The sequence below is a fragment of the Bos indicus x Bos taurus genome, chromosome 28, assembly GCF_003369695.1.
Source record: "Bos indicus x Bos taurus breed Angus x Brahman F1 hybrid chromosome 28, Bos_hybrid_MaternalHap_v2.0, whole genome shotgun sequence".
NCBI lineage: Eukaryota > Metazoa > Chordata > Mammalia > Artiodactyla > Bovidae > Bos > Bos indicus x Bos taurus.
In genome coordinates this window covers 26256601-26385680 of record NC_040103.1, presented here as the reverse complement: position 1 = coordinate 26385680, position 129080 = coordinate 26256601, and the positions used below count along the sequence as shown (strand labels likewise).

Below are 129080 nucleotides of genomic sequence, written 5' to 3'. Positions count from 1 at the left end.
GCTCAGTCTGTTCCACTGATCTATGAGTCTTACCTGTCAGAACCATGCTCCCTTGGTTACTCTAGCTATATGCTAAGTCTTACTACCAAATAGAGAACTTCCTTCCACTTTGTTCTTTAGTCCAGGGTGTGTGCCTTTTCAAATAAATTATAAAATACACTGGACTATGTCTATTGTCTATGCCTAGGGAAGAAACCTTACTGGGCTTTTGATAGGCACTGCATGAAACCCGCAGATCAGTGTTAGCCGCGTGTTTAGACTCCTAATGTGTTTATGTCAGTGATTTCTAGTTTGCTTCCATTATGCTCAGAAAACAGTTCATATGATTTCAATTCTCTTTAATTTGCTGAGGTGGTTTTATGGCCCAGGATGTGGTCTGTCTTGGGGAATGTTCCATAGTTGCTTTAAAAAAAATTTTTTTTAATTTGGTGTTGAGTGGAATATTCTATTTAACTAAATCCTGTTGATTGGTAGTATTTTTCAGATCTTCTGTATCCTTGCTGGTTTTCTTCTAGTTTTATCAATTGTTGAAAGGGAGGTACTGAAGTCTTCAATTACAACTATGGATTTGTCTGTTTTACCTTTCAGCTCGATCAGCTTTTTCATGTATTTTGAGGCTCTGCTGTTTGGTGTGTACACATTTAGGGTCTTTGTCTTGCTGGTGGGTTAATCCTTCTGTTATTGTGTAATGTTCCTCTTTGTCTGTAGTAATTTTCTTTGCTCCATAATCTACTTTATCAGACACTGACATAGTCACTCCTTGTTTTTGGCTGTTTGCATGTTATATCTTTTTCTATTCTTTTACTTTCAACCTATATATGTTCAATTTGAAGTGAGTTTCTTATAAGTAACATATAGTTGAGTTGCATTTTTATCCAATCTTTGTCTTTTAATTGATATAGTTAGACCATTTAGATTTAAGCTAATTACTGCTATGTTACTGCTTTATCCTGTTTGGGATTTGGTCTGGAAGTTTGTGTCTTTTATCAAATTTGGGGATTTTCCAACTGTATTTCTTCAAACACTCTTTCAGCCCAAGCCACACTTGCCTCTCTGAGACTCTGATAATATGAACATTGGATCTTTTGTTACTGTCCCACAGGTGTGTAGGCTCTTGTTTTTCTCCCAGTCTATTTTTCTTTCTCTTTCAGGTCGGTCCTATTATTCCATCCTCAAGTTCACTGAATCTATCTTTTGTCTTCTCCGATCTTAATAGTGAACCTAGCCAGCAAGTTTTTCTTTTGTTATAGTATTTTTCAGTTCTGTGATGCCCATTTGGTTCTTTTTTATAACTTCTATTTCATTGCAGGGAGTTTTTATTTTTTAACTTATTTCAAGAGAATTTCTAATTGGCAATCTAGTCACAGCTTTAAGATGACTGCTTTAAAATCTTTGTCAAGATTCATCTCAGTATTGGCATCCATTGACTCTTTTCTCACTCAACTTGTGATTTTCCTGGTTGTTGGTATGATGTGTGACTGTTAATAATATCCTAGGCATTTTGTCTATTATGTTAGGAGATGCTAGGACCCATTTAAATCTTTTTATTTTTAGTAAGCATCACCCTATTTAGAGTTAGCACATGGGTCTTGGCCTACTTTTGTGGACTGTGGTTTCAATGGCAGTTTAATTTTCAGCAGCTTTGCAGTGTTATTTTGGTCAGCTTGGTTTATCTGCGGCCAGTAGGGTTTCTGTTGGTTCCTGCTGGTGCTGCCTGAGAGGGCTAAGTATCTACTGGTGAAGGAGGAGAGTCAGGCTCCAGGGATAAAGAAGCTTCCTGAACTGGTATACCCATTATGACTGGATTTCTCCCTCTGGCTCAGTCCACCCACATACCTTGGTAACTCTTGGTGGAAAGGGGGAGTCTCAGGCCTTGTGGGGAAGGAGAGTGCCTCCCTGGCTGTTTCTTTCCACCTGGGTTGCCAGTGACCCCCTTGCCAGGTGGTGGCATGCCCACCAGGGGGACCCCCGTTCTCTACGGGTGCAGGCGGGGGTGTGAGCCTGTCTGGGCCGCCTTCTGTTGCGAGGCTGGGGTTTGAGAAGGGCTCTCCCCCTGTTGCGTGGTGGGACTGTATGTGCCCTGTCAATGCTGTTCTCCGGTCCTGGGCTCCCAAACCAGCAAGCCTTCTTAGCAGCTTTCAGAGTTCTTTGGTTGTGTCTCGCTACCTCCAGGGCTGTTAGCTGTGCTTAGCAGAAGAAGCAGGGAAAAACAGGTCTATGTCTTATTGTCTGGCCCAGAATCAGAAACATCAGCATTCAGACTTAAGTAGCATTTCTCTTATTCTTTTATACGTTGTTTCTAAATGCTGCCTCAGTCATGTGGTTTCTGAAGTGATTTGTTAAGATAAAAATTGTTTTCTAATGAAAGACGATGCAAAGTAGGGGACTTCACAAGTACTGGTCCAATAAATAGGAAATCACCCACCCCAATTTTATGGGAAGGAAGGGATACAAGGGACAGAACACTAGTTGGAAGGAATGTCAGCAACAGTTCTGTTACGAGCGCCTCTGTAGAAAGCTTTCACTCCTCTGGTCAAGTAAGGAAATGCAAAATACTCTTGTACCTGCTTACTGGGGCTGCAATAACCGAGTACCACAAACTGGATGGGCTAAACGACAGAAATGTTTTGTCTTACTGTCCTGGAAGCTGGAAGTCTGAGGTCATGTATCTGCAGGCCTGTGCTCCCTAGGGAGGAGTTATTCCAGGCCTCTCCCTGCTTTTGGTAGTTCCTGGCTTGTGGCAGCATAACCCTAATCTTGACAAGGCATTCTCCCTCTGCTTATTTCCAAATTTCCCCTTCTATAAGAACATCAGGGGACTTCTCTGGCGGGCCAGTGGTTAGGACTTGGCGCTTTTGATGTCGTGGGCCCAGGTTCAATCCCTGCTTGAGGAACTAAGATCCTGGAAGCTGCATGGCACACCAAAAAAAAAAAGTCATTTTGGGTTAGGTGCCCACTCGACTCCAGTATGACCACATCTGAACTAATTACACCTATCATGATCCTATTTCCAAAATAGGTCACCTTCTGAGGACTGGGTGTTAAGAATTCAAAATATGAATTTTTGTGGGACAGAATAACCCATAACAACTTCAGGCATCTGTAAAGTTCTTCATCACTGGTGCTGGATAAGGGTTATCTACATACTAAAGCCTCAAAGAAAGCCTAACCCTTGGGACAACAGTCATTCTACAAACATTTCTTGAGATTTGGTTTTGTGCCAGGCACTGTCTCAGGTCCTGTGGGGAAAGTGGTAATAAGCAGACTGGTGAGGTTAGGCACATCATCTGGATAGGCCCCGTGTTTGGCACTAACCAAATCTCAGTGGCTTAAGAAAACAACAGTTCATTCCTCACTCCTCACAAAGTCGTCTCTGCCTCTGGGCAGCTGTCCTCCCTGTGACAGCTCAGCCTTGGCCCCCCGTTAACGTCTGCTTTCTCCTGACGGTCACCATCACACAGAGGGAGAAAGGGCTGGAGCCTCACACTGCTGAGTAAATTCTCTGAAGTGACACACACCATAGACGTTCTTGGTCATTGGCTCATGCAGGCCTCACGGCCATGCCTAACCATGAAATAAAGTGTTACTATTGACATACAGTGGGAATGCAAATCCTCTGAAACCTTATCTTATACACAGAGGAGTAATATTTTTTTTCTTTTTGAGAAAAAAAGAGACTCAGAGAACCTAAGTAACTCACCCAAGGTCCCTCAAATGGTAAGTGATGACTTAATCCAGTTACCTGACTTTGAGATCAGGGGTTTTCCCACTATTTCACACCGTTCCTTAGTTTTCACTGTCATTATTATGTATACCTATGACTGATTCATGCTGAGGTTTGACAGAAAACAATAAAATTCTATAAAGCAATTATCCTTCAATTAAAAAATAAAATTTTTTAAAAAGAAAAATGTACTTACTAATCCATAAGCTGATTATTTCCTTAATCATTTCTCCTTTGTTAAACTTTTTAGCTCTTTGTTATTGGTATCTTTAGGCATAACTTTTTTCCTTTGGGATTATTTTCCAAGGATAAATTTCCAGGGGTAGATTGTAAATGGAATACAGACATTTTTGTTCCTCTTATTTTGTTTTCTGCAAGGCTTCTGCCAGTTTTCAATGCAGCATATAGTTGCATTTTTATCCTCCATGGGCCTGGAAGTCAAAAGGAGCGACTATGTTGCTGTGGCTAAATGATTTGGCTTATTTGAGCATTAGTATTCCTATCTCTAAAATGGTGATATCACCATCATCACAGGGTAGCAGGAAATAGGTGAAGGACTTAGCCCAGTGCCAGGGTCATAGTGCGTGCTGAGTGAAGACTGGTTGTTCATAACTACTCTAGAGGGTGTGGAGAAAAGGGTATCCTCCTACACTACTGGTGGGAGTGTTTTTAAACTGGTACAAGCACTATGGAAAACAGTATGGAGGTTTCTATAAAAACTAAAAATAGAACTACCATATGACCCACCAATCCCATTCTTGGGCATAAATCTGGAGAAAACCATAATTCAAAAAGATAACATGCACTCCAATGTTCCCTGCAGCACTATTTACAATAGTCAAGACATGGAAGCAACCTGGACATCCTCTGACAGAGGAATGGGAAAAGACGATGTAATACTTCTTTCTCCACATACAGATATACAATGGAATATTCAGTTCAGTTCAGTCGCTCAGTCGTGTAAGACTCTGCAACCCCATGGACTGCAGCATGCCAGGCTTCCCTGTCCATCAGCAACTCCCAGAGCTTGCTCAAACTCATGTCCATAGTCAGTAATGCCATCCAACCATCTCATCCTCTGCCATCCCTTTCTCCTCCTGCCTTCAATCGTTTTCAGCATCAGGGTCTTTTCCAATGAGTCAGCTCTTCGCATCAGGTGGCCAAAGTATTGGAGCTTCAGCTTCAGCATCAGTCCTTCCACTGAATATTCAGGACTGATCTCCTTCAGAATGGACTGGTTGAATCTCCTTGCAGTCCAAGGGACTCAAGAGTCTTCTCCAACACCACAGTTCAAAAGCATCAATTCTTTGGCGCTCAGCTTTCTTTATAGTCCAGCTCTCACATCCACACATGACTACTGGAAAAACCATAGCTTTGATGGACCTTTGTTGGCAAAGTAATGTCTCTGCTTTTTAATATGCTGTCTAGGTAGGTCAATAGCTTTTCTTCCAAGGAGGAAGTCTTTTAATTTCATGGCTGCAGCCACCATCTGCAGTGATTTTGGAGCCCCCCAAAATAAAGTCTCTCACTGTTTCCATTGTTTCCCCATCTATTTGCCATGAAGTGATGGGACTGGATGCCATGATCTTAGTTTTCTGAATGTTTTTTTTTTTTTTTGAATGTTGGGTTTTAAGCCAACTTTTTCACTCTCTTCTTTCACTTTCATCAGGAGGCTCTTAACCATAAAAAAAGAAGGAAATAATGCCAGCTGTAGCAACACAGATGGACCTAGAGATTATCATACTTAGTGAAGTAAATCAGACAAAGACAAATATCATAAGTGGAATCTTAAAAAAATGATACAAATGAACTCATTTTAAACAGAAACAGACTCTCAGACTTAGAAAACAAGCTTGTGGTTACCAAAGGGGAAAGGTGAAGAAGAGGGATAAATTAGGAGATTGGGATTATCATACACCCACTGGTGTGTGCTTAGTCACTCAGTCGTGTCTGACTCTTTGTGCCCCTTTGGACTGTAACCTGCTAGGCTCCTCAGTCCATGGGATTCTCCAGGCAAGAATACTGGAGTGGACTGCCACGCCTCCTGCAGGGGATCTTCCCAACCCAGGGATCAAACCCACGTCTCGTGTCTCCTGTACTGCTGGTGGATTCTTTACCCACCTAGCCATCGGGGAGTCCATATACCCACTACTGTGTATAAAAGTGATAAAACATTATTTATATATATAAAACAGATAATAAGAACCTGATGTACAGTACAGGGAACTCTCAATATTCTATAATAACCTATAGGGGAAAATAATGTGAAAAAGAATGGATACATGTATAACTGAGTCACTTTGCTGTACATCTGAAACACACAACATTGTAAATCAACTGTACTCCAATATAAAATTAAAAAAAATTTTAATATTGTACCCTCAGCAACACTGCATGATCAATGCATTTTTTTTTTTTCAGGTAAGGTAATCTGAAGCATTGGCCCAGTTATATAAAGGGCCCAAATGAGACCTCTGATTGGAAATTCAAAATTCATTTTCACCATCCCTGAGCCCAGGCCTGCATATGCTGCACCTGTAATGGCAATTAAGTCCTGTCTAATCAGTATATTTGCTATGCACAGGCTTCTAGTGTGCTTTTGCACAGAATGTTCTTTACCTTGAGAACAGCTGTCCTCACTTTTGGGCCACAGGGAATTTGCCTTTACACTGATAAGGTGAAGGTGAAGTTGCTCAGTCATGTCCGACTCTGAGACCCCATGGACTGTAGTCCACCAGGCTCCCCAGTCCATGAAGTTCTCCAGGCAAGAGTACCGGATTGGGTTGCCATTTCCTTCTCCACACACTGATAAGAAAGCTGTGCAAATTACTTCATGATGGCAAGCATTTACTGAAGAGTTATTAAGTCGAGTCAACTGCCACAGAGTTTATTGGTCCTTCTGTCTCTGGGATCTTTCCTTTAGTTATTACAAAACCGTTAACAGAAAATATTCACCAGGAATAAGATTAAGCAATAAAAATCACAAGGGTATGTGGCAATCTGAATTTTTTTTTAAAAAGCCTGAGAACAATTTGGCTTGTTCTATCAAAATTTTAAATTTATCTTGACCCTTTGAGTCACCAGTTCTGCTATAAGAATTCATGCTAGTTGACTAAGAATAGCCAACCAGGCATACAGCCTATGGCAGCTTTGTTTATTATAACGAAACCTGGAAAAAATATCCAGCAGTCCAGTTGAGGAATGGCTAAATATTCATGCCATGTAGCAGTCAATGACATCACTGCATGTGCTGATATGGAAAAGATGTTAAAAAAAAAATCCAAGTGAAAGGAGAAAGTTGTAGTACTCAACAGCTGCCAGCTACGCCCTGGGGGCCAGATCCAGCCTGCTGGAGGTTTGGTAAAAACATTTTACTGGAACACAGGCACACCGTTCATTTATGAATTGCTGTGACTGACTTCTAGCTACAATGGAGAGAGAATTTAATTATTGGGATAGAGACCATATGACCTGCAAAGTCAAAAATATTTACTGCTTGACCCTTTACCAAAAACTTTTGTCAATTTTGCTCTATCCTACGATCCTCTTTGTGTTTTTTTCACAAAGAAAGTATTGATAGGGTGGTGAAAGAGATACGTTAATGGATCTGCTTGTATGCGTATAGACGATTTCTGGGGACAAACAGACAAAAGTTAACCACAGCCAACAACCGTTATCTCAGGGAGTAGGAATGAGTTCTGTATGGAAGGAGTCAGGCCCAAGGAGTTTCCTTCCACTTTGTAAGCTTCTAGGCTCTTTGGAATGCAAAGAGGCAAAATGGTTGTTTTATAAACAGCTATATAAGGAGGAGACCTTATAAACAGCTATGAAAAAAAGAGAAGCAAAAGGCAAAGGAGAAAAGGAAAGATATACCCATTTGAATGCAGAGTTCCAAAGAATAGCAAGAAGAGATAAGAAAGCCTTCCTCAGTGATCAGTGCAAAAAAATAGAGGAAAACAACAGAATGGGAAAGACTAGAGATCTCTTCAAAAAAATCAGAGATACCAAGGGAACTTTTCATGCAAAGATGGGCACAATAAAGGACAGAAATGGTATGGACCTAACAGAAACAAAAGTTATTAAGAAGAGGTGGCAAGAATACACAGAAGAACCATACAAAAAAGATCTTCACAACCCAGATAATCACAAAGGTGTGATCACTCACCTAGAGCCAGACATCCTGGAATGTGAAGTAAAGTGGGCCTTAGGAAGCATCACTACAAACAAAGCTAGTAGAGGTGATAGAATTCCAGTTGAGCTATTTCAAATCCTAAAAGATGATGCTGTGAAAGTGCTGCACTCAATATGCCAGCAAATTTGGAAAACTCAGGAGTGGCCACAGGACTGGAAAAGGTCAGTTTTCATTCCAATCCCAAAGAAAGGCAATGCCAAAGAATGCTCAAACTACTGCACAAATAACTGCACTCATCTTACATGCTATCAAAGTAATGCTCAAAATTCTGCAAGCCAGGCTTCAACAGTCCATGAACTGTGAAATTCCAGATGTTCAAGCTGGATTTAGAAAAGGCAGAGGAACCAGAGATCAAATTGCCAACATCTGCTGGATTATCAAAAAAGCAAGAGAGTTCCAGGAAAACATCTATTTCTGCTTTATCGACTACACCAAAGCATTGACTGTGTGGATCACAACAAACTGTGGAAAATTCTGAAAGAGATGGGACTACCAGACCACCTGACCTGCCTCCTGAGAAATCTGTGTGCAGGTCAAGAAGCAATAGTTAGATGTGGACATGGAACAACAGACTGGTTCCAAATCGGGAAAGGAGTATGTTAAAGCTGTATACTGTCACCCTGCTTATTTAACTTATATGCAGAGTACATCATGAGAAATGCTGGACTGGATAAAGCACAAGCTGGAATCAAGATTGCTGGGAGAAATATTAATAAACTCAGATATGCAGATGACACCACCCTTATGGCAGAAAGCAAAGAAGAAATAAAAAGCCTCTTGACGAAAATGAAATAGGAGAGTGAAAAAGTTGGCTTAAATCTCAACATTCAGAAAACTAAGATCATGGCATCAGGTCCCATCACTTCATGGCAAACAGATGGGGAAACAATGGAAACAGTGAGAGACTTTATTTTCTTGGGCTCCAAAATCACTGCAGATAGTGACTGGAGCCATGAAATTAAAAGATGCTTGCTCCTTGGAAGAAAAGTTATGACCAGTCTGGACAGAATATTAACAAGCAGAGACATTACTTTGCCAACAAATGTCTGTCTAGTCAAAGCTTTGGTTTTTCCAGTAGTCATGTATGGAGAGGTGGACCATAAAAGAAAGCTGAGCACCGAAGAATTGATGCTTTTGAACTGTGGTGTTGGAGAAAACTCTTGAGAGTCCCTTGGACTGCAAGGAGATCCAACCAGTCCATCCTAAAGGAAATCAGTCCTGAATATTCATTGGAAGGACTAATGCTGAAGCTGAAGCTCCAATACTTTGGCCACCTGATGCGAAGAGCTGACTCATTGGAAAAGACCCTGATGCTGGGAAAGACTGAAGGCAGGAGGAGAAGGGGACAACAGAGGATGAGATGTTTGGATGATATCACTAACACAACGGACATGTGTTTAAGTAAACTCTAGGAGTTGGTGATGGATTGGGAGGCCTGGCGTGCTGCAGTCCATGGGGTCTCAAAGAGACTGACATGACTGAGCAACTGAACTGAACTGATGCTCTTTGGTTTGTTTTTCTAAAAGCATGTATAAGATTTAATTTAAAGTTTTTTTTAAGAAAATCAAATAAAGTAGGAAAAGGACACCAATGGACAGTGCTCAGCACAGCTAGTGGCAGGGGGCTTCTCTCTCCCTCTCTCTCTCTCTCTCTCTCTCTCTCTATATATATATATATATATATATATAAATAATATACATATATATATTAACTATATATATATGTATGTATCTTTCAGTTCAGTTCAGTCGCTCAGTCGTGTCCGACTCTTTGCGACCCCATGAATCGCAGCATGCCAGGCCTCCCTGTCCATCACCATCTCCCAGAGTTCACTCAAACTCACGTTCATTGAGTCGGTGATGCCATCTAGCCATCTCATCCTGTCGTCCCCTTTTCCTCCTGTCCCTAATCCCTCCCAGCATCAGAGTCTTTTCCAATGAATCAACTCTTCGCATGAGGTGCCCAAAGTACTGGAGTTTCAGCTTTAGCATCATTCCTTCCAAAGAAATCCCAGGGCTGATCTCCTTCAGAATGGACTGGTTGGATCTCCTTGCAGTCCAGGGGACTCTCAAGAATCTTCTCCAACACCACAGTTCAAAAGCATCTGAATAAGGACTGGAAGGGACTAGGCCCCAAAATCTGATTTTTAACCAGTTCCCCCGGTGATTCAAACATATCCCTATGTTTGAAACTCATGCTCTAGTCATAAGTCTCAGAGATCAGGAAAAATTTCTCATGGGGTTTTAGATTAGCATGAGATAACCCAGCAAACATCTACCACAGCAACAGCAGCAATGATAATAGCTCCCATTTGGGCCTGAGGGTATAGGCTCTATGTATTCATCTAGTGGGTATCCTTGTCCTGTTCCTGATCTTAGATGAAATGCCAAATCAGAAGTTGGAATCACGACTGCTGAGAGAAATATCAGCAACCTCAGATATGCAGATAATATCACTGTAAAGGCAGAATAGGAACTAAAGATACTCTTGATGAGGGTGAAAGAGGAGAGTGGAAAAGCTGGCTTAAAACTCAGCATTCAAAACCTAAGATCGTGGCATCCAGTCCTATCACTTCACAGCAAATAGAAGGGGAAAAAAGTGGAAACAGTTGCAGGTTTCATTTTCTTGGGCTCTAATATCACTGTGAACAGTGACTACAGCCATAAAATTAAAAGATGCTCGCTCTTTGGAAGGAAAGCTATGACAAACCTAGACAGTGTATTAAAAAGCAGAGACATCACTTTGCCAAAGAAGTTCCATATAGTCAAAGCTATGGTTTTTCCAGTAGTCATATACAGATGTGAGAGTTGGACTATAAAGAAGGCTGAGTGCCGAAGAATTGTAACAATAACCCTGTGTACGAGACAGGAAAAGAGACAGTGATGTATAGAACAGTCTTATGGACTCTGAGGGAGAGGGAAAGGGTGGGAAGATTTGGGAGAATAGCATTGAAACATGTAAAATATCATGTATGAAACGAGATGCCAGTCCAGGTTCGATGCACAATACTGGATGCTTGGGCTGGTGCACTGGGACGACCCAGAGGGATGGTATGGGGAGGGAGGAGGGAGGAGGGTTCAGGATGGGGAACACATGTATACCTGTGGTGGATTCATTTTGATATTTGGCAAAACTAATACAATTATGTAAAGTTTAAAAATAAAATTAAGATTAAAAGAATTGATGCTTTCGAATTGTGGTGCTAGAGAAGACTTTTGACAGTCCCTTGGACTGCAAGGAGATCCAACCAGTCCATTCTGAAGGAGATCAGCCCTGGGATTTCTTTGGAAGGAATGATGCTAAAGCTGAAACTCCAGTACTTTGGCCACCTCATGCGAAGAGTTGACTTATTAGAAAAGACTCTGATGCTGGGGGGGATTGGGGGCAGGAGGAGAAGGGCACGACAGAGGATGAGATGGCTGGATGCTATCACTGACTCGATGGACGTGAGTCTCAGTGAACTCCAGGAGTTGGTGGTGAACAGGGAGGCCTGGCGTGCTGTGATTCATGGGGTCACGAAGAGTTGGACACGACTGAGTGACTGATCTGATCTGATCTCTGGACAGTGAGGAGATCAAATCAGTCAATCCTAAAGGAATTCAGTCCTGAATATTCATTGGAAGGACCAATGCTGAAGCTTCACTTCTTTGGCCACCTGATGCAAAGGGCCAACTCATTGGAAGGGGCCCTGATGCTGGGAAAGACTGAAGGCAAAAGGAAAAGGGGGTGACAGAGGATGAGATGGTTAGATAGCAACACTGACTCAATGGACATGAATCTGAGCAAACTCCAGCAGATAATGAACAGGGAAGCCTGGCGTGCTGCAGTCTATAGGGGGCGGGGGGCAAAGAGTCAGACATGACTAAAGAACAATAGCAACTTAGCTTTTCATCATTGAATTTGATGTTGGCTGTAGGTTTATCACATATGGACTTTACTATGTTCAGGTTTGTTCAGTCTATACCCACTTTGTTGAGAATTTTTATAAGTGGATGTTGAATTCTGTCAAAAGCTTTGTCTGCATCTATTAAGATGATATGATTTTCATTCTGCAATTTGTTAATGTGGTGTATCACACTGACCGATTTGTGGATATTGAACCATCCTTACATCCCAGGGATAAATCCCATTTGATCATGGTGTACAGTCCTTTTAATATATTGTTGAGTTAATGTATTTTTAAATGTATTTTATTTTTTAAATTACACAAATTTTTTTCTGTTCATTTTACTTTACAATATTGTATTGGTTTTGCCATACACTGACTTGAATCCACCATGAGTGTACATGTGTTCCCCATCCTGAACCCTCCCTCCCCACCCCATCCCTCTGGGTCATCCCAGAGCACCGGCCCCGAGCACCCTGTATCATGCATCGAACCTGGACCAGTGATTCGTTTCACATATGATATACATGTTTCAATGCCATTCTCCCATATTGTCCCGCCCTTGCCCTCTCCCAGAGTCCAGAAGACTGTTCTATACATTGTGTCTCTTTTGCTGTCTCACATACAGGGTTATTTACACAAATTTTTATATGTTAAAATTTCAAAAAATTACAGATAAATTCCTCCATGCTTGCTGTCAATCTCACTGCCTTCTTAACGATTAACCATTATTATCAGTTTAGTATGAATCCTTCTTGATTTTTCTTTATGTTTTTACACACACATATCTGAATATAAATATACAATTTAGTATTTTTAAGTATGTATGGGATCATAGTTATTATATACATTTTGAAATTTCATGTTATTTATGGATGCTGCTGCTGCTGCTAAGTCACTTCAGTCGTGTCTGACTCTGTGCGACCCCATAGACGGCAGCCCACCAGGCTCCCCCGTCCCTGGGATTCTCCGGGCAAGAACACTGGAGTGGGTTGCCATTTCCTTCTCCATATGGATGCTACCTAATTCTTTTTTTATAGTTTATTTACTTATTTTATTTCTGGTTACAGTGGGTCTTTGTCGCTTAGAGCAGGCTTTCTCTAGTTTCAGAGTGCTGGGACTAATCTCTAGTTGCAGTGTGAGGCTCTTGATTGCAATGTCTTCTCTTGTTGCAGAGCACAGGTTCTAGGTGGGCTTCAGTAGTCCATATGAACATGGACTTCAGTAGTTGTGGCTCAGGGGCTTTAGAGTACAGGCTCAGTAATTGTGGTGCACAGGTTTAGTTCCTTCACGCATGTGGAATCTTCCTGGGCCAGGGATCTAACCTAAGTCCCCTGCATTGGTAGGCAGATTCTCATCTAATGTACCGCGAGGAAAGTCCCAGATGCTACCTCATTCTTTTAAACTGGTGTAAAGGTAATACAAATGTATTGTTGAACACATTCTTAAGCACACATGACATGTTTCTGAAATCTAATGTGTTGTAGGTAGCTGGAATGCTGGTTACAAGTTGGAGAATAGAAGAGGGGCAGGCAAGAGAGGTAGGCAAGGATTGGGTAATGAAAGGACTTGCTAGAGACCCTGGACTTTAGGAGAACCTTGAGAGGCACCAACAGTTTTTACAGCTGGAAACAACTATTGTCTTATTTCTGTAATGGGTACAGAATTCTAGGAATCCTGGTGATCTGCAGTGCTGTTTGATAATATTTCCCCCTCCCTACCATACTCTTCTCATTAGGAAATGTCCAACCATATTTACTGAATGCATAACTCCTCTATAAATACTGACGTGATCTTGGTATGGTATGTCATTTGGACATGTTCCACAAGCATTTGCTGGGTGTGCCATGGGAGGCAGTGGAGGCGAGTACCAAGTTGTGCACTGGTTTCCGAAGCAGGGTCCAAGGCTCTCTGGAGGTGCTAGAGGGTCCTCCAGGGGGGCCATTCAAAATCTAGGAGGTGATTCCCAAGTGCCACTAGACTCTAAGCCTCATGAGGCTTCATGAGGTTAGGGGCTCTGTCTCTTTTGCTTCCCTCTGTATTTCTAGCACCTAGCACATGTCTTGACATATATCACGTACTTCATAAGTATTGAATGAGTTAATCCAAAATACAAATTCTTTCATTGCTTCCTAAAGGGAAATACTTATGTACCAAGACAAGACCATAATTGGGCATTCACAAACTAAAATGTGTATTTCTGGAGTTAGCTGAGAACACTAACTTAATATTTTACTAAATTCTATCTAACTATCATAGGATAGTTAATTTTGTTAAAAAAAGGAAAAAAAGGGGAGGGAGGAGGGAGGAGGGTTCAGGATGGGGAACAAATGTATACCTGTGGCGGATTCATTTCGATATTTGGCAAAACTAATACAATATTGTAAAGTTTAAAAATAAAATAAAATTAAAAAAAAATAAAGTAATTTGGGGAAAAAAAAAAAAAGGAAAAAAAGCTTCCGTATTCAGGCTTTTTTCTTTTTCTTTTCTGCAGGTATGGAGGTGGTTGGAATTTCCGCAATGTAAGGAAGGAATCTTTATTTTGTTGTATCCTTAATGCTTCTTGGGGACCTCAACTAATGCTTTTTAATTAAAAACTACTATTAATTATTCTACTAATATTAAGATAGTATGCTGTAAGTGTTAACTCTGTAATATGAACAGGAGCAAGATTATCTGCTAAACCTGACCCTCCAAAGACAGAAACCAAGCCTGAAAAGACTCCTGCAAAGAAGGGAGAAAAGGGACCCAAAAACAAAGGAGGAAAAGCTGACAGTGGTGAGAAAGGGAATAACCCTGAAAAAAATGGAAATGCCAAGTCAGACCACGCACAGAAAGACGAAGGTGCTAGGGATACCAAGTGAACGAAAAAAATGTTTTTAAAAATTGTGGTAAAATACACGTAACATGCATTTACCATCTTAACCATTTTTAAGTGTTCTGTACAGTTTAGTAGTGTTGAGCACATTCCCGGTGTTGTACAACAGATCTCCAGCATTCTTTTCACCTTGCAAAACTGAAACTATGTGTGTGCTAAGTCTCATCGGTTGTATCTGATTCTTTGTGAACCTATGGACTGTAGTCCGCCAGGCTCCTCTGTCCACGGGATTCTTCAGGCAAGAATACTGGAGTGAATTTCCATTCCCTCCTCCAGGGGATCTTCCCGACCCAGGGATTGAACCTGTCTCATGCATCGGCAGGACTGCCACCATAACCCTTAAATAATTCCCCATTCTTGCCCCCTCCCAGGCCATGGGAACCACCCTTCTACCTTCTGTCTGCAAATCTGAGAATTCTAGTTCTCAGAACCTATACTAGTACCTAGTATAAATGGAATCATATAGTATTTGTCTTTTTGTGGCTTATTTCACTTAGCATGTCCCCAAAGTTCACTCATGTTGTAGCATTTGTCCAAATTTCCTTCCTTTTTAAGGCTGAATAATATGACATTTTGTTTATCCATTTATCCATCGATGGACACTTGGGTTGCTTCCACCTTTTGGCTGTTGCGAACACTATTGCTGGGAACATCAGTGTACAAACATTTCTTTGAGACTCTGTTTTCAATTCTGTAAGTTATATACTCAGAAGTGGAATCCTGGATTGTATGGTAATTGCATTTCCTATACTTGAGCAAATCCCCTGTTGATTTCTATAGGGGCTGCACAATTTTACATTCCCTCCAACAGTATACACATTGGGAACATACAATTAGCTTAAGAATTAAGATTTTTTCCAAATTACACTCTAGATTATGTTAAAGGGAAAACATTTAGAAATCTTAAGACTTTTACCTCCTCAAATTTTAGATTGATTGCTTTTCAGAACAATTTTTCTAGCATTATATGAACTCCTCTGGCTAACAAAAGGCTAAACATTTACATTCTTCTCAGGAGTTGAATGACTTATGTATTAACACAGATGGTTTTCCAGTTTTTACCATGCTCAGTGCAGGAAGGAATCACTAATTTTCATCATCCATGCCCTTTCGCTCCCTGGTCTCTCCTCTCCTTCATAGCCACATTTCAAATGGCGCTGTCTCGTGTCACTGCCCCCTTTCTTCCCCTCCTGGCCTCTCCTTAGGTCACTCCAGTCCAGCATCCATCCCTGTTACTCCCCTGAAACTGCATGTATCAAGGTCATCCATGGCCTCCATGCTGACAATTTCAGTAAGTGGTTAATTTTTATTGTCAACTTGACTGGACTAAAAAACACCCAGATAACTGGTGAAACATTATTTCTCGCTGTGTCTGTGTTTCTGGAAGAAATTAGCATTTGGTTCAGTACACAAAGTAAAGAGATGTGCCCTCACCACCGTCAATGGGCATCATCCATCTGCAGAAAGCGCAAGCGGAACAAAGACACAAAGGAAGGGTAAAATCTCTCTCACTTCTTGAGCTGGAACATCTACCTTCCTGCCTTTGGGCATCAGAGTTCCTTGTTCCACAGCCTTCAGACTCCAAGACTTACACCAACAGCCCTCTGATTCTCAGGCCTTCACACTCAGACTGAATTATTTCACCAACTTTTCTGACTCTTCAGCCTGCAGATGGTGGGACTTCCTGGCTTCCATCACCAAGTGAACCTGCTCCTTAATAAATCTCCGCTTATACAGATCTATGTACTCTATTGGTTCTTTTTCTCTGGAGAACTCGGACTAACACAGGTGCATTTCAGTCTCCATTTCAGTTTCTGAGTTCCTGTCTACCTAATGTTGAGCACGCGTAGGGGAATAAGACTAGAATGGGGAGGAGAATTACATAAAACTCAACAAAACCCCTCCATCTCCAGATCACTCACAATAAAAGCGAAATCCTCACAGTGGCCTACAAGGCTCTAAAGGTTTGCCCCTATTGAGAGACAACTCTCCACGAATCGCTCATATTTCTGCACTTTTTGTAGCAGAGGTACTAGAGGCCTTTATTTCAACTATCTTTTTTTTTTCCAGGGATGTTTAGATAAAGAACAGCCTTGGAAGAGAGTCTCCATCTGGGCAGGAGATAGGTCTCTATGCTGGCCAGTGTAATACTGTCTCTATCTGGGTCAAAAGTCAGCCAAGTTTGCCTGAAGTCCATTATGAAAGACGGGGGTTCCCTAAGCTCTGGGTTCTTCAGCTGTGATCCAAACCCATTCTGGGCTGCTCTGCATCACCCCTGAAGAACTTGGTGGAGGGCAAGTGCAAAACACATCAACATGAAGCTCATGTTACTTGCTTTGGTTGAGGTAATAAGATCCTTTTTCTCTGCCCCAGGAGTCTCGTGTTTGCCAGTATCCATGGAAGTGTGCCTGGATAACTCCTTAGGTAGTCTCAGAACCTTCTCAATTCTTAAACCGCCTGCCCCACACTTTTATCACCTCATCTCCTGCTACAATTTCCCTTGATGCCCTGCCTGGCTATGCTGGCCTCCCAGCTGCTCCTGGAACCTGCCATGCACACTCCTCTTTGGGACCTCTGCACATGCTCTGCTGTTAGCCTGGAACATTTCACCCCCAGATGTCTTTCAGGTCTTTTCCAAATGGCATTTGGTGGGGCCTTCCTTGACAATAGCTTCACCACCAGTAAACAGGCTGACATTTGCCAACCTGAGTGAAGATGTTATCTCAGTCAGTCAGTTCAGTTGCTCAGTTGTGTCCGACTCTTTGCAACCCCATGGACTGCAGCACGCCAGGTTTCCCTGTACATCACCAACTCCCAGAGCTTGTTCAAACTCATGTCCATCGAGTTGGTGATGCCATCCAACCATCTCATCCTTTGTCATCCCCTTCTCCTCCTGCCTTCAATCTTTCCCAGCATCAGGGTCTTTTCCAATGTGTCAGCTCTTTGCATCAGGTGGCCAAAGTATTGGAGCTTCAGCTTTAGCATCAGTCCTTCCAATGAATATTCAAGACTGATTTCCTTTAGGATGGACTGGTTGGATCTCCTTGCAGTCCAAGGGACTCTCAAGAGTTTTCTCCACCACCACAGTTCAAAATCATCAGTTCTTCAGCACTCAGCTTTCTTTACGGTCCAACTCTCACATCCATACACAACTACTGGAAAAACCATAGCTTTGACCAGACAGACCTTTGTTGGCAAAGTAATGTCTCTCCTTTTTAAAACACTGTCTGGGTTGGTCATAGCTTTTTTCCCAAGGAGCAATCATCTTTTATTTCATGGCTGCAGCCAACATCTGCAGTGATTTTTGAGCCCAGAAAAATAAAGTCTCTCACTATTTCCATTGTTTCCCCATCTATTTGCCATGAAGTGGTGGGACTGGGTGCCATGATCTTAGTCTTTTGAATGTTGAGTTTTAAGCCAACTTTTTCACTCTCCTCTTTCACTTTCATCAAGTGGCTCTGTAGTTCCTCTTCACTTTCTGCCATAAGGGTGGTGTCATCTGCATATCTGAAGTTATTGATATTTCTCCCGGCAATCTTGATTCCAGCTTGTGCTTCATCCAGCCCAGCATTTCGTATGATGTACTTTGCATATAAGTTAAATAAATAGCATCTCACCGAGTTTTAAATTTATTAACTTTTATTACTTTCTGTAACCTGTATTTTTATTGTGAGTTTATTATGATTAAGAGCCACTTACATTTCCTTCCCTGGTAATCATCTGATTCTCTCCTTACCTATTTTTTTAGAAAATCTTTTTCATATAAAATTTTCACTTGCCTATGATGTAATTACAGCTTTCCTTGTGGCTCAGTGGTAAAGAATCCACCTGCCAATTCAGGAGAAGCAGGTTTGATCCCTGGGTGAGGAAGATCCCCTGGAGAAGGAAATGGCAACCCACCCCAATATTCTTGCTGGGTAATACCATGGACAGAGGAGCCTGGAAGGCTATAGTCCCTGGGGTCATAAAAAGGTCAGACATGATTAGGTGACTAACAGCAACAATGATGAGATTACACCTATTTTTTTCTCAACTTATTATCAATCTTTTGAGTTTATGGTGTCATCATTATTGCTATTTTGCCATACAAGGTATTTTAATTTTTCTGTGGTTGAATTTATCAATCTTTTATGGCTTCTGGATTTTCAGTCACAAACAGAAAGACCTTCTCTATTCCAGGAGAGTTGAGACTATAAAGAGCTGAGGCTATAAAGAAAGCTGAGCACAGAAGAATTGATGCCTTTGAACTGTGGTATTGGAGAAGACTCTTGAGAGTCCCTTGGACTGCAAGGAGATCCAACCAGTCCATCCTAAAGGAAGTCAGTCCTGAATATTCATTGGAAGGACTATGCTAAAGCTGAAGCTGAAGCTCCAATATTTTGGCCACCTGATGTGAAGAAGTGACTCATTAGAAAAGACCCTGATGCTGGGAAAGACTGAAGGAGGGAGGAGAAGGGGATGACAGAATCTGAGACGGTTGGATGGCATCACAGACGTGATGGACGTGAGTTTGAGTGGCTCCAGGAGTTGATGATGGACAGGGAAGCCTGGCGTGCTGCAGTCCATGGGGTCGCAAAGAGTCGGACAAGACTGAGCGACTGAACTGAACTGACAATGTTTTAATATCTGAGTGCTAGATCCCCCTCCACGTTCTTTTTCACAGACTGTTTTCTACTATTCTTGTTTATTTTTCCATTTGAGTTTTAGGAACAAACAGGGAGTTTAATTAATCCTATTTGTACTTTTATAAGAATTATGTTAAATTTGTAATTTTACTTACAGAAAATTGAGACCGTTATATTGCATCTTCTCATCCAAAAGCATCATTCATCTTTCCATATGACTCAATTTTCTTACCTGTAAGATGAGAGCAATAATACCAGTCTCATACGGCTGTCCTCATAATTAAATGGGGAAATGCAGGTGAATGACAGTATAACAGGAACCAATGTTTTGGTTTGGAAGTGCTTTGCCACTTCCTGGAGAAGGAAATGGCAACCCACTCCAGTATTCTTGCCTGGAGAATCCCATGGACGGAGAGGCCTGATAGGCTACAGTCCATGGGGTCGCAAAGAGTCGGACACGACTGAGCGACTTCACTTCACTAGGGTATGAACTTGGGTTTGGTTACCAGAGTATTACGAACTTTGATTCTCTCATTTGTAAACTGAGGATAACAATAGTATAGGCTTCACAGGGCTGTGACGAGGGTCAAATGAGATGAGGCGTGCAAAGTACTCAATGAACAGGAACTTAAGTACTCAATGAATATTAGCTGTTCTTCTAGAAAACAGGTTATCCCAGGGGCACTGTGACATAACGCTGAAGCTTACGGAAATCCATCTTAGGTCGAGGGCTCTCAGGTCAACTCTTGCTTCCGAGAACCTACCTACCCGCTGGTCGCCACTTCTGACTTTCCCCGAGCGTCTAGAAAAACATGCACTCGTATCTGAAGCCGCGAGATCGAGCGCCTAGTTTCGCTGCTAGACTCCAGAACCCTACTCCACCCATTGGGCTGCAGCGCTGCCACGTCTCGCGCATCCCGAGCTCCCTACGAGAGGTAGAGCCCGCCCCAGAGCGATTCGTCACGCCGAGGCCCGCCCCTCCGCGGCCCCAGTCACTGGTAGGGCGGCACCGGATGGCCACGCGCCGTGACGCTACGAAGGGGTGGGGACGAGCACGCGCCCGGAAGTTCCGGGGAGGGGGGTGTTACGTATATCCGGCGAGTAGCTGGCGGTCCCGGGTGCTGCTGGGCTCTGTACTCTGAGGGAGGGTCCAAGCCGCTTGCTGCCGCCGGAGGAACCCCTTGGGCCGTGAGTCAGGGGGCCTCGGCGAAGGAGGAAGCTGGGGCCGGAGGCGCGAAGGTGGCGGGCAGGGAGGGTCTGGGTGGAGGCCGGCGCAGGCGAGGTTGGGGGAGGAAGTGACACGCAGGCGGTTCTGTGGGGCCGCGGGGCTTGTTCTGGGCGGGGACGGGCCGGCTTGGCCGGGTCTGCTTGGTTCCCTGCTGGCCTCACGGGTATCGGGTCCATCCGCATTTCACTCGGGGGTCTTGGCAGCTGTTGGGCAGGATACCAGTTTTCCTGTCTTTACTGTGCGTCCGGGTTTACGAATCGGCTTCACATCCCCTGTGTCGGATGATTCTCAGCCCTCGGTGGGGTGGATTGAAGTCTTGATAATTATCCTTTTTTTTTTTTTTTTTTTTACAGAGATTAAGGCCTGTAGAGGCATAGTGAATTGCTCAAAACCCCGCAGATAGCAAGTGTGACCGTTCGAACTAGATATCCTGGCTCCTAGTCGAGGGCCCTCCCCACCCCCACTTCAGCCACACTTGTATTATCATCTGCTGTCCTGGGTTGAACCCCGTGTTTTCTTCTTCCGCCACCCTCCTTTTCCCTCTCTTCAGTGCATGGGAAAAAAATCTCGGTTAGTGTTCCCTCTTGTTCTTGTCTTTTCTCTTTTATTTCGGTACATCTGTTTAGGTTGTAACGGGGCTTTACAGAGTTTCGCAGTGGGGCTGCCCTTTGACATTTACCCTGCAGCTAAGCAGAGTTTCCTAGCCAAACGCCAGCTGCTTGCTATCCCAAATCTGTCTGAAATAGTGTCTTAAAGTTGCTCGGAGCATATATAAGTAACGAGTATGTGCAATATAAGTGATGCATAGCTTTTTTTATTGACTGATCATCAGTCTCCTGCTCTTTATTTATTTGAATCATCCGTCTCCTTAAATTTGCAAATTTTAGGTACGTTGGCAATGCTTTTGTTGGTAGTTAGAGCCCTTAAGCTAATTTGCCATAAGATGCCATAAGGATTGTAAAGTGGGTCAAGGCTAGAAAAGAAATAAAGTGCTAGTTATTTAACTTATGGTTTAAAAGTTGTGATGAGTTCTAAGGATGAAAACATTGGATTATCATAGCTGTAACTGGTGGTTTAAGAAAGTTTTTTTTGAAGCAGTTTTGTGATTTGCATTGGAATTTTATGTGATATTAAAAGGAAGGGCTTTGACTTTGGCATTAAAATAGAAGGGTTTGAGTCTTCACATTGTTACCTTTTCAGCTGAGCTCTCTTGGTTAAGCTAAGTAATCTGGGACCATCAGCGCCCTCATCTTGTTAAATGAAGCCGGGGATCCCTACCTCCTAGGGTTAGTGTGAGGCTGAAATGAGATGTTTGTACAGGCATCTTAGAAACTGAGAAACGACTCACTCGAGGGTGCAAAGCCTAAGATCTCAAGGATGGAGGCACCATCAGAGCCATTTCCTCTTTGGGTAGCACTACTGTGAGGTTCTTTGGGTCCAATAAGGGGTTTTTTTATTTTTTAACATCACCTTCATTTTGGAGGGAAGAATTATAGGATTTTTCAAACAGGGATATCAAGGGAACATAAACTGGAGAGTTAAAGTAGTTCTGTTAATTATGAAACATTCCTTAAAATGGGATTTTCTGCCATTCTGTCACCTCCAGAGAATTTATCTAGTTGGGTACACTTCTGTAATGATGTGGTGAAACTTTACAAAATGTCTATAAAGTACTGACTGCAAACCATTGTAGTACAAATGAATATATGCGTTGGGTTTTAAAGTTGAAATCAGTGGGAGTGACCTTAATGAGACATGCTTTCTAAAGGTGAGACTTCAAGTGGTAGAGAAAGAAAATAGGGAAGGATGACTGGTTTGGTAGGATTGCTGAGGAGAGGCACATTGTTCTTTTACTTACCAACAGTGGAAACTTAAGCACAGGAACTTTGTAAGTGTATTTAAGTCATTGGCCTTCTTAGAGACTAAGTTTCCAGACACAACTATTATTTAACATACTAAATTTGGTTTTTCTACCAAAATATATTTTGATGTTGTTGAAGAAGGCAAAAAAATCTTATTTAGTATCTTTGTATAAAAGCTTTTCCCTCAGTCTCTACCCCCACCCAAACTCCCAAGCTTCTTTTGACCCACCTATGGTAAGCCATAGAAGATAAGCACTAAGCAGTCCTGAAAGTTTACAGGTCAGGCCACAGGCCTGATAAAACCAAACCAAAACAAAAACAGTAATTGGATGAAAAAGAAAACTAACATATACTGTCTCATTCTTTAAATGAATATAGGTAGGTTTTTGTAGTTAACCCTTTTACAGTAAACCTTTACTTTTCTAAAAAAATAAAACTTCAGGGAATTTGTTTGATAACAATTGGCCACATCTAGTGTAAAGCCTTGCGTTCAGGTGTTCTTGCTGTTGGAGAGGAGTGAAAGTGGGTATCATTCTTTTTTCTGCACCAAAACTGGTGCTGAGGCAAACATTCAGTGTGATCAGGAAGTGCTGACTCAGAAAACTAAACACCCACCATTGGCTCTGGATTCTATTACGGTTACATTTAGAGGTCCTCTTGCTTATTCCCAGTATATGTATACCTTTTAGTAGCTTTGGGTCGTCTTCTGTTTTGTCTAGGCTTATGGGAAACAGTAGAAAAAGTGCTGTTAATATCAGTATTGAGGTATGTAGTTGGGTAGGAACCTGCCTCTATGTACTGAATGCATTTTCTTATTTTAAGAAAGTCCATATTTGTAAAATGGGTTAGGTGAGTCTTAATTATTCACATTATGACTGGACTCTCTTATCTCTTCATGGCTCTCCAACATAGTGCTGTCATCTTTTTCTAACTTGAGACACATCTATAGAAGAGATTAAACAATACTGTTAAAGAAGAGATAGAATTGGTAAATGGAGCAGTGCAAATTGTGCCAGCTAGTAGGATTTTAGCGAGCTTGTTTTTTAGAGTTGTTTACAAGAATGGGTTAATATGCCTTTTATTCTTGTTTTCTAGTTAGCACATCAGTGTGACATTTTGATCCAGATTATTGATGAGGGTGATTTCCTAGAAGTTTTGTTAACTGGTAGACAGCTGTGGTGTATCTAGGGAACGTGAATGAGCAGGTGCCTGGAGAAGTGAGTCATACAGTGAAAGAGGAAAGTGTATCTTTAACGCCTAGTGCTCTGAGTATCATAGATTGGAAACTGATAGGAAATCAGGAATTTATGCAGATCTGAGTACCCCAGAGACTTCCACTTCCCTCCAGGGTGCAAAATCCTTTGATTTTTTAGGTCCAAAATATGGGGCCCTAACCATGCATGAAGGCCAGCAAATGCGAGTTAACGTCTCCAGAAGTATATCAGCATTCACAAGGCTAATGTTTGCTGCTTTCCTATTTTATACAGGGAGTAAGCATTAATAATGTCTTTCATCTTTGAGTGGATCTACAATGGCTTCAGCAGTGTGCTCCAGTTCCTAGGTAAAGCCATTTCCCTGAAATACACATTTCAAATGCTGTGCATTTCCCAAAACAATTTAAATATAGGTAGATTTTGCTGTGTAGGAGCTAATTATGCTATTATTATTTTCTTTTTTAGGACTCTACAAGAAATCTGGAAAACTTGTATTCTTGGGTTTGGACAATGCAGGCAAAACCACTCTTCTACACATGCTCAAAGATGACAGACTGGGGCAGCATGTTCCAACGTTACATCCAAGTAGGTTTGAAAATACCTGGTGACCTTTTGTTATTTGAGGGTCAGTGTCAGAGTTGGAGGATGGATCTCCAATTTATGCAGTTCTTTTATTTACTGAAGCCCCAGAAGACTTGACAAACAATTCTCTATAGGACACGCTCAAGTCACATACCCATGAATCTAAAGACCTCTGGAACTTTGTCACTATCTGTTCTCACTAGTCCTGCCATGGGACACATCTCCCATATCTACTTCTAAGGAGTAGCAAGCACTTTGGAGAAAAAGAGACTTGGCTTTTTAAAATAATTGAAGGGTATTTTCACCCTTGTATCCTTTTCTTTACAAAGTGAAAGCTTCATTAGGTTTTACGTTTGTATTGGATTATAATTTTGGTAGCTTGGCCTTGTTGGCTGGAGAAGTTTATTTATTTCCTTTATTTTTCAGCATCAGAAGAGCTGACAATTGCTGGAATGACTTTTACAACTTTTGATCTTGGTGGGCATGAGCAAGGTAAGAGATGATTCAGTAGAAGGGTGATGTTGGCTTCTGGATCATTTTGTTCCCCTTTTTCAAAGCAGAGTCTCATATATACCTTTTAAATTGCTTTCTAATAACATGAATATTCCCTTACATAATCATAATAATTGTCAAACCCAGAAAGTTTCATTTACCTACTCTATAGTGTATACTGCCTTTTTTGGTCATTTGTTCTGGTAAGCTCCTTTAAACATTTTCCCTCTCTTAAACAAGATCCAGTACAGTATCACATGTTGAATTTAATCATGTCTCTTTTTTATCATTTATTCAGTGGAGTGTATGTAGGAAATTATTTGTAATTTTAAGTCATTTTAAATTTGTCAAGAGTTGCAAAGATAGTAGAGTGACTATTTGTGATCACTTTGATCTGAACTGATATTTTGTGTATTCTCCCCATTTGGGGCCGTTGATGGAACATTTTCTTCTGCCTTGTTCTCCTCAGTGCTTTGTGCCTTACTCAGCCTATGTCTGCTTGGTTCCCAGATTCCTATCTGGTGTTTATGCAGAATTTGGGGCATCTTTATCTAATGGATGCCCACTTTACATTTGGCATGACTTTATAGTCAGTGATTTTATTAACATTACATTTACTTTATTCATGTAATATTTATATTCTACAAAATCATATATGTAAAATGATCATCAGCACATAAAATACTTATACAAAAACGTGACTGAAAGAACATGTACAGAAACATCAGCAGTGGCTATGTATTGATGGAGGGCTACAGATGATCTTGTTTCCTTTTTTCCTATAATAAGCTTGTATCATTTTCATTCAGGTAGAGAACGGTGCATGGTATCTTTTCTGCTTCTTTCAGAAGTATCTGTAGCCACTTAACAGATTTAAATTCGGAGATAAAATAGTTGTAAGCTGAACTGAGACCATCTGGAGAATGCAGAAGGAGGAGGTGTTTTTAGATACCTGAATTGGGAATTGTATATTATTTGGTGTGATAAATTTAGCTTTCAGGTTTTGATAAGAGTAGAAAAGGAAATGCATTTATGTACAGATGGTCTCCAACTTAACAATGATTTAACTTAAGATTTTTGACTTTACGATAAAACAGCCTTTCGTCATGCTGGGCAGCTCCCCGTCAGCCATGAGATCCCGAGAGTAAACAACTGATATACTTGAAATCATTCTGTGCCCATGCACCGTGCTTTTCTTCATACAGCATTTCATACAAACATATAGTATTCAATGAATTACATGAGAAAGTCAACACATTATAAAATAGGCTTTGTGTTAGATGACTTTGCCCAACTATAAGCTGATATAAGTGTTCTGAGCACTTTTAAGGTAGGCTAGGTTAAGCTATATTTGGAAGGTTTATCAAATACATTTTGACTTAGGAGATTTTCAATTTACAATAGATTTATTGGGATATAACCCCATTATAAAGAAAAATTTGTCCATAGTTTTGTTTGAGGAAAATTTACTTAACGGAAACATTTTTTTCCATAATAACCTTGCTACATTTTACACAAATTACTGAGATGCTGTTGGGAGGGTTTTTCGGTTTTTTTGGTTTTGTTTTTTGGTATAACTTAAAAATTTAACTTATAAAAGTAGTCCAGGATTAACGTAGCAAATTCAGTATATGTTGAGTATACAAATCTGAAAGGTAAAAGTGAAATTCCCCCAACTTCTCCTTCACAGTCCCACTCTTCAGAAGTGACCACTGTTAAATGTTTGATGTAGAAATGCTTCCTTAATCATCCCATAGAAATGAATGGCTTAGAAATTATAATACAGTTAAAGCACTGCTTCCCAGATCATTGTCGCATCATGTTATAAACCAAAAATTGAAATTTATAAGGCACACTGGGTTAAATTAGGAGACAGGTAACTGGCTGGAAACGTCAAGCACCTGGCAAGCCCTGTCTCCCTGTGGGCTGAGTGGATGAAAGTGTCAGTACGCTTACAAATTGGTTAGTTAGGAACTAACTTGGGACTACAGTTATATGGATAAATAATTTGCATCCTGATATTCTAACTCAGAAGTTGCAAACTAAAATGGTTCTGGGGTGAGGTAGGTCATTTAAGTGAGTGAAATCGGGAGTGAGACAGTAGGAAGTGGTGGAAACTTTGACAGACAAGAACTGAAGCCGCATGTAAAGGGGCAGCCACTGCTCAGTCCGCTGATTATTATCCACCCAGTATATGTGGACTGATAGGCGTGGGATTGCCAGATGTTGTACTTTTTCAGAAAATCAGGCAGAAAACCCTGATTTTAGTATTTAAATAAATCAGATTCAGTTCATGGACCATCAGTTTATTCGTCCTCTGTTCTGACTTAATACTGGCTAGGACTTGGAGAATCTGTACAGAGTTTAATGCTATTGAAACCTGGCCAGAATTTGCTTACTTCATAGACCATTAAGTTATTCATATTCAGCATATATGTTTTTAAATTGATGCAACCGCAAACTTTCTCTTTTAGCACGTCGGGTTTGGAAAAATTACCTCCCAGCAATTAATGGGATTGTCTTTCTGGTGGACTGTGCAGATCATCCTCGACTTATGGAATCCAAAGTTGAGCTTAACGTATGTTTATATTTTCTTTTTCTTTTCTTGGTCTCTGTTTCTTTTAAGAAATACAACTTAGTAGTGCCAGTACTTAATCATTCCAGTTAACATTTGGTAAAAGTCCTAGCTACAGGAAGAAAGTATTTTAAAATCAAAAACATTATTTTTCAATGTTCTGAGGAATCTTGTCTTAAATGCAAGTAAATTAACTTTGCTTAAATTTATCACAGGGTGATTCTATGTGCAGTTTGCTCAGGACATTCTGCAGTTAATCCCTGTTTTCCCAGCATAATTAATGTCTTTCCCTTTCACGCATCACGTATGTTCACTCTTTATGATGTGTTGGCATAGTGAAACCTTAAAGGAGATATTAGAGTTCTTTGTGCTTTTGAATCTGTGTTCTCAGGTTGTACCTGCCCAGCCTTTGGCACTGAGTGACCTCCTAGACCTTAACAGGCTGTTCTGTCTTCAGTTTTGGTCACATGCATTGTTTGATATTAACTAGGATTCATGTCGGATTTTTTCCTTTTTCAACATTGCATTTTTCTTGTCTTGATCGTTTCTGTAACGTTGCCTTTATAATCCATACTGTGTCACTCTGCCTCTTCTTTCTCTTTGATTTATAACTCTCTGCATTCTTGTGTCTGGCAATTTGAACCTCTCTCTGGTGGAAGTATGTTTGTTGAATCTGAAGCTGTAGTCTTATGATCCTTCCCTTACTTGACCCCTTGGCACTCGTCATTCTCTCTGTCTGTAAACTCCCCTTTACATTCTTGGTTTTGGTGTTTTCTCTGGCTGATACTTCTCTGACTCCTGGCACAAGCGCCCATTCCCCCTGCTTAGCCCTTAAATCTAGGTGCTCCCCAGGGTCTGTACTTTTTCCCAGGCTGGTCCAGGCTTGTCCCATTCTTTCATCTGCAACCCATCATGCCAGTGACCCCCAAATGGGTTTCTATTATTTGAATCTCTCTTGAGCTCCAACCTCATACATAGTGTTACTTATTAGAAACTCTGCCTACCAATTCTGTCCTCCCAGAGTGGAACTATTCGTCTTACCCATCCTGTACCTGTACATGCAGTGAATGACTATAGATTTCACCACCACCCTGCCATATACTACTTGTCTTTGCCCTCCTTAATATCCTTGAGTAGATCTCTTAACAGTCTGGGGATAAAATCTACAGCTCTTTTGCATAGCACATAAGTTCTTTTATAATCTTTGTTCTGTTTATTTCTCCAGCTTTTCCATTGCCTACCTTGAACTACATTCCAAACATAGATAACAACTTGCCCTCCCTTGAATATTCAGAAGTAACTGTCTATTCAGAAGTAACTGTCTCTTCCTGGTTTTCTCACCTGACCCTTACCCGCTTTTGCTTGCAAATTTCTAAATGTCCTTTAAGAGATCCCACAATTTAGGTATGACTGTTTCTGAGAAGCCTTCTCTGACCTCTCAGACTATTAGACTCTCCATCTTACCAGCATCTGTTGTTTTTACTGATTTTATTAGGTCTCTCCCACTGGAACTTAGATGTAGGGATCTTGTCTTATTTCTTTGTGAAACCCCCATATCTAGGTAGAGAGAAGACAATGGCAACCCACTCCAGTACTCTAGCCTGGAAAATCCCATGGACGGAGGAGCCTCGTAGGCTGCAGTCCATGGGGTTGCAAAGAGTCAGACACAACTGAGGGACTTCACTTTCCCTTTTCACTTTCATGCATTGGAGAAGGAAATGGTGACCCACTCCAGCGTTCTTGCCTGGAGAATCCCAGGGACGGGGGAGCCTGGTGGGCTGCCGTCTGTGGGGTTGCACAGAGTCAGACACGACTGAAGTGACTTAGCAGCATATCTAGTAAAGCCTTGGGCATATAATATGCACTTTGTTACTATTTAATGAATGAATAACTTCCTTACTCTGATTTTGTCTAACATTTCTTGGTACTTGAGATGTTCATAGTAGGTTTCCCTTTATCCTTTTAATCCTGCCATCCTTTCCTAGCTCTTCCTGTCAGTGAAATAGATTCCTAGGCTTGAAATGTTTGCCAGCTTCGGCTCCTGTGTTGTCTTATCATTTAGACATCAGTCTTTTCACTTCTTTCTCCAGAATGCTTGCTGCACTATTCCGTACGTGCTGCTATCTTAGGTTAGATCATCATCCCTTACCTGAGCACCACAGATAGATACTATTTGAGAATTCATTGTACTGAAAGTGTAGATTCTATTTAATAATTCCTGGATTTAGGGTCTATTGCAGCTAACTTCTCAGACTGGCACCATAATATTTGTCATACCATCCCAACTCATTTACTCTGTCAAGACACGTCAACATAAATGCTTTAATCCAGCCAGGTGATACTCCATATGGTTTTATGAACTCTTTCTACTGTAAAGCCATTGGTTATCTTCTTCATTCTTTGGGTTCTGCCTATCCAAACCCTGCCCCTCCTTCAGAGTCCAGTTTAGTTTCCACATCTTTGTTAAGACTTTGCTTAAGTCCATGTCACTGTTTTATTTTCCTGAGTGCCTTTTAGTATTTGTATTCTCTTCCTATTCACTGTGACAGGTAATCATCCACTTGCCGTGCTTTATTGAGAGACGAACATAGAGTGAGGATTTCTTGAGCCAGGGATGTGTCTTCCCTTTCTTTTGTCTTCCTGTCATTGTTGGGGACGGTATGTTGCACACAGGGGGCATCTAGTGAATACTTGGGGTTTCCTGTAGTCTCTTTGAGGCTGTGTAGCCAGAGCTTTGTTCTTCCTGGCCAATGCTCAGTGGAGAGCTGAGGATGGTCTGTGGTTGAGTGATTTAGCTCAGAGTTAAGGTTCTGCTGCTTTACAAATAGACACAACTTTACATTATAATTGTTTTGAAGCTTTTGGGGAATTTTAAACTAATGTCAAGGTAATTTTTAGGGGCTTTTTGCCTAAAGATAAGGGTGTTATATAATGTCAAGATTAACTTTTAGTTAATCACTCAAGTATAAGTATGATCAGATTTTCACTCTGCATTTGGTACCTTGTAGACAAGTTAAAGGCAAAATTATCTTCATTGTCTGGTGGGCTTTTATAGATGCTTCACCCAGCTCTTTTTTTAAATCTTGGCTTTAGGCTTTAATGACAGATGAGACAATATCCAACGTGCCAATCCTTATCTTGGGGAACAAAATTGACAGAACAGATGCAATCAGTGAAGAAAAACTCCGTGAGATATTTGGGCTTTATGGACAGACCACAGGAAAGGTAAGAGAAAAAGTCTTCAGCAGATGCATTATAAAGGCAACTCACAGCTTTTGAAACATTCACGTTTTGCAGTCTAGATTTACTTGTCTTTTAAAAGTAACTGGGCTTAACATTGTTTTTCTAGAGGTGATTTGTAGACTGGGAAGGCTGGAGCATGTTCGTTCTTCCCGTGTTTTCTAAGGAGAGTTTTCTTCAGGTATTTGAAAGAGTCTTTAGCTAGAAATTTTTTTGGACTGGAAATTTCAGGTTATGAAGAGTGCTCATTTATATCATTTTCTAAGCATTGAAATTAGAGTACTGGGTTATTCTCTGTGCTCCTGCTGAGAGAGGTAGGACTGTTACTTCGGTTTGGAGATGAGGAAATTAAGAGGGATTGGTTCAGATCTACACAGCAAGTCAGTGATAAAACCAGGAATAGAACACGGATCTTCCAGATCAGTAGAATCTTGTTGCAGAAAAGTATGCTTGTGAGAGAAAAATCCAGATCAGCTCTAGTTTATAGGCATCCTGGTCTTTTCAGCATAAGGTTTGGTATATTTAATTTTTAAAAATTTGCTTTTCTGGAATCTATAGCTTCCTGACTTTTTTGCATGGTTCCTTAGTCTTGCCTCTTCTTGGTTATATAGTTCTTTCTAGAAATACTTCTTTTCATTAGCTTAGTTTTCCATTTTACACACACTTGAATTTTTAATTTTCTTGACATAACCTGTCATTCGTATATATTTCTGAATACTTGTATTAGTAAGAATGTTCTTATTTCTAAGAAATGCTGGACTTCTTTTGTTCATAAGAGAACATGCTTTTCTTGGTTTGCTGCCATAGCTTTCCAGATGAACCAGTTCGTGTGTTCAAAGCAAGGGTGCTTCACAGTGAGAGAATCTGGGAGTAGGACTCTACTGAAAGCATGAACCCCAGTGGCCTTGACCACATTTCTGTAATTAATCCCTGCTCAGATTTGCTTCTGACGATGGAGAAAGTGATTTTTGTCATCACCCTCGCAAGCTTCTCCACATGGAAATGCTAACATGTTGGTTTTGCCTCCCCTAGGGGAATGTGACCCTGAAGGAGCTGAATGCCCGCCCCATGGAAGTGTTCATGTGCAGCGTGCTCAAGAGGCAAGGATACGGCGAGGGCTTCCGCTGGCTCTCCCAGTATATTGACTGATGTTTGGACAGTGGAAATAAAAGAGTTTTACTTCTCTGGACTGATCCTATTCACAGCTTCCTCACGAACTTTTCTAATAGAACAAGGAAAGCTCTCCGACCGTGTCCGGCGTTGAGAAGCCAAGAGTCTCTGTCTGCTCTCTCATTGCCCAGTGGTGACATGTGCTCTTCTCCACACTGTTGGGAGCTAATGCTGCCCCACGTGCTGGTGCAGGTCAGCACCCCGGGACTTGGAGGTGGCAGGATTTGTCGAGTAGAGCTGTGTGCCATCATGGGCCACCTGGAAAGAAAAACACGTCTCACCACTGTGGTTGATTTCAAAAGAAAGTGATTCTATTTTTTAAAGAAAGTGTTGTTAATGTAATCGGTGACCCTCCTCATAATTTTTTTTTTTAAGTTCACAATATACTTGGTCCAGAGTTTTCTTTTCTTTTTTTTTAATCTAGTGAATGGCATTTAAATATTTCATAAAATTATGCACAGATACACGTTGGAGTCCAGAGCTCAGTTAAGTGAACAGCAGGCTGGTGAGAGAGGCTCCCCCGTGTCCCTGACTGCCTTTAGTAGGTGGCACCACCCTGTGCACAGAGCACTAGGGAAGAGCAGAACTCCAGCCTCGCCGCTGAGGCTGGTTTCCACCGTGCCGGGCTCCGGTCATGTCTCCTCCCAACATGGATAGCAGATGGGTCACTGTGGAGGAGTTAGTTCTAGCCTGGGTTATTGTTACTGTCTTTACTCAATAAGTTACCAATTTCAGCCCGTCTTTGCTTTTATGCAGTTTTAAACTTTGATTTCTTTCTGTAGCACCTTCTTCATTTTCAGTTGTAAAAAGTGACTTTCGCCTCATGAAAGATTTGAGTACATCTCCCATGTTGTCACACACTACAGGTGTGTCCCAGTCATTTTTGCAAATTCTAGGGGAAATTTTTTTCTCAATAGGAGAGTCACACAGGACAAAGTTAACAGCTTAAGAACTCTTAATTCTGTGAGTTGAGAACTTCGACATCTGATATTATAGCATTTGTTTGAATCTAGGAAAGATTTATTTCACTTGCAGAATTTGGTTTCTTTATTGGACTTCATGAACTCTCTTTTTTTGTATTGGTTATCAATTTTTTTTTTGGTGTTAAAGGTTATCATCTGTAACTTTTCCAGATTTTGGGGGTGGGTGGGAGGTGTTATGAAATTGTCTTTCTCCAGGCCAGAAATAACCTGGGGAAATTCTAATCCAAGAACTGTGTGTTGAGCTGTTCCTTTTGAGCCAGCATCACCTGTCAGTTAGCACCTGGTATAAAAGCCTCAGTGTCCCCAGCAGTGTGATGAGGGTTATTTTTATAGCATTCCACTTTCCTAATGTCAGGTGTGAAATCAGATTTTCATGATCTTAACCAATGTTTTACCCTTGTAGTCAAGGATGAAGGGATAAGAGATGGTCTTCATGTGGAAGGATATCTTCTTTAATTAAAAATTAGAGGTATTTTTCTCAGAACTGAAAATTGTGATGTTGAGGCTTATTTGCAGAGGACTGAACTAAATTCAGTGGATTCTTGCTTTTAATGTGAGAGCATGGAAAGTGTGGATTACACATTCCTGGGGTGAGAGTATTTTTCTTTAGTTGGATTTTGCATTGTTAGTTTTCAGTACTGACCTGTTGGGAAAGCATACTTTTTCACAGCTAGGTACCAAATGCAGAGGCTCAACGAAGCATAAAGCTGGGAAGAGCAAGTTTTTCATTTATTAGCAAGCATAGCTGGTTTGGAAAGGGATTAAAGCCTTAAGTGAACAAATCTAGCTAATGGTGAATGAACTAGGTAGTTAACTTGCATACTTTTGATTTCCTTTGGCTAAAGGTAACCCATACTTCTCTGTCCAGAGATAGGAGAGGTGTGATTGCTTCAGTGTTAGTTTTCTTTTTTTTTCTTCCTATTTGTCCCTAGTCAATTTTTAGCAAGCTAGAAAACTATGGATTCTACACAGGGCAGCTCTTTGTGAAAGTGGTTTATTTTGGCCACCGGAGAAAGAGTTGGGATTGAAAAATCAAGTGGCGCCTGTCTGTTTTTTGCCCCACAGAAAACACAGTTCCTATAATAAAATAGAGGAAAGAAGCCGCTGTGAGGAGCTCGGCTCCTAACAGGATCAGAGCTTTGTACAGGAACTCCCATGAATTGCGACTTTTCATTCTGTTTTATCAGAGTGCGTATATGTCCTATTTCAGGAAAAATAAAACAGTCATTTACAGAAGAGAGTCAATCTGTATCTTAAGTGTTTTAATAAAAAGTTAAAACAAATTTTCTATCTTGCTCCTTTTTGGCATTGGCTTGTTCTGAGTATGAACATACAACAGGTAAGAGAGACAAATTTTGCTTATGAGGGGATGCAGGGTGTGAGTGTGTGGAAAGACCAGGCCAATTTACACATTCCACTACAAGTAATAAATTGAGTACTGTTTGTGAGCCTTGCAACAAATGGTGGTCCCAGGATTGGTGGTTATTTCTGCAACTGGATGGACATGGCAGACTTTTTGTACAAAATCTCATATATTAACACACTAGTAGGGGCTGGGTTCAATTTAGCCGTGTTTTATCATTTGATATAAAATTGGAGAGATTCAGTTAAATGTTACATTTTGCAAAATAGGAAAAGTAATGAAACGTATGCTTGAGCATTTAGTATGCTTGTAGGAAGCTTTGCTTTTAAAAAACCCAAATAAGGTTCTAAAATTTAAGTACTGGGATAAAATAGAATGGGAAGCAAAATGCAGCAGGTCGTTTTAAATTACCGGAGTATTAAATTACCGGAGACATCTTGAGCTTGAAACATACTGTGAAATGATGGCATGGGTTTTACGTTTATATAAATTTATTTGTGCTACTTGAGTCAGATCAGAGCATAAAAATTAAAGGCTAAGTCAATGAGCCCAGCACTCAGGGGGTCAGGACTGTGCTGTGATGTGTCGTAAATAGAGAAAAACCTGATGCAAACAGTTCATGCTGGAGGCTTGAGCATCACTCTGGAAAGAAACACTTTCTTAATTGCTGGGAAGTTGGATAGTCAGATTTTACTGTGATAAGCCATCTTCTGTGTCAGAAAAAGAAGACAGTACCTGCTATGGGAAAACTGCTGATTTCAGTACTGCTTCATACTATAATGGATCATTTCCCTTTCTCAGACAGGTTTGTGTGAGACTGGAAATATTGAACATTACCCTGTATTGTGTTGCAGATAAAACCAAGCAGCATTAATTTATTTAAAAATTGACTAGAAAGGTTATGTAGTGTAGCAATTGAATGTTTTTCATTAATGCTGACATAAATATCTCCTAAAATAATTCCATTAAAATTAATGTGTACTTTAGTTGATAGTATGATAAACAGACCTTCATAAAATGTCTAGCTTGTGGTGTCTGCTTCAGGGATATCCAAAACACACTTGTTTGTATTCCTCTGCCTTCAGGGTGACTTCATTGGAAAAGATCAGGGGTGGCAAACTATAGCTTGTGGTCCCGATCTGGCCTGCTGCCTGTTGTATGACCTGTGAGGGGAAAAAAGTGCAATTTTGTGACATGCTACAATGATAAAAAATTTGAATTCTTTGTAATTTGAATTAAATTTTATTGGAACACAGCCATCCCACTCCTTTGGCTTTTGCACGCTACAGCAGCAGAGCTTAGTATTTGAGACAGAGACTACATGGCTCACAAACCATGATCTATTTACACTCTGGCCCTTTACAGAAAAAGGAACCCCTAACCTAGATAAATACTATATAAACCATATAAATGTCTTTATATGAAATGTGTATACTGCCAACTATAGGTTGTGTAATTTAAAACTTTGACTTCAGTTACTGTTTATCCTGGGTTTCCCTGGTGGCTCAGTGGTAAAGAATCTGCCTGCCAATGCAGGAGATGCAAGAGACCTGAGTGGGGAAGATCCCTTGGAGGAGGAAATGGCAACCCATTCCAGTATTCTTACCTGGGAAATCCCATGGAGAGAGGAGCCAGGCGGGCTACAGTCCATGGGTTCACAAAAAGTCGGACACTACTTAGCAACTAAACAACAACTGCTTATCAGTTTTGAAGGCCAATTTTATTTTGAGCAAATCCAGTTTCCATGAGATTGGTAGCGTGGTCTTTGGCATCAAAAGACCCGAGTTGTATCTTATGAGCTCTATTATCTCCTAGTGGATTGCTGTACGGTTTACTTACAAAATTTCAAAGTACTGAACGGCTTCTTTGCCCGTCTTATCCCAGGGATCAGAGGTCAGATGTCTCCTACACCTGGGCAGATACTGACAGGGACCCGTTAGGGACTGGGCAAATCTACGCACGGCACCACACATTTGTATTCCCTTTCCTGCAGCTCAGCGAACAGAGACGAGACTAGGCTCCGAAGGACCAGCACGCCCTTATCTCCCGGTAAAAGCCACATTCCTGTCACTCTCCCGGGGCTCGTCCTCCGGTCCTACAGCTCCCGCTTACATTGCGCTGGTGACCTGAACGGTCTAGGGCGGGGAAAGGCGGGGTTAGCCTCAGCAGCCAATCAGGACTCGGCCCCTTGCCCAGCCAATGGGGTTTAGCCAATCCGGCCTGACAAGGAAGCCCTGGGACAGTGCTTGCGCCTCTTGCTTCCAGCTTTGGGTGGCGCTACGTGGGGTCAGCTGGTTCCGGTCGTGGTCTTTGCTCACTCGCTCGCTCTCCGGGAAGCCCTCGGTGTGCCGTCCCGGAGGCCATGGGGCGTCAGTGGGGGCCCGCCATGAGGGCAGCTGAGCAGGCGGGCTGCGTGGTGAGCGCCTCCCGGGCAGGGCAGCCCGAGGCAGGCTCGTGGAGCTGCAGCGGGGTGATCCTGAACCGTCGCCCGGGCCTGGTGCTGTGCCATGGGGGCATCTTCACCCCCTTCCTGCGGGCCGGCAGCGGGGCGCTGACCGCTGCGAGCACCGCCTTCCTGCCGGGCGACAGTTGCGGCGACGACCTGCGCCTGCACGTGCAGTGCGGCCCAACCGCCGCAAGTCCGGCAGGCCGCGCGGAGCGGGGTCGCCCGGGGTTGTGCACGCCCCAGTGCGCCGGCCTGGAACCCGGTCCGCCCGCCCGGCCCCGCGGGCGGCCACTGCAGCCCCCGCGCCCCGCCGAGCTTCTGCTGCTGTTGAGCTGCCCGGCCTTCCGGGGCCACTTCGTGCGCCTCTTCGGCGGCGAGGAGGCCGAGCAGTGGCGCTTCGCAAACGCCGCACCGGATGATGAGGTGTCGGAGGAAGAGGAGGAGGACCAGCTGAGAGCGCTGGGGTGGTTCGCACTGCTTCGCGTGCGGCCGGAGATGGAGAAGGAGGCGGAGGAGCGAGGGCCGGTATTGGCCGTGGCGCCTCTCGGGGACGTGCCCAAGGGCGCACCGCTCCTGGCTTGCGGCTCCCCGTTCGGGGCCTTCTGCCCGGACATCTTTCTCAATACGCTCAGCCGCGGTGTGCTCAGCAACTCAGCCGGCCCGCTGCTGCTCACCGATGCCCGCTGCCTGCCAGGCACGGAGGGCGGAGGCGTGTTCGCGTCGCGGCCCGCGGGGGCGTTGGTGGCGCTGGTGGCTGCACCCCTCTGCTGGAAGGCCCGCGAGTGGGTGGGCCTCACGCTGCTCTGCGCCGCCGCCCCACTGCTCAGCGTAGCCCGAGCCGCCCTCTGCCGCCTTCACCCCGACACTGCCGCCCTGGCTGCCCTCCTACCGCCTGAGATGGGTGCCCCATGGGGCCTGCCCCTCCGATACCGAGACCCCGGGCCCCCTTGGGCAGCTGCGGCCGTGCTGGTGGAGTGTGGTTCTGTCTGGGGCTCCGGAGTGGCCGTGGCGCCCCATCTCGTGGTGACCTGCCGGCATGTGGCCCCTCGGGAGACGGCGAGGGTCCTGGTGCACTCCACTACCCCCAAGTAAGGCCCTGAAGGTTGCCCGCACTCCACTCCCTCACCAGCTGTCAGGACTAGAGTCCAGGCCTCAGGTCATAATCCTGAGGACTATGGAGGCCTTCTGGTCTCAGGCTCATGCCTTGGAGGTGCACTGTGTGTAGGGGCCTGGGACCCTCCTCTCATCCTTGGTACTCAGAACCCCAGAGTAGGGAGTTCTGTGCCTCCTGGCAGAGGGTGAATGGGACTTGGGCAAGATGCCAAGCAACTCTGGAGATCTGTGGCGCCGTTCAGCATCCCTGACTAAGCATCACTGAGCTCCCACTCCCAGTCTGAATTCCTTCTGGGCAACTCCTCTGTCTCAGCCTTGCACCCACACACACCCAGAGGCCCTTGAATGGAGTCTTCCTAACCCTGTTCTCTTTCCCCTGAATGCCTAGTGAAATGCCAGGGGCCCAGGGTGCCACCCTTCTGGAGTAGGAGAGGAGCCTGTTACTCTTACTTGATTTATCTCTTAGATCTTAACCAGAACATCCCTTCTGGATCAGAATGACAGATATGGGATTCCACCTAATAAGAATATTAGAGTGGGGCCCAGGCAAATAGGTATATTTTGAACAGTTGTGGGGTGGTCTTGGCCGCCAGTTTAGAACTTCAGACAGTCATTTGTCCCCTCTCTGCAAGGAAAGCACTCCTGCTGTCATGTACTTTCACTTGCTTTGACAGTGGAGTCGGCAGCCTCAGCTTCTTGGCTTGATTTTCCAATACGTGTTCTTTCTGTTTCTTCTGTAATCCCAGGTACTTTACCTAGGCCAAAGCAAAGCACTATAGCACCTTGGTGTAACTGTTGTTCTCCTGTACGTGGTCCAACCCAACTTCTCAGCCCAGATCTTCCCAAATGCCTCTACTGAACTTCCAAGGTTAACCCAGCCTGGCTTTGCCATAGAAATCCCCTCTTGACAATCAACAGGATGGCCATGACTTTATAGGGAAGACTGATACTGAGAATTTTCCTCTGTGTGTGGTCCCCAATTCCTCCCCCCTCCCACTGTCCCCCACCCCAACATACTCTTGGTCCTAGGGAACCCACCAGGTCTCCTGGAAGCTACTCCTGCAGTGTGTGTAACAGGCAACCATGCATAATCTTGGGCAATGTGCTTAATCTGTCTAAGCTGCTTTCCCAGGAATTGACATGTAAAGTCTTGCTACTGCCACATAGTAAGAGCTATAGAAGTGCTAGCATCTATATAAACACGGACCCAGAGGATGAAATTGTATCATGTGTGTCCCACTAAATGACAAGACTGTGGGTATCAAATGAGGGAGAAAAGGAAGACCCTGGGAAAATCAGCCCTGGCTCCTCCCGCTAACTGCTGCTGCTGCTGCTACTGCTGCTAAGTCGCTTCAGTCGTGTCCTACTCTGTGCAGCCCCACAGACGGCAGCCCACCAGGCTCCTCTATTCGTGGGATTTTCCAGGCAAGAGTACTGGAGTGGGGTGCCATTGCCTTCTCCCACTAACTGTGTGACTGTGAGATATATTTACTCAGCCTCTCTGGGCCTCAAAAGCACCATCTGAAATGGAGATAATACCAGTGTCTAGTTCATGGGGCTGCTCTGAGGACTAAATGAAATGATGTCCATAGAACATTAACACCAGGCCTGGCCCACAGCGCTCCCTGGGTGCTGGGTGTCTGTGATCATGATAACGTGCAGGAACCCATATATAGAGGTACTCTGCGCTTGGTAAAGCATACTTGGAAATTCCACAGAACAGCTAAGTGATGTGCCCAGAGTTGCTTGCGGGTATGTTCCAGGGCTAACACCAAATCTTTTGAGTCCCGAGTTCATGATTTTTACTGTTACTCATTATTTTGCTTCCTCCCAGTGCTAAAGGTTGGGAGAGCTAGCCTGTCATTTTGTTTCTCTTGTATCCAGGAGTGCCATAATCTGGGGACGTGTGGTGTTTGCCACCCAGGAGACGTCTCCCTATGACATAGCAGTTGTGAGACTGGAGGAGGACCTAGATGGTGTCCCTGTACCTGTGCCTGCTGAGCATTTCCATGAAGGTAATGAACAAAGGGTCCCTTTGGTCAGGAAAGGACCTTGGAAAATCAGTGTTGGGCACATCAAGCCTACAGATCAGGGGCCAGCCCCTCAGATCAGCTTCCTTCCCCACCCTTGCTGGAGTAACGAGTCAAGCTGGCACCTCGTTGCATCCTGGTTACAGTGCTTTGGCTGGAGTTGCTCTTAGAGGCCTCCCTGCTGTGCTCAGCATGCCCACGGTGCTGGGGGGCAGGTGGAATTCCCAGCGGAAGATAAAGCATGTCTTTTTCCTGAGGCCCTGCAGCAGTGTAGTGTGGAGGTGCTGAACCTTGAGGACTCCTTATAACACTGCAGGCTGGTCTGCGAGGCTCCAGTGGCATGATTGGAGTGAAAGGCCTTGTGATGCTGCCACAGAAGTACCAGATGTTTTGGTTTGTGGATGTGATTTGTTATTACGTAACAAGGATTATGAGCTCACTGCATTGGCGTCTCTTCTGCCACTTACTAGCCCTGAATCCTTGGACAGGCAACTTCATATTCTTTGTCTCAGTTTCCACATTTGTAAAATGGGGATAATGCTACTTACCCCTAGGTCTTGTGAGGACTGGGTGAAATATTGCCTGTAAAGCACTTGGTGAAGGAAGGTGATGCCCATTTTGTAGTTATTGTCAGGGTTTTATTTTCACCAATAGACTTTTTAGTCCTAGGAGTTGGGTGTTAATTCCACAAACATGTATTGAGCACCTGGCTAGATGCTAGGAATCCTAAAAAGTGACTACCCAGTCCAGAAGGGGAATGAGGGCTGAAGAGAAATGATGGAGCAGATACAGTGGAGGTCCTGACCTCTTTCTGTAGGGGCCTGGGGAAAGTTCTCATGGAGGCAACAGGCATCTGAGCAGAAACTAGAAAGGCAGACAGGGTTTGGAAATTCGGAGAGGATTGGTGGGGGTGGGGGGGGGCTTGGCGAGGGTGTGAGTCCTGCCAGACGGAGGAGGCTCCCCAGCTTAACCCTCCTTCCTTCCCTGGCAGGTGAGGCTGTCAGTGTAGTGGGCTTCGGCGTCTTCGGCCAGGCTTGCGGGCCCTCGGTGACCTCAGGCATCCTGTCGGCTGTGGTGCGGGTGGATGACACGCCGGTGATGCTGCAGACCACGTGTGCCGTGCATGGTGGCTCCAGCGGGGGCCCGCTCTTCTCTGCCTGCTCCGGGGACCTCCTGGGTAACCAGCCCCTTGGCCCTCTCCCGGCCTTCCCCTGGCCAGAGCCTCAGTCCCACCCACGAGTGCCCAGTGACCAGCCCTAGCAGCCACCCTGTCTGGAAGGATGATGGGCCTTATGCCCAGGGCTAATTAGCCAAGGTTTTTTGGACTGTGGTGCTTCTGAGGTCGGAGAGGATGGATGCTGGGCTTGGAGGGAAGAGATCTGAGTTCTAGTCCTTTCTCTGCCACTAAGGCACTCCACGACCTCAGGTAAGTCACTTAATATCATTTGATCTGTGAAACTCGGTAGTTGGATGAGTCCAAGGGTCACAAACTCAAAAGCCCAACCTACCAGTTGGGCAAGTAAAGTGAATGAGTGAATGAATGAGTGAGTGAGTGAGTGAGTGCATATCTTCAGTGAGTGGAGGACAAAGGAGAAACGGGGTGAACACCACTCAACTCCAGCACATTCTTGCCTCATTACAAAGATATGTGGGCCTAACACTGGCTGACTTTACAGTTTTTCACAAAGTGTGAACTCTTTTTTTTTTTTTTAATAAATATGTGTTTGTTAAATCTTTCAATTTAAAATTTTTGTTAAGTTTTTAAAAAAAAAAATCTGTTTAAAAAAAAGCCAACCATGAGTCCATATGGATACCTCCACCTACAGTCCAGCACACAGGGTTCATGCAAGCCTTCCCCTTCCCTTACTTCTGACTGCTTTCTCCCATAGTGAGAAACGTTGCCTTTTTGTTGCTAGCTGCAGTAGATTTACTTATTTCTTCAACTGTAGTGTACAAAAAAAGTACTTTCAGAATTCCTAACCACATCCCTGTGAGAAACATTTACCAACTAGAAGACAATATTTGAGCGAGTACCATTCTTTAGCCTTAAAGTGTCCAGTCAAAAAGCTGTTTTCCAAAGTTTCTTAGATTAGCTCCTTCCCCTTCAGAATGGTTATGTGATTCATTTGAAATACAGTTAGGTACATTCATCCTAGTCCGAATTCCATCTTTCTCCCATATACTGGTTGACCTTCTAAAAGATGTGTACAGATAAATGGATACAGAGATAAATATAAATGTGTGTATGCATGAGTTTGTGTGTGTGTGTATATACATATGTCTCTTATCTTCGTCTGCTGAGAGGGGCTAGAAGCCAGTGACACTCCAGTTGCAATGAGCATGCCGAGAGTCCAGATCTTGGTTTCTAAGAGTCATTCTCTAATAAAAAGAACCAGGAACTGACTGATTCCAGGGCTGCTTTGTGGTGCTGGAAAGGAAGCAAACCCTAAGAAAAACCAAATGATGAGTGTGTCAAATGTTGAAAAACCCAAGAGCTGATGTGAAGGAGCTCCTGTTGGAACAATTTGAGCAACAAAACAAATAGCAGTAGTATTGGATTGTAACCCAAGCAAAGAATGAATACTCGTGAGTCTATACTGATATAAGTTAATATTGAATGAATTAAAAAATGGAGACAAAGGATAGCTTTCCCTTATGGAAGAATTTCTATTAATAAATGTAGGAGAAATGAAGCTCAGTAGTTGTAGCACATGGGCCTAGTTACCCCATAGCATAAGAGATCTTCCCAGACCAGGGATTGAACTGGTGTCCCTTGTATTGTAAGCCAGATTTTTAACCACTGGACTACCAGACCAGACACACCTCAGTCTTAATCGTGAGAAAACATCAGGTCAACCCAAATTGAGGGACATTCTACAGAATAATTGACCTGTACTCTTCAAAGTGTCAAGGCTGTGGAAGATAGACACTGGAAGTGACTCAGATAGGAGGAGACCCAGGAGACATGATGACTAAATGCCATGTGGGATCCTGGATCAGAAGAAGAGCATTAGTGCAAACCCTGGTCCATCCAAGTGAGTTCTGTCCTTTAGTTAATAGCATGTCACGAAGCTTAATTTCTTGGTTTTGATCAATGTGGTGTGGTGACATAAGGAAAAGCTGGGTCCAGGATGTACAGGAACTCTGTACTATTTGGGCAAGACTCCTAAAATTTTCTTCAAAAAATTCATATACATGCACTGAGCTGGCCACCCAAAACTTCTGTGTGAGTCTGATTCATTCATTCATTCACTCAACAAGTGCGTGTTGAGGTCCCGCTATCCCAGGCCCTCTTTCAGGTCCTGGCGAGATTATGAATAAAACACAGCAGCCCAGCCCTCATGGAGCTGAAAGATAACAGAAGTTGGAGAGAAAAATACCAAAATAAGTGAGACATAGTGTTAGATACTGATAGCGTTAGGGAGAAAGTAAAGCCAGGAAGGAGGACTGGGGCATGAGGGGCCTATGTCAATACATGAAGCCTGGTGTCTGTCACTGTGAGGGGTATTCAGCATCCCCGCCCTCGACAGGCCCAGGGCCTCCAGGATAGAGGTGGGTCTCCCTCCCTTCCCTGAGCCTTCGCTCATGCCCTCTTTTCCTCTCTGTCTTCTGAACAGGCATTGTCGCCAGCAACACCCGGGACAATAATACGGGGGCCACATACCCCCACCTGAACTTCAGCATCCCCATCACGGTGCTCCAGCCGGCCCTGCAGCAGTACAGCCAGACAGGCGACCTGGGCGGCTTCCGCCAGCTAGACCGCGCCTCCGAGCCAGTGAGGGTGGTGTGGCGGCTGCAGCGGCCCCCAGCAGAGGCCCTGCGGAGCAAGCTCTGAAGCTGTGTCACCCCTCTGCGGGGGAGAGCAGCCCTTTGATGCCGTGGGGAAGGCTGATGCTGGCGGCCTCAGGATCCAGACGGGACCCACCAGAGCCCAGTTGCCTCCCCTTCACTACCCACCTTGCTCAGCTCTGGAGTCTGGACCAAACTTCTCTTTAGCTGCTGGGGACCTCTTACCGGGCAGGCCATTTGGGGGCGCTTTCTCTCTCTGCCCCCTGACAGTAGACTCAGCTCTGTCCCTTCCCTTCTGGCGAGCTCAGGACAGCCGTACAACAGCCCTGGTCCTGACAGAGATGCTGGCTGCAAGACAGGCCCAGTCCTGGTTTCGAGTCTGTCCCCTGTCACCTGATGATCGCTGGCCACCTGGAGCAGCATCTTCCCTGGGGCCTTGGCTCCTCTCTGCCCTCGGTCAGAATGGGGCTGACAGAGCACTGGGGCTTCCTCGGAAAAACCTCAGCAGAGGGGCTCTGCTCCGAAGACCAGAGCTGCAAGAAAAAGCATCATCCTGTTCCGTGGACCGGCAGTGGCATCCCTGGAAGCCAGGACTCCCGGCTGTTCGTATGTCAGGTGCCCTGACCTCTGGGGCACTCACACACAGTGCTTTCGTTTTCCAGCCTGGGAAATGGGCCTCAGGGATCTGGGGTGGGGTGGAGGAGTGGGATGTGTCTTGCTGGGCTGTCTGGTTGGGGTTCAGGAATAAACAGGACCTCCAAGGGATGAGTCCTTATATGTCAGATTCTTTTTTTGTTTCATGAGTTGAATGGGGAATAGGAAAGCTCCAGGCACAGAAGTACACACTTTCTGTCCTGCTGTCTCAGTGGGGTTGATCTCACAGGACACTCTTGTGTCAGACTAGTCCTAGTAGCTGGTTGTAGGGCCAGTCAGCCCTGGATGGGCTTGCAGGCCTGGGTCAGTAGTGGTCTTGGCCTGGTAGCAGATGTTTACAGGGTGCCTAGCTGAGCCAGGCCCAGGGATGGACAGGAGTTGGGGAGTTCAAAGGTGAACAAGGCCATGGTGGCCCCTAGGAGTTAAGACTAACCCCTGGAGTCAGGAACATGTATTGCATGCCCAGGGCCTTGTGTGTGCCAGCCTTCAAGAAATAATTGTTAAATCATTGACAGATTGAATGCAATTTGGGAGCAACTGGGGCAGGGGTGAAATGGGGTGGGGCTCTAATCTAAGCAGAGAGAATTGCTCTGAGTACTTTGTTTCAATATCTGTTTGTTGAGTGCCAGCTCTGGGCAACCACAGAACACTCCGGAGACAGGGATTCTTCTCTGTGTGGATTAGGAAAGGGGCCAGAGGGCAAATGTTTTAATAGCTCGAATGAAAGCCTGTAGTGAATTAACGGGTGGCGAAGGAGGGCTGGGATCTGACTTGGCTGTGAGTGGGAGGGGAGAGGATTTATTCCAGCATGTGTGGATGCCAAGGAGCTCAGGCTATGCTGGGGAGACGGGTGTGTGCCCCCACCCCCACCACCCCGATTAATGGAGCAAGCAGGGCCTCTCTGCCCTGTTCAGATGGAAGACCGTGTCCAAGGGCCCCAAGGATGGAGGATCAAGCAAGGATTCATCCAGGTGACTCACGAGTTGAACCCTGAGGGGAGACTAAGTGTTTACCAGATGGGCTGGAAACAGGGAGGGTGTCCAGATTGAGGGCAGCAGGGGCTGGGACAAGGAATTGTGGAACTACACATATGTCTTGCCAGGCTTAGCGGAGAAAAGATTGGAACGGAGGCTAGAGAACCAGTGACAGTGGCCCTGGCGAGGGGAAGATTGCCGAGGCAGGCCTGGCAGGTGTGGAGAAGCTCCAGCATGACACAGGAAGTGGGCTTGACTGGATGTGGGGCGATGCAGAGAGAGAGAGGGGTCGAGCGGTGCTGGGTCTCTGGCCAGGATAGTGATGAGCGGCTGGCAAGTTTAGGGACAAGATGTTTCCCTGGGGTGTCTGTGGGACCTCAAGTGGAGAGCAGAGCAGGCTGTTGAGTAAGTCCCATGAGTTAGGATAATGCAGGAAAAGGTCCCCTCTCCCCCAGCTCAGTGGCTAAAGACAATAGAAGTTTGTTCATTGCTCACAGAAAGTCCAAAGTCGTGCACCTGACCAGGAAAGTTGGGGGGTGGTGGCTGTCATGCATTTGGGGTTAAGGGACCTGAACTCCTTCCCTCCTACAGCTCTTATCACTGGGCCTGGGACCTCAGACCCTAGCAGGTCCTCTGTATCCTGCTAGTGGATGGGGCAAGAGAGAGTGGAGAAGATATTCCAGCTTCTTTAAAATTTTTTTTTTTTTTAATTTTGAAACAGTTTCAGACTTACAGAAAAGTAGCAAGAATCCCGACACACCCTTCCCCCAGACACCCCTTACCGCCTGTGCCAAACCCCAGTGATGTTCTCTGTGACAGAAAGACCTCCTCTGGGATCATGAATTGTACCTGCTTGCCATGGCTCTCTCCCCACCTTGACGTGGAGCAGCTCCTAAGTCTTTCCTTGAGTTGGATGCCCTTGACCTTCCTGAAGTCATTTTGTAGAATGTGTCTTCCTGTGGGTTTGTCCACACTTCCACATGATTAGATTCAGGACGTACATTGCTGGGATATCACATTAGTGATGTCTTGTCATTTTCTCCTACTGGGTGTCACATGATCTTTATTTGTCAGATTACAGATGATAATATCGATCCTTTGACTAAGATGATGCCTGCTAGGTTTCTCCACTATAAATTTTCTTTTTTGTTTGTAATTAATAGGTATTTGTGTGGAAATATTTGAAGACTGTGTAAAAACACTGTTCCCCACCCAGTTTTATCTACTATGCTTATCACGCATTGATGTCCCTTGACTAAATAACTTTAATGTTTGCCAAATGGTAATCTTTTGTTTTCATTTTTCCTCCTACATTTATTCATTGGCATTCTATTGACGTGAAAGCTTTCCCTTCTCTCTGTTTAACTATGTTTTTGTGGAATCATGGATTTGGATTTTAATCAGTGGATTATAATCTATTCTTGTCATTATTTTGATGCTCAAATTGTCCCTATTGGCTGGTGGGAACTCCTTCAAACTAACTTCTGTGTTCTTTTGGCCTCTCCTCATTATTATTTTTTTTTTTTAAATTAATTTAGTTGGCTGTGCCGGGTCTTACTTGTGGCATATGAACACTTAGTTGTGGCATGTGGGATCTAGTTCCCTGACCAGGGATTAATCCTCGGCCCCCTGCTGTGGGAGCAAGGAGTCTTAACCATTGGACCACCAAGAAAGTCCCCTCCCCATCATTCTTTGAGAACTTCCTTCAAAGCATACTGTTCTAGACTTACCTTGTACTTTCCCTGGAATCAGTCACTTCTCTAGGGTCCTTTTTCATTAGAGAATGGTATTTAGAAACAAATATCTAGGTACTAGATGTGCTTCTCACCCAGGTGTTGCTGCTCCCAGGCCCTCTCGGTAGACAGAACTTAGATCTGTATTTACTTCTGTCTCTATATATTGTAAGCCACGAGTTAACACCGACAGTTGCAGTTTGAAACTACAAGCTCAATACCACAAGGTTCATTCTAGCTGTCCCCTTTTCATATTGGTACCTCCCTCCTTTCAGTGAGAAACACAGCTCCATCATCCTCAATATATTAACTTGTTTGTTCCACCCCCTGCATGTAGCCAATCTTCTGACCCCATCAGGCTGTCCCTGCCACCCTGCTCTGCTGCTGCTCTTAAACAGGTCACCATTACTGCTTTGCACAAGCCTGCCTCGTGCTTTTTTTGCTTCATTAGTAAAAAGGGAAGAAAGTCGCCCTTGCTTCTTAACTGCTTCAGAAGTGACATTATAATCACTCCTGCTCACATTCCTTCCATGAGAATCTGGCCCCAGCCAGCAGCAAAGTGGTGTGGGGGAGATTGGCAACATAGTCCCTGGCTGGCAGATGTTCCTCGGCAGGACCCCTGTGCCATAGAAGGGGAGAATGACCTTTGTGGAGAGCTGGCTGGCTCTGCCAAGCTGGGTCTTGTTTTAATGCTGCTTTAGGAACAAAGACTCACTCGTATTACCAAAATAAAAGTCAGTTTAGCGTTAGATGCTCCTGCACAGGTGCTGGAAAGCTGCTTGCCCTGGGGAAGTTCTAGGGCCCACTCGGCATGAGTGATGACTCAGCATCCCTCTCTGCTTTGCTTCCTCTCTTCTGGCCTGGCCTGGGCACTGAGTCTCTCCTCCTGTGTTAGTACAGTTTGGTCTTTCAAGCCCTTCTCTCCATGACCTTTTACCTCTAGATTTCCTTGTCACATGCCCCGTTATCAGATTTCCTCAATAAATGTCCAAGAGAGCAAATATCTGCTTGAGCCCATCATTTTCTCATGCCTTGCTACCTCTGGGAGCAGGTGCAGTGGAGAGCCTGGGGCTGCCAGTGTTTAAGAGCAGGAACCTGCAGGAGCCTGAGAAAGGACAAGCAGGAGCACAGGAAGTAAACCAGGGAGGCTAAGCCCTCGGTCAGCAGGGCAGACACCAGGATCTGTTTTCCTCTCTTCTTTCTGCCCATACTCTGGATGGCAACTCCTGGCCATCCCCACAGTCAGGTGTGTCCATGAGTTCCAAAGCACAGAAGGGAGGTACACCACTTCCAGGCCTGGCCTGTTCTGTGCCCTTACCCACATCCGCCGGGAGTGGAGACATCCCTTAAAAGACACCTTGGCAGCCACTTGGTGAAGACAGTCCCTTTAGCTGGTCCCTGGATGATGGTGTGGAGTGGGCAGCCTCATTAACCAGTCCACTGGCCTGGTACTGAAGCCCAGGCAAGTAATCCACTTCTGTTGTATTTGAGCCATTAGACTGGGGGGTCTGTTTGTCACAGCAGTAGAACCTAGCTTCATGAATATAGCCTTCCCCTAGCTGTGAGCACTCTGCCAAAGCACATTTCAAGGGAGAGAAGAAACTGGAGGATTCCCCCCGTTGTTTGAGGGTTGTGAATTTCGCTAAAACTGACAAGGTTCTTCAGATAAAGTTAAGAGTTGTCCCTTCCTTAAGTGGGGATACCGCTTCTGTTTCTCTGGGCCCTTGAGTTGATCCCAGTACCATGGCGCTCCCCCCAGCCCTGGGAGCCAGCAGTAGAAACACCTGTTGCTGTCAGGGAATGTATGCCTTCAGGCCTTGCTGAGAGCCAGCAGTGCGTCCTCCTCTTAGGTTCTGGGATATTAGACAACCTGCTTGATGTTCCTACTAATTTTTTTTTTTTAATTCAAGGTTCCCATCTTTCATTTTTTTCTAATTACTTTGGCAGTGCTATGCAACATGCGGGATCTCAGTTCCCCGATCAGGGATTGAATCCGTGTCCCTAGCATTGGGAGCTCACACTAATCATTAAGGTTCCATAGAACTACCAACATTAAGGCATCTGAATTGTATCTCCCTGGTCCCTCCAGCACCTGGAAATTCAAAGACAAAAGTCCCTTGTTAGGCAAGGAGCCACGATTTTCAGCGCCAAAGATATGTACACCGTTGAGTGGGAAGAGAGAAGTGATGTGGGGACAAGAAGGTTCCACTGGGACCCCCTCCCCTCTCTTGAATCAAGATGTTCCCTGGTTGCCAAGAAGGTGTTGAATGACCATGACACTTTCCCTAGTTTTCCTGGTGTGGGTCAGGTCCTTGGAGACGGGCCATACCAGCTCTGCAAGCCACACCCCAAACCCAGCATGGGCCACTGCATGCCTCTCTCTCCTCCCTCCCAGCTTCAGGTTTGTGCTGCAATTTTAATAAGTCCTTTCCTTGTACGCTGCCGATTGGAATCCACTTTGCCTGTATCGGTCTAGTCCTTCCACAAAACTCTCCTTGACCTTCCCAAGCCCCAGGGCTGTGTCCCTGCCCTGGGCAGGCTGTGGTGGTTTTCTCCACCTCTGTTTCCCACAGTGCTGGGGCATGAGCCCAGTGAATTTCTGATGCCTGTGTGACTCACCACTGAGTCTCTCCTATGCCTGCTCAGTGACCTCTGGCTCCCTTAGCGATGATGCCCTGATTTTAGGGTCAAGACCCAGTTCCTCTCTTTTACTAACTGTGTGATTTTGCTGATTTATTAGCTTGAGTTTTAGTTTCCTCATCTATGAAGTGGAGATGAATAAGACTTACCTTGGAGGACCCACGTGTAAAGTAAATTTGAGAAGCTATCCAAAGCACTTAGTCTGTGTTCAACAAATATTAGTTACTATGTTTCTAGGAGTACTGGTAGGGTTGTTTCATCAGATATGAATCATTCTGGTTGTCAGAGGCCGGATGGAGGCAGGAGTGGAGAGGGACTGCTCATTGAGTATGGGGTTTCTTTGGAGTGATGCAAATATCTTGAGCTACCCTGGTGGCTCAGACAGTAAAGAATCCACCTGCAGTGCAGGAGACGTGGGTTCGATCCCTGGGTCAGGAATATCCCCTGGAGAAGGGCATGGCAACCCACTCCAGTATTCTTGCCTGGAGAATCCCCTGGACAGCTATGGGTCCTTGGGGTCACAAAGAGTCAGACACGAGTGAGCAACTAACATTTTGGGCTTCCCTTATAGCTCAGTAGGTAAAGAACCTGCCTGTAATGCAGGAGACCTGAGTTTGATTCCTGGGTTTGGAAGAGCCCCTGGAGAAGGAAATGCAACCCACTCGAGTATTCCTGCCTGGAGAATTCCATGGACAGAGGAACCTGGCAGGCCACAGTCCATGGGGTTGCCAGGAGTCAGACATGACTTAGCAACTAAACGATGGGATATCCTGGAGTTAGATAATGGTGAGGGTTGCATAGCCTTCACCCCATTATTTTATGTTTTAAAAGTGAATTTTATGGTATGTGAATTAAATCTTAATTTAAAAAAATCATTTAAGCAGGGACTTCCCTGGTGGTCTAGAGGTTAAGAATTTGCCTTGCAAGGCAGGGGACTTGGGTTCGATTCCTGGTTGGGGAACTAAGATCCCACATATACCTCAGAGGAACTAAGCCTGTGCACCAGAACTACTGAGCTCGAGTTCCATAACTAGAGAGTGTGTGCACCACAGCAAAAGATCCCGCAGGCCACAACTAAGCCCCAGTGCAGCCAAATAAAGAAATATATATTTTTTAAAATCATTTAAGCAAACATTAGTGAACTTTAAGGGAACCAAGTGCTGGGGTCAGTGCCAGATGCTGGGGACTCAAAGTCCAGCAAAGCCAGGTCTCTGCCCCAAAGATCTAGTCAATGGTGGTTGTTATCTTCAGTGTCAGAGTTTAACCACCCCACCCCCCACTTTCCTCTAGATCTTCCCAGGTGGCGCTAGTGGTAAAGAACCTGACCGCCAATGTAGGAGACACAAGAGACATGGGTTTGATCCCCGGGTCAGGAAGATGCCCTGGAGTAGGAAATGGCAATCCACTCCAGTATTCTTGCCTGGAGAATCCCCATGGACAGAGGAGCCTGGCAGGCTACAGTCCATTGGGTCGAAAAGAGTTGGGCATGACTGTGTGCATGCCCCGCCGCCCCCCCCCCGCCCCACACACACCCCACTTTCCTCTAGGGATTTCAGGAGGACTAAGAGGAGATACAAGCTATTTGGAAGTTTGCAAAGCCCAGGACAAATGAAAGCTCACTGCGCCCAGAACATCAAAGCCAACTCGGGGCTCTCTGATGCATCCCTGAGAGGCAGGGGTGGGATAGGCAGGGCTTATGGGCTCTCTGTACTCCACACTCTGGCACAGCTGCTCTTCTGTGACCTCAAGGCCTGAGAGAAGGAGGTGCAGACTCCTATGCCTCTGACTGTATTCTTTTCTTCAGCTCATGTTCTCACTGGGCAGGGTGCCAGCTGGATGGGAGGAGATGGGAGGATTCCAAAGGACCAGCAGATGCAGCCTGAGGTGTGTGGGCTAATAATGAGCATGGGATGTTCATGGGAGGATGCCAGCTTCTTCTCCACCTTGAGATGATTCTGGGTACCAGCATCCTTTAGATGGAATTGCTCACAACACTCCCTATGCCAGGAGTATTGAAAACAAGACCTCTGACCACAGCTTTTGGAAAAGGTACAGAAATGCTTACTTCTAGCATAAACAGTCACGAAAACCAAGGCAATAAAGGGTACTATTCAAAGGAGCACCGGGCTGGGAGAGAGGAAGCTGCCAGTGTTCTGTGTCATAGCCTTGGGCAACCTAATTTCCTTATATCAAAGAGCTGTAATAAATGGCTGCTCTGTACTCTGCTGCTGTGTGCCAGGCAACATACTAACACACGTCACACAAATGATCTCACTGAACCTTTTCTTTATTTTTTTTCCCATCAACTCTTCTACAATGCTTCGTGTTAGTGCTAATATTTGCATTAAATAGATGAAGATGGCTTTGCCATTTCGCTAAGTCGTGTCTGACTCTTGGCGACCCCATGGTCTGTGGCCTGCCAGGCTCCTCTGTCTGTGGGATTCTCCGGGCAGGAACACTGGAGTGGGTTGCCATTTCCTTCTCCAGAAGATGGCTTATCTGTCACCACATTGGCTTGATCCTACCTCCAGTTTGCATCAGTATATTTCTTGACAGATCTGAGTCCAACCACTTTCTTCTTACCCCTGGACTCTTCTCCTCCTAGTTCCCCCAGTTTCAGGCAGCCTTTCATTCCCCTATCTTTTCACCTTCCAACATAACTCAGACCTCACTCTTCTGCTTAAAACCCAGCAGTGGGACTTCCCTGGTGGTCAGTGGTTAGGACTCCACGCTTCCACTGCAGGGGCATGGGTTTGATCCCTGGTTAGGGAACTAACATCCCTCATGCTGTGACCAAAAATAAACCAAAACCAAAACCAAACCAATCCCCCCCCCCCCACCAAAAAAAAACCCAACAAACAAACCCAGCAGTGGCTCCCCATTGCCCTGGACAGTCTTCACCAGGGCCTGGAGGCTTGTGCCATCCTGCCACGCTGGGCTGCTCTGTCCCCAAGCTCCCCTGCAATGCCCCCATTGTCAGTTCTTTATCCTGCCTCGGTCTTTGCACACCCAGAGTATACTTGGCTCCTCTCTGCCCAGGGCTAACTTATCCTTGGAGAGAGGCCTTGGCACCCTTCTTTTGCCCCCAGTCTTTCTTACTGCAATTAGTGATATATATATATATATATATATACATATATATATATATATACACACACACACACACATATATATATGTATATATATATAATTTTTTATTTTTTGCAGCTTAGTATCTTTCCCCAGACTATCAACCTCGAGGAAAGCAGAAACCATACCTGTCTTGTTCTACATTTTACAACCCCTCGTCCCCACCCCGCGCACCTAGCACAATACCAGACATGGATTAGGTGCTCAGCTTGTTACCTAAGCCAGGGCAGAAGGCTGGTGATCCGCGCCGCCGAGGTCCCATAGCCTGCGTCGGAGCCCGAGCTCCAAGGAACGACGACTGGTAGGGGGTCCGGCAGGGGAGCCGGGCCGGCGCAGCGCGGGCGGCCTCAGCCGCAGGGGTCAAGGGCACACGGTTGGGGCGGTTGACTTCTGGGCGGCTGCAGTTCCCCGGGGGGCCGCCGGGGGCACAGCCCAGGCTGGAGGGCGGACGCGCCGAGTCACGCCGGCCCGGGCGGGGCCTCGGGCCGGGCGGCGACAACGGGAGCTGCTGGCGGGAGCGGGAGCGTCAAGAGGCTTCCTGCAGGTGAGGGGCGCGCCGGGCGGGCTCTCCGGGACCCCCGCACCTGCTGGGCTCCAAGATGCCCGGAACAGCGTCGGGGGCCGGGGCGCCCGATGTGGCCTCGGGAGGAGAGGGCGATCTGTATGGGAAGCGGGGTTCAGGCCTGCCGCCCCCCAGGTCCCCCAAAAGTCAAGGGGGAAGTTTGCTCCAGCGAGGATGGAGCAAACTTGCCTGTCATCCCGTTCACCCTGCACCCTGGAGATCCGTGCTAAGTCTTCCCAAGTAAGACAGACACCCTCCCCCTTCGCCCATCCCGGGAGGGCTCCGAGGGTCGCGCCTAGATGGTGGAAGCCGCCGTGGGCGGACTGAAGCCGGTGTCACAAGGCAGGAGCAAAGCCTCAGGGTCAGGAGGAAAATGCGGGGGTTACCCAGTGCTCACAGGCTCCAGGGTGCACTGGGAGGTCCGTTTCTCCACGGAGCTCCAGCTTTCCCGGAAACTAAGGCCAAAGGTGACTCAAGTAACTCGGATGGGCCGGCGGGGTCCAGCAACTCCTGATCCAGCAGGAGCTGCTTTTGGTGCCTGATGTCTGGTATTTTTCTTTCAAAGCACCCATTAAATATACCCTGTCTTTCCCCTCTGGTTACACTCTCTCTGCCCCTTGATTGTACCATGAGATTGGGAGGGGCAAGGCGCTTGGGAGTTGATGGTCCCACAGCAGGGCAGGCACAGGGCATAGGTTCAGACATAGTTTGGGAAGGGGCTTCCACTTGTCCCAGCTCTGCACTTTGTGTTCAAAATATGTAAATGTGTTAAAACATCAAGAAGGCCTCCTTGGGTTGTAAGTGCCCCCAAGCTCTCAGAGGCCTCCAAGGAGTAGTCAGTAACCTCGCATTTGGAGGGTCTATTTCAGAGGGGTAGATGAGGCCCAGCTGGATGGGCCTTTGCTCAGGACTATCCAGCAGGTAAGTGAGGGGCTGGGCAGAGCAGGTATGCTCCAGGGCCAGCCTGATCTCTGTGTCTGGTGGTGAAATGAGGAAGCCAGGGTCCAGGCACAGACTGTGGGGATGTTAAGGGAACCACAAAGTGACTGGCTCCCAGGAGACTGTACAAGTTGTGTGCCCTGGGTTTTGGCACCAGCGGCTATATGACACATGAAGGAACCTGTCTGTCCAAAAAATGCCCTCTCCTGGGACATGAAACGACAACCCCTTCTTCAGACTTTGAGTCCCTTTTGGAAACTTGTCTTTTGGGGTTTTGTTCTGCATCTGTTTCCTGAGGAGCTGACTGTGGAGTGCCCACTCTCAGCCTGGGCCCTGGTGTCCAGCAAGGGAGGCCATTCACCCCTCTGCCTTCTCCCGTGGGGAGGGGTATGTTTATGGTGTTTTGAGTCACTCTGTAGGCCCTTTCAGATCTTCCCCAGTGGCTCAGTGGTAAAGAATCCACCTGCAATGCAGGAGATGCAGGTTCGATCCCTGGGTCAGGAAGATCCCCTGGAGAAGGAAATGGCAACCCACTCCAGTATTATTGCCTGGAGAACTCCCTGGACAGAGGAGCTTGGCAGGCTACAGTCAATGGAGTCTCAAAGAGTCAGACATGACTGAAGCAACTTAGCACGCACGCACACACGCACGCTAGGCCCTCTCATCCAGGTCAGCCACTCTGGAAATGGCTATGGAATCTACCTTGGGCATAACCAGTGAGCTTTCGAAAGCGGTGGGTTTTATTTGTAATCTCTATGAAACAATTCTGGGGTGATATCCACCCTTTGATCAGAGCCCACATGGTTCCCGCTGTGTGTCTTCTGAGGCGTGACCTCTTCACAGCTTTGGCCAAAACGTAACTTCCTTGTTTTTCAGTTGATTCCTAACAGCCCTTTGTTTTATTGCAGAAGAGTCCCGTTGGGATCAGGCTGAGTGTCCTTGGCAGAGGAAACAGGATTTACTGAGAAAATCTGAGTATAAACCACACTGTGTGCGTGTTGGGGAAGGGGCAAAGACAGCATTTCTTAGGAGCTGCTGGACAGGGAGCATCTGTTCTCTTGGACCTTCTTTTATGCTGACATTTCTGCATCTGGGAAGATTCCGTTAAGATCCTCTGTGCTCATTCTCTTGGCTTGATGATTAGTAAAATCAGATGGTGGGTTTGCAGTTCCTCAAAAAGTGAAGTCTAGAGTTACCATGGGACCCAGCAATTCCACTCACAGGTATATACTCAACAGAATTTTTTTGTTCATGCAGAGTTATACATTCATAGCAACATCATTCACTTTAGCCAAAAGGGGGAAACAACCCAGATGTCCATCAGTGGACCAAAGGATAAACATAGTGTGCTATCTCCATACGATAGAATATTACTCAGCCATAAAAAAAAATATGAAATACTGATACAAGTTACAGCTTGGATGAATATTGAAAATACCATGCAAGGCAAAAGAAACGAGAAGCAAAAGGTATGGAATAGGCACATCTTTAGCGACAGAAAGATTAATGATTACAGGGGTTGGAGGAAAGAAGGAATGAGAAACGAATGCTAATGGATATGGAGTCTTTTTTAGGGAGAGTAGTGATGAACATGTTCTGGTATTAGATTGTGGTGACAGTTGTACAACTTTACGAATGTACTAGAATCCGCTGGGTTGTACACTCGAAGATAGTGAATTTCATAATATATGAAAAACATTTCACTGCACCGCATGGCTTACTTAATCTTGGTTCCCTGACCAGGGATTGAATCTGGGCCCTCGGCAGTGAAAGTGCAGAGTCCAGGGACTGCCAGAGAAATCCCCCAAATATCTCAATTTAGAAAATTAGGTGGTAGGAGGCCTGCTCTGTCTTTAAAACTTTATTATTTCTGTAAAGTGGCATACTCGCTTAAAAATATTCAAACAATACCAAAAAAGAGGGGAAAAGCTCAAAGAAGAAAGTAAAAACTTCATCTGGCAAGCACTGTTAGCATTTAGGTTTAGAGTGCAGATGTGGTCAAATTGCTGAGGATTAATCTTGGGCAAGTTCCTGAAGTTCTTGCCAAAATGAAGAGGGACCCCTGCTACTGAATGCACAGATGTTGCTGAAAGCTCAGTGATGCCTGCTGTTGTCATCGTTCCGTGTATGTGTGTAGGTGTAGTTAGGTCCCTGTGCTTGGTGGTGCACAAGTGAGATCAGGCTCTATGTGCTGTTCTATTGTCCAACTTTTTCATGGACAAGCTTTTTTTTTAAGACTTTATGATGTTTTTAGAGTAGTCATAGGTTCACAGAAAAACTGAGTGGAAGGCATAGAAATTTTCAATAGGCCCTCTGTCCGACACATGCATAGCCTCTTCCATTATTGACATCACTCACCAGAGTGCTTCATTTGTCACATTTGATGAACCTACATTGACATAATCACCCAGAGACCATAGTTTATGTTATGGTTCTCTCTTGGTCTTGTATAATCTGTGGGTGCAAATGAATCATGAACAAACTTTTCGCGTAAAAAATCTTCCACTGTAAAATTGCCTCCAGAATATTCCATCGTACGGGTGTATAATAGCGTAGCCTATAATCTCCCATTGGTGGAGGTTTCCATTGATTGATGGAGTTGCCCATTGGTTGAAGCTGTTTGCCCAGCACTGCTACTACATTAGAACCTACAGTTCAACATCACCAATTGCAACTTGCTTTCTGAGCGCCTACAGGCTGTGTGCCTGGGAGTGCAGATCCGTGACTTAAGCCAAGGGTTTAGGTGTCTGGAAAAGTAGGTCATGGCTGATCAGAGGGGAGTCCAGTTGTCCTTGGGCCCAGGTGAGAATTGGCATTGGATGAGCCAAGGGAAAGGAGGGTGTCCAAGAGTGTTGGGCGAGGGAGGCTGCCGAGGAAAAGGGTGGAATGGGGCTGGAGTGCTGCCAGGCCCCCTGTCCGCAAGTGGGTGTGTCAGGGGTCAGTGGAGGAGAGAGAAGGGCGGATTCCAGGAGAGGGGCCTCAGGCAGCTTGTGGCTCAGAAATGCCTCCCCTCCCCAACCCGGCTATGGCAGCCCTTCCTGGGCCTGGGTGTGTGCTCAGGCCCCACACTCTGGACCTGGACATCTAGAGAATCAGTTTACATTTATTGAGGGCTGTGCCTAGTTGGGCGAGGCCAGGGTTTGCCCTCCGGGGATCCAGTTAATGATCCCGGGGGCGCTGAGGGAGCAGGAGTTCAACTCGTTTGACTAACTCACTGCCTGTCCAGCCTGTGCTGGGCTCACGGGGCTTTCTTCCCTGTGAGGACCTCAGGGCAGCCTGTAGGCCCAGACACTGGCCTGACATGACAGTCCTCTGTGTGTGCTGGGCCCTGTCACCTGCTTTCCTGGCTGCCCAAACCTGCTCCTTGAACCCTTCACACCCTCTCCCTTCCTGCCACTGGACTTCTTGGCCTAAGCTGTTTTCTCTGTGATGAAGGCCCCTGGCTTCAGCTGTTTTTCAAGGCTCCACCTCAAGCTTCCCTGGATGGCCCATGGTGGACCCCTCTCCCCAACAAGCTGGTAGCCTCTCTTAGTCCTATGATCCCCTGGCTTTGGAAGCAGAGCTCTCTGGGTGGTTCTCTGACCTCCTCACTGGCTGCTGGCCCCAAGGGCAGGCTGGCACAGAGGGGGGCCATGTTGAAGGGGGCAGGTGAAATGTACCCCTTCCATAGCCTGCCTGACCACCTGCCACATTCCCAGGCCCCCTTCTCCTGGTGTTCAGCTCCTGGTGTCTGCTTCTGTCCCTGGCTGGTCCCTGGGGTCCTCTTGGGTCCTGGCCCAGTTGACAGATTCAGCCTGATGGACACTCCTCGGGCTATATCTAGACAACCTTTCTGAGGGCCTGGGACCGTGAAGGTGATAATACATGCTGGGGGGCTTGTTTTGGTCCCAGCCCTGCCAGTTTCTCATTTGTAAAACTGATTTATGTGGACATATGGCAGAGGCCAATAAAATATTGTAAAGCAATTCAGTTCAGTTCAGTCACTCAGTCGTGTCCAACTCTTTGCGATCCTATGAACCGCAACATGCCAGGCCTCCCTGTCCAAAACCAACTCCCGCAGTTTACCCAAACTCATGTCCACTGAGTCAGTGATGCCATCCAACCATCTCATCCTCCATCATCCCCTTCTCCTCCTGCCCTCAATCTTTCCCAGCATCAGGGTCTTTTCAAATGAGTCAGCTCTTTGCATCAGGTGGCCAAAGTTTTGGAGTTTCAGCGTCAACATCAGTGCTTCCAATGAACACCCAGGACTGATCTCCTTTAGGATGGACTGGTTGGATCTCCATACAGTCCCAGAGACTCTCAAGAGTCTTCTCCAACACCACAGTTCAAAAGCATCAATTCTTCAGTGCTCAGCTTTCTTTATAGTCCAACTGTCACATCCATACATGACCACTGGAAAAACCATAGCCTTGACTAGATGGACCTTTGTTGGTAAAGTAATGTCTCTGCTTTTTAATATGCTGTCTAGGTTGGTCATAACTTTCCTTCCAAGGAGTAAGCATCTTTTAATTTCATGGCTGCAATCACCATCTGCTGTGATTTTGGAGCCCCTAAAATTAAAGTCAGCCACTGTGTTCCCCATCTATTTGCCATGAAGTGATGGGACCAGATGCCATGATCTTAGTTTTCTGAATGTTGAGCTTTAAGCCAACTTTTTCATTCTCCTCTTTCACTTTCATCAAGAGGCTCTTTGGTTCTTTGCTTTCTGCCATAAGGTTGGTGTCATCTGCATGTCTGAGGTTATTGATATTTCTCCTCCAATTAAAAAAGTCATAATTAAAAAGAATGGTAGAATGCATAAGTTTCAACACATTGGGGACCATTTAGTCAATGAAAGGCAAAGTTAAAAATTCCCTCCAATGTCCTATGCCAGATCTGCCCTCCCTCACCCAGGTTTTTACTTCCCCAGAAGAGAAATTAGTGTGTATTTGAATACCAATGGCAACAGTGCCTGGAGGTCCAACCATAAGCTGCCCCCATAAGTGTGAGAAGATCTGGGGACCACCGTGTCTTGGAAAGCTACTGTTCAAGGACATTGCGGGCTGGCCCTCCCATTACAGAGGGTAAATGAAGGCCCAGAGAGGGGAGGTGTTGTGCCCCAGACCACACAGACGATGCAGGGCAGAGTGGTGGCCTTCCAGCTGCCTGCAGTGCTGCCTGAGGGTACAAGGTGGGCCGGAACACGCTTCTGCATCGCTTTTTGGCAGCTTGCTGTCTGTCTGGTTCCTCTCCACTCCTCCTTGCTGTGCTCATGCGTGTGTGTGAGCCTGGGCCGCACTTGGCCTGCAGACCTGGCCCTCTTTCCTTGCACATGCTCTCTTTGATTGCAGGTCCCCTTTCCTGGGCATCACCTGCCGCTCTCCCTGAAGCCCTCATGATCAGCGCTTCTCCAGCCTCTTTCTCACCCGCAGACTTCCTTCTTGGTCCTTAACCAGCACTGTTTCGTCTCTCAGCAGAGCTTCCCTTCTGCCCCCTCTTTCCTGGGGGATGTCACCCAGCAGTCCCTTTGCACCTCCTCTGTTCCGGCAGCCCCCTCCTCCTGACCCCACTGTCATAGCCTCACACTGCAGCCTATTTTATAGGCTGGTTGTCTTACTGGTTAACTGATCTCCTTAGACCTGGGGCTGAAGCTGGTGACCTGTGAGCTGGGTGGAACCTGGCCACTGTCTGCTTACTGCGCTCCTTAAAGAATTCTGTTTGTTCCTTTAATGTGGCCTCTGATCACCAGTTCCCCAGAGGCATACCCACTGTTCCTTGGTACTGTGCACACCCAGCTTCCCACATCATCCACCAGCCCTTTGAGTTTGAAATCCTCCCTTTACAAGGGCTAAGCCTTATCTTTCTGTCTGTCTCTGACTACGGCATCCACAGCACAGAACACATCAAAGAGCAAGAGGTTCATTAATTGATATTATTGACTGAATGAATATATTAATGAGTGAAAATAAGTGCAAAATAGTTGTTTCATGTGTGCAAAAAAAAATAATAATCATGGTTGCAGGTGCACAGAATATTTCTGGAAGGATTCATATAAACTTGGTAACAGTAGATGCCTTGGAGAAGGGAACTGGGGGGCTAGGGGGATGAGATGGAATTAGGATACCCCCTGTTCCTTTGGAATTTAATTCAAATTTTACAAAAACTGGAGTCTCATTGAAAGGTGATTGCATGCTTTCAGAAGATCAAGTCTTGGCATTTGAGGCCTTTTTTGCTGTGGGCCCACCTCTGCCTTCTCAACCTTGAGCCCCCCTGAATCTGATGTGGTCTTTCCTCCTATCCCAGTAGTGCCCAGTCCGAGATGGGGTCCCAGGTCTCGATGGACGCGGGAGCCGTGCATGTTGTGATTGTGGGCGGGGGCTTTGGTGGCATCGCTGCCGCCAGCCAGCTGCAGGCACTGAACATCCCGTTTGTGCTGGTGGACATGAAGGACTCCTTCCACCACAACGTGGCAGCCCTCCGGGCCTCCGTGGAGAGTGGTAAGGGGCCCCTCTCTGGGGCATTCTTTGTGACAGTGGCCTATTCACCACTGTGGGTCAGAGGGTGGTTTTCTCCCTTTACGGCAAGGTGCCTAAATTCCACCATTGACAAGCTCTGGGGAATGTGAAGTCCCTGCCCTTAAGCAGCTACCACACGAAGGCCCCAGAGGTCAGAGTGTGAGTTTCCTTGAGGGCCTGGGGCTCAGACTGGGTGCTTTAGGGTGTAGTGGCCACCCAGGGGTCGTTTAACCACTGGTGTCACTGTTGGCATGCGGCTCAGGACGGGTTCTGAGTTATTCTGGCCTCCTGTGGGCAGCTTTATACTGCAACCTCCTTTCTATCCATTCCCCAGGGTTTGCCAAAAAGACATTCATTTCCTACTCGGTGACCTTCAAGGAAAACTTCAGACAGGGCCTGGTGGTCGAGATAGACCTGAAGAATCAGACGGTGCTGCTGGAGGATGGCCAGGTGAGTCCAGCAGGGGCTGACCATTCTCAGCTGACTTCAGGAGGCCCCTGGGATGCGGTTGCTGGTGGGAGGATACCTGGGCTGGTCTCCTCAGGGACGAGGCACCCTCATCCCTGCCCTGTGCCTGGAAGATAGCAGATGCCTCCTGAGCCGAGGCCAGACCCCAGCGGCCACAGGAGAGTGGTGCAGACATTTTTGGAGCCCTCCCTGTATGCCAGGCACTGTCTGAAGCCTCATGTATTCTCCTTTAATGCCCAATGTGACCCTGGGAGGGAGGTGCACCCCAACCTTAAGAGCCTTGCCCAAGACCCCACAGCTGGAAAGACTCCACCAACATGTGGACCCAGGCAGTTTTTTTTGCCCAGCCCAGAGGCCCCATTGCTGTCTGGAATCAAAGGGTAGGTGCTACGATCCCACATCACCCGGTGGGGGAGGGGTGCAGAGGTTTTCCTCCTGGAGTTTGTGCCCCTCAGCATGGCATAAGTTCAGTGCCTGGTGGATCCCCAAGGGACCAGAAATCTGTCAGTGAGCCGCCACCTGCCCACCCACTGGAGGGTCCCCTCCAGCCTGGCCCTCTGCTCTAGTCAAAGCTAAGTGGGGGTTGGACAAAGGGGCTCCAATTCCTGTCTTTAATGAGTGTGTGGTTTCTTGTGAATTAGTCCTCCTTGAATCAGTTTTAAGACTATAGAACCTCTGCTTGGCATGATGATAGAAAACCTCCTTATCCTGTGGCTTTGGGTCCCTGAGGGCATCTCAGGCCTCCATGGGGGAGTGACGGGCTGAGTAGGATACAGACCCTCCAGTCTCCCTCCCATCAGAGCAGCTCTGCCTTTGTCAATTTTAATCTGTAACATCTTATGGAAAGACCCGAATGAATGAACTTTTTGGCCAGCCCAAGGGATTTCCTTTCCCCCCCCCTTTTTTTTCTTCTTTTGGCCAGGATGGGGGAAGTTTCTTCTAGAATAAATGTAGTAGTAGGGAGATTCTAGACTAACTCCACATTGGAAGCTAGAATCCTACTTATTCCCCAGAAATAGTTTTTTGCCTGGTGGAGCCTGGGGTTGGATGCAGAAGCCACGCTCTACCCTCACCTTTTTTTTTCCCTTGCTCCTCCCAGGCCCTACCCTTTTCACATCTCATCCTGGCCACGGGCAGCACTGGGCTCTTCCCGGGCAAGTTTAACCAGGTTTCCAGCCAGCAGATGGCCATCCAGGCCTATGAGGACATGGTGACGCAGGTGAGCTGCCCACTGCCAGGGGCGGGGATTGAGGACAGAGCTGGGGGAGGGGCCCTGGAGAGTGAAACAGCTGTGGGACACCTGGGGCGGCAGCAGGGAGCCCCCAGAAGGTGTCTGGGGCTGCAGGAGCACTGTAGAGATGCAGAGTTACCAGAAAGAGGCTCCTGGGGGAAGACCTTTGGACCTGTCTTGAAGTTTGGACATGGGCATCTAGACCTGCTCGTGTAGCTATTGGCTGCTGTTTGTACAGGGCATATGTTTTACAGAGCAGGCTTGGATCCATGCTCTTGGTTCTCACGGGGATCCTGAGAGGTGGGTGGAATGGGTCTGTCCCCACTGAATAGATGAGGCATGGGGATCTAGAGAAGGTCATGCAGCCGTGTGACTGAGATCAGGCCTTTCCTTCTCTGCAAAGCCACTGAGAGGCCTGGGGAACTTCTCACATAGTCATGAGCAGATGTTAGACTTGAAGTTAAGAACCTAGCCTATGAACTCAGGCAGATCTGCTTATCTGCAAGGTGGGCAGGCAGTGAGAGCTTAGTAAGAAATGCAGGGAGACACCCAGCAAGAGCCTGACCCCCAGGAAGCTTATTTGGACCCTGAACTTGGAAAGGGTTCTCTATGCTTCCTTGGTCAAGGAACCCGCTTCCTAGTCTGGACCCAGAGGTGGGGTGGACTTGAGGGTATGCTTCCATCTCCTGCTTCTCCAGGTCCAGCGCTCACAGTCCATTGTGGTGGTGGGAGGAGGCTCTGCAGGAGTGGAGATGGCAGCAGAGATTAAAACGGAATACCCTGAGAAAGAGGTAGGCCAGTGACCTTGGGTTTGAACTCCCAAAAGTGGGCTTCTTTTTTGTCTAATGAACATCAGAATTTGCTCAGGGCCTGGGAAGGGAGTCCCATTAATATAAAGTGGGAGCAGGTGTTTCCCATCTCTTGCTCTCTGTACAGGGGCCCCCCTAAAGTCCCATTCTGCTGGGAATTCTTCCTGGAGAGCTAGGGTGTGCCCTAACGTTCAGTGACGGGTTCTGCCCTCTAGGCCAACCCAGAGGATCAAGCCCAGGGGGGAAACATTACAAACTCCCATGTGCCCTGCAGCAATTTCTCCTTGTGATAGAAACTTTGATTACCTCTTTTGGCTGACAACCGGCTTGGTCACAGATTCCCTCATTAGTGTCTTGTCTGGGTAAGAGACGCGTTTCCCTGGGGCTCAGACGGTAAAGAATCTGCCTGCAATGCAATGCAGCAGACCTGGGTTTGATCCCTCGGTCAGGAAGATCCCCTGGAGGAGGAAACGGCAACCCACTCCAGTATTCTTGCCTGGAGAATCCCATGGACAGAGGAGACTGGCAGGCTATAGTCCATAGGGTTGCAAAAGAGTGAGACATGATTGAGCGACTAACACTAACACACTTTTTCTGGATAAGAGACAGTAGTCTTCTCCCTGGACAGATAGGGGGACCCTGCAGTGCACCCCTCACAGCCCCTGCTGGGGAAGGACTGGCCAGCACTGTTTTCTGCCCACGAGAGCATGGCCCTGCTCCCGTTTGTGGAGGGATAGAGGCATCTTTCTGGCATCTTGGAGAGAAAGGCAGCAGGCTGTAAAGGCTCAGCCTGGGGCTGAGTGATGCTCAGCAATTATGGATCCATGAGGCGAGAGCTTGCCTGTAGCTGATGCCAGATCAGCTTCTGGGAGCCACATGGAGCCTGTGGCTGGTTCTTTTTCCCTAGAGAAAGGCAGGTTGGTTTTGAAAAGTAAGATCAATATAGGCTAATTTAATTATATGCCTATTCTTTGATGATTTATTGGAAATTATTATGAGTGACTGATGTAGAAGTTGATTAATTTTGATTTATGGGGTAGAGACTGGTCTGAAGTAGTAAATAACTCAGTATAATTCTTGTATGTTTATAATTAGTAGACAGGTAAGAGTAATAGTAGTTACCCTTTATTAAGGAGTCAGTATGTGCTGAGTTGGGGCTTCCCAGGTGGCTCAGCAGTAAAGAACCCACCTGCCAATGCAGGAGATGCGGGTTCAATCCTTGGGTCAGGAAGATCCTTTTGAGGCAGAAATGACAACCTGCTCCAGTATTCTTGTTTGGGAAATCCCATGGACAGAGGAGCCTGGTGGGCTACAGTCCATAGGGACCCAAAGAGACATGACTTGAGTATACACGTACGTGTGCTGAGTTATGTGCTTTCTACTTTGTCATTTCATCATTACAGAATTCCTCTGAGTGGGACTGTCCACCATATGAAGTCTTTGGGAGGTGTCTGAGTGGATATCTGAGATGGGATTTCAACCCAGGCAGTCTGCTCTGAACATCTCTACAGGCCGCCTTCCACGTCACTGCACTGACCCAGGCAGCAAATAGACATGCCTGGAAGCACCAGTTTTAGAACTAGCTTTAGTGTAAATGTCAGCCTGATTTACAGAGTGTTGATGGCTTACATAGAGACTGTGTAGGTGCCCAAGGATGCTTGAAAATCATTTTCCACATGGTGCTCGATGAGGTATGTGTCAAGAAGCATTGGCACATCTGAAAGAATTCTAGTCTGGGACATATGGGTTCCAGCCCAGCTCACCATTAACTGGTCTGAAAGTGAAAGTGTTAGTCGTTCAGTTGTGTCCAACTCTGTGCGACCCCATGGAATGTGGCCCACCAAGCTCTTCTGTCCATGGGATTCTCCAGGCAAGAATACTGGACTAGGTAGCCATTCCCTTCTCCAGGGGACCTTCCTGACCCAGAGATCGAACCCGGGTCTCCTGCATAGCAGGCGGATTCCTTACTGTCTTATAACTGGTCTGCCAGTGGGCCACTTACTTCTCTGGGGCCTCAGATTCCTCACCTGTAGACTGGAAGTTGGGAGGAGGTGGGGGAGAAGCACCGCTATGTTTTCAGGCCTCTTTGTGTGAGGGGGAGACTCAGTGTTTTTTCTTTGCCCTGTGGTTCTTTGCCCTCAGGTCACTCTCATTCACTCCAAGATGGCCCTCGCAGACACAGAGCTCCTGCCCTGTGTCCGGCAGGAAGTGAAGGAGATCCTGCTCCGGAAAGGCGTGCAGCTGCTGCTGAGTACGTGCAAGGCCCCTCCTGCCCGGCCCCTCTCCCCAGCAGAGGTTTGGTCTCTTCCCACAGTCCGAGTGAGGGTGGCCGCGCTCAGCCCAGGCTCTCTGTTCAGTGCCCATTTAGCCCCTTGTCCTGCTGGAGGTGTGTCTGGGCAGGGCCAAGGCCCCGGTCCTGACAGACTTCTGTGTCGTGGAGGCAGCACTGTCCTGGCTGTTGCTTTGGATGGAGTACAGGTGGGACCCATTTGTTGAATGGTTTAAAAATCACGTAAAAGATTTGACCTGAATTCGGAGAAGGCGATGGCCCCCGACTCCAGTACTCTTGCCTGAAAAATCCCATGGACGGAGGAGCCTGGTAGGCTGCAGTCCATGGGGTCGCTAAGAGTCGGACACAACTGAGCGACTTCCCTTTCACTTTTCACTTTCATGCATTGGAGAAGGAAATGGCAACCCACTCCAGTGTTCTTGCCTGGAGAATCCCAGGGTCGGGGGAGCCTGGTGGGCTGCCGTCTATGGGGTCACACAGAGTCGGACACGACTGAAGTGACTTAGCAACAACATAGCAATGATATCTCTTTGGTGGAGAGAAGAGGTGTTTTTGGTTTGTATTTTGAGGGTGGTGGGACTTCCCTGTGACTCAGATGGTAAAGAATCTAGACCCAGGTTGGATCCTTGGGTCAGGAAGATCCCCTGGAGAAGGGAACAGCAACCCACTCCAGTATTCTTGCCTGGAGAATTCTATGGACAGAGGAAGTCTGGCGGGCTACAGTCCATGGGGTCGCAGAGTCAGACACGACTAAGCGACTAACACTTTCAGTTTTCAAGGGTGGTGGAGTGTGGCTTTTGTCTAGAGCAGGAGGGAAGAGATCTACCCAGCATATTAGGGTGGGGCTCTTGTTCCGGGGGTGTGACCCCCCCAGTTCACTGCCCGACCCTCTCACCTTTTGCTGGGAGGGTGAGGTGTGTGCTCCGTGAGAGCCCTCCCGGCTCCTGGGCTTCATGGAAGTGGCTGTACAGCCCTCCTCCAGGCAGCAAGGACAGTGGACCCCTCGGCTTCCCTTGTCCCTGACGGGGATAAACCTGGAGGGCCCGTCCTGCCTGGCTGGGCTAGTGGAGCGCACATTCAGGGAGGTGTTTTCCTCAAATAACTTTTCGCAGAACCTCTTGGGAAACTCAACCTCACTCCCCCAAGTTGCTTCTTGGAACCTGCCTCCCCTTGGGTCCCTTGGGACCAGATGTCCCGCTGGTGCTTCTCAGGGCTGCAGAGCGCACTGTGTCCAGCTGTTAGGCCAGCCCTGGCTTGGGCCTTGGCCTTGGAGACACACCTGCCCTCTGCCAGCCTCCTGGTCAACGAGCCTCCCCTGACAGGCGAGCGAGTGAGCAACCTGGAGGCACTGCCTGTCAACGAGCGTCGCGAGTGCATCAAGGTGCAGACGGACAAAGGCACGGAGGTAGATGCCAACCTGGTGATTGTCTGCAACGGTATCAAGATCAACAGTGCAGCCTACCGCAGCGCGTTTGGTAAGTGGGAGGCTGAGCGGAGGGCCCCTCCGCAGGTTGCCTCTTCTCTCTCCAGCCCCTGGGGAAGGTCCTGCAGGACTCTGCCCCAGGAATCGGCTTTCTGCCCCCCACCCCAACGCTATCTCAACGGCTCATTTGGTGTCTTCTGAATGGTGACATCAAACTTCAAGTTTGGGTCCACTCCTGCTGTGCTTCCCTCTTCTGTTTTGATGGTGACTTAGCTCAAGGTGCCCAGTGACCAGACTCTTCCAAAATCGGATCCCGCGCCCCTAGTGGTGAGAGATGGAAACAGGTTTCAGAGAGAATGATTTGCTTTCTGTTACTTTTCTCTGCTTTTTTCTACTTTTCTCTGGGCTTCCCTTGTAGCTCAGTCAGTAAAGAATCTGCTTGCAGTGCAGGAGACCCGGGTTTGATCCCTGGGTTGGGAAGATCTCCTGGAGAAGGAAATGGTGGCCCACTCCAGTATCCTTGCCTGGAAAATCTCATGGACAGAGGAGCCTGGTGGGCTGTAGTCCATAGGGTCCCAAAGAGTTGGGTACTTACTTTTCTCTGCAGATGCAGGGGAAATTCCAGGGTCAGGCCTTTCTCTGTCCATAGGTGCCGCTCTCCCAAAATCCTGACCCAGACATTTGACCACTTGAGCTTGGAACAATCTTGAAGAATGGGGGCAATAATGAAACCTCTTGTTCTTAAAGCTCAGCATTGACCTACTGAACTAAAATGGAGATGAGGGAGCTGGACCCATGGCTCCACCTGTGAGCTGGAGACTCAGTGGTTCCTTCTCAGGCCCCACTGTGGGCGTGTCCCCAGGTCCCCATCATATGCTCCCCAGTACCTTTCTAGATAAGAAGCTCCTGTTGTGTGTCTAGCGGAAAAGAATGATCCAATCCCAGAAAGAAACCTGTCCTGGCTGTTTGGGGGTGGGATTGAGGACTTAAAATGTACAGAGATCCCAGGACTTAACACCTAATGGTCCTAATGTTATATTTCCAAAGATAAATTGTTTAAGTCCCTTATAAAGAAAATTTTATCATTTATTAAAGCCTTGCATTTATTTAAAAAAAATCTGATCCTCATTCAGAAGGAAATCCAAGACTTGCCTAGGTTGTCACTTAATCATCATAAGTGAATTCTTGTTGATGGTGGTAACTTATAAAGACTCAAGTGCTTTGTAAGAAGTGACCCTTTCCAATATTTCTGACCAGTTTCCACCCTAGAATTGTAACCTCACCTTTGCACGAAGCGTTCTGAGGTGGGGAGGTCAGGCAGAAATAAACCAGGAAGGAGACTTGCTCTTGAGGATGTGTCTTTAGAGGGTGGCCGGACCAGCACCATGGCCAGGCCTTACTGTGGTTCAGGTGGCCACGGCAGCTCAGGATCTTGGTTTCAGGCTGGTTCTTCCTGGCAGGTGATCGGCTAGCCAGCAACGGCGCTCTGAGAGTAAACGAGTACCTCCAGGTGGAAGGTTACAGCCACATCTATGCCATTGGAGACTGCGCCGACGTGAGGGAACCCAAGATGGCCTATCATGCCAGCCTCCACGCCAACGTCGCCGTGGCCAATATTGTCAACTCCATGAAACAGAGGCCCCTCAAAACCTACAAGCCAGGTCAGGAACCCCACATGCGGCACAGTCTTAAGAGAGTTTGGGTTAGATGTGGAGAAGCTTTTGTGGACTTTAGGATGCCTGAACGCTAGAACACACTCTCAAAGTTAGGCATAGAAACCCGCCCCCACACCCCCAACCCCAACCCAGAGCTCTAGGAAGATATGCTGGGGACTTGGCCAACTTCCTGAAAGCCATATGCATTTCCCCGCCCCGACACTGAAGGCCCCGGGAAGAGTTTGTGCCCAGGGAGTTGCAGGCCCGTGAACAGTGAGCAGGATTCTAGACTGCGTGCGTGTTTCTGCTCCACAGGTTCACTGACGTTCCTCCTGGCCATGGGGAGAAATGACGGCGTGGGCCAGATCAGCGGCTTCTACGTGGGGCGGCTTATGGTTCGGCTGGCCAAGAGCCGGGACCTGTTGGTCTCCACGAGCTGGAAAACCATGAAACAGTCTCCACCCTGATGGGGAATCCGGGCGAGAGAGAGGTACCACCGCTGCCTGGGCATCAGATTTCCTGACAGATGGTACCCACTTGACAAATGCCAAAGGGCAAAAGCTCTTTTCCTGGAGTAAGATGTCAGTAAAGTACTGACCAGAAATACAATTTATAGAAAACCAAAAACTGGGAGAGGGAGAGGGAGAGGGATATTAATGTTAAAAAAGACACCCCTAAGGAACTCTTTCTGGGTTTGGAAAGGTGTTCTTGCACTCATGCTGGCTGAAGGGTTCACTTGTTCCTGAAGGGCATAGCCTGCCTTCTCTACCCCAGCCTCCTCTTGGATGTGTGTGTGTGTGCATATGCGCACGTGCACACACATGCACGGTATGTGGCTTTCAGAGCACTGAGTAGGGGAGAGAGCTCCCTCTCCTGGTGGCAGGAAGCATCTCCCTATCTGTAAGGGCAGGAAAGAGGGCCTGCTCAAGACCAGCTAAGGAAAGAGGGCTGGGATGGAGGGATGGCCTGCATCCCAACCTCTCCCATCACATGGCGGGTGGGGAGGCCTGTACATCCTGCAACACTCAGATTAATAGAAGCCTGATTTTTAAACTGTTAGTCCATACCATCTTTATTCTTCATGAAACATTATTTCTATTTTTAGATCCTGATTATATACCATAGGTTATATTTAAGAAGCATTAGATGAAATTTCCCTCCTGGTTAGTCCGTTCTACCAGCTGCTGGGGGTGTTTAAGGAAAGGCAGCCAAGCTAACGTGACCATTTTCATGGGTTGCAATCTGGCTAACATTCAGGGAATAGATTGGGGTTCAGCAGGGGAACCCCTGCATGCTTCCAGGCTAGCGTCATGGGCAAATTTGTGACAAATCTCCAGCTGATGCTGGGGCAGGAGTACCTTGTGGGAACCCTGTGGTTTTGTTCCTCTGATTTCCTGACCAGTCCCAATGTCACTTATCTGGAGGCTCAGCCTTGTGGCAATAATGCCTGCCAACAATGATGTTAAGGTATAAAAAATAAAAAGTTGACTCCTCTATTAGAGAGAGGACTTCTAATCAGGACAAGCCTATTTGGGACCACAAGCCTAAGGCAGGAGTGGCTGATGAGTTCATCTGAATAAATTCAGGTCCCGCCCTGGCCCACCCTGTCTCTCCCTGCCTACTTTTAATGGTAACCTCTGGGTGCTTGGCCAGAATTCTTAGGATACCAGCCTCACTGGGGTCTTGTGGTCTATCCTGTCTGGGCTGTGGCCCAAGTCTGTTCCATGCCGTTGCCCATGCTTAAGAGAGACTGTGCCTCTCTCCCAAAGGATGGCCACCCCATGGAGGCTTCACCCAGGCCTCCATTCCTGCGGACCACAACCAACCAGGCTCCCTTCCTGCAAGCGGGACCTGCTGCCTGAGAAACACAAGCCATTGCGTGCAGTCTGCCCCGGGGCCTGCCGTGGTGGAAGCCTCTGTCCTGTAGTGACAGGCCTTATTCTATTTATAACATTCTAGAAGTGTCCATCCATGGGGACACAGTTCTCCAAACTGAGGACAAAGTTGCAATAAAAGAATATATTGTAAGAAAGACACTGGATCTTTTATTTTTTTTTCCTTTCATTTTCTTTAAAAAAAACAAAACAAAACAAAAAAAAGCCTGAAGCAAGATCTTTTTAAGAGTAGTTACAGATATTATAGGGTTAAAGGTGGGGGCACTAAAACAGAAAAAAGCACCAGTGAGATGCCTTTCTAATTTTCTTCTCTCCCATCACTGAATACAGACAGCCAACAAAGCCCAAGTCACTTTTTTTTCCGCCCTCTTCCCTTGCAAAAAAAAAGGAGAAACAGAAGATTTTAAGAATTTTGAAAGGATTTTGTGTGTGTGTAAAAGTCAATGCTATAAATCTAAACAAAGTCTGTGTTTTTTTTTTCAAAAGTTCTAAAACAACAGGAAGAAAACACATAGAAAGAAAACCCTGGTGGAGACCTGGTTAATTACGGACTGAGGCTCTTTTTTAACGAGAATATAAAATAACAGAAATGCAGAGGGCTCTTCCCATGGGCAGGGCCTGCTCCTGCAGCTCCTGCTACCCGCTTCCCTCTCCGCTGCCCTCCGCTCCCCTGCCGTCAACCTTCCTTTCTCCTTTTAAAGATAAAACCCCGCTCCTGTGACTCTGATCCTCCTGATTCCCGTTGGTGAGTATGGTGGCCGCCTGTGGGCGCAGGGCGGCTACTTGGCATCAAGCTTGGCCATCTCCTGTACGTAGATGCCGATGCTCTCGCTGTCGAAGAGGAGGAAGTAGACGTTCTTCAGCGAGGATGCACTCGAGTCATCAAAGTGGGCCGAGATGGCTTTGAGGGTCACCTGGGCTGCTGTCTGTTTGGGGAAGCAGTTTCTGTGCCGAAAGGAAAGAGGAGCCAATGTCACTTTGGTCCTGGGGCCCATGAAGGAACTCTGCCCTCAGCCCGGGGTGGGGGCAATGTGATTGCTTCTTATCTTGGCACCAGGCCCTTGTTCCTGTCACTCAAGGTCTTACTGTGTGCAGGGGGGTCCACACACAATCTCTTTTGACCCCAGAAGAGGGACAGCCTGGGAAGGAGACAGGCAAAGGTCATTGTCCCCACTTTACAGGTGCCGCACTGGCTCAGAGAGGCACCATGGTTTTAGGGCTGGATGGTGAGGAGCCCAGTGTTTGAATCTATGTGGCCTGACTCAAGTTTGGCTTAGCTTTAAAAAATACCAACTCAGTATTTAAAAGACCTGATCTTGCAGAAAGCCTGTATAGTTTTAATCAGCTCCCTCAAAACTGGGTTCCATGCTAAATGGATTATTTATTAAAGGGCACAAATGTATGCTCAAAAGAGGGACGTCTTCATTAATTCCTGTCTCATGCATTTCACCTTCCTCTCACTAACCCATGTGGATGTGCCAATGTAATTTCAGCAGTGATGATTCTGGGCAGGGCCCCAAGCCCCAGGATGCCACAGGAGAGCTCTCTGCCAGGGACCCAACCATCGTGGTGACACTCTGGCCCCCTTGGGTGGGTCTGGGATGGGCTGGCCTGATAAGAATTCTTCTTGGTCAGCTGTCATGTCCCAGCCCAGGACATCCTGGCAAGTGGTCGCAGTTGTATGCAGAGAATTCCATTCACAGCATCTCTAGGCCAGGCTATGGAGACCCAGCACTGCCCACTTGGGTTGGGATAGAATTGTGGCAGGAAGCTAAGCCTCATTCCTTCCCTCTCCGCCTTCCGGTGTGACTCAGCCGTAACATCTTCAGACTATAAATCATATCTTCGCTATGGAGGACTCTCTCTCGAGAGGGTGTTCAAAATTAAAGCAATAACTCCCTCTGGCTGTGAGTGTAAAGGGAGAGGCCATGCTACATGTGAGGACAGACAGCCTCATTATTTGCCTGAAATATTGCTCCCGCGCCCAGTTGGGGTCTGTGGCAGAGAGAGCAATCATTTCTCCAACCCCTGAAAGCAAGCCTTTGCTGAGGACCTTTCACTTCTCCAGCCTCTGCTGCAGGGATTCTGAGACCTGCATCCTAACTCTGGGCTCCCTGCTGCTGGTCGGTGGACCATGCTTTGAGAAGCAAGCGCCTTCGAGCCTGGTGTTTCCCCTTCTGTGTTCTAGACAAGGCACAGCTGGTGGGCACGTGGACTTTGAACCTGGCTCTCAAAAATGAACTCTGCCTCCTGTTCCTCCTGGAAGCTACCTTTCTCTGTTTCGAACGATGGAAGCTGGGATTCTCACTCTGTCGCCTGGTCAAAGTGCTTGGCTGCCGCTGGGAGTCCTTGGTTATGTCCTCTGGGATGGCCAAGCTGGATGTGACCAAGTGGGGGCGCAGCTGGTTCCCAGGGAGAAGGCTGGATGAACTGACCCAGCATCCCTGCCGCCCGCCCAGAAGAGAACATCTTACCTGCCGCTGGGGAAGGGCGGGAATGCCACCGACTTCAGCTTCTTGTCCTCTGCTGCCGAGAGGCAATTTTTGATGGTCTCTTCAAGCTGTTCTTCACATTTGTCAGAGCCCCACTGAGGGATGTGACAGTGGATGACAAATTTGGCTGCAAGTCCGCTCGACTGGCTGACGGCAGCTGGGACATGAGAGAGAAATGCTGCGGGTTATTTCTTATGTCTTCCCCTTAAGCCGGGGGCTAGGCTGAATCTCCTGTGTCCTCCTTAGGAGAGGAAGAGCCGTGTCAGAATTGCTTTTGACAGTTAGCACAAGTTTCGGGTAAACAGTGAAAACAGATGTGACAGCATGCCACAGATATTCACATGGTCTGCCTTCTGGCCTCCTAATCAAAGGTATGGGGCTTCCCAGGTAGTATGTGTGCAGTGGTAGAGAATCTGCCTGCCAATGCAGGAGACGTGGGTTCAATCCCTAAGTTGGGAAGATCCCCTGGAGGAGGGCACGGCAACCCACTCCAGTATTCTTGCCTGGAGAATCCCATGGACAGAGGAGCCTGGCAGGCTGCAGTCCATAGAGTCATAAGGAGTCGGACATGACTGAAATAACTTAGCACAAACAGAAGCTGGAACAGGCAAGGAACAGCTGCTTTAAGAAGGAACCAGCCCTGCCAGCACCTTGATTTTAGTTTCTTAAGACTCATTGCGGCCTTCTGATGTCCAGAGCGCTAAGACAATGCGTTTGTGTTGTTTGAGTCTACCAAGTTTGTGCTAATTTGTGCAGGTCTGTAATAGTTTCTAGTGATAGGAAACTAATACAATGGCTTTTTAAAAATTGACAAGCCCTCTCTTCCCTCCCCATCTGAGATCCTGACTTGGGAGGTCTGGTGCAGGCCTTGTGCTTGGTGATTTGAGGACCCTCCATAAATTGAGAACCACTCTATGTTGTACACCTCCTTGGACAGGGACTGTCTTTTGATCGTCCTTGTATACCTAAAGAGCCTGCAGCAAGCAGGTGTTCACAACAGGTTGTGAAGTTAGATTACGCCTGCTTGGTCTCATAATTTCAGTTCATACTCCCTATTTTTAACTCCCCCAAACCTCTGCTGTCAGTGCCAGAGCTGATAGTGAGGAGTTCTAGGTAAGTCCCTGTGGCCATTGATCTCCAAAGGAGCGGTTGGGTCTGATCCACTGGCCACTCTCTGGCCCCTTGGGGGTGTTGGTAGCTGCAGCCACCTGCTGCTTGCCTCTAAGCCACCCACCTTGTGGAGCTGGGGCTCTGTGCCACTCAAGGAACCAAATTTAGCAAAGGTCCCCCACCCTCCTGCAGTGGCCAGGCTCTGGGAGACGGGGGACTTCGAGCAGGTCACGCTGCTACAGCAGCGTTTCTAACAAATATATGTCTGCCATATTCCAGAGCAGCATGTGGGGTTGGTTTAAAACACTTATTTGGAATGTATGATGCCCACCCAGTACACGAGCTGTGTTTTCTAGTGATGTCCATCCACAGTGCTGAAGAGGCTATACCTGCACAGACCAGGGTGGGTGGCGACACACACAAGGGGCGTCCCCCACCTGTCGGCTACAGCTGTGAACGCCCTGCCTTCCCAGTGCCCAGGCTGGTGCCAAGTGTCTGATTGGTGAATGAGTGAGTTAGGGAATCAGTTGATGTAAATACTGAGGCAGCAGCGGGCATGACTGGTTGACTCTCCGACCACGTACATTTGTACACCAGGAGCAGAATGTTCCCACTGGCCTTGTGGTTCAAGGGAACCCAGTATCGTGGGGACTGGCACTGCCTGCTTGGGGCAACTTCCCTGAGGCCCTCACTGTTCTTATACGCTGGGGAGATTTCAGCTCCTTACAAACCAGGTTGATTTATTTTATATATGTTTAAAATATGATCATGTTACCAGCTGAATGATACTCTTTTTAACATTAAAAGTCATTTTAAATAAGAGAAATGTACCCCTAATGGTAGTGTTAAGTGAAACAAGAAATGTGTTAAGTTAATCAAGAAAAAATGGCATGCCTTCTCATCCCCTCTGAAACTCTCTATTTACACTAGTTTTTGTTGTTGTTGTTTCTTTCTTTCATGTTTTTGGTCCATGCTACATGGCATGTGGGATCTTAGTTCCTCGACCAGGGATTGAACCCAGGCTCCCTGCAGTGGGGACCGTCAGGGAAGTCACTACTCTAGATTTTGAAGGAAGTCCATGGTAGCAGGTCAGCCTAAAACAAAGCATTTCCATGGCACCTGGAAATGGAAACCCCCGCTTGTAGTTGTAACGATTTAGTGTTCTCTAGAGGTGCCAAGGTGAAGGTCAAGTGATCTTGGGTCTTGGAACCCTGATATTTGGTAGAAACATCTACTAATTCTCTTTATGTGATGTGATGTCCTCTGGTGAGTCACCTTCACTTGGTGGGGACCATGCTCTCAGATGGCAGAGTGGCTGCAAGGAGCCTCTGGAACCTTCCTTCAGGGGAGCCCAACACCTTTTCAGAGTCACCATCATCAAGTGGACGGCAGGGCGGCCCTAGTCCTGCTGGGAGGCTGCGGCTGCAGCTGATCCTTGGTCTCCATGGCCCTGTGCTTTCTCTCCTGCCTCAGTTCCCTGCAGCAGCCCCTCCTTCTCCTGTCCACCCAGGCCTATTGTTCTCTCTGCTGCCACTTGGCCCTGGCTCCTACGAACCATTTTTGTCCTCAGTTTTCATCAGCTGCTTACCAGTGGTCTTGCTGGAACCCCAGGTCCAACAAGTGCCCATCAGTCATTGCTCGCGCCCAAAGCCAGTTCCCCTTTCTCTGTCTCTGGCACCACCTGTCGGTCTCCTCTGACCTGCCTCACTCCAGGCCCGTCTGCTTCACTTTCAGCACCATGTCCCACCCCTCTCCCATCCAGCTTCCCGGCTGGAATCTGGACGCACTTAGAATCGCTGTGGGCTTGGACCGAGATGAGTTCTTCCACAGGGAAGTTGTATTTGCTTCTATGTCATCTGAGGACTCTACCATACCCAGGTCACGTCCCACTAGCCTTCCCAATTGAGGTTTTGGGGTCACAGTGGAAATCCACAGGAGTACCAGCGTGTGGTTCAAGTTCCCTAGTGAGGCTTTTCCCCATTGGTCTACCCAATGCCAAGGTCAAGACAGGTACTGGCTGCCCTTTCTGCATGGTGGGTCCATGTTTTGCTTTCTGTTAAACTGAAGGTGTCCAGGCTTTGTGTGGAGTCTCTTACTGGACACTCCATGTTGGAAATGTATTCTTTCTTACAATAAGGACATATCTTTCAAATGATGGTGTTTTGAAACTGAATGAAATATGGTCTAATTTACACCCTGATGAACTATTTCCCCTTTTCCAGATGCACCCACACAAAACCCTTCTTCCCAGGGAGATAACTGCTGTTTGGCCCCGGGGCCATGAATACTTGGACCTAACAGATGTATCTGCTTTCTTAGCTCATGCTTGTTTCCTGCAGCCCTCTCAATCCTTCTGGATTCATTTCTGTTTCTCCCTGTGAGGCTTCTGTAGTCCTTTCAGCAAGAGTCTGCGGACCTCTGACTCTCAAGTTTTGCTATCTGAAACTCCACACCTTTTACCCTCCCTGTTGAATAATAACAAACAACATGTGAACTTCTTAGTGCAGTCTTCCCCCTTGGTGCTTTGAAGACACTTCTGTCTCCAAGCATCTTTTGTTGCTGATAAGTCTGCTGGCAGGAGAACCATCTTTACAAATGCCCTGCCTTTCCGTAGGCTGCTCTGCAGGTTTCTCTTGATTTTTGGAAATGCCACCGTGATAGGCCAGGTTTTGGATTTATTTTGATGTTTTAAATATACTCAGTAATGTTTTCAACCTGAGGATTCAAGGGTTTCATTCTGGAAAATTCTCAGTCAAGATCTTTTTTCTTTTAAATTGAGGTGTAGTTGATTTATCACATACTAGTTTCAGGTGTGCAACATAGTCCTTTAGAATTTTTATAGATTATACTTCATTTAACGTTATCATAAAATACTGGCTATATTAGCTGTATTCCCTGTGCTGTACAATATATCCTTGTAGTTTATTTCACACATAGTAGTTTTAACTCTTCATCTTTTTATTAATTATTATTACTAATTTTCTAAACTTTTTGGCCCGTGATACAAGATCCTAGTTCCCTGACCAGAGACTGAACCTGTGGCCTTGCAGTGGAAGCATGGAGTCTTAACCACTGGACTGCTAGGGAAGTCCCTTCATCTTTTTACATACTGCTTCTCTGCCTCCTATTTCCTACCTCTGGAACTGTTTCGAAGCATGTTGGAGGCTCTCGCTTTATGTAGGGAAGCTGTTTTTCTCTCCTTCCCACCCTATCAGGCAGTTTGCAGGTGCTTCCCCAAGACCCCCCGTTAGGATCCTCTCTATCACGGACGACTCAGGGCTCTGTCTCTGGGTTATACAAGGGATGGGGTAGACGCAGGCACTCAGCTGATGGGTGACGTGGCCCTGGGCTTGGGTGAGGGGCTCTCTGCACCCTTCTGCTTCTCTAGAAAATGGATTTCACCCGAGCCAGAGCCCAAGGAGTCAGTCAGAACCTTGGCTTCCTGTAAGGGCTGGGAGTTTCATCCAGCCCTTTCTCTCAGCAGGGAGCCTGGCTCGCGTCCCTTCCAAGTGTGAGGTGACTCTAGTTCCATCAGGTGACCTCCTGATTTCTCTGCATGTTACCAGAATTGCAGCCCAGCTCCCACGCCCCTCACTGTGGCTGCTTGCAGCTCTCCTATCTCTGTCTACATGGATGCTTATGTTTTATGTCAGCATGCTTCTGTCGTAAAGTTTTTTTTTAATTTTTACTTATTTTCGGCTGTGCTGGGTCTTCATTGCTGTGCGAGGGCTTTCTCTAGCTGTGGTGAGCAAGGGCTACTCTCCATTGTGGCGCACGTGCTTCTCATCGCAGTGGCTTCTCTTGCTGCAGTGCCTAGGCTCAGCAGTTGTAGCACAAGGGCTTAGTTGCTCCACGGCATGTGGGATCCTCCCGGACCAGGGACTGAACCCATGCCTCTTGCACTGGAGGCAGATTCTTAGCCACTGGCCTACCAGGGAAGTCCAATGTCTTAAAATTTTAAAAAGGAAATTCTATCTATCATCGTATGACGAGTGGTATGTGCAGCTGTAAAGTGAGGACACGTGTTCTTTCTTGATCAGTAGCCCTATAACTTTTCTCGCAATCAGATCTGATCGTGACATTCCCCAGCTTCTATTTTGAAAAGCACCTCTCTTAGTCTATATAGAGTCAAATCCAGACCATTAGCACAGCCCACGGGACAGGCCCATCTCTGGCTGCTGTTCATCTCCTCCCTGCTGGCTCCTGACCTTGCCTTCTCACACACTGTGACCCTACTGCCCACAATGTCCTTGCCCCCGCGTAGATCTCACATCCTCACATGTACTTCCCCATCTCCCCAAGCAGAGTGTATGGCTCCCTCTCTGTGCCCCACTTATGTGTCTGTCTCTCCTTCTCGACTGTCCAGTGCTGGAGGACAGGAGTGGGATTTCTTTGTCCTTGGCACCCCTGCCCCAGGGCAGCACTTGGCACCAACTAGATGTCCCTGGAGGTAGGTGTGAACACGGATCTGAAGTCAGACCCACTTGTCAAAAAGTTACCTTTGAAAGTAAGTGTTCAAACAAACAAAAACCTGTGCACAGGTGTTCAGAGGAACTCTATTCACAGAAGTCAAAGGTGGAAATGACCCAAGTGATGAATGGATAAACAAATGAAATAGTATTCAGCCCTAAAAAGGAATGAAGCACTGATACAAGTTACAGTATGGATAAGCCTCCAAACATTTTAAGTGAAAGAAGCCAGACACAAAAGATCACATATTATACAATTCAATTTATATAAAATATCCAGAAGAGGCAAATCTATAGAAAGAGAAAGCAGACTGGTGGTTGTCAGGGGCTGGGGGAGGGACGTGTCTACTCAATCCATGTGGACTTTGTACAGACGGTGATAAAAAGTTCTGGGAACTAGGCAGTGGTGACAGAGAAGCAGCACTGAGTATACTTAACGCCACTGCACTGTACAGGTTTAAAGGTCACAGTGGTAAACTCTGTCATGCATTTTCCACACACACAGAAAGTTACCCAACCGTTCTAGACCATTTTTGGGTAAGCTGATGATGCAAAATGGGCCGTATCCAGACACTTTATAGTCCCCATGGTGTAAGAAATGATCCATGTGGGCCTGCTCAAGTTATCTGAGAGATGCTAAAACACCTTCCTGATTGGTTGCTGCCTGTTTTGCTCTGTGAACTGAATGTGTGTGAACAATGTCCTGCTGCTAGAGGGGAAGGTGGTTGGGGACGTGACCCAATTCCACACTTACCTTCAGCTACTTCCAAAGGGCCCTGGGACTTGCGAAGCTCCTTTACTGTTTCCAAGAACTCCTTGCCCCCAGCCTTTTCCAAGGCCTTACCTGTGAAGGACAATAGCGGAAAGCCATTGTGGTTGCCCTTTTCAAAGCCATTAATTTACACTGGTTGACAGTTTTACTAGGTCTTAAAAAAGTGCTTAGAAATTAGGAATCAACTTTTGCAATTACATCCCGGTTACCGGGCTTCCCTGGTGGCCCAGCACTTAAGAATCTGCCTGCCAAGGCAGGGGACAAGGGTTCAATCCCTGGTCCGGGAAGATCCCACATGCTGCGTGACAACTAAACCCATGAGCCACGACTACTGAGCCAGTGCTCTAGAGCTGGTGAGCCGCAACCACTGAAGCCCGTGCATCTACAACCTGTGCTCTGTAATGAGAGCCACTGCAATGAGAACTCCGTGTGCCCCAGCCAGAGAGTAGCCACCACTCTCTGCAACTAGAGAAAGCTCTCATGCAGCAACAAAGACCTAGAACAGCCAAACTAACTAACTAACTAAATAAATAAACTTTAAAAAATTAAAAAAATTAAATCCTGGTTGCCATTGATCACCGGTGGCAGGGGTCCCTGTGCTTCTATCCAACAGTACTTAGATTCTAGTAAACTTTTTTTCAAAAGAATTATTTAATATTTTATTTCACTTACTATTGCTTCTAATGTATCATAGGAATTATTTCCCCAAAATGTTAACCACAGCTGGATTGAAAGAATATTTGCGAAATACAGTAATGTTGTTTCCGTAACTGTACCACACTATAAGTCTCCTAGAGAGTCAAAGGGGTTTGCCTTTGTGGAATGTGAAACAAGAGCTCAAGGAGCAGGAGCTATGGAGGCAGGTCTCAGCCCTTTAGTGAGAACAGGGAAGAGACAAAGAAGCTGCTCTGAAGATGCAGAATGCCTCACTCCCAAATTAGAAATTTTAAAAATGGCCCAGAAAGACAACAATAAAAAAGAAGCCTCAGAAGTTTGCAAAGAGGGAATTTCTTGGTGGTCCCATGGTTAGGGCTTGGTACTTTCACTGCCGAGGCCTGTGGTGTGGCCAAAAAAAAAAAAAGTCTGCAAAGAAAACAAAAGTATTTATAACTTTAAGGTTTAGGGTTAGATAAATAAGGTTTTCTTTTTTTCAACTTATGTATTTATTTCTTAACTTGATATTTCATTTAGAAGAAGTCTCCACTGTAGAGGAAAAGGATACTGGAGATATAAAAGACTGATCCCTCTTGAAAGCAAAAAGGAAGCATAAGAAAAAACAGGAGAGGCATAAAATGGGAGAAGAAGTTATACCATTATGAGTACTATCAAAGTAAGTCAGTGGTACAAGTTATATTGTTGCCAATTGACACAAACTCTTCAAAGGACCTTTTTAGGGGTTGATTTGTTCATAATGCAGTCTCAATGACATGAACTCTTAATGATCTTTTTAAAAAATTAAGGACTCAGAACCTCCACTGGGTTTGGGATCTGACCTTGAGTTTTTGTTCCAATTCTAGTGTTTTTTTCTATTCTACTACCACCCACCACTTAAAAAATAGAGCTATTTTTATTGTTTTCCTGATATAAAAATGCAAATACTATAGAAATGAAAAAGAAGGTAAAACTTTCAAAGATGCTGCTGCTGCTGCTAAGTCACTTCAGTCGTGTCCGACTCTGTGCGACCCCATAGACGGCAGCCCACCAGGCTCCCCCGTCCCTGGGATTCTCCAGGCAAGAACACTGGAGTGGGTTGCCATTTTCTTCTCCAATGCATGAAAGTGAAAAGCGAAAGTGAAGTTGCTCAGTCATGTCCGACTCTTAGCAACCCCATGGACTGCAGCCTACCAGGCTCCTCCGTCCATGGGATTTTCCAGGCAAGAACACTGGAGTGGGGTGCCATGAGCCACTAGGACACACTTAAGGCAGAGCTCCAGATTAAGGCCACTAGGGGCAGACTTTCCAAACGCAGTGAGTTGAGAACAGTTGGTAGAGCCTGGGCTGGGTTTGAGGAGTGGAGGAGTTTTCACCATCTCTATGTGCAAGAGAAACCCTGTGTCTCTGTAATACTAGTTTTTGTCGTTTGTTTTTGGTGTTTCCCCCACCCAGTGCTATCGTATCTCCATTTCAGCAAAGCAAGTGGCCTGTGACGCCAAGGTGGACACACAGGTGAGCCCGGCAGCCTGGGGCCCTGGTGCTGCCATCCAGGGCTGAGCTACTAGTATCCACCCCAACTCACCTCCCTCAGGAGCAAGTCCTGTATCTCAGGAACAAAACCCTTTACTCATTTCTGTCTTGTAAAAATGGGTGAGATGGTGACCATCTAGTTGCCATCTTATTATTTCTAGTGTCTGGAAGCTTACCTTCCTAGGTTCCTCCACCTAGCCTGGTACCACTGGTGGGACAGGTGGCAATCCACTGGTGAAATAATTCAGTGTATAGCCTTACAGACAGCCTAACTTGTTCCAGAGGTCAATTTCCTTTTTACCAGTGATGTTCTGAATACTGCCACTTAAAATATATGTATAGGTTTACCCAAAACAAGCACAACAATACTTAGAGTAACACTACTCATTATAGCTCACATTGGAAACAGCCCCAATGCCACCAGGGGTACACTGGATCAACAAACTGTTATATTCCTACAACGGAACACTGCACAGTAAAGAAAATGAACGAACTACAACCATGCTCAATAGCATGCGTGGATTTCACAAAGTTGAGCTAAAGGAGCCAGACACAAAAGGAGACATACTGCATGACTTCTATAAAATCTAAAACAGATGAGACCCCTCTATGCTATTAGAAGACAGGAGAGTGGTAGGGACTTCCCTGGTGGCCCAATGGCTAAGACTCTGTGCTTCCACTGTAGGGGGCATGGGTTCAATCCCTGGTGGGGGAACTAAGATCCTGCATGCTATACAGCGCAGCCATAAACAAACAAACAAATAAAAAATACAGAGGACATCATAGTGGTTACTCTCGGAGAGAATGGTCCTGGGACGAGGGAAGAAGGGGCCTTGTGGGGTGCTGGCAAGGTTCTGTTTCATGATCACGATGCTGGTCACACAGTTGTGTTCATCAAGCTGTGCACTAATGATCTGTTTTTGTATAACACTTCAATAAAAATTTCAAAAATATATGCATATTAAAAAAATTAGTTTTTGATCCCTGGGTCAAACCTGGGTCTCCTGCATTGCAGGCAGATTCTTTACTGTCTGAGGCCCCAGGGAAGTCCCAATACTTTAATGATGTTCAGTTAAACACAAAGGCAGAGTTTGACTGACAGGGTCCGCCAAGCAGAGGCTATCCAGCTGACAGAGACCAGCCTCATGAGAACTTGCCAGAACAGTAGCTATTCTAAGGCACTTCTCCTGAAGTCTCAGAACCTTACCTATATCTTCCTTGAGGTCAATTTCGGCTGTGGTTGGGTGGACGATGCCCTCCACTCTCATGGAGCCAATATGGCTGATGTCACTCTGGGTCAAGGACAGCTGCATTGGGAAGAGAAGATGGAGAGTTGGGCGAGATAAGTCCTATGGAAAACCTTCGCATCTGTGCATTCTTTCACTGATTGCCAACAGAAACGGCTCTACGTGGAAAAACCATCTCAAGTTTCCACGTGTGTGGTTTTCAGTAGGCTCTTTTGAGCTCAGTGGATTTGATATTCACCCTGAGGTTAGCAGCATGCAACAAATCTGCCTCCTCTTCCAGGAACAGGAATGGGATCTCCCTTCCTTTTCTTCTCCCTAAAGATTATGCCCTCATTTCTCATCTGGGGGGTCTTGGTGTTTGACGTGGTAGTTTCTGAGTAGCTCCTGCAAGAAGCTACTCATGTCTCAGCATTCTTTTCAGAGCAGCACAGACTTCTGGTGACAGGGACGCAAAGCCAACCACTTCTGCGGGAGAGAAGGGATGGGCTCCGGGATTCTGACCTGCCTGTATATGGCCACCTTGTCTTTTGGGGACCCTGGAGCCACACTTGTGAAATGCTGCCCTAGGGGCGTGAACTGAGTGGAATGGAAACCATTCTCCATCATCTCCCCACCTGAGCAAGAACTTCTTGCTCCCCTATTTAAGTGAGAGAAAGTGAATCATCTCGTAACCAGACAGCCCCTAGAGCGGACATAACTTCCACCTCTTTGCTCCGCTGCTTTCATCAGTGATAAATTAGGAACCCGCCACTTTGATGCACTTCTCAAAACATGCTCTTGCCAATGGCTTCAGAAGAGGTTCAACCACTGTCAGGCTGCAAACATTCGCTACCTGAGATATGATTAACGGACTCTTTCCACACATGTCTTATTGCAGCCCCAGTTGACTTAGTAGATAAATTGTCTCTTATGCGTGTGGGAATGAATTATCTGCATGTTTGGCGGGGGCTGCTGTTGTACTGCTGAAAACTGTTCAAATGTATAACCCAGTTTGTTTTCTTTCTACAGCCTAGAAAGGCAAGCAGACTGAATTATTGGCAAATAATTCACTTCTAACACCAGGGATATTCCGGGAACATATCTTTCTATTTTCTTTCTATGATAAATTACATCACACCATGTAAAGCAGGCCTCCCAAAGGCTGGTTGAGAAAGTTAGCTATGGATTTTTTTGGTGAGCACCAGAATAACTGGGACATGGGAAGCAGAAAGATACTGAGCAGAAAGATCCACTGGCTGACCAATGTCAGCATAAACAATTCTCAGCACTAAAGAGCTTGTTTATCCTCACAATGCAGACATTGCCATAGCTTTTTAGTTTAGAAATGAATACAAGACCAGAGTGAAAGTTCTATCAGGGAAGGAATGGATGAAGGCGGCATCATTGCTTGTAAACGGTAGGTTATAAAAATGCAGTAGTGCTTTATGACAGCACATTACAACCTTCTTTATTACCTTCTGCCCTAGAACAAGGCTCTTAGAAGACAGGATAGTGAATCCATCCCCTGGCCCGTCTTCAGAGGTGGAATTTGAAGTCCCTTCTTTATCGCTGTCCTTTGGTTTGGACTGTTGGTAGAAACCAGAAGGACAGATGAGAAATCATCCAGAAAAAGCCCAAAGTGGCTTTTAAGTCTTTCCCTTGGTAACCACCCCGTTGGATATAAAAGCAAGTGGTCAGGTGTTAGGTTCTACTGTTTTTGATGGAGGGAAGCAAGGGATACCAATATGGGGAAAAAAGGATACTACAAAAAATAAAGTGTATTTAAGGGATTCTTCGGAGAAGGCAATGGCACCCCACTCCAGTACTCTTGCCTGGAAAATCCCATGGATGGAGGAGCCTGGTAGGCTGCAGTCCATGGAGTCGCTAAGAGATCGGACACGACTGAGCAACTTCACTTTCACTTTTCACTTTCATGCACTGGAGAAGGAAATGGCAACCCACTCCAGTGTTCTTGCCTGGAGAATCCTAGGGATGGCGGAGCCTGGTGGGCTGCCGTCTATGGGGTCGCACAGAGTCGGACATGACTGAAGCGACTTAGCAGTAGCAGCAGCAAGGGATTCTTATGTACCCACAGTCCTTACTCAAACCTGGACACAGGTATGTTATTCTTGCTCTTTTCAACACCTGCACGTTATGGAAGCCGGGGTCATTCACAGTACACTGTTCAATCTCCCTTCTCCCCAGGACTCCCTGGGGCACAGTGGCTGAGAAATGAACTCTTTTGTCATCTTTTTAGTCATCACAGAGGTCCAAGGAATGAAAACTTGAAACCCCCAGAGCAGTGCTATCCAACAGAACTTCCTTCCTTCATGGAAATGTTCTACCTTTATGTTGCTCGGTACTGTCAAGCATGTGAAATGTGGCTGGGGCAACCAAGGAACTGAGTTTTATTTCATTTTAATTAATTTAAATTCAAATAGCCACATGTTGCTAGTAGTTGCTGTACTGGGCAGCATATGAAAAATATGACTCCATAAATGGTATCTCTGAGTTATAGCTACTTAGCATATCAGGTTATCCAAACACCTGAAATGCCAGTGGCTGAACTCGGATGACTCTCTGTGGAAGGCTAGAGATGTGTCAGCATGCCACATGGGGGAGGTGGGAAGTAGAGTTCCAGGCCAGCATCTCTCTGAAGATTTTGGTGGGGGCAGTGGAAGGGGTCCGGAAACGTGAAAACCACCATGTCTGGGGGTTGGAAATCTCTAGTAGACCCTGCATGATTATCTGAGCTGGTCTCAAAGACTCTGTACTTATTTTTTTAAGATTTTTTGGATGTAGCTAATTTTTAAATTCTTTATTGAATTTGTTACAGTATTGCTTCTGCTTTTATGTTTTGGTTTTTTGGCTTCCAGGCATGTGGGATCTTAGCTTCCCAGCCAGGGATGGGTCGAACCCACACCCCCTACAGTGGAAAGTGAAGTCTTAACCACCGGGCTGCCAAGAAGTCCCCCTTTTATTCTTTTTCACAGACATTCCTATCATTTCCTCCCCCGACCCACAGGCGGTACCAAGCTGAGGCAAGTCCCCAGTCCTTTGGAGATGCTGGCCACATCCTCCTCTTTGGATGGTTCAACGTCCCTCCTGTTCTGTGAGTGTCCGGGGCTCACAGATACCACTAGGCTTACCTTTTTGGATGTCCGTGGTTTGGCAGCCTTCGATTTCTTTCCCCCCTTCTTTCCTGACGTGGCCTTCCTTCCTCTTTTCTCTGGGGGAGGGGAGAGGATAGTTTCTGACTTGGCTTTGGTCCCTCGCTTTTTGGCCAGCAGTTCAGGGTGGATTCTGGGCAGGACGCCTCCGCTGGCGATGGTCACTCCTTTTAGCAGCTGAAGAGAGACGATGCGTGAGCTCAGACAGCAAAGAGCACGTTGGTTCTGGACTTAAAATGATTCTAAGTGTTGGCAAAGAAAGTGTTAAATCTGGTCTCTGCTTTCCAAAGAAACTGCATGATACACGATTTAACCGGTTTTTCCTGTCTCACGGGTAGGGCTTTTCTCTGTAGGTATCAAGGCAATCCACAATTTCGTTTGGAAAACAAAACAAGCAAAGTGAAATGAAAGCGTAGACAGGGTGGAACCAGGGATGTTGCCCAGAGCTCGGAAATTCCAGACATAACAGAGGATAAAGAGCTTCAGACGTAGGAGCACAGCTTGACAAAGTGGGGTTCAAAGGTTAATGCAAGGGCTAGACTCAGTTAACAACCTTCCTCACTCCTTTGATCATGCATTCCATCAGTAAAATATGTTTGACCGTGCACCTCCCAATGGATATCTGTTTACTCTAACTAATCGACATGAACGACCACACTAATACATTTTGCACATTCTATGGCAGTGCTACTCCAAGTGTGGTCTGCAACCAGGGCCCGTCCACAAGCTATTAGTTACTCATCTGTGGCAAAAGCGCTACAGAAATCATGAGGAAGTGTCTAATAAGTTGATAGAGTTATTGTTTATCTATTGGATCTAGTAACAACAAAATTGTAGCTGTTTGTATATTTTTGTCTTTTAATTTTTCTAGTAATTACTTTTTATTTTATTTTTGGAAATTATCAGTTCATGTTGGATTGGAAATAGGAACTGATTCTTAGCCACAAACAGGTTGAAAAAATAAGACCAGAAAATAAATATAAATGAAAGTTCTTATACTATCCACCCGCTACCTCGCACAACTTCGGTGGGGGGATGAAGGTGGGAATTTACTTGATTTTGGAATCAGTTTTAAAGTATAAAGGGTTAGTTTTGATAATAGAAAGAAGGACACTTCTGCCCTCGTCAGAATAAATCATCAACAAAGTTTGGGTGAAGAACCTGTAAAGAGAAGAACACGTGTGTACCACACCTCCCCTAGCAACACACAGAGCTTGCTTTTAAAGAGGAAGCGAAGCTCTGGCAAGATTCAAAATATATAATGGAGTCTATTCCAGAGACAATTTTATTTTGAATCTCAATCCTATACTATCTGAATGTTTCAGTGTAGATGTGACTGGGCACTATAGCAGGAAGGATTTCTAACCAGCTGGGTCCACAAGCAGTAGTGTTTGGCAAATCCATTTGGTGGCTGGTGTCAATGCTTCAGACGTACCTGGTTGAGCTCCTCGTCATTGGCAACAGCCAGCAGGATGTGTCTCGGGGCTATCCGGGCCTTCTTGTTGTCCCTTGCTGCATTCCCAGCCAATTCTAGAATTTCCGCTGAAATTTTAAGGGAGTGTTAATAGGCAATCATGGAATGGGGTCTGAGCTTTCCAAAGCTTTTCTTTGGAAATGGTCTTTGAGTTTGATCACTTTTACTCATTTGCGATTTTTATGTCTGGGACTGGAAAGAAATCCAGAAAACTGAAAAGTACTCAGGTCACAGACATGTAAGATGTTTTAGAAAGGCCTGATATATGATCCTGTGGCAAAGTCTTCTAGCTGTCCCTGGACATTAATTCTCCCCCATCTTTCTTAGTGGTAGACCTCTGATTTTTTGCTGAGCCCATAATCACAGGAATGAAGACAGTATTCCAATCTCCCTTGTTGATAAATGTGGTCATGTGACAAAGATCTGGCCAATGAGAGGCAAGCAGTCGTGTTGCATGGTACTTCTGGGAAGTATGCGTCAATGAAAGGACAGTGCTCTTCTTCCCTCTTTACTGGCAGACTGAGGACACGATGGCTGGAATTTGAGCAGCCACCTTTGTCCAAGAGTAAGAAGTGTGGATTACAGAGCAACAAGATAGAAAGAACCAGAATCTCTTATGACTGTGGAGCCTCCTTGTCTTCTACAGACTTCTTTTGTATGAGAGAAAAAGAAACTCTCTTGTTTAAGCCACGTTCAGCAGAAGTTAACCCTTATTAAAACATAACCCTAATATAAAACCCGAGTTTCTTTCACTGTGCAGCCATTTCCGAGGAGAGCTGAGACCCCTTTCAGAATCTCCTTCCTCTTCACTTGATGCCCTCGGTCTCTTACGTCCTAAAGGAAAGTGGATAGAAAGAACTGATTCATACTCACGGGGTGAAGAACTACTTAACCTAAAAGGTGAACTCCTAAGGGGAATACCTTCGAGACCTAGGAAGGGAGGTTTGTTGGGCCCCAGGGGTTTTTCACATATCCCTCAGGACCTAACCATGGCTCTGACTTTAGCAAACATATCATTTGATAAATGTGAAAAAGCTTAAAGAAAAGAATATTCCTAAAAGTATTTCACATACTATCAAAATTTTGGAGTCAATAAAATTTTTTTTAAATCCATAGAATTGGTTTATATTCTTGAATGCTTTCTCCTTCCACCTTTGTTTTATTATTATTTTTTTTTCTTTCTCAATTTTAGAAGAATGTTTAGCTAAATCAAATCTGTCTGCCTTCAAAAGTATGAATGAGCCTGTAAAAAAAATTCCTTCCCTAGAAAGAATTCCTTCCCTAGAGAAAGAGGCAAAGTGCCAATGTGTCATATGTGGAGGTGGGGGGAATTGCATGTGCATGAATGTGTTGTATGTATGTGTGCAGGTGTGTGTGTACGTGTGTGTGTTGAGGGGATTTGCTGGTACAATGACATATATACTAAGCCCTAAAATTAACAGACAATTTTGCATGAGTCTATACAATCAACCTAATTTCAAATAAATCAACACATGCAATTGCCATCATTCATAAAATCTATGGCAATAAAATAAAAACTTGGCATAAATACGCCATATTAACGAAGCAAATGTGATTAACAAAAAATTAGAATAAAATAAGCATTAGAGTTAAATATTTATATGGCATTTCCATAATGAAAAGCGCTAAATCACTGCAAATTCATTCTCACAACATCTTTTCCAGGTTATTAAGCAAGGAATATGGTGTTTACCAACAGTTCATTTACACAGTCATGGCATTTTCTGAATCAAAGATTGAGACACCGTGGTTGAAAAATATGAGCAGGCTTGTTGGGAAAGGAACACAAGAGCATTTGAAATGAATGCCATATTAGATATCTAATCTGGTTTGCTGCCTTCAAATTGTTGCGCAACTTATCTTTCTTTTAAAAAGGGTACCCAACGGGGCTTCCCTGGTGGCTCAGTGGTAAAGAATCTTTCTGCCAACGCAGGAGACTCTAGTTCGAACCTGGTCAGGGAAGATTCCACGTGCCGCGGAGCAACTAAGCCCGTGCGCCACAACTCTTAAGCCTGGGCTCTAGAGCCCGAGAACCACAACTATTGAGCTCGTGTGCTACCACCACTGAAGCTCGAGTGCCCTAGAGCCTGCGCTCCAAAACAAGAGAAGCCACAATGAGAAGCCCGCGCACTGCAAAGAAGAGTAGTTCCTGCTCCCCACAACTCGAGAAAAGCCCACTCGGAAGACTCAGCACAGCCAAAAAAATCAATCAATCAATCAAATTATACAAAAGGAAACCCATCTAAAGAGGTGTCATTGTAAAGTCTTCACAATAGGCTTGTGTTATGACTCTAGGTTGAAATGTATAGTACCCCACTGAGCGCAATTAAAAGGACTTTCCTATACCTGCTGACCCTAGGGGCCCCGAACCTGGGAGGAAGGAACACTCCACTCACCCCTTTGTCCAGATGGGTGGAAACGTGCCTCTGAGTTTTAAGCTTCTGAACAGGTGAATTTCTTTTAGCATCATGGACTGTAACTGTCCTGCCTCTGTCACAAGCATTTAGAGGAAGCAGTTAAGGATCCTCTCCAGGCTTCATCAAATTAACCCTCAGTATGAGAGGCCGGGCTAATGGGAAGCTTGCAGCCTTCAGGAAGCCCCTGAAGGCCAGGTGATTTTCAGCTTGACAGACAGATGCAAAGACTGGATTCTCAAAGGGAAAATCTGCCCTCATCGCACACGGCCACAGGAAGAGGCTAAAGGCAGCAATTTGTTAGAAGGCGCAGTGCAGGCCCACAGGTGAGGCTGGCCCGTGTACAGCTGGGCTCTTGGACTAACTCTTCCAAAATAATTTATAGGAAGGAAAAGCTTGATTGTGTGCTCAAGTGCAAAAGCAGAGGTAGAATTTTTTCTCTTTAAAGAGAAAAAAAGAATACACAGCAGAAAATCTAGACCTAGAAGTTCTTTTCTCTGTTGGATGTTTAGCCTAAATGTTCCTTGGGCCAGATTTCACCATTTAAATGTTTGAAATAATGTTAATCATTATTAATATCTTCAAATGTTGTTATGACAAATATATTCATGTCAACTATAAAAGTTTGCTACACTCCAGAGTGATTTTATTGATCTTGGGAACACAAGTATCCTTGTGTGAACGGGCAATCAATAGAAAAACTGAATTTATATGGCACACAATGTTTCACTGCAAATTTTGTAGGAAGATCATAATTTGTTAAGTGGTGGAGACTTCCATGGAAGTCTGGAAATTACTACAGCAAATCTCTCACTTCTCGCAAGTCACACTTCCAGTCGCAGTAACCATCTGTAATACAACTGAGTATCTGATAGTAAAAAGAATGATTTCTTAGCCAAAAAGGATGCAGGAAAGCTCATTACGCACATTATTCTTGGAAGAGCCCGTGTCCTCTCATTCTGGACACAATCTAAACCCACAATGGGCAGCTCAGCTCACAGGAGATGGGAAATACCACAGTACATCTGAGACAGAACGCAGGACTGTCTCCTGCCCTTGCCTCCGCATGTTTGTCCACCTGCCCACTAGGTGGCGGTGTCCCAGGGCCCGGTCTGGGTGCTCTGCTCTGCTCAGGCTGTGCAGTCTTCTCGGGAAACCTCATTCAGTCACAGCGCCCACTTCCATCCTCCTTCCCATGTCACCAGATCTGTACCTCCAGCCCTGCCATGATGTCACCTGGGTGTTCTGCAGGTCAATAAAACTCACCACATCCCCAAATCGAAAGCATTCCCAGAAACAGGCTCTTCCATCACCCCTGGGACTGGCAGTTCCATCCACGCATAGACCTGGAATCATTCTCCATCCCTACCTCTCTTGACTTGGCCTCATCAGTCTTACACATCTTTTCTTCTCTTCTCCAAACTTATTGCCATTACCTGAGTTAAAGCTCTCTTCTCCTCCAGCCCAGATAACTGTCGTGGCTGCCTAAGTGGTTTTCCTGTCCCCGGTTTTGTCTTCCTCTAGACCCATGCCAAAAAGGCCAGCACTGGGCGATGGCATCTTGTGCAAATTAGAAAAAGATGCCCCTTCCTCAAGATGCTGGACTTCCCTGCTTTTGTTAGGACAAGACGCTTTACTGCCATCTGCTGGAAATGTTCATAATAAGTTACAGTTCTTTGAGGTCTATGATGAGAATGCTACTACCTTAAATGTATGTCCTTGTGCAGTGTACAACCACAGGTGTGATCCTGGCTGCCAAAGTGATCTTTTCAAAACCCAAATGTAAAAACTAAAAAATCAATAGATTAAAAAAAACGTTTGGTGTTAAATCAGTTCAGCCACTTAGTTGTGTCAGACTCTTTGCGACCCCATGGACTGCAGCATGCCAGGCTTTCCTGTCCATCACCAACTCCCGGAGCTTGTATAAACTCATGTCCATTGAGTCAGTGATGCCATCCAACAACTTCATCCTCTGTCATCCCCTCCTGCTGCCTTCAGTGTTTTCCATTATCAGGGTCTTTTCTAATGATCAGTTCTTCATATCAGGTGGCCAAAGTATCAGTCCTTCCAACGAATATTCAGGCATGATTTCCTTTAGGATGGACTGGTTGGAGCTACTTGCAGTCCAAGGGACTCTCAAGCATCTTCTCCAACACCACAGTTCAAAAGCAACAATTCTTTGGTGCTCAGCAATGGCACCCCACTCCAGTACTCTTGCCTGGAAAACCCCATGGACAGAGGAGCCTAGTAGGCTGCAGTCCATGGAGTCGCCAAAAGTCGGACACAACTGAGCAACTTCTTTCACTTTTCACTTTCATGCACTGGAGAAGGAAATGGCAACCCACTCCAGTGTTCTTGCCTGGAGAATCCCAGGGACGGCAGAACCTTGTGGGCTGCCGTCTATGGGGTAGCAAAGAGTCAGACACGACAAGCAACTTAGCAGCAGCAGCAGCAGCTTTCTTTATAGTCCAACTCACATCCATACATAACTACTGGAAAAACCATAGCTTTGAGTAGATGGACCTTTGTTGGCAAAGTAATGTCTCTCCTTTTTAATAAGCTGTCTAGGTTGGTCATAGCTTTTCTTCCAAGGAGCAAGCATCTTTTAATTTCATGGCTGCAGTCACCATCTGCAGTGATTTTGGAGCCCAAGAAAATAAAGTCTCTCACTGTTTCCATTGTTTCCCCATCTATTTGCCATGAAGTGATGGGACCGGATGCCATGATCTTCATTTTTTAAATGTTGAATTTTAAGCCAGCTGTTTCACTCTCCTCTTTCACTTTCATCAAGAGACTCTTTAGTCCTTTGCTTTCTGCCATAAGGGTGGTGTCATCTGTGTATCTGAGGTTATTGATATTTCTCCCAGCAATCTTGATTCCAGCTTGTGTTTCATCCAGCCCAGCATTTTGCATGATGTACTCTGCATATAAGTTAAATAAGCAGGGTGACAATATACAGCTTTGACATACTCCTTTCCCGATTTGGAACCAGTCCGTTGTTCCATGTCTGGTTCTAACTGTTGTTTCTTGACCTGCATACAAATTTCTCAGGAGGCAGGTAAGGTGGTCTGGTATGTCCATCTCTTGAAGAATTTTCCAGTTTGTTGTGACCCACACAGTCAAAGGCTTTGATGTAGTCAATAAAGATGTTTTTCTTGAATTCTCTTGCTTTTTCTATGATCCAATGGATGTTGGTAATTTGATCTCTGGTTCCTCTGCCTTTTCTAAATCCAGCTTGAACATCTGGAAGTTCTCGGTTCATGTACTGTTGAAGCCTGACTTGGAGAATTTTGAGCATCACTTTGCTAGCGTGTGAGATGAGTGCAATCGTGTGGTAGTTTGAACATTCTTTTGCATTGCCTTTCTTTTGGACTGGGTTGAAAGCTGACCTTTCCCAGTCCTGTGGCCACTGCTGAGTTTTCCAAAGTCGCTGGCATATTGAGTTCAGCATTTTAACAGCATCATTGTTTAGGATTTGAAATAGCTCAACTGTGATTCCATCACCTCCACTAGCTTTGTTCGTAGTGATGTTTCCTAAGGCCCACTTGACTTCATATTCCAGTATGGCTGGCTCTAGGTGAGTGATCACACCATCGTGGTTATCTGGTCATTAAGATCTTTTTTGTATAGTTCTTCCATGTATTCTTAATACCTTCTGCTTCTGTTAGGTCCATACCGTTTCTGTCCTTTATTGTGCTCATCTTTGCATGAAATGTTCCCTTGGTATCTCTAATTTTCTTGAAGAGATCTCTAGTCTTTCCCATTCTATCGTTATCCTCTATTTCTTTGCATTGATCACTGAGGAAGGCTTTCTTATCTCTCCTGCTATGAATTAAATTTACCCATTGGTGTTAAATGGATAGACCCAATTGTCTGGAAATGATGTGTAAATGATAGGTTTCTCAGTTACATGAAAATTTCATGAAGTGCTCTCAAATTCAACCTTGTTTTGTTTTTCTTTGTCCATGCTGCGTGGCATGTGGGATCTTAGTTCTCCACCAGGGATTGAACTCATGCTCTCTGCAGTGGAAGCATGGAGTCGTAACTACTGAACTGCCCGGGAAGTCACTCAACCCTGTTTTAAGGCCTATTTGTCCAGTCAATTAAAAATACCTTACAGAACATTTTCTCACCATAAAATGATTATAAATTACTCATTCTCAATATCTCAGATTTACATGATAACTATTGCTGATGGATACAAAATTCTCTTCCAGAATTTGGGCTTGCTTTTTCAGTCCATTTCCCTCACTTACATCAGAGATGTAAACCGGGCCAGCATTTACAGATTGATAAACTGAACTATGAATGTGATGTCCATTCTCGGAGGCTGGTGGATGTTTCTAGATGAGCAGTCCAACATGTACCTGCTGCCGGAGTGTGCAATCTCCCCCAGAGGTTTGGACCAGAAATGGCGTATGGCTCTAAAGTCATGATGTGTGAACCTGGGGTCGGCCAGGCAGCCAGTCCAGAGAAATCGGGCAAGGCCAACTGCTATTTCTCCCCAAGCGCCTGAAAATTTGTGCAATCTTTTTTTTTTTGGCTAAGTAGCACCCACTCTTTTGTTTTTTTTTTCCATTTGGTGTAGATTTTATTTTTATGTGTTAAATATTTAAATTTTTAATAGATTTTATTAAATTGGGGGATCTGCTCCAGGAAAAATTAAAATGGACTTTAAAATATGGATAATTTCTTGGTACAGTTTTACTTAATAGAAAGAATGGTTCATGAATTTCATAGATTTGTGAAAAATGACTTTGCATTTTTACATGCTATTTTTAAAAAAATTATTTATTTTTAATTGAAGGATAATTGCTTTACAATGTTGTTAGTTTTTATCATACATCAACATGAATCAGTCATGGGTATACATGTCCCTTCCCTCTTGAACCTCCCTCCCTCCCACCCCACCCCCCTCATCCCATCCATCTAGGTTGTCCCAGAGCACCAAGCTGAGTTCCCTGCGCTAACAGCAACTCTTTCCCATTAACTATCTATTTTACACCTGGTAATGTATATATGCCAGTGCTACTCTCTCAGTTCACCCTACTCTCTCCTTCCCTTGCTGTGTCCAGAGTCTGTTCTCTAAGCCTGTGTCTCTACTCCTGCTCTGCAAATAGGTTCATCAGCACCTTTTTCTAGATTCCATACATATGTGTTAATATACAGTATTTGTTTTTCTCTTTCTAACTTACTTCACTCTGTATAACAGGCTCTGGGTTCATCTGCCTCACTAGAACTGACTCAAATTTGTTCCTTTTTATGGCCAAGTAATATTCCATTATATATACGTACCACAACTTCTTTATCCATTCATCTGTCTATGGACATCTAGGTTGCTTCCATGTCCTGGCTATTGTAAATAGTACTGCAATGAACATTGGGGTACATGTGTGTTTTTCAATTATAGTTTTTCCAGGGTATATTGCTGGGTCATATGATAGTTTTATTACTAGTTTTTTAAGTATCTTCATACTGTTCTTCATACTGGCTGTATCAATTTGCATTCCCACCAATTTACATGCTATTTTTAAAACCCTTTTCTTTAAAAAATTTTTATTGAAGTATAGTTGATACTGCTGTACAGCAAAGTAACTCAGTTATACATACATATATGTACATTCTTTGTGTGTGTGTGTGTTCATTTACTTTAATAACACTACATTTACCATGTTATCACCATGGAATGTAAATTCAAGTTAGACAAGAGAATGTCACAAGTACAGCAAAGCATTCTGTGATATACCAAAGTTTGTATAATGTCTGACCAAACCAGCCTGCCCATCTATCACTTCCATTATAGGCATTTTATTTAGTTGATGATTCTTTTGGAGAAAATAAACATACTGCACACATTTAAAAAGTGTTTTTCATTTACCTTTGCATTTGTTTCAAAATAACATTAAAATTATTCTAATATAACAGCAGCAAAATATAATTCTGCAATTACAGAAGAGCTAAAAGGGATCTACAATTTAAGTTATTCTCATGTTTACAACTATGATTCTAAAATAAATACTATTCCAAAGTGGCTCTGTTACCAGCTTTTTGGGTTTGGTTTAAAGACACACAAGGACTTGCAGGGAGGTTTATAACGTTGCATTCCATGCACTGTTCTGAAAGGGTTCCTTAAGAGCCAACCAGCCCTTAAAACAGAACTCAGTCCACAAGGCAGTCAGAAAGTTAAATTAACTGGGGTAAATAGGATTCCTACATTACATCAAAAGCATATGATATTCTGCAGCAACTGGGAACATTTTCAGGATTAGCATGTTGTCTTCTTTAGAACTAATTTCAATAGAAGAGCTTAAGAAGGTGGACAGGTACCGCTATCCAGTGTATTTAAAAGTGACATGTTTCTTTTGTGCTGATCTGACTCCCCTGAATGACCTAGCTAGTGAACTAGTCACCAGTAACTTGGTCACCACGCAAATCAAGCCTGCAAGAAAGGAAGCCAATTTTCAAATCACCATGCTCTTGTCTGACCCAAACAATTTATTTTCAATATAAACATATGAGCTCAATACGAGATGTCTAACTAAAGCAAGCACCACCAACAAGACCAAGACGGCGTCTCCTCTTCTAGGGTTTAGCTTTGCCCAGAATTCTTGATACAGGGAATAGCTCATACCAAAAGTCATTGCTCCCACAACAAAGTCTTGGGTTGCCACATGCAGGTGATCAGGTGAACAGACATTTTAGTATTTCCCCTGCTTTTCAATCTATATAATCCATATGCAACAATTGCTGCAAAACCTGCCATTCCAATGGTGACAAATGGTGCCTCTCTAGCTTTTAGGGTAAGTTTAGATCCCTGATCTTCATCAAATGAAGAACGAGAAACATCTGTGTTGCTTGACATAGTGACCGAAGAATCTTCAGACAACTACAAGACGTTTCAGGTTCCTATTGGCTTCTTGTACATTCTTTTTCACATTCTTTCCCATTATGGATATTGAAGGGCCCCAGTATGCCACCTCCTGCCTTCAGTGCCTTCCCCTGGCATGAGTGTGCAAAATGTGCACATTCTCACGTGGCCCTCTCTTCACTCTCTTTTCTCCGCAACCTGACAATTAACCCATCTGAGTCTATCCAGCTCCTACTAATTACTCATCATGGCTGCCCATCAGAATCTTTTGGGGAAATTAAAAAAAATTCTGATGCCCAGGATTATCCCAGAATCTTTGGGAGTAAGATCCAGGCATCAGGATTTTAAATCAATCAATTTGTTAAAAAACCAGGATTGAGAACCTGATTTAGGTCTTTACGGCCCTTGCTTGATATTCGGCAGCCTCCCCCTACTTCCCAAAGCTCCTCTAGCTTCCCTGCCCACAGGCATGCCATCTTATTGTGTAGTTTTTTGGTTTTGTTTTTTAGCTGCACCAGGTTTTAATTGTAGTATGTGGGATCTTTAGTTGAGGCATGTGGGATCTAGTTCCCTGACTAGGAATTGAACTCGAGCTCTCTGCATTAGGAGTGTAGAGTCTTAACCACTGGACCATGAGAGAAGTCCCTTTTTTTGTTGTGTTTAATGTTCGTTGGTCCTGCTAGAATGTAAACCCAGGACCACATCTGTTTGTCTTCCTTCGTATTTTCAAGGCCTGATCCAAAGGAGAAACTCAGTCAATATTGTCATGAATGTTGAAGGTCATTTCAAGGGTGACGGGAGACTTTCACACTTTCAACTCCTTTCCCTCAGTTCAGTTCAGTTCAGTCGCTCAGTCGTGTCCGACTCTTTGTGATCCCATGAATCACAGCACGCCAGGCCTCCCTGTCCGTCACCAACTCCCAGAGTTCACCCAGACTCACGTCCATTGAGTCAGTGATGTCATCCAACCATCTCATCCTCTGTCGTCCCCTTCTCCTCCTGCCCCCAATCCCTCCCAGCATCAGAGTCTTTTCCAATGAGTCAACTCTTTGCATGAGGTGGCCAAAGTACTGGAGTTTCAGCTTTAGCATCATTCCTTCCAAAGAAATCCCAGGGCTGATCTCCTTCAGAATGGACTGGTTGGATCTCCTTGCAGTCCAAGGGACTCTCAAGAGTCTTCTCCAACACCACAGTTCAAAAGCATCAATTCTTCAGTGCTCAGCCTTCTTCACAGTCCAACTCTCACATCCATACATGACCACTGGAAAAACCATAGCCTTGACTAGACGAACCTCTGTTGGCAAAGTAATGTCTCTGCTTTTGAATATGCTATCTAGGTTGGTCATAACTTTCCTTCCAAGGAGTAAGCGTCTTTTCATTTCATGGCTGCAGTCACCATCTGCAGTGATTTTGGAGCCCCAAAAAATAAAGTCTGACACTATTTCCATGTTTCCCCATCTATTTCCCATGAAGTGATGGGACCGGATGCCATGATCTTCGTTTTCTGAATGTTGAGCTTTAAGCCAGCTTTTTCACTCTCCACTTTCACTTTCATCAAAAGGCTTTTTAGTTCCTCTTCACTTTCTGCCATAAGGGTGGTGTCATCTGCATATCTGAGGTTACTGATATTTCTCCCGGCAATCTTGATTCCAGCTTGTGCTTCTTCCAGCCCAGCGTTTCTCATGATGTACTCTGCATATAAGTTAAATAAGCAGGGTGACAATACACAGCCTTGACGTACTCCTTTTCCTATTTGGAAGCAGTCTGTTGTTCCATGTCCAGTTCTAACTGTTGCTTCCTGACCTGCATACAAATTTCTCAAGAGGCAGATCAGGTGGTCTGGTATTCCCATCCTTGCTGCTGCTAAGTCGCTTCAGTCATGTATGACTCTGTGCGACCCCATAGACGGCAGCCCACCAGGCTTACCCGTCCCTAGGATTCTCCAGGCAAGAACACTGGAGTGGGTTGCCATTTCCTTCTCCAATGCATGAAAGTGAAAAGTGAAAGTGAAGTCGCTCAGTCGTGTCAGACTCCAGCGACCCCATGGACTGCAGCCTACCAGGCTTCTCCGTCCATGGGATCTTCCAGGCAAAAGTACTGGAGTTGGGTGCCATTGCCTTCTCCAATTCCCATCCCTAAAGAAAGTCAATTCATGCCCCTCTCCCAAACAAAACAAAACAACAGCTAACAGAATCCTCCTTTTACTTATTCACCAATGGCCTGCAGTAATGATTCATTCCTTTGGCTTAAACTCCTTGTCTCATTAAAATGCAATACAACCGCCAAATAAACCACCTTTATGGAATTAGTCATTACACTTTACCCTGAATGATTTCATCAGCTCTTCATAGAACAGAAATGAGAAGGATAAGCATCTATTGAGTGCATCCTATGCACCAGACATTTTACATACATTGTGGCTCATTAATAGAGTTAAATGAGCTTAGCTCTGAAAATACCCAAAGATCAGAGAGGTTAAGGAATTAGTCCAAGGTAACAGAGCCGGTAAATTGAGAAACCAGATTTAAACTGACATCTAAACCCCTGCTCTCAACTCCAGCCTGAGTTTGGAGAGGAGGAAAAAGCACAAAAGGAAGGGATGGAAAGGACACAGAGAAGCCAGAAGACCTGCTTCATCTTCTGCATTTGACCCAGGACAGCCGGAGGCTGGCCCTGGGAAGGAGTGTTATTGGAAACACCATCCTTCCGGGTGCTCCTCCTCCTGTCTCTCACACTTCATGTCCAACCTGTCAGCAGATCCTGTTGACTCTGCCTTCGAAACCCCCCAGTACTCTGATCCCTCCACAGAAGCTTCACCGGCAGCCCCCTAGCCTCGCATCTCTAACCTGGATCTCTGCAGGTAACTAACTTCCTTCCATTTTCCCTCCTTCGGCCTTGTATCCCTCTGCCTGCAAGCTCAGATTGCTCCACCTCTGCTCAAACCCTTCATGACAAGTTCTTCTTCCCCGACCAGCCACCGTCCCTCGGGCCTCCTTTACATTTCAAGCCCCTCCCTCAGCCCCAGCCTTCCGTCCCCACTGCTGCTTCTCAGACACGCCTAGCACCTGCTTCCCTCTGCCCCGAGGGCCCACCCCACATGCCCCTTCCTGGCCTCCTTCAGGTGCCAGCTCCCTCAGTGGGCCTCCTTTCAGCTCCCAGCTTCCTGGAACAGCCTCACTCCTTTCCTGCTTTATTCATCCCGGAGCACGAATCACCATCTGATAGAGCACACACATTTCACTCATTTGTTGACTCATTTCTCTCTCCAGAATGCTCTCTGCTCCAAGGCAGGGACTCCTGTCTGCCTTGGTCTCTGCTGTATCCTCAGCATCTAGAACCACACCTGGCATATAGTAGGTGCTCAATAAATGTCTGTTGAGTGAATGAAGGACTATGAGAAAATGGGTGATGTTCTACTTTGAGAGACACCATCAGTCTTCACAGATGTGGTGTCTCAAAGTCCAGAGTGTGACATTCAGACTATAATATGCATTGCTATGGGGTCTCGTGGAAGTAAGCCAAAATAAATGAAAAATCATATAAACAGCCCAATGCTATTACCAGGAAAAAGTCTAAGGACTTACTGTGTGCACTGACAGGTAGAGGCTTGGCCAATATTTGTTGAATGAGTGGAGAGGAAGACATAAGCTTTCTCATCAAACACATGTGAACCAAAGAAGAGTGTCTCTGGTGATTGAAAAGGCCAAATTTTGTTTTATTATGCACAGTTTAGGCTTTGGCTAAGAGGAGTCACAGGAAGTACTAATTATCTTGATTATACAAACATTATAATGGGGCAGTGTATTGAAGTAGAAAATGCATGGCTTGGATTGAAGAACCTCAGGGAACCCTGGCTCCTGCTTGGAGGCTATGGCATCTCTGGGTTACTCAGGGTCTTCCTGCATCAGTGGGTGATACGGACCTGATAGGTTGTTTTAAAGCTTTTGTCACCACTTTCAAAGTCCCTCCTCTCCCTCCAAGTCAGGAGATTTTTTTCCTATCAAATTCCTGGGTCCCACTCCAGACCCAGTGAATGACCCTGGGGGGTTGCAGGCTGTGCAGCCAGGAACCTGCATTTTAAACAAACATTCATGCTGCTGAAAGACTGGCTAAAATCTCACTCCTCTGAGTGGTCCCTGGACCAGCAGCATCAGCATCATTGTAGCGTGTTAGAAATGCAGCGTCTCAGGCCTTACCCCTGACTTTGTCCACAAGATTCCCAGAGCGACCCCCACTTTGAAAAGCACTGCTGTATCACACTTGATTGATTTGCCTTTCAGATCTCTCCTGCCCTTCTCTCCAACCTCCTAAAGGATCCTCCCAAAAGACTTCTAGCTCAGGAATCAGGGTTTCATTTCATGAGAAGATAAAGACTCAAGATGCCAAGGTCTGCCTGATGGAAGCTCCAGGGGGAGGAGGTTTCCACAGGTGGATCACAGCAAACCTCCTGCCAGTAAGTGTTGCTTGGTGAGTGTTGGGGCAGAACAGGACTGAGTAGATAAAGAGAAGGAAGAGGCTGCTCTTGAAGAAGCAGGAGGGAAAGAGGGACCTGGTGACAGAAGCTGGGTCATGTTGCCACTCCAGGGAGCTCGGCTTCCCGGGTAGACAGTTTGGGGAGGTTTGTTCTGTTACCCCCATGGACTTAACTAGGATTTAACCCTGGTATCTGGAGAATTTGTTAACCTTGGACAAAGTCAGGGATATTGTTGCTGATGGCTAAAATGACCTCTCAAGGAACTAATCACATTTCTTCATATGTATTTTTATACTTATAGATTTTATATATGTATATATGCTTTGATACTGTGAAGTTTGGTTTCTGTTTAAGACATAAGAGAGCCACAACAAAAAAGCTAAATATAACGTCCTCAAATAGATAGAGACCACACACAACAAAAATGTCATCTTTCAGTAAATAAAAAAAAAAAAAATTTAGCAACCAACATAGAAAACTATTTCCAATATATCTGTAGACAGAGGACCACCTCTGTAATGGAGAGTAAAATTAAAATATTGTTGCCTTTATAGAACCAACTGAAGATGCTTTCAGTGCCGGATTCAACATTACTTATGGACACTGAGTCCATTATTTATGGACATTGAGTTCAGTACAGCAGGAGTACTGAAGTGAGGACCCTGAAGTAAAAGTGAAAAACTCCTGCAAAATGAATAGCAAGCCCCTATCTTCCCTGTAGTCTGTCTTCTGCGGGAGCCTAGAAATTTACATATTACATTTGTATACAGCAAGACACACCTCTCTTGGGGTGGTCTAGGAAAGTCCCTTTGTTTCTCTTCCCTTCATGTTGATCCTCTGTCCTCTTCCCTAAAGCCTGCAGGAGTCAGTTTTAGTCAATCAGGCAACCCGAAACCCCAATACCCCCCACAGTGACCCTGAGACAGATACAGGGCAAATCAAAGCTCCCCTGCCCAGCCTGGGTGTAGGGGTGGGCGGAGGGAGAGGGTTACCTGGGAGGGGTTACCTGACCTGTGTGTTCACATTACCTGCCAGGTACTCGATGACTGCGGCCATGTAGACGGGAGCACCCACGCTGATCCGGTACTTGAACGTCCCTTTCTTCAGGTACCGCATCAGCCTGCCCACCGGGAAGATGACCCCGGCCCTGGCTGAACGCGACAGCTTGGACATTTTCTTCTTCCCGCTCCGGCCCGACATCTTGCCTTAGTTTCCCTCGCAGCTTGCTTTACACGGTGGCCTCCGGGCACTGACTCAATGCTGGAAAGGAAAGATGGCAGGGTGAGGAAGGGAGACTGGCCGATGGCTTGAGAACCGTGGTGCAGCCCCAGGGCACCTGCGACCCACATGATAGCCTCGGGGAGGTAGCTGAGACCTGGCTGCCACTGCAGGGAGCTGCAGATGGGGAGCTGGGTGTCGGCACGCCCACCCACAAACAACTCCCCTTCCCACCCAGCCAGCCCAGCCTCCGTAGGAGAGGCCACAGAAACTCAGGAGAGGGATACCCGGTGGTTAGTCTCCAACGAAATCCACTTCATGATCTCCAGAACCTATGAACTGGCTACTCAAGCATGTATCTGTGGATACTTTTTAGTTGACCTGTCTTTATACTCAGAAATGTCTTTTCATAAGTAGGCTTCCCTGGTGGTTCAGATGGTAAAGAATATGCCTGCAGTGTAGGAGACACGTGTTCTATCCCTGGGTCAGGAAGATCCCCTGGAGAAGGAAATGGCAACCCACTCCAGTATTCTTGCCTGGAGAATCTCATGGATGGAGGAGCCTAGTGGGTTACAGTCCCTGGGGTTGCAAAGAGCTGGACACAACTGAGCGACTATCACTCACTCATGTGGCCAAAGACACTTTGGAGATGTGATTAAGTGGGAGAGGTGATCCTGGATTATCTGGGTGGGTCTAATGTAATTGCAAGGGTCTTTCTAAGAAGGGAGGGAGATGAGAGGAGCGACAGGCTGACACCAGAAAATGGATTCTCCCCTCAGAGCATCCCAAAGGAACCAGCCCTGCTGACATCTTCATTTTAGCCCACTGGAAATGATCTTGGGACTCCCCTGGTGGTCCGCTGAATAAGAATCCGCCTGTCAATGCAGGGGCTACAGGTTTGCTCCCTGGTCTGGGAAGATCCCACATGCAGAGGAGCAACTAAGCCCATGCGCCACAACTGCTGAGCCCACGAGCCTAGGACTAGCACTTCGAAACCTGAGAGGCCACCGCAACGAGAAGCCCGCTCACTCAAACTACAGAGTAGCCCCTGCTCACAGCAACTAGAGAAAGCCATGTGCAGCAATGAAGCCCCAGCTAGGCAAAGAAATAATAAAATTAATTAAGTTTAAGAAACAAAATGATTTTGGACTTCTGACTTCTAGAACTGTAAAGAGAATAAATTTGTATTGTTCAAAGCCACTAAATTTGGGGGATAACTTGTTACAGCAGCACCAAGCAAACCAATATGGTTCCTCTTTGCCCTGATTTGCTTCTGCCTCTTGTTAATAAATAGTACAAAGTTAATATGGCCATGCCTATCGTAATGGTTAGCTTTGACCCACAACTCAGAGCTGATGTGCACCTTTTAGACGGAAACACTTCTCTAAATTCTCTAGTAATGTAGCATCCTTGCAAACAGAAATATGCCAGAAGAGGCAGTTTTATTGAATATGCTAATGCAGAGTAACAAGCAAATGAAAAACCACAGTGCAACTCAGACTCTTGCTCTTTGGAATGGGGAACCCAGGGTGATTTGGGGGAGGAACTTCAGAATCAGCACAAAGAGGTGACTTCAGTACAATGCATGGAGAGATACGTATATGATTCATTGTCATTTCAGGAAGCTATCTTTAGTGCAAAGATGAAAAATAATTATATACTTCTGAAGAAGCCTTTGTAAGGCTAAAACTAATTCAGAGAATTGTAATAGAGCTTAACCTGTTGGTGGAGAGAGTATTATAACCAAAAAAAAGGAATATAGGCTAGAAAAAGTAAAAGCAAATTACAAACAAGAAGGACCAAAGAAAAGGAAACAGAAGTTTTCTAGGAAAAATGTTAGGGAATCAAACCTCTCTGGCCCAAGGGCAACATTATTTTCAGTGGCCATTTTCTTTGTGGATGGAAAATGAGAAGGTCAAAAATAAAATTGGTTCTACCTGTCGAGACAACACAAATTTTGGCTCGGTCGGTTTGCCAACAGCCAAGATGTCAATGAAAGTAAAAAAAAAATGACAGAAGAAAGTGCTAGATTAACTCATGACTAATATGAAAGATACAGAACTGGGATTTATTTAATCCAGATGGAAGACTGAACATGGAGTTCAATTTTCTAAAGTATCTGATTACTCTGTATGACTGAGAATTTTTATATAAAAACTATGGAATTAGCAACAAAACCCATGCTCAGCACCCTCTTATCTCAGAGGTAAATGATGTAAGTTAGAGGCATTTTTACTACATACATTACATACATTCTTATGTAAGAATGTTATGTTGTTCTTATGTACTTACTGCACTCCTATTTTATGTCATTTTGCCACCGAGAGATGTAGGTATTCATCAAAGTTAAGTACGAGAAAGATGAGCAAATAGCCTAAGAACTTTATCTCTTTCCCAGTAAGGCACAAGGATAAGACAGGATCAATGTTTTTAGAACTTCCACATTTCTGTGCATTTGCTGCAAACAAAAAGAAGCGTAGTCTCTTTAAGAAATGAGTTCTGGAGTTAAAACCCTGTGCAGGTGCATAAAGATGTGTTAGTGTTGGTAACTCCACTAAACCAATTATGTGCTTTTTCCAGTTACTGTAAGTTGGGGGAGGGGGAGGATTAGTAGGTGTGGTTGTCAAGGAAACCACCTGAGAAGCCCATCACAGGAGGATATACTCTATGGCTACAGTACAACGTGCTGATAGTCATAATCTCTCTGACAGAGAGCAAAACCCACGGAGCACAAATGCCACGAGGGCAGGACCCCTTCATCCCCCCAAGCCCAGGACATTTTCTCAGATGGAAACAGACAAAGAATGACTAGGTGTGCATAATAAAGCCACCCAGGGGCTCTCCCAGAATCAGCCAAGTGGAGTCACAAATTGCCCTACAAGTTGGTAATGAGGACTGGCGGTAGAAGAGAAATAGGGGACTTTAGGGAATTGATGCCTAACACATTCATGAAGATAAAATAGCCAAGAAAGGAAAACAAGGGTTAGATCAAACAAAGTAACGTACGAGCTGAACACTATAAAATGTAGGGATCACCCCAAACACTGCATTTTGTATCGAGAATTTCTTCCTTTGATTTCCAGACATGGCAACCCACTCCAGTATTCTTGCCTGAGGAACCTCACGGACAGAGAAGCCTGGTGGCTACAGTCCATGGGGTCGCAAAACAGGACACGACTTGGCGACTAAACAACCAAAGGGCCTTAGAGTTAGGGATGCAGTGCTATTTGAAGTCTAAATGTGAGGCTGACCGTTGCATGTGCTTTAGTAGGACTGGAGAGTCTTTGTGTCTGCAGACCTGTCTTTTTGATAGGAAATGAGTGACCAAAACCAGTTGCCGTGGCCAGGCACAATAATAATCATTTGCATGAACTACAAGTCTCACTACAGGAGGTCCTGATCAGGAGAGTGATATATTCTGCCAACCTCCCGGAAACCCGCACGCTGGAACCTATCTTGGCTGAGAGATGCCCGTGCCACTAGGAAGAACCCTGAGTCAGACCAAGTATGGGCACAGGCGAGATGACTGGCCAGAGTCAACCCAAAACCTAACCCCATCACCACCAAAACCCGAGACAGTGAGCCAAGTGCAGAGCAGTTCTCCTGGCTTCCCTTACCCTGCTGCTCTCCACCCCCTTGCCTATAGTCTTTTGTTTTATCAGTAGCTGTGTCTCCTTGGACAATTCATTTCCAAGGGTTAGACGAGAGCCCACTCTCGGGCCCTGGAAGGGGTCTCCCTCCGGTTGCATGTGCAGGCATTGTGCTGAGTTTAAGCAGCCTAACTCCTGGCCTCGAGGGCTGGGAGGCCCCTGCACAGTGAAAGAATCAGACCACGTCCAGGAATCCTTCGGGGAAGCAGACAGCAGGCTCATGGGAGCTAATAGGTCACACCTGCCGGGACCCATAGATGGAAGGAAGGGTAGAACCTCCTTGGCCCACTTGAGAGAAGACCCTACTTGCCAAATCCCGCTTTGCCCCCCAGCCTGTGCGGGACTCTGCCTAAAGTGGTGAGAAAAGATAACCTTTAACTTTCTTCTTTTCCAGACCACCCCTGACTCTATGCAGGCTTGGTAATACAGGAGTTAGAAGACTTGAATGCAGGTTTCCCTACTCTTGTGAATATGAATCTCTGTGGAGGGGCACTCCTGGAAAGAGAAAAGAACTGGGCAATGTGAAACTTGTTTCACTAGACTAATAATTAAATGTTTACATTTACTTACCTTCTCGAAAACAAGTTCTGTTCTAATTAGGCAGAGCTTAAGGACTATAGTGTGATGTTTGTTTATAGGACTGAAGAAGGAAGATGGCTGGATGAAGCTCTTCCAGTGGTTATACACACTACGTGGGGGACGAGAGGAATGGGAAAGCAGACCAGATACAAGCCAGATCCGCATCATACCTGTCCTTCCACATCTGGAAGACTAAGGTAGGACTACTATATAAAGTCTCATAATGACTTGCAAAGTGGACAGAAGAGTTGTAAGCATGTTAAGTTGAGGGAGGGCAGGAAAATAAAACTCAGGGAAGAGGCAGGGAAAATGAGTGTTGCCTGCTCACTGGCTTTCACCTCTGGGAGCACAGTGGTTGGGAGAACACCACTGGTTTTGTATGTGCTGGGGAAGAGGGCATATCAGACTCTGTTGTTTTAGGATTTATTTTTATGCTTGGGTTTTAAGTCCATAAGAACATGGGTTAGACTTTACAGGTATCACCAGGGACGTCCCTGGTGGCTCAGACGGTAAAAAGCATCTGCCTACAATGCGGGAGACCTGGGTTTGATCCCTGGGTTGGGAAGATCCCCTGGAGAAGGAAATGGCAGCCCACTCCAGTATTGTTGCCTGAAATCACTTTTCATTTTACAGGTATCACAAGGGTAAATATTAAATTGCAGCACTGACTCAGACATGGGCAATAAAAATCACACCAGCCTATTTAAATAACTATTGTATTTCATTGATTTTATGACGCACTTAAATTTTTTTTTAATCTCTAGAAATCAGTATGCATCTTACAATCTATGAGATCATAGATTCAATGAAAGTATTTATGGAGCACTTATTTTTGAACAAGAAACTACATTAGATAGCTGTAAAATATACATGGCCTTTGTCCTCAAATATTTTCCAATGAAGTTGCATGACAGATCATAATAAAGTTTTAAAGATGCTAGAGCCATGGTTCCCAAACTGTGTGCCAAGGGACCGTGGGACAAAACAGCAAATGTTTAAGCTTTCAAGTGGACTTTGGTAATAGTCAACCTCTGGTTGCCTCCACAACCACCAGCTTATTGTGGTTCCACCGGTGGTTCAGGGTAGATTGTACTATCTTCCTTTCGGTGATTCCGTATCTTTGCAAAGCTGAGTTACTGGCTGTTGTGATTAAAAGCAAGTGCGGGGTGAAAATGAATGTGAATGAGAACGGGGTGTTCAATCTGATTCCAAGGTGGGAGAAATCATGTAGTGTCCAATAGGTGTACACTCCCTCTTTCTAACTTATCCCTGGTTATCTAAGAATGGGATGCAATTGTTCTCCTAGTTCATGTGTTATTATTTTTTCAAATGGCTACGAAATTGTTAGGACAGAAATACTTATTAAGTTGTTGAGACTGAACCACTTAATAAATGGAATGGAAGGCTTTTCTTCTGGGTTTTGTGAAAAAAAATGGCCGAGACCCTAAATTCTCTGTGAGCTTATATAAGCTGAAACATATAATTAGGACTTGCTCGGGGTCTCCCTAAAGCAGGGAAAACAAGAAAGTTACATGAGTTATTTAAAATTTTTGAATTTATCTTTAAATTTAATACTTGCACACAACAGTAAAATAAAGTGAAAAGGTAAAGAAGTTTATCATTTTATTTCCACCACTGATTGTATTGAAAACTTTAAATAATATGTTTCAATCCCCATCACTGACTCCATCAACTTTAGGGCTTCCCTGACAGCTCAGTTGGTAAAGGAACGGCTGCAACGCAGGAGACTCCAGTTCGATTCCTGTGTTGGAAGATCTGCTGGAGAAGGGTTAGGGTACCCACTCCAGTATTGCTGGGCTTCCCTTGTGGCTCAGCTGGTAAAGAATCCGCCTGCAATGTGGGAGACCTGGGTTTGATCCCTGGGTTGAAAGATCCCCTGGGGAAGAGAAAGGCTACCCACTCCAGTATTCTGGCCTGGAGAATTCCATGGACTGTATAGTCCATGGGGTCGCAAAGAGTTGAACACGACTGAGCAACTTTCACACACACAACTTTAGATACTGATTCCTGAGCCTTCGCCATGTAAAATGAGGATGTGCGGGCCCCAATCTTTCCTTGGCCCTCACCTCCTGACTTTACTTCCCTATTTCCACCTCTCTCTTCTGTATTTTCCACTATCCCGAATTACAACATGTGCCTAGGTGAAATTTTAAAAATAAATGCCAATGAATAGCATTTACATGAAGGCTTTGTAAACATCGTTCCCATCAGACCTGAGTGGGATGCTGGCATCACACTTCCTTCTCTGTGGTTCAATGCTAGGACACTCCACACACACACCCAAGTTACTACGGGCATACCTCAGAGATATTGTAGGTGTAGCTCCAGAATAACCCTAGAAAGTGAGCCACACGAATTTTTTGGCTTCCCAGCACATAAAAAAGTTATGTTTTCACGTCACTGTGGTCTATTAAGCATGCAATAGCAGTATGTCTTGGGCTTCCCTGTTGGCTCAGACAGTAAAAAATCATCTGCCTGCAATGTGGGAGACCTGGGTTTGATCCCTGGGTTGGGAAGATCCCCTGGAGGAAGGCATGACAACCCACTCCAGTATTCTTGCCTGGAGAATCCCCATGGACAGAGGAGCCTGGCGGGCTACAGTCCACAGGGTCACAAAGAGTCGGACCCAACAGAGCGACCAAGCACACAGCACCAGCAGTATGTTTAAAAATATGTACATACCTTAATTAAAAAATAATTTACTGCTAAAAAGATGCCAAAAACAACTACAACAGAAACATCCAAGGTCATTGATCACAAATCACTGTAACAAAAATAATAATCACGAAAACGTTGGAGATACTGTGAGAATTACTACAATGTGACAGAGGCACACTAAGTACAGCTCCAGTAGACTTGTTCAAGGCAGGGTCGCCACAAAATTTCAATTTGTAAAAAACTGCAGTATTTGCAAAGCACAATAAAATGAGGTATTTGTGTAATTACAGTTGATCCTTGATATATATATATCCTTGTGCAGTAGTTCTTTTTTTTAAAAAAAACAAAACTTTATTTTATATTGAGTATAGCCAGTTAACAATGTTGATTATTTCAGGTGGATAGCAAAGGGACTCAGTCATACATACACATGTACCCATCCTCCCCCAAACTCCCCTCCCATCCAGGCTGCCACATAACATTGAGCAGAGTTCCATGTGCTATAATGTGTTCTATAAAGTAGGCAGGACACTGCATTAGTGAGTGGTGAACAACTGTTTTGGGGAAACAGGGTTGGGTTGCTGTGAGCCTCTGATCACAACATTTTCATCAACGGATCAATACACAGCCTTGTCTGATGTATGTTTCTGTTCAAAGACACCTTATGTAATATGAATTGTTGATTCACTAACACTGAACTCACGGCCAGCATCAATAACTCTTGCTTGAACAGAGCTTATCTAACACACATATTTTCTACATAAGGCACATCTCAGCCTCCATGCCCTTAGGAACACTAGACATCACTTGAAGACTACGCTTGGGGGTCATTTTGAACAGTGAGGTTACTAACAGAAAGCACAAAACTGAAAAACATGGCACTAAATAGACCACGATGAAGACTCACGTATAAGGCGGAAGATGAAACAAGAAGGCAGAGTGTGGCCTTCCCCTTCTCAGCTGGGAAGGTGTGCAGTGGATGGGTCAGCTTTTCCTGCTCTGTGCATGTCTTTGAATGACTGCGAAAGTGCCACAAGTATTGATTTTTGGCTTACCAATAAATTTCAGTGAGTGGGCAAGTTAGCATATATGGAATCCATGAACAATGAGGGTTGACTGTACTTATCTTTGCTCTTGTTGACAGAAGAGAAATTTGCCTTGGGAGTTCGCTGGTGGCCTAGTGGTTAGGACTCCCGGCTTTCACTGAGATTGACTAGTGCTCTCATGCTCAGTCGTGTCTGACTCTTTGTGATCCTACGGGCTGTTGCCCACCAAGCTCCTTTGTCCATGGGATTTTCCAGGCAAGAATACTGGAGTGGGTTGCCATTTCCTCCTCCAGGGGATCGTCCCGACCCAGGGATCGAACCTGCGTCCCCTGCATTGCAGATGGATTCTTTACTGCTGAGCCCTTGGGGAAGCCTTCACTGTAGGGGGTTTGGGTTTGATCCCTGGTTGGGGCATCACCCAGCTTCTAGGTCACACGGTTGTTTGCAGGGGGCACTTTTTCCCCAGAGACATTGTTCCTGGAGCCCTCTGCCCTGGGCTCCAGGGTGGAGTGGTCATCCTGGGGCTGTCTTCCCAGCTCATCCTGGATGCCATGACTTCCTCCTTATTGGCGTTCTCCCTTGTTTTCCTTTTACCTGCCTCATGTTGCTCTTCAGGGACAGTGCTGAGAGGTAAACTTTTTCTTACACAAATGAAATTGTCCTTATTGAATGATCTTTGGATTATTATTTGGTGCAGTTTCTAGCATCAAAGTCATTTTGCTTCAATGTTTTGAAGCCATTGAGCCATCATTTTTGGCATTCAGTTTTACAGAGAAGTTTGGTAGACCCCAATCCCCCAAGCTTTTAAATTTTCTCTGCATGTTCTAAAACTTTACAAGGATGTGTCTAGGTGTCAGCACTTGATGATAAGCCTGTTCAATCTTAAAATTTTTCAGAACTCCTGGAATTTTTTCCTGTTATGTATTTGATTATTTCCCCCATCTCTTTTATTTCTCCCACTTCTCCCTTTACCTGTCTCTTAATCAGATGTCTGTAAACCAGGACTTGGATCTCCCAGATTGCTCCCCCAAGTCTCAACCTTTTCCTTCTGATTCTCAGGCTTTTAAATTTCTCTCCTCACTCCTTTTCTTCCCATGCAGGATCTTAGTTCCCTCTAGGGAATTGAACCCATGTCCCCTGCAGGAAGTGTGGAGTCCTAACCACTGGGCTGCTAGTCCCCATCTTTTTAATTTTAGTAATCATATTGCTAATTTCTGAGCATTCTTTTTTGTTCTTTGATTGTTCCTTTTTCATAGCATCTTGTTTTTGTTTTTTTTTTATGAATGCACCATGTCTTCCAATCTCCCTGAAACTACCTGGGGTGTGTTTACATCATCTTCTTTCTCTAAATTATTTAATAATTTAGACTCAGTTCAGTTCAGTCGCTCAGTTCTGTCCGATTCTTTGCAACCCTATAGACTGTGCACGTCAGGCTTTCCTGTACATCACCAACTCCTGGAGTTTACCCAAACTCATGTCCATTGAGTCGGTGATGCCATCCAACCATCTCATCCTCTGTCGTCCCCTTCTCCTGCCTTCAATCTTTCCCAGCATCACGGTCTTTTCAAACGGGTCAGCTCTTCGCATCAGGTGGCCAAAGTATTGAAGCTTCAGCTTCAGCATCAGTCCTTCCAAGAATATTCAGGACTGATCTCCTTTATGACGGACTGGTTGGATCTCCTTGCAGTCCAAGGGACTCTCAAGAGTCTTCTCCAACATCACAGTTCAAAAGCATCAATTCTTCGGCGCTCAGCCTTCTTCACAGTCCAACTCTCACATCCATACATGACCACTGGAAAAACCATAGCCTTGACTAGATGGACTTTGTTGGCAAAGTAATGTCTCTACTTTTTAATATGCTGTCTAGGTTGGTCATAACTTTCCTTCCAAGGAGTAAGCATCTTTTAATTTCATGGCTGCAATCACCATCTGCAGTGATTTTGGAGCCCCCGAAATAAAGTCTGACACTGTTTCCATGTTTCCCCATCTATTTGCTATGAAGTGATGGGGCTGGATGCCATGATCTTCGTTTTCTGAATGTTGAGCTTTAAGCCAACTTTTTCACTCTCCTCTTTCACTTTCATCAAGAGACTCTTTAGTTCTTCTTCACTTTCTACCATAAGGGTGGTGTCATCTGAGGTTTTCGACTCAGTCGTCCCATTTATTTCATCTTTCTTTTTCATGTTGGCTTTCCTACCATGTCTGGTGATCTTTGGGCATGCATTCATATTTAAGAATGAAAGACATGGTTGCTTACTACAGGCAGACAGAAAAGCTTTCCACAGCTATTGTTTGGCAGGCACTGTTCCTGTTTGGGACCTCAGGGTACATGCATGGGGCATGCCAACTAGCAGGCATCATCTTAGGATGCCTGGTTAGGAACTGAGAGCCCTCTAATGCCAGAATGAGAGTTTTACTTGGTGGAGCCATACCCATCCTCCAGATTCTAGATCTGCTCTGCAGTTTTTCAGTTTCTTTAGAGAAGAAACCTCAGATCATCAGTTTGGAGGATAAATGCCAGGTTGACAGAAGCCCTACTCGGAGTAGGGGAGGGAGAGAGACACATTCACCTAGCTGTTCTGGAGACAGACCTTCAATGACTTTCCATTTTCCATCCTGCCCAACTTCAGGGCAGCTCCCTCCTCCTTTTATTCTTAGCTGTGGCTCTTTCTGTGATGCCATCTACATTTCTATGTGCTTTCAGTCACAGAAAAAAATTTGCTGAAATCTCCCTCCCATTTGCGGATGACCATCACCAGCCCCCACTGCTTGGTTGCGAAGGGCTTATTTTCTTTGTACATCTTTTACCATTATTTTTGTGGGCTCCAGAGGAAAAGCTCATGTGCTCTAGGAAAGCTCAGGTGCTCAGAGTCCATCACTTAGGACTGGAAATCAAAAGTGTCATTTTAATTTAACATCTTAACAAACATCACTTGGGAATTAGCCTAGATATGAGTATACCAGTAAAGAGAAAAAGCTCAAGAGTTTTGTGATTAAGAATGGCATATTGAAAAATTCAGATTTACTTTCATCACCAGGTGAGTCAGTGGAAACTAACTGGTCCTGAGACAACTGAGGAATATAAAATTTCTTATCAAGACATTGTAGGAGACTCAGACTTCCCTAGCAGTCCAGTGGTTAAGACTTTATTTTCTGTCGCAAGGAGCTTGGGTTTGATCCCTGGTCAGGGAGCTCAGATCCCACATGCCTCTCGGCCAAAACCTCAAAACATAAAACAGAAGCAATACTGTAATAACTTCAGCGTGCTAAGTCACTTCAGTCACATTCGACTGTTTTGACCCCATGGATTGTAGTCCACCAGGCTCCTCTGTCCATGGGATGCTCCAGGCAAAAATACTGGAGTGGGTTGCCATGCCCTCCTCTAGGGGATCTTCCCAACCCAGGGATTGAATCCGTGTCTCTTATGTCTCCCACACAGGAAGGCAGGTTCTTTATCAGTAGGGCCACCTGGGAAGGCCAGTAAATTCAGTAAAGATTTTAAAAACTGTCCACATCAAAAAGAAAGATTGTATAAGACTCACTAGTAGAATTAGATTCAGTGTGTCTGTATTTGCATAATTGTAGCATATGGAATTCCTATAAACAATATTTAAAACTATACTGTAATCCCAGATGGGAGGAGTGGAAGGAAAGAAAACATCCTAAGCAAGCATTTGCCCTTATTGAATGAATTGCTCTTGGTGAGAAACAGTAAACTTTACTTAATACACTGACTACCTTCATGAAAAGATAAAATAATCTGGTTTCTTTAGAACAATGTGTGTGCTGTGTGCTTATTCACTCAGTTGTGTCCGACTCTTTGCAACTCTCTGTCCATGAGGATTCTCCAGGCAAGAATACTGGAGTGGGTTGCCATGCCCTCCTTCAGGGGATCTTCCCAACCCAGGGATCGAATTCAGGTCTCCCGCACTGCAGGGGGATTCTTTACCAGCTGAGCTCCCAGGGAAGCTCTTTTTAGACCAGTATCTTTCTTTAATTTAAATAAGTTCTTTCTCAAGCATAAATAGCTGATCGAGAGTAAACTAAGTTTCATGCCCCAACTTCTTGAAGTTTTTATTATATACAAGCTGATGAGGAACAAGACAAAGTAGCCAACTGGCAAGATGGCCTGTTAGCAGCCGCCAGCAATTCTGATTTAAATGACCACTTTTTCTGCCTCTGAGCTTCAGCAAACCGTCTTTTAAAAAAAGACAGCACTCTGCATTTGAGATTGGCAGCAATGATTACAGGCCAGTGTGTCACAGGTGTAGTTTGATTGGGCTGATGAGCCACCTTGACGAAGGATCTAGACTATCAAGATAGTTTATTTTAAATACTCTTTTGAGGTCATTCCCTTCAGAAGTATATAAATCAAAATGCTTTTATACATACATTATTTTAAATCTAGAACTAAGAGGTCTTCTCTCTTTTGAATGATAGAAATAAATTTTAAAACAAACTTCTGTAACGTTTATAATCATGAAATTCATAGTGTCATCCCCTAATGGATTCGTTTTAAAATTGCTGAAATTTATTCAATTTATTCATCTTCAGTTCCCATGATATTTCCCTAATCTGTCGTACTGTGCTTCAGAATATTTTCTATTGTAAATATTTATGAAAAAACAAAGCAGATCCTGCAATAAGCATCTTTACTTTGTCATTTCAAAACTATCCTTTGGGAGAATAAAATGTGATGAAATAAAATTAGGTAGGACATAAGGGAATTCAATGTAAATACATTAACTGTATGTAGAAATATGTTTTTAAAGGGTAGGAAAAAAAAATTCCAGTCTCATACCTGATAAAATTCTAACATATTTCAGTGTGTTACCATAAGTACTGTATTAAAATAATAGTAGTTTATTAGTATTATTTTGTAGCTGTAAAAACCATTTTCAGTAGAGCTAGCTAAATCACTTGCTCTATTACACTTCCATTTATGAACTCCAAGGGCAAATCATTATTGCACAAGTAATACTTTCCAAACCATTTTCTTCCAAGGCCACCTCTAAGTGAATGAGAAGAGTCAATAATTTTATCGTCATATATGTTAAAGCGCATTAACAATTTATAATGTAAAGAGCTATATCAAATGCAATTTCATCAGGATGACACGGATCAAATTAACTAAATTAACCAACCACGAACGTTAGAACCAAGCATTAACCCAATTTATTTAAATTATACTATCGGATTACAAATCAGTCCTGTTTCAAAAAGCATTTCAAGTCATGTCCTGGAATAATCTGGCGGGAAAATCAACTGCCAGCACATTCTTTCTAATTCAGAGGCAGAAGATATGCGGCTGTCTGAGACATTTTAGAAGGGATGGAGAGCAGAGCGTGGGATGGAGCCGATGTGGAGTGGACTTAGGTTATCTGCTGCTACTGTAGTACACGGTGACTTTTTTTTTTAAGATTTTTTTTCTGATGTGGACCATTTTTAAAGTAAAAATCTGTTACAACATTGTTTCTGGTTTTTTGGTCATGAGGCATGTGGGATCCTAGCTCCTTAACCAGGGATGGAACCTGTACCCCCTGCATTGGAAGGCAAAGTTTTAACCACTGGACCACCAGGAAGCCCCGAGTCTTATACAATCTCTGGATAAGAAATTTTATATTCCTCAATTATCTCTGGTGACTCTTAAAACATTTTGTCTTCATTGAACCAGAGTTAAGGATTTTTTTCTTTCCTTTCTTCTTTGTTATTAGCCTTCTGTTTCTTTCTAACATAAATACATTTGGCCACCTATGGTATTAATTAGATGAGAAATGAGTATACATGAATGAATAAAAATACTTTGAATTCTCTTTGATTCTGAGTTAGTAACACATCCCAGAAGAAAATGAACCAGTTTGCCTTCCTGAATCTATTTATTCACAGAAAACATAATAAAAGAAAACCCTTCACTGGGTCCAGCCTGGTTTTGTCTTTTTGCTCTTTTGAGAATTAACAAATCAGAACAGTGGGCATGCTACTCTGTTTCCTTAAAATCGAGTAGTTTCAGATTAACAGAGAGGTGTTTTGTTATTACAGTGACCTGTCCTTGCAGGGGACTAGCTTTGAACCCAGATGAGCTGCTCAGTGGGAGGGAAGGGGATGTAGCCTCCTTTGGTGGTGGGTAAGTGGACCAGTCCGTCAGTGAGTGGGCTGCAGCCCCTTGTGCTGCCTGACCCACCAGGGGCTTCCAGAGACATCCAATGCTGCTGGGCCACTGAGGATACAGGTGGCGCCACTTGCGGGCTCTCACGGCTACAACAGACTGCATGCTGAGCAGAGGCAGCTGTCCTGGAGCCCCTCCTCCTCCACCCCTCCCCCTGCCTGCCTCTCCCCACCTTGTGTTCCTTACGGTCAGTCCTCAGGCAGTGGTTACCTTGTGGGCAACAGTGGCTGGGGGACTGTTGCTTCGGTTCTATGTTGGTGACAGGCAGTGTTGCTCCCTGGTTAAAGTGGTGAGTGTCCCCCATAGTCTGGGGCCCTGGCAGGTTGTATCATCTGCAACAGTAAGGAGATTGCCAGCCATACGGTGCCATTCCATCTGCGGGCGGAACAAGCTAGACCTCAGTGTGCATTATGGCGGGGCTATGGAAGGATTCCAGGTCTGCATCGACCAGCTGTGGCCCTCGGGCAAATCAGTTGATTTTTCAGAACCTCTCTTTCACTCAAACGAAAAATCTTTCAGAATATATATAACACACAGAAAGAGGGGGAGTTATGCAGATTGAAATGGGGAAGGCCTGGGAAGCTTGGCGGCTTGGTCCCCACTCTTTATTGTCTTGGGCCTCCAAGGAACTCTGGGCCTGTGGTACTCCACTGGAGAACCATGGTGCTAGCGGACCTCTGAGGTCCTTTCTGACCTAAAAGTTGCTGCTACTCTAGGAAGATGCTTAAAATGTCACTTCTTCTGACCCCCCACCCCCATCTGTTACTTTATTCCTAGAAATGGAACAATCGGGTAGAATTAAATCATATGCTGGTGATCTTTCCTTTGAAGTCACTATTCCATCACCCATGATAGCCACAGAAAAGAAAACGCAGGCCTGAAAAACTTTACTGAGTTTTACGGCTCGTTTCTTTTCCACCCCAAGACAATGATCTATACTGTTTATTAAAGAATAGCCAGGGCTGAAAATCCAGTTTAGAAGCAGGGGCAGTGCTTGAGTGAATGACTACCTTACTGAAATTCTGGAAGACGGTTGATTTGGAAGTTTAGCGCTCTGGTGGGGAACCCAGTGAATTATCGTCTGATCTAAAAGTTTATGTGGTATGAGCTACTGGAACTTACCTCTAGTCTACCACCACTATTTACTGTTATGCTTTTGTTGAACAGTGAAGACAGCAAAAATACAAGTTAACACAGTTCTGTGTATGAACCATTACTGAGGCCAGACCAGTGAACACAGGGCCTGGGTTTTCCCAGAAAGTTTTATTTCATTCTATTAGATTTTTATCCTGTTGTCATGGAAATAACCACATTTAGGCATCGAAACTGTATCATCAGGACTACTTCTCATACCCAGAAATGACCTTCAAATCTTTGGTCAGACCACGTGTTGCAATTTTGACCTAAACTATACTATTGCTGTACTTAATTCTTGTGGCATCACAGAATCAGCTGAAATAAACATCCCTGTACGGGGCTGGTGGTCCTATGCCTGTTTCCATACACGTTCTGTCAAAGCATGGGAATTTTGACTTGAAATACTTACTCCATTCCAAGTCGAAATTGGCAATGCCAGTCAGATAAATCGGGCAAAGTATGATGGATGGTGAGATGGATAAATGAACAGTAAGGGCTTCAGAGAAACCACCAAATTTATCTTATTTAATACTTCATGACAAAGACAGTTTAAAGTACAGTGTGATGTGGTTCAATCTGATGCTCTTTATCTTTTATTGACACAGTCAGGTAAAATAGTGACATAAAGAAGAGTTTTAACAGAAAATTTGCATAGAATAACGTTAAAAAACTTTACAAAGAACATAATCTGAGAATCAGTGGAGTGCTGGTACCGCCTGTTCTCTCCGCGCACACAGGAGGATGTGGTTGGTGGAGTGAGACTGCCTGCGTGGGAGTCCTAAGTCCACCACCCACCAGTTGCGCCGTGACCTTGGGCACATTTTAGCCTCTCTTTTCTGCAAGATGGGTATAACAACAGTACCTGTCTTTAGGGCTGTTGTAAGAATGAAACTCACCGATTCATATAAAATGCTTGAACAGTTACCTGGCAGGCAGGAAGGCATTTAATAAACATGAGCTATTATGACTTATTTCCACAAAAGAAAGTTTTAGAGACTATTTTTATAGAATGCAGGCTAACATTTTAATTCAAAAGTGACTATTATAATAGTACAGTGCTGGATGTGTGTATAACATGAGGCTTAAAACTCAGCGATGTCTTTCTGCTTCTCTCATTGCTCTTAGGAGGCAATGCGAAGGGGTGGAAAGGAAACAGTCCTGGGAGAACACCAAGAGCCACATGCTCTGTGGGAATGCTCTTGTTTCCCTCAAGACCTGGCACCTTGGGCCCGTCTCGTTCTAATCTCATATTCCCATCTTCCATCTTCCTGGGAATTCACAAGCATCACAATGTTAGACCCATAAGATCTCACAACATCATAACCTAAGGCTGAAAAGGACCTGAGTGATTAGTCATTTAGACCCCCTCCCCAATTTTTGCCACAATAAAACGAGGGGTGGTGGTCACTGAACAACTTGTCCATGGCTACAGTCTGTGTGAGACCAGACCAAGTCCCCTCACCCCCACTTCTGGAACCCTGGTCTGGGGCTGTTTCTCATACCCTTTGTTGTATGTTTCATCCCCATTGGCACCTTGCATAGTATTTTGGGGTTCCTTTTGTAATATTTGGGGAGAGGGAATGGATCACCTTCTCAAACACTTTTCCCTCCAACCTACTTCCCAGTTCATATCTCATTGAGTATCCAGAGGAAAATCAATCCCCATCCTTGTTTCCACCACACTCCTTTCCATTTTTATCTATTTTTAAGTTGGTTTTTTTTTTTTTTGACATGGGCCATTTTTAAAAAGTCTTTATTGAATTTGTTACAATTTTGCTTCTGTTTTATTTTGTTTTTGTTTTTTTTTGCCCTGAGGCATGTGGGATGTTAGCTCCCAGACCAGGGATCGAACCCACACCCCCTGCATTGGAAGGCGAAGTCTTAACCACTGGACCACCAGGGAAGTGCCCCCTACATTCCTTTTCAAAATGCCATTTTCCAATACCACTGTTAGGACTCATGTCCTCATTTTTTCCTTCTACATCTAACTTAAGGTATGCCTAGAATCATAGTCTATGGGGTCGCACAGAGTCGGACACGACTGAAGTGACTTAGCAGCAGCAGAATCATAGCGATGAAAGCAACTGTGACCTGTTCATTTAGTTCACTCCCCAGCCTGCACCTGGGCAGGCAGGACAGGCCAGGATTCAGCCTGTGAGGGAATGTACATCATCACGCAGAAGAAAGAGGAGGTGCCAGCTAGAGCCTGGCATCTACATTAGGCTTCCTTCTCCTGCCTGTTTCTTTTCCCTCTTTCTCTCCAATCCTGGTACATTCTCTGTGAAGCCTTGCCCAAGCCCTCCCTTCCAGCTTAGAATTCTTTTCTCCCTTTAAAAATTGTTGTAGCATTTAAATTATGGCTTTTATTACATATTATCAATCACTTTGAAATTAATTGTGTTTAGCTATCCAAGCAACATACAGATTAATCCAAGTTGTAAAATTTCAAATATTATAACAATGGTTACGGACAGGTATGATTAATATGACTAAACTCCTCCACAATCCCTTTAATTCTTGTCTCTCTTAGTGGGTGTCTTATTCTACACCTTTCCTATCCATTTATGTATGCATTTTTACTTATACAAATTCATGGTTTTATTTTGTTTTCATCAAAGTGGTACCATTCAATATATATTGTTTTACAATTTGCTTTTTTCATTAATAATAAGTCTCAATGACCTTTCTGTCTCAGTATATATAGGTATACTTCATTCTTTTTAACCATTTCCTAATTTCCAAGAAGATGTACAGAGTTTATTCAGCCATTCTCTACTGATGGCCATTAGGTTTCTTCAATTTCAAAATTACCAAACCTCTGCCATGGAAGGGAATAACATAATATGTGTACACGCCTGCCTGCTTCTCTACGATATATACTGAGAAATGGAATTGCTGGGTCATAGAATGTGCACATTATTAATTTTAACGCTGCCAAACTACCCTCCAAATAGGCTATATCAATTTACACACCTGTCAGCAGTATATAAAAGTACCCATTTTCCATTAGTTTGCCAATCTTAATCTCCTTTCCCCTTCTTTTACCTTCATATATATTTTATTTCCTAGGTTTGGGGGTGTAAGCGCTCTGAAAGCAGGGTCTAGGATCTCCTCATATTTGGAATCCTTCCCCCATCCAGTGGGGTTTAATAACCGGTACTTCACAAATGCTTGTTGAATGCTCTCTAACCATAAGTTTTCCGTTCACCTCTGGTTAATACACACTTCTCAAGAGCATTTACCAAGATAGCATCTAACTTTGAGAATGAAAAAAATTCTAAGAAAGTTGGTGGTTGTTTTTTTTTTTTTTTTTTTGCACATACCTCCTCCTTGAACAAGTTACAGATATCTTTCATTTTAAGTTGTCTAAGACAGGATTCTCTCCCGCCTTGCTGGCAGGAAGCAGTGAAAACAGACCTGGTTATCTCAGACAATAGCTAGCAGGGTGTCCCACACGCTGGGAAACAGGAGACCAAAGGCGCCTCAAAACCCCCGGGAACTAGACAAGACGGAATGGTGAGGGAGCAGGGTCACAGTCTTTGGAACATTCTGGATACAAGAAGGTAAATTCTTTTACAGGGTTTTGAAATAGAGGAAACCATTAATAATGTCCAAAGTATGGCAGTAAATGGATCTGGGTGAGGAGGAACTGTGACAGGGTAGGAAAAACCAGAGTGAGAACTGGGCTTATTTTTAAAGGAAACGTGGATACAGGAAATAAGGGTTTTAAAGGTGTGAATTACGTGATTCAAGAGAAACTTCCCTCCAAGCAGTGCCTATATTTATTTATATGATAATCTTGAGCTAAAGCAATTCTAAAAACCGACTAGTGAAGTTCAAAATCTTGGTGTTCTGAACATTAATTTGAAAATAAGAAGAATTTTACAAGGGGTAAGAGATAGCTTTCAGCTAAAGGTGAACTCATTGAGAATTACATGTAACTTGGTTTGCGTTTCACAAAGGAACTGCTCCTAAATAAGAAACAACATACAGGAAGACACATGTTCGCTCTTAATAGTGTTTCTTTTTCTCCCACCTAATGAACCGTTTCAATAGCAACTGCGCAGCCCAGCGAGGGTACAATTGCATTTCGACACAAAAACAAATGAAAAAAATGAGGAAGTCGTTTGCTGTGCTGGGCCGATTGGGGAATGGGCCCCTGAGGTCTCAGGGGGCTTAGACCTAGGCCAGGTTTTGAATTCCCCTGGGCTGGAGAAAGGCTAGAAAGGCTAATACTTTAGTTCATTAGCGCTGTTGGAAAACCCAAACTGCCTTTAGCCTACCATCAGGGCTTCGGGGCTGTGGTTGCCGATGCACCCCCTTAAAATACACAGGGACCCGCGCTGTGGTTTCTCAGCCTATCCTCGTCTCTTTCATCCCTTGCCCACCCTGGGGCCATTGCCAATAAACCCAGCAGTGACCAGGATTAATTCAAGTCCGCGGCGGCCGATTTCAGGCCAGGAATAATCAGGGTCTGGAAACGACTGGAACAGGAGGCGCGTTTGGGCCTTTAGAAGCTCAGTGCCCTGGCCGTGGTTGTGCGGAACAAAGAGGGCAGGAGCGGAGGGCGCCCCCAGGAGGAAAGGTGGGGAAGGACACCCGCGGGCGGAATTCTGGAGGCGGGCGAGGCTGGAACTGGGGTGCTCCTGGAGAGCGGGCTGGGCGCCCGGGGAGGCAGGGCTGGTCCCCGCCCCGCGCGCGATTCGCTCCGCATCTGGCGCCCGGCGCAGCCCTTTCCTGAGTCGTAGACACTTTACTTTTATTCCTTTTCACCCTAATTATTATTATTATTTTCCCGCGCAAAGCGGGAACCTGGGACTGCCCAAGCGAGCGGCAGAGGGGCCGCCATTTCCCGGGGAAAGCGCAGCGCGCGCGTCGGCACCGGGCGCCCCGGAAAGGAAACCGGAGGGGAGTGCCCGGCCCCGAACCCTCCTCCGCACCGGCCCGGGGCTCGCAGCCGCCCGCGGCGCCCCGCTCACCGCGCGGCAGCCCCAGACCCTAGCCCCCGGGGCCCGCGTCCCCGGCCTGACCTTCTCTGGCGCGGCCCGCCCCCGGACCCCGGTCTCTTCCCTCCACCCGGCGCCTCCGCGCCCCTTCCATTGTCAGCCCGGAGCACCCGGCGCCCGACCTGGGCACCCTCGGAGGCCCCCAGAGCGGCCTTGCCCGGGCTCTCTCGGCCCCTGCGCAGACCACCGCCCCCGGACTAGCCCTCCTCTGCAGCCGGGCGCCTCCCTTCTCCCCCTCTGCGCCCCCAACTCCGCATCCCCAGGAGCCCTCCGCTCCCTCGAGTCCAGCGTCGCCCGGGGCCGGCGGCTGGACCCCGCATCCCTTCTCCTCCCTCCCTCGTTGCCCAAGATGCCCCCGGTTCCTCGCCGGCCTCAGGAATTTTACCGCTTCTTTAGCAATCCCCCCCCCCCCCCTTTATTTCCCGAGAAGGCAAGTTGGGCAGCTTGATTTATTAATTTTTCTTTTTCTTTTTTTTTTGCGGGAAGGATCGGCTCTCCGGGGAGCGCCCGCAGGGGCTGGGCAGCGGGGAGGGGCAGGGGGTTTCTCCGGCCCCTGCACTGCCCCCGCGGCGCGTTTTGTTTCCAGACCCCGAAGCCCCCTGAACAATAATGCCACCGCCATGGCGGGCTCACCTGGTGCTGCGCCGCCTGCTCCGGGCGCCCGGTGCCCTCCGCGCGCCGCTTCCCGGGCGCAGGTTCGGCCGGCGCGGCGCCGGTGCCGGGCAGGACTCTTTGCCTTTCTTTGGGTTCTATCTGTGCGTGTCAATGGCGGCAAGCGGCAGTTCTCCGGGCCGCGGATAGTAGCGGGGGGAGGAGGAGGAGGGAGAAGGGATTGCTCCTTCTCCACATAACCACCTCTAGGAGGAGTCGCTCAGCCTCATCCCCCGCCAGCCCAGGCTCCGCGACGGGTCCGGGGCTTTCGGTGGGGCTTGATGAGCTATTGTCCTTCAGGAGCATTAATGATGAAACCGCGCGGCCTCCGCTTAGCTGGCGGATCCGCTGGATGCGCTGAAGGCTACTTGCTAAGATGAGGCTTCCCCCAGAGCTGGTGATTGAGGCGCTATGGTCTCGATCCAGAGTCTCCTGTTAGCGGGATCCACCTTTGGTGGAGGAAGGTGGCGTGGGCGTTCATCTGGTAGTCCTGGGGAAAGCCTTAGAAGGTGAAAGGGAAAAATGCCATTTTCCAATGTCTCGTGTCCTTAAAGAATAATAAAGAATAATAAATACATTAACGATTGTGTCCACCACTGGGACGATAGCGTTGGGTGGCCACAGCCACGAGAACTAAGACTTTATATCCATGTCTGCCTTTTAGCTTTTTATAAATTAAGATAGAATCCAGTGTTGCATATTCTTTGGAGTAGCAGATGTATGTTTTCATGGGTAAGACTGTGTGCATGGACATAATTTTTAGTTCAGTTGCTTTTACAGGGTGTTAATTTGTATTTTTGGTAGGTATTAAGACTAGCAGGAGGCTATTGTCTTAAAGACCAATTACTATTAGTTTCTGGGAAAAAAACATTTATGGGGGTGTGGTGGACAATATCAGGTGTGAAAATGGAATTTATTGTAGTTCTGTTCTACTGGAAGCCAGTTCTGTCCTTTGTATTATGTTAGCTAGGGCTCCATGGCTAGGGGGGTTGAGTCAAAGGAATTTGTTTATTTCAGTGGGAAAAGCTAACTTGCTATGGGCCATCCTTGTTTCCTCTGATCTCCCGCTCTTGGTAAGTCAAAGGACTGACAAAAGGAGAGGCAAATTTTTGATGTCTTCACAAAAGAGAAACCCACAGGAAAACACAGTTCTCCAACACTGGCCAAATGGATGCATTTCAAAGCCTCTTCCATTTGGTAATATTACGTGTATTTGATCCTATAAATGTATAAGTGTTTAGGCAATCTTTCAGTGTAAAAGCCTCCAATAGACTTAAGTGGGAAGACCCCAAATGTCCATTACCCTCTGGATTTATACTAATTAATCAGGGCTGTTGATGGAATTAGATAGCACATTAAACCAAATGTGCTTCAAAGGGTTTTTTGAGCATTGGTTTATTTCCCAAAAGATTATAATGTATCATAAAGGTATAAATAAACCTCTCTGTCTTTAACTCTCACATGGCTTCTCAAAGTCTCCTGGACCCAAATGGTCTCTGTTCTTTGGGACTTCCTTCCTTCACCTTCATACTCTCTTACACTCCCTGTGTATGACTTCACTGTTCTTTGTCTTTGAAGGTCACTTTCCAGGTCAGAAATCTAGTCAGGACAAAGTTCTCTTTTCCTAAGACATGTTTACAGAGTTTAAAAATGATCTCCTGGGGCATCTCATAATGGTTTTGATTTTCCCTTCCTACAGGAAGCCCCTACTGTATAGATTTCTGATGCCTATACTTGATCAGAAATAACCTCCAGGCCAACATTCAAGAGGGCTCAAGAGCCTTCTGGGAGTGCTTGAAAAATCCTCCTATCCTGTGACACAGCCAGCCAGGCTGACTGAGATAGAGCTGAATAATTCATCAATATATATTAGATTCACATTCTCCCTATAACTTCCCAATAAAAATACGTGCATGGTCATTTTTATGTGTAGTTTATATCACTCGTTTCATCATAGCATTTTGTTATATGCTCTTCTGATAAAGGCTGAGTCTAAGAAATTTACTAGATAGGACTTTCCCCTTTCATACTGGTTGGTTGCTTCAAATAGATGATGTAGTTGAAATTCAGAGAATCAAGGGAATGTCAGTTTCATAATAGTCTGGTTCTTAGAAGAGATCCCAGAGTTCACTTGGTCAAACCCTTTATGTGATAGGAAAAATCTAGTATTCAGGATGTAGAGGGGACAAAAATGTAACCTAATATGCAGATCTAGTTAAATTGTCTATATTTATTATTGAACATTTAGAACATGAACAGGAATTTAGCACTGAGATAATATTGTATAGTTAAAATACATTTGAAATAGTCAACAGGATTATGAGTTCATCAATAATCTTGAGTTCTGCAATGGCCTCCCCACACAGGGAGCCTCTGAAAAGGTGAATAATAAATAATGTTAGTAGGACCTTACACTTATTGAATGCTTGTTGTGTGCACTGAGCTTTTCCAGTACTAACTCATGTAGTCTTGACAGCAACTCTGTGGGGTGGGTGTTGTTTTCTCCTTTTTACAGGTGTTGAAACTGAGGCAGTGAGCGGGAGAGAAACTTGCGCGCAGTCACAGTTAGGAAGCGGCAGCCTCGTTCTCTTTGTTTTATGGTTGTTGTTTAGTTGCTAAGTAGCCCGCCAGACTTCTCTGCCCATGGGATTTCCCAGGCAAGAATCCTGGAGTGGGTTGCCATTTCCTTATACAGAGGATCTTCCTGACCCAGGGACTGAACCCAGGTCTCCTGCACTGCAGGCATCTTCTTTACCGCTGAGCCACCAGGGAAGCATTTGCTTTAAGCAGAGCAATTTTGTGATTGGTCACAAGGTCGAAAGTCTCTTGGACCGTTCCCAATCCATATCCTCAAGGAGTCAGTGAAAAGCATGACTATAGTACGTTTGGTTGATTACCGTTGCAATGAAAATATTTTCTTAACCCTTGACCTGTATGTGTGCGTGATTTTATGAATAAATGTATTGATTGTGAGTTGACTCCATTAGCAACAAGGATCTCTCATAAACATTTTATTGAGAGGCAGGATGAACTGTTTCTTCACTTAAGAGACAGGCATGTCACATGATTTAGAGATGAAAGAAATGAATTAGCCATGCTACCAGATTCATATTCTGTTGGGTCTGCTAGTAATTCATCCACAAAATCATCAATTTTAAAAATAGGTTCAATTTTGCCCACCCTCCAAGCCATTTTACTTTTTCTGTGATCCAAATGTTTGATGTTGTGTGAATTGAGTGGGCTTTTATTTTCCATGATTAGTTCTAATCTGGTTTATGACAGCTATTATAATTTGTGATAGTCTTACCCTTCTGAGATCTTGGGATGCAATTACCTTATTAATTTCCTGATCCTCACCTCTTCTAGAAGACTATATCATGTAGGTGTATGTTTTTATCTGACATATCTAAGTACATGAGTATGAGATTTCTATGTCCAGAGTAATTTCATTTGAGCATTCTGATCTCCTTTGAAGTAACCTGAGATTCCCTGGGAGTGTCATAAAAACAGATGGAAATCATTGGTTTAAGCTCTTCTTTGAATGTAAGTTAGGCAATTCTAGATGGTATATTAATTCCATCAAGGCACCAACTGGCCTAACTCTAAATAGCAACTTGGAAGCCTGAGGTTATGAATGCCCACAAAACATCAAGCTAAACAGTTTTCCACTATGCTAAGAAGCAAACACAGCTTCTAAATGTACCTTATAGCCTGGAAAATATTAGGCAATCTGACGTTAAAGTTTTTTATGAGAGAAATGCGGAGTCTTTCCTGTTGTTATATTTTTAATTGTAAACATGATTAATGTTGAACATTTATTTCCTTCATCAGAACTGGTGGCTTTAAAATCTTAATCATTTTGGGTAGTGAATAATATCCTTAAAGAGAGAACACATAGGCAATTATTGTGCCAGCAAAGTGCATTCTTGGTGTCTCAGGCTAAAATGAACATCGTCCCCTAACAAAAGAAACATTTTACTGGTTCTGGTTCTTAAGAACAACAATAGAACATGTCCTTTTAGATACTGTGTCCTGACCTTTTGGGCTTCCCGGATGGTACTAGTGGTAAAGAACCTGCCTGCCAAAGCAGGAGACACAAGAGACACGGGTTCAACCCCTGGGTCTGAAATATTCTCTGGAGGTGGTAACCCACTCCGGTATTCTTGCCTGGAGAATCCCATGGACAGAGGAACTTGGCAGGCTATGGTCCATAGGGTTGCAAAGAGTCAGACACAACTGAAGCGAGTCAGACACAACTGAAGCCAGTTAGAATGCACGCAGGACATTTTGGTTTGAAAGGGGGATTTACATGAGTGGGTGTGATGCATATCTATGTATATACATCCACATATGAACAAATAAATATTTGGTGTGTATGTTACATGTGTGGACGTTATAAGATGGGTAGTGACTGAGACTGCTGTAGGTTCAGAATTAAGCCCAGTTTGGGACTTCTCTGGTGGCGCAGTGGATAGAAGTCCGCCTGCCAATGCAGGGGACACAAGTTCAGTCCCTGGTCTGGGAAGATTCCACATGCTGTGGAGCAATGCCGTGTGCCACAGCTACTGAGCCAGCGCTTTAGGGCCCCTGAGCCATAGCTCCTGAGCCTGTGAGCATGCCTAGAGCCTGTGCTCCGCAAGAGAAGCCACCAGTGAGAAGCCCACACATGGGAAAGAAGAGTGTACCCCTGCTCACCAAAACTGGAGAAAGCCCAGGCAAAAAAAAAAGGCCTAACTTGGATTTTAAAGAAATCTACCAAATGTTTAGCATTTAACCAATGAGCTCTGTTGTAAAGGAAAATGAAATGTTTCATGTTTCTAAGGGAAATACATTGTCAGCCCCAATTATGCAGAGTTGTAGTTAGGGAAATAAGGCACGTGATGTCATTAAATTGAATGGAAACAGAACCTGGAGCTCAGGGGAGTGTGCCAGTTGGTATCTTGCTCTGTTTGGTGCTGGAGCTCCCTGGGAGATCATCCCAGTACCCCCAGGCAGAACTCTTCGTGACAGTTGTGATGGGAAGTGGCAGCGTGCGGCTAGAGACTTTGGACTTCAGCATCTGTGTTGGGAGATTGTGTGATATGGCCTCACACCTCAGTGAAATAGCCCTTTACAGTTCAGATCCATTCTAGAGAATGGGGGCATTGATTTTCCAAATGCACACAAGCAGAATCCCATAGTAAAACTATAATTTATTTATACAAATGGTGTGTTTTTACAAAGGCCATCTGTCAGTTGACTCTCTGATCTAAAACAAATCTGTTTGTTCCCCAGAAGAAATAACATGTCTGTTGAAAAAGGATTTATGGACGACAGGCTGCCCAATCCACCAGCCATTGGTATAACAGTAACTATTTATGATATATTTACTTCTAAGGGAGTGCTGTGAGTAGAAACTATTACTTGTAAAAGTATGGTAATTAATTTTTCATTACCTCAAAGCCAAGAAATGGAGCCCAATCGCATTTATTAAGATTGCTGCACGAGAAACATGTTTTTTTCTAGAAAAGTAAAAGCATTCAGAGAGCTATGGCCTCCTGGTAGTGCACGGCTCTGATGGATGGGGTAGGACTATGGGCTTGAACTCAAGCCCTGGATTTGGTTTTGGAGGCCAAGAAGGCAAATCACTATTGAATGGTCCTGGCCACTTGATTTCTAGGCACCAACTGGTAGCCCTTATTGAAAATTAGATCTTACCATTAATACTGAAGGAAAAGAGGACTCTAGGTGGGGGAAACAAATGAAGGAGAAGGGAAAACCCCCTGTCCCCATCCCTCTACACAAAACAGATACTCCACCGGATATTCATATTTTAACAATGATTTTGGAATGGAATCTAATATTTCTTAATATGTGCCCTTTTAAAGAAACTGGATTAGGTCACAGGAGAGTTACAAAAAGGTATGTTTTTCTTCTCTTAGGAAGCTTGCCATCTACCTGATAGCTCAGGACATGGTGATAGATACAGAAATCACCTTGACAT

The 129080-nt window shown here is 45.3% G+C and overlaps 4 protein-coding genes, 1 long non-coding RNA gene and 1 pseudogene across 10 annotated transcripts; 3 read left to right on the top strand and 3 right to left on the bottom strand.

Annotated features, from left to right (window-relative positions):
- Nucleotides 1–5359: 5359 nt before the first annotated feature.
- On the bottom strand, nt 5360–20289 carry LOC113885550. Its single transcript, XR_003509248.1, has 3 exons — nt 20070–20289; nt 19461–19537; nt 5360–5399 (listed from the first exon to the last, which is right to left on the bottom strand). It is a non-coding gene; the product is annotated as an uncharacterized LOC113885550 (long non-coding RNA).
- Nucleotides 20290–20384: 95 nt separating this feature from the next.
- SAR1A (secretion associated Ras related GTPase 1A) lies at nt 20385–33934 on the top strand. Of its 3 annotated transcripts, XM_027530973.1 has the most exons (8): nt 20388–20493; nt 20887–21103; nt 23883–23956; nt 24075–24194; nt 24618–24683; nt 27158–27261; nt 30352–30483; nt 31531–33934. In XM_027530973.1, the coding sequence occupies exons 3-8, from the start codon at nt 23899–23901 to the stop codon at nt 31645–31647; spliced, it is 597 nt and encodes a 198-aa protein (XP_027386774.1). In that variant the 5' UTR covers nt 20388–20493; nt 20887–21103; nt 23883–23898; the 3' UTR covers nt 31648–33934. The 3 variants fall into 3 exon arrangements, with proteins under 3 accessions (XP_027386773.1, XP_027386774.1, XP_027386775.1); XM_027530972.1 differs by lacking the exon at nt 20887–21103 and having other exon boundaries at nt 20385–20493; XM_027530974.1 differs by lacking the exon at nt 20887–21103 and having other exon boundaries at nt 20390–20544.
- A 1746-nt stretch (nt 33935–35680) lies between these two features.
- Nucleotides 35681–44176, top strand: TYSND1 (trypsin domain containing 1). Its single transcript, XM_027530971.1, has 4 exons — nt 35681–37548; nt 39458–39588; nt 40595–40780; nt 43221–44176. The coding sequence occupies exons 1-4, from the start codon at nt 36377–36379 to the stop codon at nt 43436–43438; spliced, it is 1707 nt and encodes a 568-aa protein (XP_027386772.1). The 5' UTR covers nt 35681–36376; the 3' UTR covers nt 43439–44176.
- Nucleotides 44177–52961: 8785 nt separating this feature from the next.
- On the top strand, nt 52962–71693 carry AIFM2 (apoptosis inducing factor, mitochondria associated 2). 3 transcript variants are annotated; one of them, XM_027530385.1, is made up of 10 exons: nt 52962–53066; nt 60309–60502; nt 60855–60970; nt 62088–62207; nt 62918–63010; nt 65171–65279; nt 66641–66793; nt 68202–68402; nt 68712–68886; nt 70778–71693. In XM_027530385.1, exons 2-9 carry the CDS (start codon nt 60325–60327, stop codon nt 68861–68863), a joined length of 1122 nt encoding a protein of 373 aa, XP_027386186.1. In that variant the 5' UTR covers nt 52962–53066; nt 60309–60324; the 3' UTR covers nt 68864–68886; nt 70778–71693. The 3 variants fall into 3 exon arrangements, with proteins under 3 accessions (XP_027386186.1, XP_027386184.1, XP_027386185.1); XM_027530383.1 differs by lacking the exon at nt 70778–71693 and adding an exon at nt 70166–70428; XM_027530384.1 differs by lacking the exon at nt 70778–71693 and adding an exon at nt 70166–70428 and having other exon boundaries at nt 52979–53066; nt 60312–60502.
- On the bottom strand, nt 70417–123433 carry LOC113885246 (core histone macro-H2A.2). 2 transcript variants are annotated; one of them, XM_027530386.1, is made up of 9 exons: nt 123080–123419; nt 101994–102225; nt 87150–87256; nt 85694–85891; nt 84020–84130; nt 82526–82625; nt 79117–79206; nt 72766–72940; nt 70417–71236 (listed from the first exon to the last, which is right to left on the bottom strand). In XM_027530386.1, the coding sequence occupies exons 2-9, from the start codon at nt 102163–102165 to the stop codon at nt 71071–71073; spliced, it is 1119 nt and encodes a 372-aa protein (XP_027386187.1). In that variant the 5' UTR covers nt 102166–102225; nt 123080–123419; the 3' UTR covers nt 70417–71070. The 2 variants fall into 2 exon arrangements, with proteins under 2 accessions (XP_027386187.1, XP_027386188.1); XM_027530387.1 differs by lacking the exon at nt 79117–79206 and having other exon boundaries at nt 123080–123433.
- LOC113885247 lies at nt 95596–97042 on the bottom strand (annotated as a pseudogene).
- Nucleotides 123434–129080: the final 5647 nt, after the last annotated feature.

What these genes read in the sequence shown, in the direction of transcription:
- LOC113885246 (XM_027530386.1), bottom strand. Translation starts at nt 102,165, where the DNA reads ATGTCGGGCCGGAGCGGGAAGAAGAAAATGTCCAAGCTGTCGCGTTCA. An exon ending in ATGACGAGGAGCTCAACCAG is followed by an intron (nt 85,892 to 87,149) that starts GTACGTCTGAAG and finishes GTCTCTCTTCAG; the next exon opens with CTGCTAAAAGGAGTGACCAT. An exon ending in CCGCCCTTCCCCAGCGGCAG is followed by an intron (nt 71,237 to 72,765) that starts GTAAGATGTTCT and finishes CTTTCGGCACAG; the next exon opens with AAACTGCTTCCCCAAACAGA.
- AIFM2 (XM_027530385.1), top strand. Translation starts at nt 60,325, where the DNA reads ATGGGGTCCCAGGTCTCGATGGACGCGGGAGCCGTGCATGTTGTGATT. An exon ending in CCGGGCCTCCGTGGAGAGTG is followed by an intron (nt 60,503 to 60,854) that starts GTAAGGGGCCCC and finishes TCCATTCCCCAG; the next exon opens with GGTTTGCCAAAAAGACATTC. An exon ending in AGGCGTGCAGCTGCTGCTGA is followed by an intron (nt 65,280 to 66,640) that starts GTACGTGCAAGG and finishes CTCCCCTGACAG; the next exon opens with GCGAGCGAGTGAGCAACCTG.
- TYSND1 (XM_027530971.1), top strand. Translation starts at nt 36,377, where the DNA reads ATGGGGCGTCAGTGGGGGCCCGCCATGAGGGCAGCTGAGCAGGCGGGC. An exon ending in GTGCACTCCACTACCCCCAA is followed by an intron (nt 37,549 to 39,457) that starts GTAAGGCCCTGA and finishes TCTTGTATCCAG; the next exon opens with GAGTGCCATAATCTGGGGAC. An exon ending in CTGCTCCGGGGACCTCCTGG is followed by an intron (nt 40,781 to 43,220) that starts GTAACCAGCCCC and finishes TCTTCTGAACAG; the next exon opens with GCATTGTCGCCAGCAACACC.
- SAR1A (XM_027530972.1), top strand. Translation starts at nt 23,899, where the DNA reads ATGTCTTTCATCTTTGAGTGGATCTACAATGGCTTCAGCAGTGTGCTC. An exon ending in TGTTCCAACGTTACATCCAA is followed by an intron (nt 24,195 to 24,617) that starts GTAGGTTTGAAA and finishes TTTATTTTTCAG; the next exon opens with CATCAGAAGAGCTGACAATT. An exon ending in AATCCAAAGTTGAGCTTAAC is followed by an intron (nt 27,262 to 30,351) that starts GTATGTTTATAT and finishes TCTTGGCTTTAG; the next exon opens with GCTTTAATGACAGATGAGAC.